The following is a 144,179-nucleotide window of genomic DNA, read 5'->3' on the forward strand; positions in this document are numbered from 1 at the left end:
ACTGGGGTGGGGGGAGGGGACGGCCAGATACTGGGGTGTAGGGGACGGCCAGATACTGGGGTGGGGGAGGGGACGGCCAGATACTGGGGTGTAGGGGACGGCCAGATACTGAGGTGGGGGAGGGGGCGGCCAGATACTGGGGTGGGGGGAGGGGACGGCCAGATACTGGGGTGGGGGAGGGGACGGCCAGATACTGGGGTGGGTGTAGGGGACGGCCAGAAACTGGGGTGGGGGCAGGGGACGGCCAGATACTGATGTGGGGGAGACGACGGCCAGATACTGTGGTGGGGGGAGACGACGGCCTGATACTGGGGCGTAGGGGACGGCCAGAAACTGGGGTGTAGGGGACAGCCAGATACTGGGGTGGGGGAGGGGACGGCCAGATACTGGTGTGTAGGGGACGGCCAGATACCGGGGTGGGGGAGGGGATGGCCAGATACTGGGGTGGGGGGGTGGGACGGTCAGATACTGGGGTTGGGTGTAGGGGACAGCCAGATATTGGGGTGGGGGAGGGGACGGCCAGATACTGGGGTGGGGGAGGGGACGGCCAGATACTGGGGTGGGGGAGGGGACGGCCAGATACTGGGGTGGGGGGACGGGACAGCCAGATACTGGGGTGGGGGAGGGGACGGCCAGATACTGGGGTGGGTGTAGGGGACGGCCAGAAACTGGGGTGGGGGAGGGGACGGGGACGGCCAGATACTGGGGTGTAGGGGACGGCCAGATACTGAGGTGGGGGAGCGGACGGCCAGATACTGGGGTGGGGGAGGGGACGGCCAGATTCTGGGGTGGGGGACGGGATGGCCAGATACTGGGGTGGGGAGGGGATGGCCAGATACTGGGGTGTAGGGGACGGCCAGATACTGGGGTGGGGGAGGGGACGGCCAGATTCTGGGGTGGGTGAGGGGATATGACTCAGCTCTATGGGCGGATGGATTGGAGGTGGGGGAGGGGACAGCTGGGTTGTGGGGGAGGTGTGGGGGGAGTGGACGGGATGGCTGGGACCCATAGAAGGAAGTGGGAGGAGGGTCGGGGGAGGGACGGATGGGATGCGATGCGGGATGGAATCGATGGCTGGATCCAGGGGGAGGGGAGGGGACCGCGGGTCCCGGAGGGGTCGGGGTTGAGACGGCTGATTCCCGGTTGGTGGTGAGGGGAGGGGTGGTCGAGAGAGCAGACGGGATACAGGAATAAACGCGTCAGCTGGGACCTGGGGAGGAGTAGCATGGTTTGGTTGATTCCCGGAAGTGGAGGGGGCAGGGAACGGTTACAAAGGGGTGGTGGCTGTGTCCTGCCCCGAGGGGGGGGGGGAAGAAGAGGGGGACAGCTAGGACCTGAATGCTGAGTGAATGGGGAATGAGTCAAGTCAAGTCAAGTCAATTTATTTGTATAGCACATTTAAAAACAACCCACGTTGACCAAAGTGCTGCACATCTGACTAGGAAAAAAAGAAACATACAGTGGCAGGCAGCCAAACACAACGGCGCGGCCATCTTGAACAAAATGTTAATTCAATCACCCACAGTCCAACAATAAAAGCACTAAACAGGCACCCAAATTACCCAACCCCAAAAACCCCCCAAAACACAGTCCAACAATAGAAGCATTAAATAGGCATTCAAATCACACACCCCAAAAACACAGTCCAACAATAAAAGCATCAAACAGGCACTCAAACCACCCAACCCCAAAAACACACAAAAAAGAAACATCCATCAAAGAAACATCCATCACAGTGAGTCTCCTCCAGTCCTCTCTCTCCTCACTGTGATGGAAGGCCACAATGTCTTTCCCTTCTCCCGCTGTCCTTGCCCGCAGTCAGGTTGTTGTGGTTGCAGGCCGCACCGGATGGTCCACAGCGGGCCAAGCCCAAGGCGCGTCGCGTCGCGTCGCAGCCGCTCCCGCAGCCTCCGAAGACGGCCGGCTCCGCTGATGATAAGTCCGATCCGGGGCGGGCGAACACGCTGTCGCTGCCGCTGTTGCTGCACGTCGGGGCGGTCGTGGCTCCCGACATTGAAACCCCCGCCCAGCAGAGAAATATCCCGCGGCCATCTTAGGCCGCGCCGGACGGTGAAATGTCCGCGCCCCAAGCCCCGCGATCCGGGGTGGGCGAACACGCTGCCGCTGCCGGAGCTCCCGATGTCGGAATCCACGTGGCCCGAACCTAAGGCAAGTCGCAGCCGCTCCCGCAGCCTCCGAAGACGGCCGGCTCCGGTGATGGTAAGTCCGATCCACGGACTTGGATGGTAAGTCCGATGGAGGCTGACAGCTCCAGGAGTTGGGCCGATGGTAGGCCGCAGCAGGAACGGAGACACGGCCCAGAAAACAAAGGTCGGGTCTCCGTTCGGAAGGGACACATATTTACAGTGTTAGTTTCCCCCTCCCCCCCACATACACACATAGTACACAAACACAAAAACACCACATCACAACTACAATTAAGACAAAAAAAAACCAACAAAAACACAAAGACAAATGGACCGCAGGTGAGCGGCAGCTGCTAGGGCAGTGCCGCCATTTTCCCCATGAGGGAACTGTCTTGTCCATAAAGGATGGAGGCAATGAGTGAGTCGGTGAGCTGGGTCAGGGGACATCTTGCACGTGAGGTGGGTCAGTGACAGGGTGGGGGCAATGGGTGAGTGACAGGGTGGGGGCAATGGGTGGGTGGGTCAGTGACAGGGTGGGGACAATGGGTGGGTGGGTGAGTGACAGGGTGGGGCATTGGGTGGGTGGGTGAGTGACAGGGTGGGGCAATGGGTGGGTGGGTGAGCTGGGACAGGGGCCATCCTGCATGTGTGTTGCGGTCAGTGACGGGTTGGGGGTCAGGCCCCCGTTGTTTGACTCAGACAGTCGGTGAGGGACTGTGAACCGAGGTGATCACCAGTGTTTGGAAAATTGCTGACTCAGCACTTGCCGGATTTTCCCAACAACCTCTCAGATGCATTACTGGGAACTGCGACGTACCTGTACAATACACCTTGTCACAGTAGAGTGTGGGTTCCAGCCGATACACAAAGATGCACGGTAGCGCAGCGGTAGAGTTGTTGCTTTACAGCGAATGCAGCGCCGGAGACTCAGGTTCGATCCTGACTACGGGTGCTGCACTGTAAGGAGTTTGTACGTTCTCCCCGTGACCTGCGTGGGTTTTCTCCGAGATCTTCGGTTTCCTCCCACACTCCAAAGACGTACAGGTATGTAGGTTAATTGGCTGGGTAAATGTAAAAATTGTCCCTAGTGGGTGTAGGATGGTGTTAATGTACGGGGATCGCTGGGCGGCACGGACTTGGTGGGCCGAAAAGGCCTGTTTCCGGCTGTATATATATGATATGATATGATATGAAACCGCTGCAGTGTTTCACCTTGATCTCATGCTATGTCTCACAGTGCTTTCCATCCCAGGTGAAACAGACTGTCCTGGTCACTTCCCCATCTCCCACACTGGGATGGGGACCTGGAATGAGGTTTATGAACATTGTAAAATGTACCCAGTCCCACAGTGCTGCATGGGATGTGAATCTGGAGCCGGTGTAACAGAGTGATCACAACCCACCGTCCAGTCTGACCTGCCTCAGTCAGTGGTGAGCTGCTGCCCTCACCCTCCCCACCCACACTCCCCACAGCAGCACTGAGAACAGCTCCAGGTGGTGACACCCTGGGGTGCCGGGTCTGGGGTTATGGGGACAAGGCAGGAGAATGGGGTTGGGAAGGAGATATAGATCAGCCACGATTAAAAGGCAGAGTAGACTTGATGGGCCAAATGGACTGAGGCTGCTCCTATCACTGATGAACTTATGATGGGAAGCACAATGATGGGTGCCGATGTGTCAGGGGCGGGGCTTCACCTGTCAGTGCCCATCGGGGGCGGGGCTTCATATGTCAGTGTCCATCATGGGCGGGGTTTCATCTGTCAGCGCTCATCGTGGGCGGGGCTTCACCTATCAGCACCCTTCAGGGGCGGGGCTTCACCTGTCAGTGCTCATCCTGGGCGGGGTTTCATCTGTCAGTGCTCGTCATGGGCGGGGCTTCACCTGTCAGTTCCCATCAGGGGCACTCTCCCCTCTTCTGTCCCTCCCCGGCCATCCCCGAGCCCCAGAGTTGCACACTCTGACCCTACCGTTTAACCAGCCCGGGCTGGTCCCAGAGCAGTAATGGGTGGGAACAACAGTCTCGGGAATCTTACATCCGCTGGAATTGAAACAACAATCAGAGTTAGCCCCTGAACTGAGGGAGTTTGTTCACCCAGAGAGAGACTGGCATTGGACCCACTCTCAATATTCACTCACCACAGGGATTCATTCATTTATTTCCCCCTCAGAGTCATGCAGCTTGTACAGTGCAGTAATGGCCCTTCAGTCCACAACATCCAGGCTCACTCTTTTGTCAAATCCATTTGCATGTATTTGGACCAAAATTCTTCAGTGCTTTCCCTATTTGACCATTGAAATGATCCTTACACATAATATTTGCACTGATTGCATCTCATCCTTTGGGTGTGTGTTCTGGATAATAAACCACTCCCTGTCCAATTACTGTCACTGATGATCCCAGTCTCCCTGTATCCACACTGTCCCATTACTGTCACTGATGATCCCAGTCTCCCTGTATCCACACTGTCCATTACTGTCACTGATGATCCCAGTCTCCCTGTATCCACACTGTCCATTACTGTCACTGATGATCCCAGTGGACCCACATCCTCTCCCTGTCATATTACTGTCATTGATCACCCCGGTCTCTATCTATTTTCCCTCATTGGCCTGTGTTTCCAATACATTTTCTATGTCATTAACTAACATGATGATCTCTTTGTTTTACCTCTTAAATCTGCACCACCCCACTCTGTGGTTGTCATCATTCTTCCAGTCCCCACTGGTGCACTCAGTGTTGGTACAACCCGTGCTCCTCCAGGGCTGATCCAGGACGGTGTGGTTTACACACGGATCACCGAGTGCGGAGTCTGCGGCTGGGGGCACAATGATGGTCAGAGTTAATGTCCAGTTCAATCAAAGTCACACAGACTCTTGTACCCCCACCCACATCCATTAACATCCGCTGTACTCTATGAAATATAACATCATCACCCAAATAAAGATCTCTGAGGCAGTGTATTCCATGTGGGCATTACTCTCTGGAGATGGCATCTGCCTTCCAAATCTCTTCCCCCCCCCCACCGTAAATATATACCCTCCAGTTTTGTCTGCCTCTGAGGGGAAAGTTTCCTGCACTCTATATTCCTCATTAGTTTATAATATCCCATCTAAATCACCTCAGCCACAGGGAAAATAGGCTTAGCCCTTCCTTGGAGGATTTGGAGAGAGTACAGAAGAGTTTTGCCAGAATGTTGCCTGAATTGGACAGTATTAGATTATTTTAAGCTTGGATTATTTTTCCTTGAGCATCGGACCACAGCTGGCAGGTGGCCTGAGAGAAGTATATAGTGTTTGGGGGGGGGGGGGGGGCACAGACAGGGGAGGATGGAAACTTGCAATACCAGAGGGCAGAGCTTTAAGGTGAGAGGAGAAAGTTTAAAGGAGATTTAGGAGGCAAAATCTGTTTTACATAGAGAGTGGTGGATGCCCAGACTGCACAGCTGAGGTGGTGAATGAAGCAGTTATGGCAGCAAAGTTCATTGGCATTTAGCCAAAAACATGAAGAGGCAGAGAATGGAAGGATATATTTCAAATTGGCATCATGGTCAGTGCAGATGTGTTCTGAAGGGTCAGTACTGGTGCAGATAAAGACCTCATTCAAGTTAAAAAGTCCAAGCTTTGAGCATTTGCCCACCGTCACAAACAAAAAGGCTGATAAATATGCACAGAGCTTACTTCAGACAGGGTGCGGGTGAACCAAGCAAAGTAATCAATGACTGCAGGCGAGTCCATTGTATGTATTAGTGACTCAGGACACACAGGATTTCCACACTACCCTCACATCTCTTGTCCATAGGGAAGAGTCACGTACCTGTACAATATACAGTCTGGCCACGGGGTGTTGGATTCAACTGATACACAAAGTAACTGCTGCAGTCCAGGTTGATGTCCAGGTTGATGCTGCACCCATCTCCAGCCCCGGCCTCTCCACTCCTGGCATTTCCAGCCTTTTTGAAACATATTCTCCAGGTCACCTCCCCCTCTCTTACACTTAGATGGGGACCTGGAATAATGTTTATAAATAGTGTAAAATATACCCTGTCCCACAGTGCTGCATGGGATGTGAATCTGGAGCCAGCAAAACACAGCGATCACAACCCAGTCGTCTGCTCTGCCTTTGTCAGCAGTGAGCTGCTGCCCTCCCCATCCCCACATACACTCCTCACTGCACCCCTGCTCCCTGACACCGGCTCCTGTTACTGGAGGCCTGTGGGCCCGGGTTTGGCAGGAAACCCCAGCCCACATCCTGAATGTGCAGTGATAGCTGGTGAACCTACAGCTCCAGGCCAAACAATCATTAAAATACACACTGTGGGTGACATAGTGGTGCAGCTGGTAGAGCCGCTGCCTCACATCGCCAGAGACCCGGGTTAGATCCTGATCTTGGGAGCTGTCGGAGTAGAGTTTGCAACCTCTTCCTGTGAACATTTGGTTTTAGTTCCGGGTGTCCTCACACATCCAGACTAGTGGATTTGTAAGTTAATTGGCCTCTGTAAATTGCCAGGTGTGCAGGAATGGGATGCAAAAGTGGGATAACAGAGTTAGTGTGAATGGATGATCGATGGTTAGCATAGATAGTGAGCTGAAGGGCCTCTTCCCATGCTGTACCTTTCAATCAATATTCAGTTTTGGATAACTTCAATGCTCATCACATTTGAATTATTATATATTAAACTAAATATGATCAACATCTCCCTAAACCTGAATCATTTTGGTGAGGATTGTGGATCCCCTGGATTGAACAAGACTAGTTTGCTTTGGTTTAGGTTTAAGTTTATTATTGTCATGTGTAGCAAGGCACAGTTAAAATCTTTGTTTTGCCTACCATCCAATCAGATCCGATAAAACTATCAACTATCAACTATCAATAAATACATTCAACTCAAACAATGGGGACGACACAGAGTGCAGACATTATTGCACATTAGTTCCAGAGCCAAGGTTCAATGTCCACAATGGGGTGGAGATGCATCAGACAGTACCCTAGCTTGTGAAAGAACGGTACAGAAGCCTGGTAACAGAGGCAAGGTAGTTGTTCTTCAGTCTGGTGGTGGGCGTTTTCACCCTCTGTGTCCTCTGCCCAATGGGAGCATGGAGGAGGAGGAATGATCGCGGCGGGACGCCTTTAATGGCGTTGGCTGTTTTTTTGTGGCAGCGTGAAGTGTAGATGAAATCAAAAGTGGGGATTCCGGTTTGTGTGATAGACAGGGCTCCATCGACAATTCAGTGAAGCTGCACCCCAGGCTGACGAGCTGGTAAAAACATCAAAAGCCTTTATTTTTCAGCAAAATTCAGACATTTCACCAACTTGAAAAAATAGTGAATATTTTCTGTGGTGAAGGACTGCAGAGAAGATTCTACAAGAACGATACTGAGCATCTGGGCCCCGTGCAACATGCACTCACATGTTTTACTGATGCAGTGGGCAAACATTAGTGGCATTGGAATGTCATATACGATCCGATAGAACTTTATTTATCCCAGGAGGAAAATTGATTTGCCAACAGTCATAAAACACACAATACGGGAAGGTATTGAATTACTGACAGCAATGTATGTAGGTAATGATGTCCCAATTAGAGTCCTACAGCACAGAAGCAGGCCCTTCGGCCCAACTCATCCATGATGACCAAGATGCCTCATCTAAGCTCGTCCCATTTACCGCATTAGACCCATATTACTCTGAAGCTTTCCTATCCATGTAGCCATCCAAATGTCTGCTGTTCCTTCCTACACAAATGTCTTTTAAATTGGATAAAGGGCATATATTACAAATACAATATACATTAGGGAATTAATGAAGAACTTTTAAAATTAATTAGAATAAATATGGTCAAACAATTCAGAACTAAATTTAAAATTAAAGTTTATGTAAATTTAAAAGCAATTATTGTGTGTGGTAATTAATTAATTTGTAGGTTTTGAATTAGGACCCTCATTGGTTTAAGTTGGGAAGGGCGCAGAGAAGATTTGCGAGGATGTTGCCAGGACTCAAGGGTCTGAGTTATAGGGAGAGGTTGGTTAAGTTGGGACTTTATTCCTGAGAGCGCAGGAGACAGGCGTGATCTTGTAGAGGGATATAAAATCCTGGGGCAAATATGTCGGGTGAATGGGGCTTTATTGTGCCCAGAAAGCAGGGGAATCAAGAACCGGAGAACTCAGGTTTAAGGTGAGAGGGGAATGATTTAATAGCAACCAGAGGGACAACATTTAGCACACAGAAGGTGGTGGGCACATGGAACGAGCTGCCAGAAGATGTAGTTGAGGCAGGTACAATAACAATATTTAACAATATTTAAAATACATTTAAGCATGTGCATGGATAGGAAAGGTTTTGAGGGATATGGGCCAAATGGGACTAACTTTCTTCGGCATCTAGTTCACTATGGAGGAGTTGGGCCAAAGGATCTGTTTCTGCGCTGTATGATTCGTTCAATGTGGCCTGATTAATTGATGAACTGTGAGTGTCAGTCGTGTGTCAAGCTCCCTAGATGCAGCTCCTTCACTGGGATGAGTGGAGCTGCTGAAACTACTCCGGGTCTAGTTTGGAACGGCAGCCTGATACCGGGAAAGTCAGGGAGCTGGAGCTCTGCCGCCTCACTCCATGACGATCCAGGGCGGGATCTGAGGAACTGTGGGCAGAAACTCTCAGGGAGGTTGGTTTCAGTGTCCATGCAAAGGGCCGTCTGAAGTGATCGTAGTCATCAGTCTGACCCTCCCTGACAAAAGCTAAGTCCCAAAGTAGCAAACTCTGACCCTACCGTTTAACCAGCGTGGCCTCTTCCCGGAGCAGTGATGCTCTGGAACAGCAGTCTCGGGAATCTTCCATCCGCCAGAACTGAAACAACAATCAGAGAGTCAGCCCCTGAACTGGGGTCTTTTATTCCGTGTGAGAGACCAAGAATTGAGGCCAATCTGTCCGTATCCTTTCCTATTTCAATATTCCCCACTGCCAGATAATCTCCCGTAGAATCCCGGCCCCTATCCTCCCCGTCTCTCACAGTACAGAATTTCAGAGCTCCACACCCCAGTCTTTAATCACTACTCCTCTGTGATGACTGATGACCTGATCTTCCATCATGTCCTCACTGCTCCTCCTCCCTCACTGACTGGGTTTGATTGAATTATTTCCTCACGTTACCTGTTGAATCTGTACCATCCTTCAGCAAGGTTTTCATTAGACTTCCATTGGCCATTTATGCACTGAGTGTTGGAACAATCCGTGCTCCTCCAGGGCTGATCCAGGACGGTGTGGATTACACACGGGTCACTGCATGCGGAGTCTGTGGGTGGGGCACAAGATGATGGGTAGTGTTAGTGTAATGTCCACTTGCCGTCACCCAGCCTCTGATATACCCAGCTGCACCTCCACCGATCTTGGAGCAGAAAATCCTCAGTTTTATTTTCCAAGCAGCAGATCGACCACCCTAAATAAAAGCCTCAGACACGCTCCATTTCAAACATTACCCCATTGCTGTCCCCATCTGTTAACTTGCTGTGGCAGATATATTGGTCTGATACAGTAAATCTTGCATTTATATAGCACCAGTGAAACTCTCTGGCTGCACTGGAGCATGTTAGTGAACTGCATGAGGAGTTTGGCTGCTGTTGTAATGTGGGAAGTCCAGCAACCAATTACTGAAGAACTATGTTTCCACGAACAGTTGATCAATAATGTGTTGTCCGAAATACAAGGAACTGCAAATGTTGGATCACAAACAAAGCACAAAGTGCTGGAGTAACTCAGCGGGTTAGGTAGCATCTCTGGTGATCATGGATGTGTGACACTTCAGACTGGGATCCTTTTGAAGAAAGGTCCTGACCCGAAACGTCACAAATCCGTGTTCTCCAGAAACGCTGCTTGACCTGCTGAGTTACTCCAGCACATTGTGTCTAATATGTGCTGTCATCATGTTCAGGCCCGAACATTGCCATCCATTTCTCCCCTGCACCCCTCTGTCTCCCCTCCACTCTCACCTTTTACTAACACTCCTCCCTTTCCCTCCATGTCTAACCCCTCCCTTTTCTCCCTTCCCCTCAGGGGGGTGAATGAACCACTTTTGAAGCCTGACTTCCTTCAATAAAGGAAGTCTGCTGCCCCACAGTCAGGTCTGTGCCTCCTCCCAGCAGCACAGTGGCCCAGCCAGTGAGACTGCTGCCCCACAGTGCCTCCCTTTTCTCCCTTCCCCTCAGGGGGGTGAATGAACCACTTTTGAAGCCTGACGTCCTTCAATAAAGGAAGTCTGCTGCCCCACAGTCAGGTCTGTGCCTCCTCCCAGCAGCACAGTGGCCCAGCCAGTGAGACTGCTGCCCCACAGTGGCCCAGCCGGTGAGACAGCTGCCCCACAGTGACCCAGCCGGTGAGACTGTTGCCCCCACACAGTGACCCAGCCGGTGAGGCTGCTGCCCCCACACAGTGACCCAGCCGGTGAGGCTGCTGCCTCAGCTCCACATCTCCGATCTTATCGCAGCTTCTGGTGTGGTCTACGTGGAGGCTGCACGATCTGGTGACCACTTGCTTTTCCCAGCTGCTGGGTTTGCCCCTCTTGTGCCAAACATGTTGTGTGGCCACCATGCAATGCCCCAAGTGTCTGGATTAGTGCTGGAGTTTAGGGGTAGATGATGGGAATGTGGGGAGATTAATATGGGATCAGAGTAGGAATGGTGTAAATAGGTTGGCTCACTCTGTGGGCCAATGTTACAGGTATCAATGTGCTCCGAGTCCAAGTTTCCCACCCCAGCCATTCCTGCTTCTCCCCGCTCCGTCTGGGAGAGGGTGGTTGAGGGGGGAGTGGAGTGTGTGTGATTGCAGGAGGGGGAGTGGGGTGGCCGTGGGTCAGCTGGGAGGGGTCGGAATATCTCGGGTGTTGAGGGGGGTTGGGGTGTGGCAGAGGCCGCGCGATATGGTGGGCTGCGGGGTGTGGGGCTGGTTGGGGTGTTCAGCACAGGATGGGATGTGGTGGGGAGTGGGACAGATGGCAGGAGTGGGAAAGACAGGGGGTTAGGGGGTGTGATGGTCGGGAGAGGGGTGTGGGTCCACACTGTCCTGGGGGAATTTTTACTCCTCATGGAATAATAAAAGGAGCCGTCAGCCCAAGGGGCTGTGGCAAATCAGGGTGCAGGGGTAGGGGGCTCAGATTGGTGCTCCGTTGTAAGGCGGTGGGGGCAGGTTGTCAGGAGCCAGGTTCTTTGCCAGAGACATCCTGCCCAGCATCAGTGGTCACCCTCAGCCACAGTGTGTGAGTGGGCTGTGCCGTTCAATGTGGGGCCAGGGGAGGGGTGACCATGGCAGGGATGGGTGACCATGGCAGACAGGGGCAGTTCACCAGGTGGGGAGGGTGAGCAACATTACTGGGAGTGGCAGTGGACAGTGTATTGGTCCAGGTATTCTAGTTGGTAGTATGTGACCCCGACTGTGGACAGGTCACACGTCAGTCATAGGGACAGGGAGTGGGGGCGGGGGGGCATAGGTCATTCACATCGTGGAGGTCACAGGTCACTCTAGGAAGGCGAGTTCCAGACACATCAGCTTGATCAGACTGTGGGAGAGGGAGATCTGCATGTGGGGAGCACTGATCATGGACTGCAACATTCAGCCCTGTGTGTGGGCTGATGACTCGGGACGTCCCAGACTTTACCCCCTCCGCTCCTCAAACACCCTACAAGCTCCACCCCCACCCACACTTTATCAACATGGAGAGCAACATACCTGCACAATACACACTGTAATCTCCGGCTGTCGGCTTCAGAAGATACACAAAATAACCATCACAGTTTTTGATTGTGATTTCCTGATGCTTGAGGCAGGTGTCTCCATTGCTGTTGTCTTTAATCCAGGTGAAACAGACTGTCCTGGTCACCTCCCCATCTCCCACACTGGAATGGAGACCTGCAATGAGGTTTATAAACATTGTAAAATGTACCCGGTCGCTCAGTGCAGCAGGGAATGTGAATCTGGAGCCAGTGTAACACAGCGATCACAACCCAGTCAGTCTCAGTCTCAGTCAGTGGTGAGCTGCTGCCCTCACCCTCCTCTCCCACACTCCCCACAGCAGCACCTGCTCCATGAGACCCTGTGGGTCACTGGGCTCTCGGATGGACACACAGACCCACCCCTGACCTGCCTCAGCCTCAGGCTGATTGGCCATTAAACATCGCAAAGTCTTCAACTTTCACACATATTTACACACAAACATTGCAATTATACAAAACCTATTCAAATAAAATCAGAATATTAAAACAAACAAAGTCAGGTTTTGCAAAAAGTGAATTTGATTAACTTCAAGCAGAGAAGTCTTGTTGCAACTGTGCAGTGTGTTGATGAGGCCACACCCTGGCCACGCTCTCATCTCACGACTATCATCGGGAAGAAAGTGCAGGAGCCTGAAAACTGCGACCTCCAGGTTCAAGAACAGCTTCTTCCCAGCAACTATCAGGCTCTTGAACACTTCACAACACTAACCTCAGCAACCATGATCTTCTATTGATTGTGTCTTTGGTTGCACAACAGACTTTGGTGTTTGCTCTATTACAGTTACCTGGAGTTGCAGTTATTAACAAATACATTGTATTTTTTATTATTCTATTTTATCTGTAGAGCTGTAGAAATCTGGATCACTCTTACCTTTGCCAAAGTACACTCTCGGGAATCTTCACGTTGTCATAACTGAAACAACAAGCAGAGAGTCAGCCCCCGACTGAGGGAAAGATTAGCGACTGGGGTCTAACCATCCAATATAGGTCCAGTGCCAGGAAACCCTTTTTTGCGTTTACAAAATCTCTCTTCCCTTCCTGCTGAATGTGGGAGTTTCTTTTCCCTGTATTCCATTCCCTGTCCCACAATGGGGGCTGATACCATCAATCTAACATGCCTTATTCTCTTCCAGTTACTTAATATATAACAGTAAGTTGCCAATCGGCCCATCGCGATCATACTGGCCCTCACAAACGTTGTCCTTTCAGCCCTCTGCCCCCTCTCCTAAATTCCCCGTAACTCTGCAACTTATTCCCTCTCACCTGCCCATGAATTCCCCATTGATTATTTTGCCACTTGCCTCCATGAGTGGGAGTTCACAGGACCAATTCATCTACCAGCACATATTTGGGATGCTGGAGCACGGGGGGGAAACCCACCCTGGGAAGACCATGCAAATTCCACCAAGAAAGCGCCGGATGCAAGGATCGAACTGAGATCCTTGGAGATGCAAGCACCAGCAATAACTGCATCACATTCTCCCTCACTGACTAGCCTGCGATCAGTTTACCTGCTAAATCTGTACCACCCTTCCTTCAGATTTCCATCATCCATCCATCGGCCACTGCACCGAGTTCTATGACAATTCGAGCTCCTCCAGGGCTGATCCAGGACGGTGTGGTTTACACACGGATCACCGGGCATGGAGTCTGCAGCTGAGGGACAGGATGATGATCAGCGTTAAAGTAAGACTGAGCTAAGTTCACACAAACTCTGGTTCCCCAACCCACCCAACAACCCACCCAACAACCCAGGAGCACCAACAACCTCTGATTTAGAGCCAGTGATAAAAGCAGCACAGAAACGAGTCCAACAATGACCATATCAAGGATTTAGTTTATGTTTGGTATTATAGACAATAGACAATAGACAATAGGTGCAGGAGTAGGCCATTCAGCCCTTCGAGCCAGCACCGCCATTCAATGCGATCATGGCTGATCACTCTCAATCAGTATCCCGTTCCTGCCTTCTCCCCATACCCCCTCACTCCGCTATCCTTAAGAGCTCTATCCAGCTCTCTCTTGAAAGCATCCAACGAACTGGCCTCCACTGCCTTCTGAGGCAGAGAATTCCACACCTTCACCACTCTCTGACTGAAAAAGTTCTTCCTCATCTCCGTTCTAAATGGCCTACCCGTTATTCTTAAACTGTGGCCCCTTGTTCTGGACTCCCCCAGTATTGTCACGCAATATTTCATTCTAGTCTTTTGGCCATCTGGACCAATCGCAAATGCCTCCAATAGGTCCACATCCTTCTGTGTCTTGCCTGTTCACATATCTGTGTAAATGAATCATAATTCCCATGATTGGTTCTGATTCTACCACCTTCTCTGGCTGCACATCCACTCTGCGTGGAAGAACTAAGCATTACAAGTCATACCCTCTAGCCAGTATAAAGGTCAACCAAATGAACACACAAATGATTCCTCCATCTTGTTTTCACTGCCTCACACATTATATTGAAAAAGGGAGCGGGGGAGACCAATGGGCCCATCTGGATGATGCCAGCTCCTGGTGCAGGAACCCCATCATTTCCATTCCGCCCTCATTATTCCCCTTCAGCCCTGCAACTTATTCTCTTTCACACAAGCTATTCAATTCACTTTTCAGAGTCATATATCATGGAAAAGGCACTTCAGCCCAACCTGCCCACACTGGCCAGCATGTCCCAGCTACACTGGTCCCACCTGCTCACGTTTGGCCCGTTATCATTGTATTTTTAATATAAATTACTTAATATAAATCTTGTACAGGTGCAAGCTGTATTGAAGGGAGCTGATTGGGCAAAGAGAAGCTGGCCATGCTGATTGAGGAATCTAGGACCAGAGTCAATCCTTTCAGGGGTGGGTCTGAAGAGATCTAAATGGAGACGGAGGTATAATATTTGTAACTTTCTCCTGCAAATCAAATTAAAATTGGAGGAATAGTGGAAGTGAAGGTGGTTATCTAATAACAAGATCATTATCAACTGGGTCAATGAGCCAAGCAACAGCAGATAGATATTAATGCAGATAAATGCGAGCTGTTGCATTTTGGTAAGACAAGCCAGGCAGGACTTACACAGAGAGACTGAGGGGTACAGGTATATAATTCCAATGAAGTGGCGATACAGGTAGACCAGGAAATAAAGAAGGTGGAGACACAAGACACTGCAGATGCTGGAATATAGAGCAAAAAACAAAGTACTGGACAAACTCAGTGGGCCAGGCAGCACCGTTGAATAAATGGACAGAAGACGATTTGGATGAGGCCCCTACAGACTGATTGGAAAGCAGTAAAAGAGGTGAGGGTGGGGGCGGGACAAAGCCTGGCAAGTGAAAGATGGATGCAGGTGAAGGGTGGGAGATTGGCAGATGGAAGAAACACTCAGCAGATTGAGCAAAGAGAAATAGATTAAACGTTTCAAGTTAAGACACTTCATTCAAAAAGTGCAAGTTAAAACCTTTGCATATTGATAAACTTTTTAGAATGTGGAAAGACAGCAGTCAATTTCTAGAGTGCATCGCCCACAAACTGCAACAGGATGTCGAACAATAATGTGTTTAATGACAATAACAGGACAATACCACAAAGACAGAACTCTTGCAGTTTACTTGGAGCATGGCTGGGGAGTTCAGTAGAGCTCCTCTCCTTGAGCAAAGCTGCCTCGGCACTGATGTGGAAATCAGCCTATTGTCGATCTGGAGTCTCTGACGCACCAACCAGACACAGGGGATGGGAGTACCGAAGATGCTGGCAGCAATTCCAGAAGGGACAGGGGCAATAATGGTTGTGTGAACAAACTGAAGGGAGAGACATGGGTCTGCTGGGTGGACGAAGCAGGGACTGGGGCAGAAACAAAATGTTCCATTGGCAAATATTAATTGATATTAGTTTAATGCAGTAGGGATTCACCAGGATATTTTTAAGGCAGAGATAGATAGACGGATTCTTGATTAGTACGAGCATCTGGAGTTATGGGGAGAAGGCAGAAAAATGTAGTTCAGAGGGAAAGATAGTTCAACCATGATTGAATGGCAGAGTAATTTTGATGGTCCGGATGGCTTAATTCTGCTCTATCACTTATGAACTTGAATCACGGACAAGTCGCACCCTGGCCACTCCCTCTTTTAAATCAAGGACGAGTTGCACCCTCTTCCTCTTCTCCCCTCTCCTATCAGACAAAAGGTATAGAAATGTGAAAACGCACACCTCCAGATTCAGGGACAGTTTCTTCCCAGCTGTTATTAGGCAATTGAACCACTCTACCACAACAAGAGAGCAGTCCTGAACTACTATCTAACTCACTGGAAGCCCTAGGGCCTTACTGGCTTTATTTTGCATTAAATGTTATTCACGTTATTCCCTCTATCATGTATCTGTACACTGTGGATGGCTCAATTGTAATCATGCATTGCCTTTCCGCTGATTATTTAACACATAAAAGCTTTTCACTGTACTTCGGTACACATGACAATAAACTAAACTCAACACAACTCAGAATGTTACTTGGGCTTGAGGACTGAGTTATCGGGAGTGGTTGGATAGGCTGGGACTTTTTTCTTTGAAGCATTGGTGGCTGAGGAGTGACCTTATTGAGGTGCACAAGAACATGAGTATTTCTCCTCTGTTTTTACAGAGGCAAAAGACAGGAGGACGGCAGTCAATGGAAGAAAATTGAGAGCAATTTACCGTCAAATAGATACTTATGGTCCTAACGGTATCAAGGTAGACAAATGTCCCGGGCCGGATCAGATATACCCGAGAACACTGTGGGAAGCCAGAGAGCAAATTGTGGAAGCCCTGGCTGAAATTTATGAGTCATCATTAAATACAGGAGGTGCTGGAAGACTGGACAGTGGCAAACATTGTGCCTCCAATCACGAAAGGCTGCAGGGAAAAGGCTGGAAACTATAGGCCAGTGGTCTTAACACTTCTGTTAAGTTACTAGTGAGTATTTCTGAGTGATAGGATATGTATGCATTCAGATAGACAAGGGCTGATTCGCGAGAGTCAGCATGGTTTTGTATGTGGGAGGTCGTGTCTCACAAATCTGAATGATTTTTTTGAGGATGTGACCAAAAAGGATGATGAGGGCAAAGTTGTGGATGTTGTATCTATGAACTTCAGCAGAGCATTTGACAAGGAGCAGAGCATGTAGCAGCAGGCAGCAGCAGCAGCAGCAGCAGCAGCAGCAGCAGGCAGCAGCACCAAGCTGTGTTGCTTGGGAAGTATTGTGTGGGGATTGTGTGGGGATAGTAAGGAGTAAAACCTGTGTGATCTCCCGGACAAGTTTCGATCGCCTAGCTTGGGGTCAGAGAGGAATTTCCCGGATTTTTTTTTTCCAAATTGGCCTGGGTTTTTAATCCGGTTTTTTGCCTCTCCCAGGAGATCACTCAGTTCTTTGGGGTGGACGGTTGGAGCGGTTGGAGCAGCGGCCGGGCGGTAGGTTTAGTAACCGAGCACGGGACTTTGTTTGGGGAGTATGAGTGCCTGGGCAGTTTATTGTTCTGGGTGTCGGATGTGCGGAATCTGGGAGTCTGATAGTCTTCCAGACATCCACATCTGCGCCAGGTGTGACGAGATGGGGCTCCTAAGGGACCGTATTAGGAACCTGGAGCGGCAGATTGATGACCTCCGTCTGGTCAGGGAGAGTGAGGAGGTTATAGATAGGAGTTACAGAGAGGTGGTCACTCCAAGACCACGGGAGGTAGACAAGTGGGTCATGGTTAGGGGGGGCAAGGAGCAGAGGCAGGGACTAGGGAGTACCCCGGTGGCTGTACCCCTTGGAAATAAGTACTCCTGTTTAAGTACTGTTGGGGGGGACAGCCTACCTGGGGGCAGCGACGGTGCCTGGGCCTCTGGCAAGGAGCCCGGCCCTGTTGCTCAGAAGGGTAGGGAAAGGAAGAGGAGAGCGATAGTAATAGGGGACTCTATAGTGAGGGGGTCAGATAGGCGTTTCTGTGGACGCAGTCGGGAGACCCGGATGGTGGTTTGCCTCCCTGGTGCCGGTGTCCGGGATGTGTCTGAGCGTGTCCAGGATATCCTGAAAGGGGAGGGAGAGGAGCCAGAGGTCGTGGTACATATAGGTACCAACAATATAGGTAGGATAAGGGAAGAGGTCCTGAAAGGAGAATTTAGGGGGCTAGGAAGAGAGTTTAAAAAAAAGGACTTCCAAAGCAATAATCTCAGGCTTACTGCCTGTGCCACGCGATAGTGAGAATAGGAATGGAGTGAGGTGGAGGATAAATACGTGGCTGAAGAACTGGTGCAGGGAGCAGGGTTTCAAGTTTCTGGATCATTGGGACCTCTTCTGGGGGAAGTATGACCTGTACAAAAAGGACGGGTTGCATCTGAACCTGAGGGGAACCAATATCCTGGCGGGGAGATTTGCTAAGGTAATTGCGGAGACTTTAAACTAGTACGGTTGGGGGGAGGGACTCAAACACAGATAGCTAATAGGCAGTGTGTGAGGCAGGAGGCAGAAAAGGGAAACACTCAGACCCAATATGTAGGAGAGAAAGAAGGGAAAAGAAATAAACTGAGAATAAGAAATGATGGGTCCCTTAAATGTGTATATTTTAATGCTAGGAGCATTGTAAGAAAGGTGGATGAGCTTAGAGCCTGGATTGACATCTGGAAATATGATGTTGTGGCGATCAGTGAAACATGGTTGCAGGAGGGTTGCGATTGGCAATTAAATATTCCAGGATTTCATTGTTTCAGATGTGATAGAATCGGAGGGGCAAGAGGTGGGGGTGTTGCATTGCTTGTCAGGGAGGATATCACAGCAGTGCTTTGGCAGGACAGTCTAGAAGGCTCGATTAGGGAGGCTGTTTGGGTGGAACTCAGAAATGAGAAAGGTTTAGCAACACTTATAGGGGTGTATTATAGACCGCCAAATAGGGAACGAGAATTGGAAGAGCAAATATGTAAGGAGATAGCAGATATTAGTAGTAAGCACAGAGTAGTGATTGTGGGTGATTTCAATTTTCCGTATATAGACTGGGAATCACATTCTGTTAAAGGGCTGGATGGTTTGGAGTTTGTAAAATGTGTGCAGGATAGTTTTTTGCAGCAATACGTAGAGGTGCCTACCAGAGAAGGGGCAGTGTTGGACCTCCTGTTAGGAAATGAGACGGGTCAGGTGACGGAGGTATGTGTTGAGGAGCACTTTGGGTCTAGTGATCACAATGCCATTAGTTTCAATATCATTATGGAGAAGGTCAAATCTGGACCAAGGGTTGAGATTTTGGATTGGAGAAAGGCTAATTTTGAGGAGATGAGAAAGGATTTAAAAGGAGTGAAATGGAAATTTTTGTTTTATGAAAAGGATATAATAGAGAAATGGAGGATATTTAAAGGTGAAATTTTGAGAGTACAGCGTCTTTATGTCCCTGTTCGGTGGAAAGGAAAGAATAAAAAAGGTTCTAAAAGTAAACCTAGCAATTATAGACCTGTTAGTTTGACGTCTGTGGTGGGAAAATTAATGGAAAAGATACTTAGGGACAATATATATAATTATTTGGATAAACAAGGCCTGATTAGAAACAGTCAACATGGATTTGTGCCTGGAAGGTCATGTTTGACTAATCTTCTTGAATTTTTTGAAGAGGTTACCAGGGAAATTGATAAGGGCAAGGCTGTGGATGTTGTCTATATGGACTTCAGTAAGGCATTTGACAAGGTTCCACATGGAAGGTTGATTAAGAAGGTTAAATCGTTGGGTATTAATAGTGAGGTTGCAAGATGGATTCAACAATGGCTGAATGGGAGATACCAGAGGGTAATGGTTGACAATTGTATGTCAGGTTGGAGGCCAGTGTCCAGTGGAGTACCCCAAGGATCTGTGTTGGGTCCACTGTTGTTTGTCATTTACATTAATGATCTGGATGATGGTGTGGCAAATTGGATTAGTAAATATGCAGATGATACTAAGATAGGTGGTGTAGTTAATAATGAAGTAGAGTTTCAAAGTCTACAGAGAGACTTGGGCCTTTTGGAAGGGTGGGCTGAAAGATGGCAGATGGAGTTTAATGCTGATAAGTGTGAGGTGCTGCATTTTGGTAGGACAAATCAAAATAGGACGTACAGGGTAAATGGTAGGGAATTGAGGAATGCAGTGGAACAGAGGGATCTGGGAATAACTGTGCATTGTTCCCTGAAGGTGGAATCTCATGTGGATAGGGTGGTGAAGAAGGCGTTTGGTATGCTTGCCTTTATAAATCAGAGCATCGAGTATAGAAGTTGGGATGTAATGTTAAAATTGTACAGGGCATTGGTGAGGCCGAATCTGGAGTATGGTGTGCAGTTCTGGTCGCCAAATTATAGGAAGGATGTCGACAAAATGGAGAGGGTACAGAGGAGATTTACTAGAATGTTGCCTGGGTTTCAGCACTTAGGCTACAGAGAGAGGTTGAACAGGTTGGGTCTTTATTCTTTGGAGCGTAGAAGGTTGAGGGGGGACTTGATAGAGGTTTTTAAAATTTTGAGAGGGACGGACAGAGTTGACGTGGGTAGGCTTTTCCCTTTGAGAGTGGGGAAGATTCCAACAAGGGGACATAGCTTCAGAATTGAGGGACAAAAGTTTAGGAGTAACATGAGGGGTAACTTCTTTACTCAGAGGGTGGTGGCTGTATGGAATGGGCTTCCGGTGGAAGTGGTGGAGGCAGGCTCGATTTTATTATTTAAGAGTAAATTGGATAGGTATATGGATAGGAGGGGATTAGAGGGTTATGGTCTGAGTGCAGGTAGATGAATCTAGGTCAGGGAGAATGGTCGGCGTGGACTGGTAGGGCCGGACAGGCCTGTTTCCATGCTGTAGTTGTTATATGGTTATATGGTTATAAGGTCCCACGTGGTAGGCTGGTCTGGAAGATTAGATCACATGGGATCCAAGGATAGAAAGCTGAATGGGTGGAAAATTGGCTTCATAGAAGGAAGCAAAGAGTTGCTGGTGGAAGGTTCTTTCTCAGACTGGAGGCCTGTGACTAGTGGTGTGCTTAAAGAATCGGTGCTGGGCCCATTACTGTTTGTCATTTGAATCAATTATTTGGAAGATAACTTTCATGGCAAGATTGCAGATGATACAAAAGTGGGCGGTATTTCAGATTGTGAAGATAGATGTCAAAAATTGCAGCTAGACCTTGATCGGTTTGCCAGGTGCGTGAAGGAAATAATACAGAGCAATGTGAGGTGTGGCATTTTGAGAAATCTAACATGGAGCTGGACCTACAGAGTGAATGGTAGGGCTCTAGGGCGTGCTGTGGAGCAAAGGGATCTAGGAGTGCAGGTGTATGGTTCCATGAAGGTGCAGGCACAGGTGGATAGGGCGGTCAAAAAGGCTTTTGGCACATTGGCTTTCATCAGAGTATTTAGAGTTTGGGATGTTTTGTTGCAGTTATAGATGACATAGGTGAGGCCACATTTAGAGTATTGTGTTCCGTTCTGGGCACCTTGATTCCGTTAGCCTTTAAGAGCTAAATCTAACTCTCTCTTGAAAACATCCAGTGAATTGGCCACCACTGCCTTCTGTGGCAGATAATTCCGCACATTCACAACTCTCTGGGTTAAAAAGATTTTCCTTATCTGAGTCCTAAGCCCTTATTCTTAAACTATGACCCCTGGTTCGGGAAACCCCAAAATTGGGAACATTTTTCCTGCATCTAGTTTGTCCAATCCTTTAAGAATTTTATATGTTTCTACAAGATCCCCTCTCAGCCTTCTAAATTCCAGTGAATATAAGCCCAGTCGATCCATTCTTTCAGTATATGTCAGTCCCGCCATCACGGGAATTAACCTGATGAACTTAAGCTGCACTCCCTCTGTAGTAAGAATGTCCTTCCTCAAATTAGGAGACCAAAACTGCACACAATATTCCAGGTGTGGTCTCACCAGAGCCCAGTGCAACTGCAGTAGGACCTCCTTGCTCCTAATCTCAAATCCTCTTGCTATGAAGGCCAACATGACAGTTGCTTTCTTCACTGCCTGCTTTACCTGCATGCTTACTTTCAGTGACTGGTGTACAAGGACATCCAGGTCTAGTTGCCCCTCCCCTTTTCCTAATCTGACAACATTCAGATAATAATGTGCCTTATTGTTCTTGCCACCAAAGTGGATAACCTCTCATTTATCCACATTATCCTGCATCTGCCCACTCACCCAACCTATATAATTCAACCCGCAGCCTCATAGCATTCTCCTCACAGCTCACACTGCCACCCAGCTTTGTGTCATCCACAAACCTGGAGATGTTACATTTAATTCCTTTGTTTAAATCGTTAATATATACTAGACCAAGTGGACCGGCTGGGCCCAAACCTCTCCTGCATTGGTGCAGCACCCTCGCATCCCCCCTCTCCTCCCGAGGTGGAGGAGAGGAGGGGAGGGGTGGAGGGGGAGGAGAGGAGGGGGGAAGAGAGGAGGAGGAAGAGAGGAGGGGGGAAGAGAGGAGGGGGGAAGAGAGGAGGGGGGAGGAGAGGAGGGGGGAAGAGAGGAGGGGGGAAGAGAGGAGTGGGGAAGAGAGGAGTGGGGAAGAGAGGAGGGGGGAAGAGAGGAGGGGGAGGGGGGGAGGGAGCGAAGCAGGGAGGGGAGAAGGAGGGGGGAAGGGGGGTGAGTGGGTGGAGGGGGGGAGAGAGGGGGAGGGGGGGAGAGAAGGGGAGAGGGGAGGAAAGAGGGGGAGGGGGAAGAGGGGGGGAAGGGAGGGGGAAGAGGGGGGGAAGGGAAGGGGGGGAGAAGGGGGGGAAGGGGGGGTGGGGGGAGGGGGGTGCTGCACCAATACAGGAGAGGTTTGGGCCCAACGGGTCCACTTGATCTAGTAATCAATACATTTCCTGAAACATGGGTGTCGTCACTGCTCTATTCCATTTCTCTAATTTTAGGCTTTGGCTGCGGTTCCCTAACACCACATTCGCACAATCCACATCCCTATTCACTAGTTATTAGCCGGGGTGGGAGCTGCTTTATAACCTCACCGTCCACCCTGGGTAGTTCTACAGAACTGGCAAAATTTGCAGCAAAGCGTCAACTACGGTTCTCTGAAGCACCAATTGCCACTTTTGATTGTTGTAGTTGACATACGAAAGAAGAAGTTATTAGCCCTCACTATTTCTTCCCCTACAATGCCGTTGTCTTCAGCTGAGACAGGAGAGATTTAAGAGGGACTCAGACACAACCTTTTCAGTCAGAGGGTAGTCAGTATCTGGAATGAGCTGCCAGAGGAAGCTATGGAAGGGGATACAAAAAAAGCCCCTTAAAAGACATGTTGACAGATATACGAGTAGGAAGAGCTTAGAGGGCTTTGGGCCAAATGCAGGCAAATGGGACTAGGCCACTATACCTACTTGATCGGCGTGGACAAGGTGGTGAAGGGCCTGTTCCTGTACCGTACACCTCTGGAAATAAAGACAATGAACTGGGGCCACAGTTAGATGTGGGCTTATGGCAGTGGTCATGTCTTAGTGTTGGGAGGAGAAGCTGCTGAACTTTGCTAGATACAGGTTTCATAGGAGACCTAAAATACAAAGATGCCCAGGCACTGGTGATTGGGAATTTCAACAGCATTTTCACCAACTGGGAACCACTGCAAGGAAGGGGAGAGATGTAGAAGTATTCTCAGAGTACACTGAGGAGGAAATATAGAACATAAAACAGTACAGCACGGAAACAGGCCCTTCAGCCCACAATGTCTGTGTCAAACATAATCCCAAGTTAGGCTAATCTTCTCTGTCTGCACATGACCTATATGCCTCCATTACTTGCCTATCTATGTGCATCTAAACGCTTCTTAAACACCACTATCATATCTGCCTCCACCCACTGCAGTGCGTTCCACACACCCACCAGCCTCTGTGTAAATAAATACTTGCCCTGCATATCCTCTTTAAATTTTGCCCGTGTCAACTTAAAACTATGCTCTCCGGACCTTAACATTTCAATTCTGGTCAAAAGGTTATCACCACTCAATTTACAACAGCAGCTTGTAGGCAATACAAAGCAGGGGGAGTCAATCATGGAGAACAGAGTGAAGACTTGGAACAAATATGTTCCCATTAAAGAATTGGAGACTCTAATCCAAGAGGCACACAGATCTCGAGGAAAGCATGGGGTTGGCCAAAGCAAAAATAGGGAGATTTAGGATAGATGCCAAGAGACGAAAAATTAGATACGGAGAGGAGGTGCAGAGGATTTGGGTTTACAAGGTCAACCAGAAGACACTGGGTGAAGAACACTGACATATAAGCAACAAAGGCACTTGAGATGTTGTGTAAAGTATGGAGAATGAAAAAATGGAAAGAAAATAGAGAGCTGTGTCGTTGTCCAGACAACAGCCTGTATTTGAAAGCAGTGTGCAGTTCTAAACAAACCTCTTTTTTAGTTTAGTTTAGAGATACCGCGCTGAAACACGCCCTTTGGCTCACCAAGTCCATACCCGACCAGCGATCCCTGCACACGAACACTATCCTACACATTAGGGACAATTTACAATTATACGAAGCCAATTAGCCGACAAACCTCGACATGTTTGGCGTGTGGGAGGAAACCAAAACACCCGTAGAAAACCCACGCAGGTCACGAGGAGAACGTACAAACTCCATGCAGACAGCAGCCAGAGTCAGGTTCGAACCCGGGTATCTAACGCTGTGAGGCAGCAATTCTACCGCTGCACTACCATGCCACCCTTTGCACTGGTCTTTCACAAAAGGGGGTAGTGGTATCAGCTGTGACGTTGAGGCGGTGAAAGTGAAATAATGTGCAAGAATGGAGCTGATAGCGATATCAGTTTTGTAGAATCTTTAATTTAAACAGCCCATCACACTTATACAGAATAGAGAGATTGGCGGAGAAGTTGCATCAGCTGAATAAGTGGAAAGCAAAGCTGCCTGCTCCTTCATATCAATATTGCTGCCTTTTCAAACTTGCTGTCTCTACTCTTTTTAATCCGTTCTAATATTCTGTGTCAAATTTTCATTAGTCATGGCCCATTTGCACTGAATAGATACATTGCTATTGCTCCTCTACAGACAATATATAAATCCCAATTCTTCTTGCCGTACACAACACACAGTTTACCCGTTGGAAATTACTCACTCAGAGAACCCAGGATCAGTAGCAGAACCCTCATTTCACCAGGTGACATTCTGCAAATGAAAGCACAGAATTAAAATCAGAGAGACATGAGGTACAAGGGTCTTGTGCAAGCTGTAAAGTGGGACAGCAATTAATAGTGGGTGAAACACATGACTCCCTGACTGGGAGATCTACAGACAAACGTGAGATCTCCATCTCAGCGTTGTACAGGAAAATCAATTAAAATCAATTAACATGAGTTAAGATTCTGAGATTGATCAAGTGGTGATGTCTTCTTACCTGATTCTGCAGAGGTGCTGCTGCCTGGGATGGAGGGAGATGAGACCACCTGCAACCTCCTCAGTCCTGGGGACTCTACCGTGAGTGTTGACAGACTCAGGGACAGCTCACCGACTACCTTCCACATCCGCTTCCCGAGTGAATAACTGCAGGGCTGGATAACAGTGCAGCCGATGTGGGTTTGGGGAAAACATGCAAAGCAGACAAACCAACACCTATTCTGTGTCAGTGGAATGAAGAGTCCATTGTTTCCAGTCAACTTTCTCTAAGAACCGCAGATCAGTGAAGGGTCAGCACTGAGCAGGGGGCTGCAATTGTAACAGACAAATGTATTAGAGAGGAAATGCACTGTAGGTCCTGTATAAATCCTGCCCAATGACCAGCTGACCATTATTACACAGAGGGCCATACTGGAACAGAAATGGAGATGTGTTAACAGAGGGAGTAGTTGTAGTATAAACACTGCTAGTGGACTGAGTATTGGAAATGTAATGGACAGTGCGAGCTAGAGAGGGTGCAGCCACAGAATAAATCCCAGCCACGTTAGTACTGGGTCAGTATGTGACACTGAGCTGTGTATATGGGAACTGGAACAGAGAGGAAATTGGAGAGAATTTTATCAGATTTATTCTCCACTCCAGCATCATCCCACATGGCAGCATTGAGCTGTGTGGTGGATCTACAGTGAACAGAGAGGGCTGCAAAAGGAAACTGGCAGGATCATTCCTGTTGTACTAAAACATGTTGCATCGGATATTGGTGTCTTGCTCCGGTCCCAGAACAGACAGTAAACAGGACATTGGCAGCTGAAGCACAACTATGGCCTGCAAACAGACTCTTTGGCCACACTTCCGTTTGCCTCTGCCTGACCATAATTATCCCTCTCATCCTTTCCGATCCATGAACCTGTCCAAAAGGCTTTTAAATGTCATAATTGTTCCTGCCTTTACCACTCCTGGCAATTCGTTCCATACATCCATCACCCTCTGTGTGAATAAAACTGTCTCTCACGTCCTATTGAAATCTTTCCCTGCTCACATTAGGACATAGAATAGTACATCACAGAAACATCACCATGGCCCACAATGTCCATGCCGAATGCAGCACGATAAAATTAATCATATCTCCTTGCAAAAGATGTTATAGAGGTATATAAAATCATGAGGGCAATAAATAGGGTAAATGTGCATGGTCTTTTCCCAAGTGTTGGGGAATCAAGAACCAGTGGACATAGGTTTAAGGTAAGAGGGGAAAAAATTAACAGGAACCTGGGAGCAATTTTTCCACTCAGAGGATGGTGGGTAAATGGAACATGGTGCCGGTGGATGTAGTTGAAGCAGGACTATAACGGTATTAAAAAGATATTTGGACAGGTACATGGAAAGGTTTAGAAGGAAATGGGCCAAGCCCGGGCAAATGGGACTACCTGAACTAGGGGATCTTAGCCGACATTAATGAATTGGGCCGAAGGGTTTTTTCCCTGCTGCATGACTACATATGATTAATATCCCTCCATTCTCTGCAGGTCCATGAGCCTATCTGTAAACCTCTCCGATGCCACTATTATATCTGCTTCCTCACCACCCAAGGCAGGATGTTCCAGGCACCCATCACCCTGTGTAAAAAAAACTAGACCTACACATTTACTTTAAACTTTGTCTCTCTCACTTTAAATCTATTCCCTCTAGTGTTTGACAATTTCGCATTGGGAAAGTAAGTCTAACTGACTAGTCTCTCTATACCTCTCGTAACTTTATATACTTCTATCAGCTATCCTCTCCTTGTAGGTAATAGCCCATAATCCAGCCAGACATTAAACCCATTGCATCCAGCTTTAGTCAGCCTATAGAGGCCTCCAACCTCTGCCTTGGTAAAATGAATGCAACCATCAATCTTACCTATGCCCCTCGTGATTTAATAAACCTCGGCAAGGTCACCCCTCAGCCTCCTTCACTCCAAAAAAGAAACAGCCCCCACGCATCCAGGCTCTCCTCACCTCTTGAGCACTCCTGTCCCGGCAACATCCTTCTGCAGCCTCTCTATCTCAATCACATTCTTCCAATAGCATGGTGACCAGAAATGCACATGATACTCATGTAGTCTCACTAATGTTCTATCCAGATGTAACGTGATGTCCTAACTCTTCACTCATGTCCTGTCCAATGAAGGCAACAACACCATATGTCTACTTCACCACTTTGTCTACACAAAGTATCATATTCAAGAAAGTATGTATTTGTCCCCCTGGGTTCCCTGAAAGTGGTGTAAAGCTGCAAAGAGTGCAGAGAAGATTTAAGAGAATGTTGCCAGGATTTGAGGGCCTGAGCTATTCGGAAAGGTTGGCTAGGCTAGGAGTTTATTCCATGGAGTTCATGAGGTGATCGTACAGGGACGTACAAAATCACGAGGGGGGTAGATGGGGTGGAATGCACAGAGTCTTTTATCCAGAGCAGGGGCGTGAAGAACCAGAGAACATGTTTAAAGCGAGAAGAGAAAGATATAATAGGAACCTGAAAGGCAACATTTTCACTCAGTGATATTTGGAACGTTTTGCCAGAGGAGATACTTGAGGTCGGTATGATAACACCATTTAAAAGACATTTGGAAAGGTATATGGACATGAAACGTTTACAGTATGTGAAACTGTAAGTGACAGGGCCCATGAGAGTAAATAACACTAAATGACAGGGTCCAGGAATGTAAGTAACACGGTAAATGACAGGCCCAGAGGAGAAACACAGTAAATGACAGGACACAGGAGTTTAACACTGTAAATGACAGGGCCCAGGAGTGTAACACTGTAAATGACAGGACCAAGGAGAGTAACACTGTAAATGACAGGACGGCAGAGGCTATCACAACATTTCAGAAGTATCTAGATGAGCACTTGAATCACCAAGGCCTAGAAGGTGACAGATCATATGTTGATATCTGGGAATGATATAAATTGATACATAATGATCAGTATGGACAAGGTGAACTGAATGGCCTGTATCCGTGCTGTATGACACTTTGACTCTATCAGTTGAAGCCTGGGGTAGGTCAGATACGAATGCATTGACACAGGGCAGGCAATCTACTTTTGTTCCTGTTTTGCTGTGTTCCTGTGAGAAGACACAGAGTGATCTTGGCAGTCATTGATGGAGGATTCTAATTCAATGATAAACATTGCAGTGGTGGAACAGCAGAAAAGGACACAGGAAATTCACTCCTTGGTCGAGCAGGCCAGAACTTTATAACTCGGCGTTTAGGAAGATGAGGGGTGATATTATAGAGGCGTATCATTTCATGAGAGGAATACACAGTATAAATGCACAGTCTTTTTCCCCAGAGTAGGGGGAATCAAAACCAGAGGCCATGGATTGAAGGTGAGGGGGGAAAGATTGAATAGAAAGGAACCTGAGGGGCAACTTTTTTTTTTAAATGCAAAGGGTGGTAGGTATATGGAACGAGCTGTCAGTGGAGGTAATTGAGACAGCTACTTTCGCAACAAGTACATGGATAGGATAGGTCGGTGTGGACATGTTGGGCCAAAAGGCTTGTTTCCACACTGTATGACTCTATGACTCTCCCAGTCCGAGCTCCCTCTCTCACCTCAGCCTTGCTTCCATCCGTTGCTGAATGTTCCTGTGACTTTTCCCCGGCCGTTTTCTCTGCCTCAGACATGGAGAGTCCATTGTTCTCAGTCAGTGAGCTTCCTAAAACAAACACAATACTAAGAAGCATCATTGGACAGAGGGCTCTGACTATTGGATCTTTAATGGATAGAGGATGTTGAAGAATATCTAATGGACACATCCATACAACACCACGGGCAATGCAATGGATCTTCTATAATTATAATGAACAAATATAATCGAACTGCCCACCAAAGAAGTGTCCAATCCAACCAACACCAATTCCATGCTTAAAAATGGCACCAGCTCCTCCCACGCTTCTTCATGTAATCCCAGCACACTGAGCTTCTGTTGCAGTCCCCATTTAGTTACCCAACCTGCCTTTGAATACTTGAAAACACAAGAACCGCGCCAGTGGATATGCAATGTACAAAGAGCATTGGATAGAAAACTTCCACAGGACAATCGCTGTGCCAGACATTGGTCACTGGGTTCGGGATCAGTAACGGGCTAATGACACACAGGGCCTGGGCAGCTAAAGACAAAGCCATTAATTGTGAAGCTACTAAATTTGTGGATTACAGGTCAGAATTAGAATGGCCGAGAGAGCCAACCACTGAAGGTAATGGTAGGGGATATGTGATAGGAAGAGACAAGGCCATGGAAGGCATTTAAAACCAGGTTATGAATTTTATGACCAGGATCAGAAGTAACGGGTGAATGAGATTGGTGCAAATTGGGAAATAGGGAAAATTCTGCATTTGCTTTCAAACTGTAATAAATAAACTTTCCATTTCTCTCCGCTTTCACTGCCCCCTAACAACGTCTGCAACTCAAACACCTCCTTCTTATGCCCATCCATTCATTAGTTTGTCTCTCTCACTCTCTGTCTCTCCAACTGTTGTCTCTTTCATGCCTTCTCCCCTCACTGCCCATTGGACAATCTCTCGTTCCACATTTCCAACCTTTGCTCAATTTGCCACTGTGACATTTGGCCAGTTACCTGGGATCCTGAAGTGCAAGATGCCTTGTTCTCATTGAACTGCCATTATAAAAATGATAACAGAACAGGGTAGAATTGAACAGTGGAGCATTTCCATTGGAACTGCAATGTCCAGATATGCGAGAGTGAATTATTAAGATACTGCACGGAAACAGGCCACTCAGTCCAATAATTCAAAGATGGACACAAAAAGCCTGAGTAACTCAGGGGACAGGCAGCATCTCTGCAGAGAAGGAATGGGTGACGTTTCTGGTCTCGACCCAATCCTTTTCCCCAGAGATGCTGCCTGTCCCAATGATTTACTCCAGCTTTTTGTGTATATCCTCCGTTTAAACCAGCATCTACAGTTCCTTCCTGCACAGTCCAATATTTAAAAATGCATTGAAAACTCTCTTTGCCTCCCTCTCCCCCCACTCCACTAACTCTCCCTTTGTCATTTGTGGCTTAATTTGCATCTGAGGCCTTTCACAAAATGTTACCTGTGCCTGATATGAAAAGTACTTTGTTTTCCATCCAGGTGTTTCTTTTTACAAACAGGATTGTGGGAATGGATGCAAATTAATCTGCAGAGTTTCCATTGGAAATGTTATGATGACAGATTTGAATTTGGTATACAGAAGCCCTCCAATCAAACTCCTATGAAAAATGTCTCTATCTGTCCGTTCCTCCTTCTATTCCCACCACTCTGCCACTCTCCTTTTCCATAAATTCTCCTGTTTACTTATTGCTCAATTTGCATCTGAGCCCTTTCATCAATGGTTACCTGATTCCTTGGTGTGAAAAGTCCCTTGTTCTCAGTCTATGTATTTCCTGTTAAAAACAGGGATGATAGAGCAGGGCAGAGTTAACTCATTAGTAATGTAGTGGTTGCCAAAACAAGGGTGTTTTGTGTGGAAGTTACTGCAGAGGAACAGGCCATTCGGCCCAACGACATTGACTTGTTTCATGCTGCACACCAACATCCTGCAATGTGGAAGCACTGTGCACTCAGCTGTGTCGTGGGACTGCAGTGAACAGAAGGGACTGGACAATCATTCACACAATCATTCCTCGCTCACTAAAAATTACATCAGTTTATCTAAAGAACTGAATTGGAGGCAGCCATATATCTTGGACCATTAAAAATTATGGAGAGTACTGCAAAGAGAGGGACAGATAGGACCACTAAACGGTTTGAAAATCAGCATGAGAACATCATGACTGAGCTCAAAACAGAGGAAATAGCGGAATAAGATGGCACAAACTGGAAAACAAGGATCATCAGTTATTCACTCAAGCTTCCAAGGATACTCTGTTTCTCAGACTGTGCAACCACCCGTCTCTCTCTCCTGTTCCCTCATATTCCAGTCCCCATTTCACCAACTGCCCCCTTGATTCTTTGTGTCAAATTTTGGTCAGTTTGCAGCCTTCCGTTCACCAATGTTACCTGCGCTCCTGATATTGAAAGTTGCTTGTTAGCACTTTATTCAGTCTGATGAAGGGTCCCGACCCAAACCACTTTCCATTCCTTCTGCAAACACTGCCTGAGTCATTGTATTACTCCAGCATTTTGTTCAAGATTCCAGTAATTGTAGTACCCGAATCTTGCTCTCATTTTGCCAGGTATAGTCGAAGAGGGCAGAATTGACCAGGACATGGGTTTTCATTTGACCTGCAATGGCCACAGAAGGGATAATGAATTATTTATGTCTCTGCACAGAAACAGGCCATTCTGCCCAGCAGCTCCATGACATGTTTTACATTCCACATCAACCTCCTGTAACGTGGCAGCTCTGGACACTCAGCTGTGCGGTGGGACTACAGTAACAGAGAGGCCTGGAAAAGGAACATCCACATTGGTGTCAGCTGCAAAACTGCCAAGACTAGAAAATGTTGTTGGGGTTTGAAATGAATTTAAAGGGAGAAAATGGATAAGCTGTCTATTTTCCCTGGAGCAAAGGTAAAACCTTTTATGGAGGTTTATAAATTCATGTGGAATGTAAGTAAGCTTTCTTTCTTTCTTTCTATCTTTCTTTCTATCGTTTTATTTCGTACATGTTAAAAGACATCAATTTTAAAAAAAAATAAACAAAAAAACAGAAGAAATACAAAAAATTTCATCCATTACTTAACGTCTTTACATGTGCGAAAAGGAGTAGGTAGAAGTGTGAACTTATTTAATCCTACCCCCATTCCCTAATCAATATTTATCAAGTATTATCTATAATAACTAATACCTAAAATACATATATAACTACATATATACTCACTCACCCCTACAATCATATGAATATACCTATTTACACAATAATGTCTATATTAACTACATCTGATATATATATACATACATTAGGCCAATCATATATATACATATACCCGACCATTTACATACAAAATATAAATACAAATATAGTCACCCACCCGTATAATAAGTCAGATATTAATACAAAAATACTCATACACCCTTATATGTTCATATAGATATACTTACTTAAATAATGATGACTGTTAATCCCCCTCCTCACTGTACCTAGAAAAAATCATATGTTTATATTTGTTTTTAAACTGGATGATGTTTGAACATTGTTATAATTCCGCATTCATTCTGTTCCATAGCTTTACTCCACTGATTGATATAGAAAATCTTTTCATTGTTGTTCGAGTATTGCGAATCTTGAAATTTAATGTTCCCCTTAAATTATACCCCCCTCTCTTTCATAAAACATTTCCTGTAAGTTACTTGGTAGCAAATTGTTTCTCACTTTGTACATGAATTGAGCTGTTTGATATTCCACAATGTCATAAAATTTGATTATTTTAGACTTTATAAATAATGAGTTGGTGTGTTCACAAAAACCGACATTATGAATTATTCTAATGGCTCTTTTTTGCAGTATGAATAGTGGTTGTAGTGAACTTATATATGTACTTCCCCACACCTCTATACAGTAACTTAAATAAGGTGAAACAAGTGAACAGAACAGAATGCGAAGTGATTTGTTATCTAGGAAATGTTTTGCTTTGGCCAGAACTGAAATGCTTCTAGATAATTTACTGTGGATATTGTTTAATGTGAGATTTCCAACAATTTTTTTCATCTATTATCACCCCAAGGAATTTAGTTTCATTTACTCTTTCTATGTTAACACCCTCTATCTGTACCTGTGCTTGATTGTTTATTTTACTGTTCCCAAATATCATAATTTTTGTTTTGCTCAAGTTTAGTGATAATTTGTTAATGTCAAACCATTTTTTAATTTTGCAAAATTCTGAGGTGATACTGTCCAAACTTTACTGTAAATTTTCACCAGAACCAAGAATGTTAGTGTCATCAGCAAATAGGATGAATTTCAATATTTTTGATAATTTACATATATCATTGATGTAGATGATGAAGAGTTTAGGACCCAACACTGACCCCTGGGGGACTCCACACACAATGTCCAAACATCCAGACCGATATTCTCCCATCTTCACGAATTGTTTCCTGTTCTTTAAATAACTTCTAACCCACTCTAAAGCCAACCCCCTAATCCCATATAGTTCCAATTTATTGATTAATATTTCATCATTTATTGTATCGAATGCTTTTTTTAGATCAATGAATACCCCAACAGCATATTTCTTTTTATCTATAGAATTTGTGATTTGTTCAATGAGTTCAGTTAAAGCTAGTGATGTTGACCGGTTACTTCTAAATCCATATTGACTATTAGAGAGTAAATTGTGCTTATCTATGAAATTGTCTAATCTGTTGACGAAAAGTTTTTCCAGAATTTTAGGGAACTGTGGGAGAAGAGAAACAGGTCTGTAATTTGTGAAGTGGTGTTTATCTCCAGTTTTATATCTCCAATCTATTTTCATATTATTGGGAAATTGACCGGTTTGTAATGATAAATTAAAAATGTGTGTTTTCATATCTGTCTCATTATAATCAGTGGATGTTTTATTTTTGCATTTATTAACAATATCTACAATCTCCATTTCTTCTACCGGTTTAAGAAACATTGTACTTGGATTCGTTTCTATAAGATTATCATTAGATGTCACCGGATCTGGGATTTTTTCTGCTAAATTAGGTCTAACACTTACAAAAAAATTATTAAATTTATTAACCACGTCATCCATGTTATTTAGAGTCTTATCATTTTCTATAAAATACTGCGCGTAATTAATCTGTCTAGAGTTATTTCTAATTATGCTGTTTAATATATTCCATATACCCTTAATGTTGTGTTTATTGTTTTCTAATAGTTTATTATAATATTCTTTCTTACAATTTCTCATGATATTAGTTAACTTGTTTTTATATTTCTTATATTTATTTTCTGCTTCTATGTTTAATGAATTCTCTGTATAGTGTATTTTTCTTTTTGCAGGCATTTAGCAATCCTTTTGACATCCAATGATTATCTTTATACTTTATTTCTCTACAATATTGTTTCATTGGACAATGTTTATCATATAGTACTTTAAATATTCTTAAAAATTCATCATAAGCTTTATCAATATCATTTTCTTTATATATTAATTCCCAGTTTTGTGCAAGTAAATCATTTTTAAGTGCTGTATGCAGACACAAAATGCTGGAATAACTCAGCGGGTCAGGCAGCATCTTAAGAGAAGGAATGGGTGACTTTTCGGGTCGCTACCTGACCTGCTGAGTTACTCCAGTATTTTGTGTCTACCTTCCATTGAAACCAGCATCTGCAGTTTTTTTTCCTAAGTAAGCTGTATAGTCACAATCTCTTTCTCATGATAAAAGTCATAGGTTTAAGGAGGTACACATTTTTCAGAGCATGGTGAGTATATGGAATGAGCAGCCAGAGCAAGTGGTTGAGGCACGTACAATTATTATGTTTCAAAGAAATTTGAAGAGGCACTTGGACAATAAAGATGTAGAGAGAGATACAACAAACTGCATATTCTGCAATTTTGAACAAATCTCCAAGTGCTGGAAGAGCTCAGCAGGTCAAGCAGCATCTGTGGAGGGAATGGACAGGCAACGTTTCAGGTCAGTCTCCCTCGTCAGACTCCGAACACCATCTGTCCATACCCTCCACAGATGCTATCTGTCCAGTTGTGTTGCTCCAACACTTGGAGGAACACTTGCTCAGGGACATGGGCAAACCACGGACGTGTTGGGCCAAAGTGCATGTTTCCATGCTGTTCAAGTCTATGCCAGCTGTGAAGACATTAAATGTTACCACGCAGGAATGTCCAATTCAGGCTAAAATCACAGCCATGCCATGTGCCCATCCCTGCTTGCTGCAATCATGCAATTTTGTTCCTGTCTAAACTAACATAGGCGGCACGGTAGCGCAGCGGTAGAGTTGCTGCTTTACAGCGAATGCAGCGCCGGAGACTCAGGTTCGATCCTGACTACGGGTGCTGCACTGTAAGGAGTTTGTACGTTCTCCCCGTGACCTGCGTGGGTTTTCTCCGAGATCTTCGGTTTCCTCCCACACTCCAAAGACGTACAGGTATGTAGGTTAATTGGCTGGGTAAATGCAAAAATTGTCCCTAGTGGGTGTAGGATAGTGTTAATGTACGGGGATCACTGGGCGGCACGGACTTGGAGGGCCGAAAAGGCCTGTTTCCGGCTGTATATATATGATATGATATGATATGATAACATCATTCCTAACATTGTGTACTTTACAACACACTCAAAGCTCAGTGTTCAACATTAATAGTGAGCCATCCTGGGGAGGGATGTATCTATTCTCTGGATGTTTATTGTCCAATCCATTCTGTGTATAAAATTCCAGTATACAACAGAGGGCCATCATTAGCTCACTGCTGGTGTGGGAGGAAATTATCCTGCAGATGATGCCTCTCTCACACGTCTGTCCTCTGATTCACCATCTCTGCTCACTGTGCACCAGCCCCCCTCCTCCCTTACTCAGCTGTGCTCCCCTCAAGTCAAGGCATCACAGACAGACACAGATCAAGAGAATGGGTTTGAACCTGGTGAATGGAACTTAATAAAGAGCAATGTGAGGTCAAGCACTTGTGTGAAGTATGAAAAGGCAGAGGAAATTGAAAATGGTGGAGTGCAGACAGATCGAGGTTTTCTTGTGCATGAGACACCTGACATTCGACATGAAGGTGTGACAAACATCAGGAAGGTAAGCAGCACATTGGGATTTATTGCAAGCGGGGTTGGAGATGAAAATGCAGAGTTTGAATTCAACCTGAAATATTATGTGTGGTATTGGTCTCGTTATTTAAGAGTATATTTGCATTGAAGATAGCCCAGAAGAGATTAACTCACCTAATTTCAGGGATAAACCTTTTATATTATCACAAATGTCTAAAAATGTTGGTTTGTGTTGTTTGGAGTTGACAAGGATGAGGGATAAATGAGGGATGAGCCACACACGAGCCCAAGGCAGCAGATATCTATGTATGTATATAACAGGCTAGATGGTGGGACAGAGTCAGAAACAAACAGCATGGAAACAGGACCTTTGACTCCACACCAACCATCCATTAAAAAAAAAAAAAACCTCAACTAAATTATTCTCCCCCATTTTATCTTTGGGCTTGCTTTGTTTCTCACCAACATTGTTTTTATTACTAAAACATTATTTGTGTTTATGTTGTCTTTTATAGAGGTATTAGGCTGCTGCAAATAAGAATTTCATTGCACCGTTTCAGTAAATATGTTTCAATCTCTCCCTTCTCCCTCCTCCCATTCCCCCATCCGCACCCCCCTCCCCCTTTCCCACTTCCTCTTCCCATTCTGCCCACCCAGATTGCTCCATTCACCGCAACACAGAACAATGTAAAAGATAGAATTAAAATAAAGTACCATCATTGATGTTTTGGGAGCTGAGATGAAACCCACAAGGTGAAAGGGAGAATGTGTAAATTCCACACAGTCAGCACCCGAGGTCACATTCGAAGCCAGATGATGGGAGAACCGAGGCAGCAGCTCTACGAGCTGCACCACTGTGAGAAGTTTTGAACAAAGCTATTTAAGAAGGGAATTATTGAAAAGGGCAGGAAGAATAAATCAGGGAGCTACAGAACACTGAGCCTGACATCAGTGGCGCAAAGGTTATTTGAGGGAAGTTGGAGGGACTGGATCTACCAGCATTTCGATAGGCATGGACATTCTCAAGGGGAGGTTGAGTGCTGTGCATGTTGGCACAAATGACATTAGGAAAAAGAAAGAAGTCCCACAAAATGAATATACATAGTTAGGCAAAAGGTTCAAAAGCAGGACCCCCAGTACCACGTGCTAATGAGGGTAGGTACAAGAAATTTGGACAGACAAATGTGTGGCTGAGGAGTTGTTGCAGGGGGTAGGGATTTGGATTTTTGAACCATTAGAATCTCTTCTGGGGCAGAGGTGATCCATACAAGGAGGATGGGTTACACTTGATCTGGAGACCAACCAATATCCTGGCAGGAAAGTTTACTGCTGGTAGTCGGGTGGGTTTAAATTAACTTTGCTGGTTGGGGGGGGGGGGGGGGTTCACTGCAGAACTGAGAGAACTGAGGCAGGTGAGAGGCTGTAACTAAATATGGAAGATGATAAAGAAAGCTCACTAGACGGGATAGTACAGCAGGACGTGACGTAGGACTGTTGTGAATTTGTGGAATCACCCAGTTTTGAATTTGTGGAATCACCCAGAGAGCTGAGAATTTATGGAATTCTCTGCCACGGAAGGCAGTGGAGGCCAATTCACTGGATGGATTTAAAAGAGAGTTAGATAGAGCTCTTGGGGTTAGCAAAATCAAAGGGTATGGGAGAAGGCAGGCACAGGTGACTGATTATGGATGATCAGCCTTGATCACAATGAATAGCGGTGCTGGCTCGAAGGGACGAATGGCCTCCTCCTCCTGCACCTATTTTCTGTTTCTATGTTTCTATTGAATAGCGTCTATTTAATGCAAGAGGCCTGATGGGTAAGACTTGGATAGGTACATGCGACTAGGACATTTTAAACATTACAAAAACGTGGCTAAGAGAGGTACAGAACTGGCAGTTTAATGATCCAGGGTACAGGTGCTAGAGGTACAAGAGATGGGGGTAAAAGAGGAGAGGATGTTGCTCGATTAAGGAGAATGTCACAGCAGTAATCAGATGACATTTCTGATGGGTCTTGTTGTGAGGTTATATGGGTGGAGCTCAGAAATTAAAAAACGGATGATCAGCTTGTTGGGAGTGTACTACAGGCCCTTAAATAGCCAATGGGAATTATAAGAACAAATGTGCGAGGACATTTCAGACAGCTGACTAATAGGGTTACCATCATCGGGGATTTTAACTTTCCCAATATAGACTGGGACAGCCAGTGTCAAGGGCTGAGATGGCATGGAATTTGTCAAATGAGTTCAGGAAAGTTTCCTCAGGCAATAATTAGAGGCCACTATGGGAGAGAGCAAAGCTCGATCTTCTCTTTAGAAATTGGGGCAGGCAAGTGCCTGAAATGTCAGAGGATGAGCGTTTTAGGAGGTGTTGGAAAATAACTGCAGATGCTGGTACAAATCGAAGGTATCACAAAATGCTGGAATAATTCAGCAGGTCAGGCAGCATATCATATCATATATATACAGCCAGAAACAGGCCTTTTCGGCCCTCCAAGTCCGTGCCGCCCAGCGATCCCCGTACATTAACACTATCCTACACCCACTAGGGACAATTTTTACATTTACCCAGCCAATTAACCTACATACCTGTACGTCTTTGTAGCATCTCAGGAGAGAAAGAATGGGTGACGTTTCCGGTCGAGACCATTCTTCAGACTGATGTCAGGGGGCAGGACAAAAAAAGGATATAGGTGGAGACAGGAAGACAGAGGGAGAACTGGGAAGGGGGAGGGGAAGAGAGAGACAGAGGAACTATCTAAAGTTGGAGAAGTCAATGTTCATACCGCTGCGCTGCAAGCTGACCAAGCGAAATATGAGGTGCAATTCCTCGAATTTCCGGTGGGCCTCACCATAGCACTGGAGGAGGCCCATGACAGAAAGGTCAGATTGGAAATGGGAGGGGGAGTTGAAGTGCTTAGCCACCGAGAGATCAGGTTGGTTAAGGCGGACTGAACAAAGGTGTTGAGCGAAACGATCACCGAGCCTGCGTTTGGTCTCGCCGATGTAGAGAAGTTGACATCTAGAACAGCGGATACAATAGATGATGTTGGAGGAGGTGCAGGTGAACCTCTGTCTCACCTGGAAAGACAATTTGGGTCCTTGGATGGAGTTGATGGGGGAGGTAAAGGGACATGTGTTGCATCTCCTGCGGTTGCAGGGGAAAGTGCCCGGGGAGGGGGTGGTTTGGGTAGGAAGGGACGAGTGGACCATAGAGTTACGGAGGGAACGGTCTCTGCAGAACGCAGAAAGGGGAGGAGATAGGAAGATATGGCCAGTAGTGGGGTCCCGTTGGAGGTGACGGAAATGTTGGATACGCTGGCTGATGGGGTGGAAGGTGAGGACGAAACATCACCCATTCCTTTTCTCCTGATATGCTGCCTGACCCGCTGAGTTACTCCAGCATTTTGTGATACCAGCGTTTTAGGAGGAGTGACCACAGTTCTATTAGCTTTAAAATAGTTATGGATAAAGAGAGGGTGGGCCCACAAGTTAAAATTCTAAATTGGGACTCGTGTAACTTTGATGGTATGAGACAGGAACTTGCTCAAGTTGATGGAGTAGGTTGTTTGCAGGCAAAGGAACATCCGGAAAGCGGGATGCCTTTAAAAGTGTGATGGCATGTGCTCAGAACATGCATGTTCCGATTCGAGCAAAGGGCAAGGCAGGTGGGAGTAAGGAAGCCTGCATGATCAGAGAAATTGAGCCTCTGGTCTGGAAAAAGGAGGCATAGAACTTGTGTAGGCAGCTGGGATCAAGTGTAACCCTGGAGAAGTTTTGGGAAAATCAGGAGGGCAAAAAATAGGGAAATAATATTAAGGAAAATCCAGAGAGATTTTATGTACATTAAGATAAAGACGGTAAATAGAGAGAGAATAAGGTTCTCCAGAAACCTAAATGGCTATCTCTAAATGCTGCAGGAGACGGGCAAGGTCCTCAGTTAGGAAAGTCTGTAATATGGTCGAAGAGGTACTGGATGTCATAAGGTAATTGGAAGTACATAAATCTCCTGGGCCTGATCAGACATATCCAAGAATACTGTAGATAGCTTGAGAAGAATTGCAGGATCCCTGGCTAAGATATATGAATCATCATTAGGCACGGGTGAGGTGCCGCAAGAGTGGAGGGTGGCTAATGTTGCGCCTCTATTTGAGAAAGGCTGCCAGGAAAAACCTGGGAACTATAGACCAGTAAGCCAAACATCTGTGGTAGGCAAATTACTGGAGAGGATTCTGAGATGAGATATACATGCATTTGGTTAGACATGGGCTGATTAGAGTCAGAGAGTTACACAGCGTGGAAACAGACTTTTTGGTCTAACTTGCCTAAGCCAACCAACATGCCCCATCTACACTGCCCTGGTGTGCTTAAAATGTTTAAGTCCTCTTCATGCATGATAATAATTCTGTGTTTTAAAGAAGGTTGAAACTGAGCATCTGCAGCTGACACTCACTGCAGTTTACTTTAGTCAGATTCTGTTCTCATCAGAATCTTATAGACGAGCATGGGAGGACGAATTGAATCAAGTTATAATGCAAGATATATGGGATGAAAGTTTACAACATATACATCAATGTTCATTGAATACTAGACATTCCTTAATACAATTTAAAATAATACATAGATTACATTATTCGAAGACGAAATTAAATAGGATTTTTCCTAGTATCTCTCCTATGTGTGATAAATGTCAATTTCAAGAAGCTAATTTAACTCATATTTTCGTAACTTGTATGAAAATGCAAAACTTCTGGTTGGAGATTTTTAAAATAGTTTCTAAAGTTATTAATAAAAAATTAGATATGGACCCAAAATTAATTATATTAGGATTATCAGAACATACTACAAATTTTACAGTAAGTCAGGTACATTTTCTTGATTACAGTCTAATAACTGCGAAAAAACTAATACTTAAATTTTGGAAAAAACCAATAACCACCACAATTAAAATGTGGACTATGGAAATGACAGAGACCCTGCATTTGGAAAAAATAAGGTTTGCCTTAATCGACAAACCTGAGTTATTCTTAAAAATATGGTCTCCATTTATTGAATTTTTAGAAAAGTAAATGGGTTTGGCACAGGACTAAAATAAAAAATAAAATAAAAATTTAAATAAAAAGTTGAAACTTGAGTTGGGGGTTGGATGTACAGCTGTGGTTTTTGTCTCCCGGATCTACTCCCGTTAATTTTTATTGTTAGATCTTTTTTTTTTTTTTAACCCTCTTACTCTCTCTCCCCAAGTTTATAGTTTTATATTTTTATTTTTACTTTCTCTCTTCAAAAATTTAAAAATTGAAGCTATGTAAGAACTTTGTAACAAATGTGTTTTTTTTTAAATTTCGATTTGTACATATGCTTTTCAAAAATAAAAAAAATAAAAAAAATAAAAAAGATTCTGTTCTCAAAGGACAAATGGCAATCATAAAACAATAAGTTGGTGCAGTGTGTTTCCTGCAGGATGTGGGAAGGTAGAGACACTGCTGGAGCTTCTGGGAGCTTCACCTGCAAGAACTGTTTCCAGGTGCAGCTCCTGACTGGACGTGTGGCTGAGTTGGAGAAGCAGCTGGTTGACCTCAGGGCCATCCGGGAATGCGAGAGTTTCCTGGACAGGACCTACTGTGAGGCTGTCACACCAAGGGTCCAGGTCGAGCGAAGGTGGGAGACCGTTTCAGGGGGGAGCGAACGTGGACTACAGAAGACCCCGGTGGCTGTGCCTATTGCAAACAGGTACACCCTGTTGGGGCAGAAGACACTTCCAGTCCGAGCGGCAGTAGCATTGGCGGTTCTAACCCAGGCAAGGAAACTCGACCGGGGAGACCGAAGTCAGGAAGAGCCATAGTAGTGGGTGACTCCATTGTCCGAGGTACGGACAGTAGATTCTGTGGCGACAGGCGGGAGTCGAGGATGGTTTGTTGCCTCCCTGGTGCCAGGGTTCAAGACATCACGGAGCGGCTTCAGAACATCCTAGCGAGGGAAGGTGATCAACCGGAAGTAGTTGTGCACGTGGGAACGAACGACGTCAGGAGGACGAGGAAGGAGATACTGCAGCGTGCGTTTAGAGAGTTAGGAAGAAGACTGAGAAGTAGGACGTCGAAGGTGGTTATCTCTGGACTGCTGCCTGTACCTCGTGCTGGTGAGGGCAGGAACAGAGAGAGCGGGGATATGAATGTATGGCTGAGGGGCTGGTGCAGGGAGCAGGGATTTAGATTTCTGGACCACTGGGATCTCTTCTGGGGTAGGGGTGACCTGTACAAAAGGGACGGGTTACACCTTAACAGCAGGGGGACCAACATTCTGGCAGGCAGTTTTGCTAGTGCTACAAGTGTGGCTTTAAACTAAGTAGTGGGGGGGGAGGGGTTGACAAACTGGGAATATGGAGATGGAGTTAAAGGGGAAGCAAATACAGGAGAAACTGTAAAGGACTCTCGTATGAATGGGAAGGGAAGTTCTAGAAGGGATATGAGAGTAAGGTCAGGGCCAATTGTGACCGGTGTGAGAAGGGAGGTAAATACAGAAGTTAAAGTGTTGTATTTAAATGCGCGAAGTATAAGAAATAAAATGGATGAGCTTGAGGCTCAGTTAGACATTGGCAAGTATGATGTTGTGGGAATCACTGAGACATGGCTACAAGAGGACTAGGGCTGGGAGCTGAATATTCAGTGGTACACAACGTACAGAAAAAAACAGGCAGGTGGGGAGAGGGGCCGGGGTAGCTCTGTTGGTAAGGAATGATATTCACTCCCTTGCAAGGAGTGACATAGAATCAGGAGATGTAGGATCAGTATGGATAGAGATGAGGAATTGTAAGGGTAAAAAGACCCTAATGGGAGTCAGCTGCGGCTCACCGGCAGTCTCTCTGTCTTTTTTTTGTTTTTTGTCTATTGTCATCGTTTAATGTACGTTTTGTTCTATTTTTAACTCTGTGTATGTGGGGGGGTGGTGGGGGGGTTGGGGGAAACCTTTTTTTCTAATCTCTTCCTCAACGGAGATGCGACCTTTACCGTGTCGTATCTCCGTTCGCGCTACGGCCTAACATCGTGGAGTCGGCGGCCTCCAGCTGGGATCGACCTTGAAGACTCCGGTCGCAGGGCCTGGACTTACCATCTCGGAGGCTTCGGCCGTGGGCCCTGCAGACCGCAACATCGGGAGTTCGCAGGTCCCTGGCTGGCGACCGGTTTTTGGGAGCTCCAGCCGTAGCAGCTTCGACCGCCCCGAAGCGCGAGGTACGATCGACCCGCTCGCAGGCCCTTCATCACCCTGCGTGGCTCGGCCGCAGCACTTTCCATCGCCCGGTGGGGGCTCAGGACTTTCATCGGCCTGCTCGGCTCGGCCCTGGGACTTTCCATCGCCCGGTGGGGGCTCAGGACTTTCATCGGCCTGCTCGGCTCGGCCCTGGGACTTTCCATCGCCCGGTGGGGGCTTCAGAAAGTTGGGAGCCTCGATCACCTCGTGGCACCACGGGAGAAGAATGAGGAGGAGATAAGACTTTGCCTTCCATCACAGTGAGGGTATGCCTAGAGCAATCACTGTGATGGCTGTTTGTGTAAAAATTGTATCTGTGTGTCCTGTGCTTTTTGTTGTCTACTGCCGGACCCTGACGTGAGAGGACGCTGGCGTTGTTTATTCGCCGCTTTTCCGTCAGGATAGTTTGTCTGTTTGTTTTTATGTTAATTGTCTTTGTAAAGCGCTTTGAGCACCCAATAAGGCGCTATATAAAATAAATGAATTATTATTATTATTATTATTATCTACAGGCCCCCAAACAGTAGCCTCGACATAGGGTGCAAGTTGAATCAGGAGGTAAGATTGGCATGTCACAAATGTAATGCTACGGTGGTCATGGGAGATTTCAACATGCAGGTAGACTGGGAAAATCAGGTTGGTAATGGATCCCAGGAAAGAGAGTTTGTGGAGTGCCTCCGAGATGGATTCTTAGAACAGCTTGTTCTGGAGCCTACCAGGGAGAAGGCAATTCTGGATTTAGTGTTATGTAATGAACCTGACCTGATAAGGGGACTCGAGGTAAATGAGCCATTAGGAGGCAGTGACCACAATATGATAAGTTTTACTGTACAAATTGAGAGGGAGAAGGGAAAATCGGAGGTGTCAGTATTACAGTATAGCAAAGGGGATTACAGAGGCATGAGGCAGGAGTTGGCCAAATTTGACTGGAAGAAGGCCCTAGCAGGGAAGAGTGGGAAGCCAGAGGATTGGGACTCTTTTAAAGAGCAACAGAAGATAACTAAAAAGGCAATACGGGGAGAAAAGATGAGTTACGAGGGTAAACTAGCCAATAATATAAAGGAGGATAGTAAAAGCTTTTTTAGGTATGTGAAGAGGAAAAAAATAGTCAAGGCAAATGTAGGTCCCTTGAAGACAGAAGCAGGGGAATTTATTATGGGGAACAAGGAAATGGCAGACGAGTTGAACCGGTACTTTGGATCTGTCTTCACTGAGGAGGATACAAACAATCTCCCAGATGTTCTAGTGGCCAGAGATCCTAGGGTGACAGAGGAACTGGAGGAAATCCACATTAGGCAGGAAAAAGTTTTGGGTAGACTAATGGGACTCAAGGCTGATAAATCCCCAGGGCCTGATGGTCTGCATCCCAGGGTGCTTAAGAAGGTTGCTCTAGAAATTGTGGACGCATTAGTGATTATTTTCCAATGTTCTATAGATTCCGGGTCAGTTCCTGTGGATTGGAGGGTAGCTAATGTTATCCCACTTTTCAAGAAAGGAGGAAGAGAGAAAACGGGAAATTATAGACCAGTTAGTCTGACATCAGTGGTGGGGAAGATGCTGGAGTCAATTATAAAAGACGAAATTGCGGAGCATTTGGATCGCAGTAACAGGATCGTTCCGAGTCAGCATGGATTTACGAAGGGGAAATCGTGCTTGACTAATCTACTGGATTTTTTGAGGATGGAACTAGGAAAATTGACAGGGGAGAGCCGGTGGATGTGGTGTACCTCGACTTTCAGAAAGCCTTCGACAAGGTCCCACATAGGAGATTGGTGGGCAAAATTAGAGCATATGGTATTGGAGATAGGGTACTGACATGGATAGAAAGTTGGTTGACAGACAGAAAGCAAAGAGTGGGGATAAATGGGTCCCTTTCAGAATGGCAGGCAGTGACTAGTGGGGTACCGCAAGGCTTGGTGTTGGGACCACAGCTATTTACAATATACATCAATGACTTGGATGAAGGGATTAAAAGTACCATTAGCAAATTTGCCGATGATACAAAGCTAGGTGGCACTGTGAACTGTGAGGAAGATGCTATGAGGTTGCAGGGTGACTTGGACAGGTTGTGTGAGTGGGCGGATGCATGGCAGATGCAGTTTAATGTAGATAAGTGTGAGGTTATCCACTTTGGTGGTAAGAATAGGAAGGCTGATTATTATTTGAATGATGTCAAGTTAGGAAAAGGGGACGTACAACGTGATCTGGGTGTCTTAGTGCATCAGTCACTGAAAGGAAGCATGCAGGTACAGCAGGCAGTGAAGAAAGCCAATGGAATGTTGGCCTTCATAACAAGAGGAGTTGAGTATAGGAGCAAAGAGGTCCTTCTGCAGTTGTACAGGGCCCTAGTGAGACCGCACCTGGAGTACTGTGTGCAGTTTTGGTCTCCAAATTTGAGGAAGGATATTCTTGCCATTGAGGGCGTGCAGCGTAGGTTTACTAGGTTAATTCCCGGAATGGCGGAACTGTCATATGTTGAAAGACTGGAGAGACTATTAGTTTGTATACACTGGAATTTAGAAGGATGAGAGGGGATGTTATCGAAACGTATAAGATTATTAAGGGGTTGGACATGTTAGAGCCAGGAAACATGTTCCCAATGTTGGGGGAGTCCAGAACCAGGGGCCACAGTTTAAGAATAAGGGGTAGGCCATTTAGAACAGAGATGAGGAAACACTTTTTTAGTCAGAGAGTTGTGAATCTGTGGAATTCTCTGCCTCAGAGGGCAGTGGAGACCAATTCTCTGAATACATTCAAGAGAGAGCTAGATAGAGCTCTTAAGGATAGCGGAGTCAGGGGATATGGAGAGAAAGCAGGAACGGGGTACTGATTGAGAATGATCAGCCATGACCACATTGAATGGCGGTGCTGGCTCGAAGGGCCGAATGGCCTACTCCTGCACCTATTGTCTATTGTCTATTGTCTAATAAAATACAGTTGAAAGGGTAACAGGACATTTGCTTATCTGTAATGGCTGTGTTTACTCTGCTGCGCTTTGAGAGGTGCACAATGTATATTTGTATAAGATCATTTGGAGGAAGGAAAACCTCTAAAGTGTTTGCTATGGCAAACCAAACATCAAAAGGAAAGTCTGTACTTAAGGAACAGATGAATCTTTGTTCGTTGAGCAATCTCCTACGATTGCTCCCAGTGATCACTGTGTTTGGCGCTTTGGAATAAAGTCTTGCTTTTCTTGCCAGATCTTTGTGTTGTGTTCTAAAGTTTTCTTTAACAAGGGGGAGTTGGGCAAGCTAGGGCTTTATTCCTTTGAGCTCAGGAGGCTAAGCGGTGATCATAAGGTGTATATATTATTGTCTATGTCGTCTGAGCGTTTGACAGCACCGGGCCTCGACTCGCCAAAGTTTAGAAAGTTGAGGGGGGAACCTCATTGGAAATTACAAAACAATGAAACGCTGTAGAGTGGATGTGGAAAGCATGTTTCCACTGGTGGGAGAGTTTCGGACCAGAAGTTATAGCCACAGAATGAAAGGGCGCTCTTTCAGAAACGAGGTAAGGAGGAACTTCTTTAGTCATAGGATAGTTAATCTGTGGAATAAGAAGACAGAGGGCAGCCAGTGGATATTTTTAAGGCAGAGATGGACAAATTCTTGATTAGAATAGGTGTCAAGTGTTATGGGGAGAAGGCAGGAAAATGGGATTAGGATACAGAGATCAGCCATGATTGAATGGGGAATTGGTTTTCGATGGACCAAATTGCCTAATTCTACTCGTGTAACTCGTGAACTTTTATCCTGAGTAGGGAAATCAAGAACCAGAGGGACTTAAATTTAATGTGAGAGGCAAAAGATTCAATAGAAATCTGAGGGCAGCATTTTCAAACAGAGGGTGGGTAAATAGAAGTAGCTGCCAGAGGAGGTAGTTAAGGGGGGTGCTGTATAAACATTTTAAAACATTTGGACAGGTACTTGGATAGGAAAGGTTTAGAGGGTTATGGGCCACATTGTGGCAGGTGGGACGCGTAGACAGAAGGAAGAAGAGCCTGCTCATTGAACAGAAGAGCCTGCTTCTGTGCAGTATGACTCCAGGTCGGTTTAGAGATAGTCAGCATTGCTTTGGCAATGGGAAATCCTATCTCACAAACCTAACAAGTATATTTCGAAGATGAGGCCAGGACAGTGAACAGGGCAGTTTATATGGACTTCAGAACACCATTGACAAGTTGCCATATGGTAGGCTAGTGTGGAAGGTTAGATCACATGGAATCCAAGGCAAGCTAGACAATTCGATTCAAGATTGGCTTGGATGAAAGAGTCAATGGTTAGTTTTAGAGCACTGTTTTTCTCATTGGAGGCCTGTGACCAGTGGAGTGATGCAGAGTTTAGTGCTGTGTCCACTGTTGTTTGTTATCCACATTAACAATCTGGATGACAGTGTAGTTAAATTTGTACGTGAATTTGTAAATTATGGTAATTATTACACCATAATTGTTCAGTCACATTCAGGGAGAGCATGGTGACGCTGGAATTCTCCACCCTGGAGGTTAGATTGTTGATGATGGAGGTCACAGATCAGTTTTTCAAAGATCATGGAATGCAAAGCTATGTGCAGTTGGCACAGGAGAGGAGTTGAGGTGTGGAGCAAATTGGCTCTGGTCACATTAAATTATGGGGCATGTTTGAGGAGACAAGTGGCCCACTCTCACTTCTGTCCCTTTCGTGTAGTGGTGTAAAAGGGTAGAGTGCTTTGGGAGGTGATTCTTGGGCAGAGGGTCTAATCTGAGTTACTCCAGCATTTTGTGAATAAATCGTCTAATCAGACATGTCTGGATAATTCAGTTGAGATCGACCCCGTGGAGTGCTCATCCTGCAACATGTGGAAGATCAGGGATATTGTCGGTGTCCCTGATGACTACGTGTGCAGGAAGTGTGTCCAGCTGCAGCTCCTGGCAGACCGCATTGAACGGTTGGAGCTGCGGTTGGTACTCATTCTGGAGCATCCACGATGCTGAGAAGGTCGTGAATAGCACGTACAGTGAGCTGGCCACACCGCAGGTAAAAGATAAGCGGACAGAAAGGGTACAGGTGGCCACTAGCTAGCGTAGCAGTAGGCAGGTAGTGCAGGAGTCCCCTGCGGTCATCTCCCTCCTAAACAGATATACCATTTTGGATACTGTTGGGGGAGATGGCTCATCAGGGGAAGGCAGCAGCAGCCACGTTCATGGCACCGTGGGTGGCTCTGTGGCAAAGGAGGGGAGGAAAAAGAGTGGAAGGGCTATAGTAATATGGGATTCAATTGTAAGGGGAATAAGATAGGCGTTTCTGCGGCCGCAAACGAGACTCCAGGATGGTATATTGCCTCCCTGGTGCAAGGGTCAGGGATGTCTCTGAGCAGCTGCAGAACATTCTGGAAAGGGAGGGTGAACAGCCAGTTGTCGTGGTGTACATTGGCACCAACGATGTAGGTAAAAAACGGGATGAGGTCCTACAAGGTGAATTTAGGGAACTGGGAGATAAACTTAAAAGTAGGACCTCAAAGGTAATAATCTCTGGATTACTACCAGTGCCACGTGCTAGTCAGAGTAGAAATAGGAGGATATTTCAGATGAATACGTGGCTTGAAAAATGGTGCAAGGGGGAGGGATTCAAACTTCTAGGACATTGGAACCAGTTCTGGGGGAGGTGGGACCAGTACAAACAGGACGGTCTGCACCTGAGCTGGAATGGAACCAATGTCCTTGGGGGAGTATTTGCTAGTGCTGTCGGGGAGGATTTAAACGAATGTGGCAGGGGGATGGGAGCATGAGCAGAGAGACAGAGGGGGTGTAAAATGAGGGTAGAAGCAATAGGTAGCAAGGTGAAAAGTAAAAGTGGCAGACAGACAAATCGAGGGCAAAAATCAAAAAGGGCCACTTTTCAACATAATTGTATAAGGGGTAAGAGTGTTGTAAAAACAAGCCTGAAGGCTTTGTGTCTCAATGCAAGGAGCATTCGTAATAAGGTGGATAAGTGGAATGTGCAGATAGTTATTAATGAATATGATATAGTGGGATTACGGAGACATGGCTCCAGGGTGACCAAGGCTGGGAGCTGAACATCCAGGGATATTCAATATTCAGGAGGGATAGACAGAAAGGAAAAGGAGGTGGGGTAGCGTTGCTGGTTAGAGAGGAGATTAACGCAATAGAAAGGAAGGACGTTAGCTTGGAGGATGTGGAATCGATATGGGGAGAGCTGCGAAACACTAAGGGGCAGAAAACGCTAGTGGGAGTTGTGTACAGGCCACCTAACAGTCGTTGTAGAGTTGGGGATGGCATCAAACAGGAAATTAGAAATGCGTGCAACAAAGGTAAAACAGTTACAATGGGTGACTTCAATCTACATATAGATTGGGTGAATCAAATTGGCAGAGGTGCTGAGGAAGAGGGTTTCTTGGAATGTATGCGGGATAGTTTTCTAAACCAACATGTAGAGGAACCAACGAGAGAGCAGGCTATTCTAGACTGGGTATTGAGTAATGAGGAAGGGTTAGTTAGCAGTCTTGATGTGCGTGGCCCCTTGGGCAAGAGTGACCATAATATGGTTGAGTTCTTCATTAGGATGGAGAGTGACATAGTTAATTCAGAAACAACGGTTCTGAACTTAAAGAAAGGTAACTTTGAGGGCATGAGACGTGAATTGGCCAAGATAGACTGGCAATTGATTCTTAAAGGGTTGACGGTGGATATGCAATGGAAGGCATTTAAAGACCGCATGGATGAACTACAACAATTGTTCATCCCAGTTTGGCAAAAGAATAAATCAGGGAAGGTAGTGCAGCCGTGGCTAACAAAGGAGATTAGGGATAGTATCAAAACAAAAGATGAAGCGGACAAATTAGCAAGAAAAAGCAGCCTACCAGAGGACTGGGAGAAATTCAGCCCAGCAGAGGAGGACAAAGGGCTTAATTAGGAAAGGGAAAATAGATTATGAAAGAAAACTGGCAGGGAACATAAAAACTGACTGCAAAAGCTTTTATAGATATGTGAAGAGAAAAAGAATAGTTAAAACAAATGTAGGTCCCTTGCTGTCAGAAACAGGTGAATTGGTCATGGGGAACAAGGACATGTCAGACTAATTGAATAACTACTTTGGTTCTGTCTTCACTAAGGAAGACATAAATAATCTGCCGGAAATAGCAGGGGACCGGGGGTCAAATGAGATGGAGGAACTGAGTGAAATCCAGGTTAGTCGGGAAGTTGTGTTAGGTAAATTGAATGGATTAAAGGCCGATAAATCCCCAGGGCCAGATAGGCTGCATCCCAGAGTGCTTAAGGAGGTAGCCCCAGAAATAGTGGATGCATTAATGATAATTTTTCAAAACTCTTTAGATTCTGGAGTAGTTCCTGAGGATTGGAGTGTAGCTAATGTAACCCCACTTTTCAAAAAGGGAGGGAAGAGAGAAAACGGGGAATTACAGACCAGTTAGTCTAACATCGGTATTGGAGAATATTGGAGAATATGCTAGAGTCAGTTATTAAAGATGGGATAGCAGCACATTTGGAAAGTGGTGAAATCATTGGACAAAGTCAGCATGGATTTATGAAAGGTAAATCATGTCTGACGAATCTTATAGAATTTTTTAAGGATGTAACTAGTCGAATGGATAAGGGAGAACCAGTGGATGTGTTATATCTGGACTTCCAGAAGGCTTTCATCAAGGTCCCACATAAAAGATTAGTATGCAAACTTAAAGCACACGGTATTGTGGGTTCAGTATTGATGTGGATAGAGAACTGGCTGGCAGACAGGAAGCAAAGAGTAGGAATAAATGGGTCCTTTTCAGAATGGCAGGCAGTGACTAGTGGGGTACCGCAAGGCTCAGTGCTGGGACCCCAGTTATTTACAATATATATTAATGATTTGGACGAGGGAATTGAATGCAACATCTCCAAGTTTGCGGATGACACGAAGCTGGGGGGCAGTGTTAGCTGTGAGGAGGATGCTCGGAGGCTGCAACGTGACTTGGATAGGTTAGGTGAGTAGGCAAATGCATGGCAGATGCAGTATAATGTGGATAAATGTGAGGTTATCCACTTTGGTGGCAAGAACAGGAAAGCTGACTATTATCTGAATGGTGGCCGATTAGGAGAAGGGGAGATGCAACGAGACCAGGGTGTCGTGGTACACCAGTCATTGAAAGTAGGCATGCAGGTGCAGCAGGTAGTGAAGAAAGCGAATGGTATGTTGGCATTCAGAGCGAGGGGATTTGAATATAGGAGCAGGGTGGTTCTGCTGCAGTTGTACAGGGCATTGGTGAGACCACACCTGGAGTATTGCGTACAGTTTTGGTCTCCTAATCTGAGGAAAGACATTCTTGCCATAGAGGGAGTACAGAGAAGGTTCACCAGATTGATTCCTGGGAAGGCAGGACTTTCATATGAAGAAAGACTGGATGGACTCGGCTTGTACTCGCTGGAATTTAGAAGATTGAGGGGGGATCTTATAGAAACTTACAAAATTCTTAAGGGGTTGGACAGGCTAGATGCAGGAAGATTGTTCCCGATGTTGGGGAAGTCCAGAACAAGGGGTCACAGTTTAAGGATAAGGGGGAAGTCTTTTAGGACCGAGATGAGAAAGTTTTTTTTCACACAGATTGGTGAATCTGTGGAATTCTCTGCCACAGAAGGTAGTTGAGGCCAGTTCATTGCCTATATTTAAGAGGGAGTTAGATGTGGCCTGTGTGGCTAAAGGGATCAGGGGATATGGAGAGAAGGCAGGTATGGGATACTGAGTTGGATGATCAGCCATGATCATATTGAATGGCAGTGCAGGCTCGAAGGGCCGAATGGCCTACTCCTGCACCTATTTTCTATGTTTCTAAAGAGATAAATGAGGAGGTGCGATCATAATGAGGAGTAAGGCAAGACAAAACACACACCCATCTTCCAGTCCCAGCTCCCTCTCACCTCAGCCTTTCTTGTGTCTGTTGGTCAACTGTTCCCTGCGGCCTTTCACCAGACCTTGCCTCTGTTTCTGACATGTAGAGCCCGTTGTTCTCGCTCTATCCGCTTCCTGAAACAAATGCGACATCAGTCAGGGGCGCGACAGGGAAATAAAATCTGACTGCTAGAACTTTAATGAATGTTGGAAATCAAAGAGTCATGCAGCACCACATCCCCTTTAAATTTTCCCCTCTCACACTGAACCTATAAACCCTAGTTTTAGACCTTCACCCGATCTGTGCTCACGTGATTTTATAAACCTGTATGTCATCTCCTTATGTTTCTTTGCTCCATGGAAATCAATCCCAGCCTATCCAGCTCCTCCTTCTCACTCAAACCCTCCAATCCAGGTAATGAATCGATCTATGTTGCATCTTTTCCAGTTTACTAACACCCTTCCTGTAGCAGGGTGACTGGAACTGTACATATCATAGCGGGTGTGGTCTCCCTAATGTCTTGCACATTGAGACAGGATGCTGCAGAACAGATCTAGAGACAGATTACCTCTGGGGCTGTCGGCATTCCCTTTACCTCCCTGGCCCGGCTCCATCTCCCAGCTCCAACCCCCTCCATATGTATAAGAAAATAACTGCAGATGCTGGTACAAATCGATTTATTCACAAAATGCTGGAGTAACTCAGCAGGTCAGGCAGCATCTCGGGAGAGAAGGAATGGGTGACGTTTCGGGTCGAGACCCTTCTTCAGACTGATGTCGGGGGTGGGACAAAGGAAGGATATAGGTGGAGACAGGAAGATAGAGGGAGATCTGGGAAGGAGGAGGGGAAGGGAGGGACAGAGGAGCTATCTGAAGTTGGAGAAGTCGACGTTCATACCACCGGGCCGCAAACTGCCCAGGCGAAATATGAGGTGCTGCTCCTCCAACTTCCGGCGGGCCTCACCATGGCACTGGAGGAGGCCCATGACAGAGAGGTCAGACTGGGAATGGGAGGGGGAGTTAAAGTGCTGGGCCACCGGGAGATCAGTTGCGTTAATGCGGACCGAGCGCAGGTGTTCAGCGAAGCGATCGCCGAGCCTGCGCTTGGTTTCGCCGATATAGATAAGTTGACATCTAGAGCAGCGGATGCAATAGATGAGGTTGGAGGAGGTGCAGGTGAACCTCTGTCTCACCTGGAAAGAATGTTTGGGTCCTTTGATGGAGTTGAGGGGGGAGGTAAAGGGACAGGTGTTGCATCTCGTGCGGTTGCAAGGGAAAGTGCCCGGGGTTAGGGTGGTTTGGGTAGGAAGGGACGAGTGGACCAGGGAGTTGCGGAGGGAACGGTCTCTGCGGAACGCAGAGAGGGGAGGGGATGGGAAGATATGGCCAGTGGTGGGGTCCTGTTGTAGGTGACGGAAATGTTGGTGGATAATATGTTGGATCCGCTGGCTGGTGGGGTGGAAGGTGAGAACGAGGGGGATCCTGTCCTTGTTGCGAGTGTGGGGATGGGGAGCAAGAGCGGAGCTGCGGGATGTAGAAGAGACCCTAGTGAGAGCCTCATCTATAATGGAGATGGGGAAGCCCCGTTTTCTGAAAAACGAGGACATCTCGGAAGCCCTAGTGTGAAACACCTCATCCCGGGCGCAGATGCGGCGTAGACGGAGGAATTGGGAGTAGGGGATAGACTTTTTGCAGGGGACCGGGTGGGAAGAAGTGTAGTCCAGATAGCTGTGCGAGTCGGTGGGCTTGTAATAAATGTCCGTCACTAGTTTTTCTCCTGTGATGGAGATGGTGAGGTCCAGAAACGGGAGGGAGATGTCAGAGATAGTCCAGGTATATTTAAGAGCAGGAATGAAATTGGAGGTGAAGTGTATAAAGTCAGTGAGTTCTGCATGGGTGTAAGAGGTAGCACCAATGCAGTCGTCGATGTAGCGGAGGTAGAGTTCGGGGATGGGGCCAGTGTACGTCTGGAACACGGATTGTTCGACGTACCCAACAAAGAGGCAGGCGTAGCTAGGGCCCATGCGAGTGCCCATAGCCACGCCTCTGGTTTGGAGGAAGTGGGCTATGGGCACTCGCATGGGCCCTAGCTACGCCTGCCTCTTTGTTGGGTACGTCGAACAATCCGTGTTCCAGACGTACACTGGCCCCATCCCCGAACTCTACCTCCGCTACATCGACGACTGCATTGGTGCTACCTCTTACACCCATGCAGAACTCACTGACTTTATACACTTCACCTCCAATTTCCATCCTGCTCTTAAATATACCTGGACTATCTCTGACATCTCCCTCCCGTTTCTGGACCTCACCATCTCCATCACAGGAGAAAAACTAGTGACGGACATTTATTACAAGCCCACCGACTCGCACAGCTATCTGGACTACACTTCTTCCCACCCGGTCCCCTGCAAAAAGTCTATCCCCTACTCCCAATTCCTCCGTCTACGCCGCATCTGCGCCCGGGATGAGGTGTTTCACACTAGGGCTTCCGAGATGTCCTCGTTTTTCAGAAAACGGGGCTTCCCCATCTCCATTATAGATGAGGCTCTCACTAGGGTCTCTTCTACATCCCGCAGCTCCGCTCTTGCTCCCCATCCCCACACTCGCAACAAGGACAGGATCCCCCTCGTTCTCACCTTCCACCCCACCAGCCAGCGGATCCAACATATTATCCACCAACATTTCCGTCACCTACAACAGGACCCCACCACTGGCCATATCTTCCCATCCCCTCCCCTCTCTGCGTTCCGCAGAGACCGTTCCCTCCGCAACTCCCTGGTCCACTCGTCCCTTCCTACCCAAACCACCCTAACCCCGGGCACTTTCCCTTGCAACCGCACGAGATGCAACACCTGTCCCTTTACCTCCCCCCTCAACTCCATCAAAGGACCCAAACATTCTTTCCAGGTGAGACAGAGGTTCACCTGCACCTCCTCCAACCTCATCTATTGCATCCGCTGCTCTAGATGTCAACTTATCTATATCGGCGAAACCAAGCGCAGGCTCGGCGATCGCTTCGCTGAACACCTGCGCTCGGTCCGCATTAACGCAACTGATCTCCCGGTGGCCCAGCACTTTAACTCCCCCTCCCATTCCCAGTCTGACCTCTCTGTCATGGGCCTCCTCCAGTGCCATGGTGAGGCCCGCCGGAAGTTGGAGGAACAGCACCTCATATTTCGCCTGGGCAGTTTGCGGCCCGGTGGTATGAACGTCGACTTCTCCAACTTCAGATAGCTCCTCTGTCCCTCCCTTCCCCTCCTCCTTCCCAGATCTCCCTCTATCTTCCTGTCTCCACCTATATCCTTCCTTTGTCCCACCCCCGACATCAGTCTGAAGAAGGGTCTCGACCCGAAACGTCACCCATTCCTTCTCTCCCGAGATGCTGCCTGACCTGCTGAGTTACTCCAGCATTTTGTGAATAAATCCAACCCCCTCCATGTCTCCCTCCTACTAATGTCCCCCTCCCCAGTTCAAATATCAATCCCCCTGTGTCTGCCTCACATGTCCTAAACCCTCACCATCCCCTCTGCCCCTCCTCACCCTTTCCTCTCCCTCGACTCCCATAACCCTTGCTATCTCCTCTCCATCCTCCTTGCTGTCCCTGCCCAACCATCGTCCCCTTCAGCCCCAAGTCCTCCCTCCCACCCTGCCTACGCCCCTCACTGCCCACCCTCCCCCCACACCCCTCCCCACACCCCTCACCCTCTCCCCTACACCCTCCCCCTCCCCTACACCCTCCCCCTCTCCCCCCACCCTCCCCTACACGCCTCTCTCCCCCAACACCGCTTACCCTCCCCCTACACCCCTCCCCCTCCCCCCTCCCCCAACACCCCTCACCCTCCCCCTACACCCTCACCTTCTCTCCCCACACCCTCCCCATCCCCCTCCCCCAACACCCCTCACCCTCCCCCTACACCCTCACCTTCTCTCCCCTCCCCATCCCCCTCCCCCAACACCCCTCCCCCTCCCCCCTCACCCTCACCCTCTCCCCTCACCTTCTCTCCCCACACCCTCCCCATCCCCATCCCGCTTCTCACTCCCTTCCCCCTCACTTTTCCTTCCCACCCCCTTCCCCGCCCCCATCCTCCCCTTCTCTAACCCACCCTGAGCCACCCGGCCCCACCTGTCGTCTCTCCCCGCTCCATCCTCCGTCCCCTCGGGCGCTCCCTCGCTCTCCGACCGTTAAACCGCCATCCTCGCGGGGCTCGCGATCGACCTTACGGCGTGACGTAGGGCGGGACTGAAGGTCCGCTTGACGTGTTGACGTAGGGCGGGGCTGGAGGTCCACCTGACGGCATGACGTAGGGCGGGGCTTGAGTTCCACCTGACGTAGTGACATACGGCGCGGCTCAGGACCACGTGACGGCGTGACATGAAGCAAACCTACGGGCACTGACGGCGTGACGTAATGGGGAGGTCGGGACCAACTGACGGCGTTACGTCATGGGAATCCCCTGGCCGACCTGTCGTGTGATGTAGTTGGAATTCCGCGGGTAGCGCGGGGCAGCGGGTGAAGGTGGATCCTGGTCCGAATCAAAGATACCAGAGGAACAAAATGGTTTCCTGGCTTAAACGGGCGCATATTTCCTTCTGCAGGAGGATTGAGAGTGATCAGCCATGATCGCATTGAATGGCGGTGCTGGCTCGAAGGGCTGAATGGCCTACTCCTGTACCTATTGTCTATTGTCTATTGACCTGTGCCTGCTTAACTTTCTCAGATTTTACCAACCGTTTAATAGACAATAGGTGCAGGTGTAGGCCATTCGGCCCTTCGAGCCTGCACCGCCATTCAATGTGATCATGGCTGATCATTCACAATCAGCACCCCGTTCCTGCCTTCTCCCCGTACCCCCTGACTTCGCTATCTTTAAGAGCTCTATCTAGCTCTCTCTTGAAAACATCCAGAGAATTGGCCTCCACTGCCTTCTGAGGCAGAGAATTCCACAGATTTCAAGCTCTCTGACTGAAAAAGTTTTCCCTCATCTCCGTTCTATATTGCCTACCCCTTCTTCTTAAACTGTGGGCCCTGGTTCTGGACTCCCCCAACATTGGGAACATGTTTCCTGCCTCTAATGTGTCCAATCCCTTAATAATCTTATATGTTTCAATAAGATCCCCTCTCATCCTTCTAAATTCCAGCATGTACAAGCCTCCGTCGCTCCAGTCTTTCAACATACGGCAGTCACACCATTCCGGGAATTAACCTAGTGAACCTAGCTGCACGCTCTCAACAGCAAGAATATCCTTCCTCAAATTTAGAGACCACACATGGGTTGAACATATCTTAAGGATTTTTCATCATTGCATAACAGGGCTACCTTCTCTGGAGTCATCGGAGGTCCAGCGCTGATTCGTTCCAATCATTTGTCATAATGTATATTAATAGGACAGGTCGGTGCTATGATTGAAATTACCGAGAGCAAAGAGAGGGTTTCCACAGGGTAAACATAGACAGAGAGCGTAGGTTGAGTAGACGGATGTTAGTGCACGTAAATGAATCATCCGGATATGTTTGCGTATGTTGAAGTTCGCTATGAAAATCTGCCCCCGTTCGCTCAATTTATTGGGAGAAGATGATAACGAGAATACCATCCCTGATCTCTGGGAAACCTCCCAGTAAACAATAATGATTGAAATGGCGGATAAATCACACTTACACTCAATAAGACATCATAAAAAATGATTAAAAACGCTCGTGCAAGTTGAGTCCAGAGGAAAAAGTGAAAGAATCAAAGAGAGGTAGAGTGACCGGGTACAGAGAGAGGAATCGAGAGACGGGGCACTAACGGAGAGCGGGAGCAAAACGCAGGGGAGATCGTTGAGGAAGATTAATATACAGGAACACTCATGCAGAGAGATTTGGACTAAACACAGAGTACACAGTCGAGGACTAGAAAGGGAAAAAGTAGATAAACAGAGGCCATCTTGTAGAGAGAGGGGGAGAGGGCGAGAAACCCGTTGCGCTGAGAACGGTGATGACTTTGATACATTGTTCTGGTTTCATCTTCAATGATGCCGAGAGAGTTGAACTTTGCTTAGCTTTTTAAGAATGAAAAATACCCGTTTGGTTCCTTTGGGATAATTTATTGCTTTGAGAAGAACTGTCGATGTGACAGAAATGTTCTGTGACAATCTGAAGAAAACATCCTGGTTGTGTTGTTGCGCTGCAGATTTGCCGCATGCTTCGCCATTCTTTAGATGATTTGCAATTGAACCAGAATTTCTAAGTTAGTTCAGTGGTTCGTAATTCCGATGTACTCTGTGTTGAGGCGCTGGTGGGGCAATGGGGGCGGGTCTGATGGTGGTGGGAGGATGGTTGTAGATCCAGCAACTGCCGGAGATTCGTTGGGGCAAATGAAGAAATGTTGGTCACGGTATCCGGGGACATACCAGGACTGTAACTGTCCACTTTGGGTTAGCACACTGAGTTTTCACAGTGTGCCAGGGAGTGGGATGCGGTGCGGGGGTGGGTGGGTCGGATGGAGAGGGCACGGATTCCTAGACTTCGCGGCGCTGAATGCATTTTTTAAAGGGCGATTTCACCACTTCTTTAAACTGCTGCCTGAACTTAGTCTGGGTGACGGCGTAAAGAGCAGTGTTTGTGCAGCAGCTCAGGATCTGCAGCATGTAGCCCACTTCCCCGATGGCGAATTCTGGATATTTCCAGCTAGGAATTATTCCAGCCAGTCTGAACCACACAACAAATATCGCATGGACTGCCCACAACACGATGAAATTCCCCGAGATGACCAGCAGTAAAATGAGGGATTTCCTACGGCGCTCCACCTCCGGATCTCTGCCACTCTCCCCACTGCTGGGACCCCGGAGTCTCCTGCGGGCTCTGCTCGCCACTAACACGTATCTGATGGTCGAAGTGTTGAACAGGAGAATGAGGACAAATGGGATCACGGGGGTGATGAGATACTGGAGAAACTCCCCGATTCCCCAGGCTAGTGAGAATCGAACACCAGGTGTTGCCCAACAAAACCAGGGAGAATTAGAAAGCAAGTACATACCCCTCAACATAAAATACCAGAATATGTTTTTTAAACAGCTCAGCACAGTAACTGTCCCCAGAACCCAAGCCGCTGTTCTCTCGGTGCAATACTTTGTTTTCAGCTTCTGGCAACAAATGACAACAAATCGATCAAAGATGAAGGTGACGGTGAACCAGACAGAACAGTCGGTGACGGCGTAAAGCAAGACGGCGTGGATATTGCACACTCTGACATACTTCAGGAATATAAACGCTTCCCAGTAAGCAATCGGAATCTGCCTCAGTATCAGGTCGACAATCGTCACCAGTAGATCAGCCGTTGCCATGGCGATCAGGTAGCGAGTGACACCTGTGGAGAGACCGCACTTCCCCCGGGACAGGACCACAATCGTCAGCGAGTTCACTGTGAGGAGGGAAGTAAACAGACATGACAGCGGACAAAGCAAATGCGGCAGATTTATCGAGGGGCAAATCAAATGCACAATCCTGCTCTGGGATTCAGAGTTGTAGAATAATGTCCAACGAGGCTGCCTACCAGTAATAATTCAACGAAATAAATTACTAATGGTAAAATAACTGCATCTGCTCGACTACTTAACAGATGAGAAGCAGCAGTTACGACGGTTCGGATAAAGAACCAAACCGGTTTCTGATCATTGCTCACTTCACCATGGGAGTTTAGCTCATTGGTTCACTGTGAATTGGGTTCAGTGTGGGCTGGAGAACACACACTCGTCCTGCTCTTTATGCGGGGACGTTGCGTTAGGGTTGGTCAATCAGCCCAGGGTTATCCCTCTGTTCATTGCCCAATGCGCCAGTGTCAGTCTGTTGGGACAGTACTGGTTCCGATACGGAGCAATACTCAGACACTGTGATATTGGGCAAAACTGGCCCAGGTCCCAGCAGGAACCATTCGCTTCAGTCGCACCTGGGAGGAGGAGGGAGGCAAAGGAATGCGTGTCAGTATCTCAAGAGTACATTACACCTGTAAAAACTATAAAACCTGTAAAAATCCAATAAAATCAGTTTACTGTTTGCCGTGGTCAGTTTCGGCAGCTGCATATAGGTCGCCAGGCGCACGCCAGCAGTGAATTACAGCAGGAAAATGACTTACAGGAACTGGAATGCCGTTAATGATTGTTTCCCGTTTTAGTAACATTAGCTGTGATAAACCGCGGGAAACATCTGATCTCCACAGTCAGCACATTACCCATTACGCAGTCGAAGATTGCTAAAATGGAACACGTCATGGATTCATATCATATCATATATATACAGCCGGAAACAGGCCTTTTCGGCCCACCAAGTCCGCGCCGCCCAGCGATCCCCGTACATTAACACTATCCTACACCCACTAGGGACAATTTTTTTTTACATTTACCCAGCCAATTAACCTACATACCTGTACGTCTTTGGAATGTGGGAGGAAACCGAAGATCTCGGAGAAAACCCACGCAGGTCACGGGGAGAACGTACAAACTCCTTACAGTGCAGCACCCGTAGTCAGGATCGAACCTGAGTCTCCGGCGCTGCATTCGCTGTAAAGCAGCAACTCTACCGCTGCGCTACCGTGCCGCCTTGTCAGAGCTACAGTCAGTTATATCGGATCCCGTAACTGCCGCTTCTCACCTGATGTTGCACGAGAATTTAGACGGAGACTTACTTGGAAGAGCAACAAGGGCTAGGATGGGATAAACGACAGGCTGCATATTCATGAGTAACATATAGATCCGATCACTTAAGCTGTACGCAGACCCATAAGTATCGTCAGCCGGATAGAAGATACCCTTCTCCATCGCGGTAACATCCCAGTCTACCTTTGTCAGAGGCCGTAACATTTCTGCAACACCGCACCCACTGTTCCTCGATTGCAATCACTTCACTCTCTAGTCTTCTCCGATTCCTAACCACCATCTAACATCTCCCTTATTGTTCACAGATTCCGAATGGTTTTCTTCCTCTGTGGAGCTGTGAGTGTGATGGATGGCCTGGTCTCACTGACACTCTCACATCCCATCGACAGGAGCCTTTTTATTGGACCTGGTTAAACCCCTGGTGACACGAACGGGGCTCCGTGCTGACTGACGTTAATTGCACTCACTGAACAACTGTTAACTCCTTTGTGTCCGGGCACAAGTAGCCGCACGGAAAGGGTAGCAGTCATCATGGGTGATGATGCCCATTATTTATGTTCTGTCGAGTGGACTGTTAGTGCCAGGGAGCAATCTGCAGGGCTGATAGAGTCCACACCTTCTCTCCGCAATCCCAATAATCGTGAGCACTCGCCTGAAATCGGAATGTTCGGATAAATCGTTTCCATGGACGAGTGAATGGAAGTGGAAATTCGGGAACCTTGAATCATTTAATCTGACACCTTGATGTGGAGGACAGTTATTAGAAAATTAAACGAACGGACAGGCACCATTAGTTATATTTATGTAATGGTTTGGGGGCCCGGGCAACCGGACAGTAATAAAGGCATCCATCAGATCGCGTTTACACTACTTTCCTCTCACCCTAACTAAACCTATGTCCTTCTGAAGTTGATACCCAGACCAGGGAAAACAAAACGTCGACCTCTGCTCTCTGTCCCTCGTAACCGAACACATTTCATTCCGTTGACCTCTCCTCGTCCCTGGCTGCAGGGGAAAACGTCACTTTCCTCCAATCTCAAGTTTCAAAAGTGTTTAATTGTCGTATGTAGTGAAAACTCAATAATTATTTGTACTTGCAGCAGCATAACACATCTGTAAACACAGCACACGTTGAAAACATAATGAACAAATGATGGTTCAAATCTATTAGGGCAAATCCAAAGCTCGAAGTCTCAAGTGTAACCAAGGCATTTCGTAGCCCGTCATTTAGTCCATGTTTGTCGTGGTCAATAGCCTTATTGTTATTGAGAAACTGTACGTTAATCTGGGGTGATCACAGTTTGCAGACTGCGATACCCTTACTCCGAGTTGGCCGCCCCAAGGTATTGTGTATCTTGGGTCCTTTACTGTTTATTGTGGGGTGTATTCTTATTGGCATTAGCGCTGTGCATATTAACCCCCCTTATTCGGACAATCGGTAACAACAGAAAACATCATCCCACGTGTGGTCCGCTAGAGCGAGAGTTTACTGTGACACCAACAACATGTCCGGAACAATCACATTGAAATGCCGGCCGCGAAAACACAGCAATGCCTCGTCTTCCTCAGAAGAGAAAGGAAGTTCGAAATGTCCCCAGTATCTCTCACCAACTTCTGCACACTAGCAGATTGCATCACATCTTAGTTTTGCACCAACTCTGCCCAAGACAGCAATAAATTGCTGAGAGTTGTGAATGTCGCCCAATGCATTACAGAGAGCGGCTTCCCAATCCCCACCCACCCTCAGCTCCATTTACACTTCACGCTGCCTCTGGAATGCAGACAATATAATCAAGGACCATTCATCCCCTCTCCCTTTACTCTCGTACCCTCCCCCATTGGGAAAAAGATACAAAACATAGAAAAGACGAATCGCCAGATTCAGGAACAGCTTTATCCCTCCTGTTATCAGACTGCTGAACGATCCTTCCAAAGGCCAGGAATACAGCCGATGTTCCAACCTACATCAAGAGGACTGTGGACATTTGCTCTGTGAGGCGCGAACTATGTTCTTCACTGCAGATTTTATCACTTTGCACAGCCTGGTGCACGCACATAGTGTACGATTCGCCCGGGCAGCATGCAAACACTATATCCTGGTGCACATGGTAAATATAAATCTGTACCAATAGATGTGCAACAAATGTCGCCATGGACGTGGTGGGCCGAAGGGCCTGTTGCTATGCAACTTGGGTCCAGGGCTCAAAGAGCACAGCAGTATTTCACCCCACACAGTATTGCTGTGATCGGACTCTGTCCAAAGTCACAACACAAATAGACAGGCGGTTTATGCAAAAGTATTCTGGTTCCGACACCATTCCTGGTCTCTGTATCCCCCATGGCACTTAAAGCCCTGTCTGTCTCTTTAACCACACCCAGACCCTACAAACCTATCCGTCTCCAACCTTCACCGGCTACTTCATCTCTCCCTATCTTAGTTTGTTTCTGCTTTTTTTTACTGTCAAGTGTACAGGGAAAACGTTGTGTTGCGTGCTATCGAGGCGAATAATTCCATGCCTGTGTGCAACATGTTTTACAATAGAGAAAGGAAACAGGGCAGAATATAACGTTGCAGCTGCCTCTAAACCCCTACGTATGTAACTCACTGTGACCCCATACACTCCTCTCTGTCTATGAACCCCTCCAACCCCTATACCCCTTCCTGTTTTTGTAACCCCCCTCCAACTCCTACACCCCTTCCTGTTTCTGCAATACCTTCCTAAGCCCCTTCTTACATCTGTAACCCCCCCCCCCCCTCCCCACCCGGCTATCAACCCCCCCCCCCCTGTCTCTGTAACCCTCTCTGACCCCTACACCCTTCCCTGGTAGTATTCTGATGACTTTCTCTTAAAGTCCCTCCAAATCCTCCACATCCTTCCTGTAATAGGCTTCTCAGGATGGACGGCAAGCTGGCGCGACGGTAAAATTGCTGCCTTACTGCGCCAGAGACCCGGGTTCGGTCCTGATCTCGGCTGCTGTACGGACATTGTACGTCCTCTCCGTAACCGCGTGGGTATCCCCGGGACCTCCCGCACTCCAAACACTTACAGATTTTGAAGGTAAATTGGCTTTGGTAAATATTGCAAATTGTCAAAGGTGTGTCGGATAGTGCAACTGTAAGGGGGAATAATTCATTGGAGCGGACACGGTGGGCCGAAGGACCGGTTTCCACGGTGTATCTTTAAACTACGCCAAACTAAACTAAACAAAACTGCACGCAAACTGAAAATGTGACTGAACCCAAATTTTGTGAAATCACAGTTGATGAGGAAACTACCGATGCCAGTTTTCACAGGGCTTTGAAACAACGACACAAATTAGGGTCCTCGTCGCATTGAAGGCCGTGGAATGAAACACCGGGGTTTACTGTAGATGAGGTGAATGCACAGCATGTTTTTACCCAGGGTAGGGGAATCAAGAACCAGAGGACAAAGGTATACGTTGAGGTGATAAAGATTAAATAGGAGCTTGAGGAGCAACTTTATCACTCACTGAGTGCTGGGGATATGGAAGTACTACTAAGCATTGAAAATACATTCGGACAGGTATATGGCAAGGAAGGGTGGAGAGGGATAAGGGTCAAACGCAGGCAAATGGGACTAGCTGTAGACGGGCTAGTTTGGTTAGAATGGGAGGCCAGAGTCCAAAATCCGGCTCCGTTCGTACGCTCCACATTCCCGTCTCAAGTTCTTGAATAAATCGGGATTTCCATGACTGGTGGATGCTGGATTATCGAAGTTACGTTATATTGGTTGCCACCATCACAACATGCGCCCTCAGCCACAGCCCCCGCCACACTGCCTTCCATCAATAATACAGATAAGTTGCTCACATTTATACATGAATGGCAATATATATTCTTAATCTTTTAAATTTACCCCACCACAAAGCAGCCCCTTTGTTGAGAACAAAGCTGCCCTGATACCCACGGTTGGCTGTGCAGATCCATGGGAGCTCTCTCCTGGTTGTTCAAGGGGTTTCCAACTCAACTCAACTCAATCCCACCAGACAATTCCACGATAAATTATTTGATGCAGACGCTAATGGAAGCTTCTCCATTGCAAGTCAATCAGGAATGTCTCAGCAACGTTTCCATCCCGTGGTTCATAATGGTGATTGTGTGCTGCAGACCAACGCAGCAAAATGTGGTTTTGTCAATGCAGCTAATTCGCTGTGGCATCGGCAGCTTTAATGCATTGGTCCTACCACTGGACTTCGTGCCGTCTGTGGTCAAATCTCAGTGCTTCTAATACCGTCCAGCAGCTTGATTGCAGCTCTCTCCCATCAACGCAGCTGAATGTAGTCTATTCAGTGCATCTTAGTCCGCTTTGGTCCAGTGCCAGATGTTGTTTCTCCAGCCTGACTGCATTGGTGCGGTGTCATTTTAATGCAACTTGCAACAAATATGTGTTTCCAATGCATCTCAACAGAGTGCCGCTCAGCTTCCAGAGCAGAACATTCAACGGATTGTCCGGGATTCACGGTGACTTAGTCGGATGGATTCAGAACCGGCTTATTCATCGAAGACAGCGAGTTGTGGTGGGCAGGGATATATTCTGGCTGGAGGTCCGAGACATGCTGAGTTCTGCGGTGATCTGCGCTGGATTGGCAGTTAGTGGGTGCGCACCGCAGTGGTAATGCGAATAAGAAGAGCTTAATTAGTTGACAAGTACAGGTGTCAGGGGTTACGGAGAGAAAACAGGAGAATGGGATTGAGAGGGAAAGATAGATCAGCCATGATTGTATGGTGGAGTAGAATTGATGGGCCCAATGGCCTAATTATGCTGACATGAATTTATGTAATGGGGGGATGTTTGGAAAAATAATAAAGGAGAAAGGAATGGGATGGCAAACAGAACTTGCATAATCTGAATGGGCTGAATGGCCTGCTGGGATATTAGTGCATATGAAGGTGTATTTGTAACGTGTGGACGTTTCCAGTGCACGGCCTGGTGGCGCCGCACGTGGGCGCAGTATGTATATAGAAAATACAGGAAAATGAGCAAAACAGACACCAAGGCAATGGCAGCCAAGATGTACCAAACCAAGCGCGCCCTGCTTTCCGCCCGCCGCGGCCATTCTTCCGTTATGTTCGAGCACCCTCAGGTGGAAGGCACCGGCCAGTTCCTCCGATTCGTACACCCTCTCATCTGCTTTCTGGACGCCTCTTATAGTGTCACATCGTCCAAAGTTTGAGTGCTCCCTCGTCATCGGGAGAGATATGCCCGCGAAACCTCGTTGGAATTTCTCCGCCAGGTCACCGGAGTGCAGACTGAGGCGTCGGGACACTTAAAGCTACCGTTCCGTTGACGTTGAACAAGTGAGTATCGATCAGGAGGAACGCCGGACAGTTTCAAAAGGGATTCGGTCACGTGGGGAACGATGCACGGTTCCAATCCCATCTCGGGAGGCCGTCCTGGAAGTTACTGCCGCTTCGCCAAAGACCAGATGCCATGGGTTTCTGGTCGCCCAGGACTGGACTGGCGTAACAGAATCCCAAACGTCTTTCTCTCCGCGCCGGTCGCAGTCCTCCCAAGTGTTCCAGACCGTGAATAGTTTCAAGTGCTGATCTCCGACTTCTAAGAAGCAACTGGGAAGAGAGGAGACGCCGATGGATTTGTCCGAGATATGGATCTTGTCCGCATCTTGCATGTCGCCTCGTGGTAAGCGAAAGTCCTGTTTCCCGACCTGCAGAGATAGACGCCTGAGGCCCGAACGGTGGCGGACCTGATGACTAGATGCGGCCAGGATAACATGTAACCGGCCGGGAGATAGAACAGCGCGTTCTCCTTCAGAGATTCCTCTCCCGTTCCAACGAGAACTACCGCCTTGGTGTTAGTCTCCGTGGTGTTACAGAAGACCCAAGCCACGCCACGGGGACGGGTCGGTCTGTTGGGATGGATAAAGGAGGCTGGCTTTTTGGTGTGAAAGGGGATCTGACCAGTTAGGGTAACAAGTTACTAAGGTCCCACCCCACGCCAGCCGGGCGCAGGTCAATTGGGAGAGTAGAGGACCTCCCCAACGCGCTCCAACCCAACCCGGCGTCCATCCCGCGGCGTCTGAGCGAGAGAGCCGTTTCCCGCCACCAACACTCCATCTCCTGGAAAGTGCAAAGAAGTGGACAATGTCTCAATAATGGGCAGATTTCACAATTCTACCCGGTCCCGGCCAGAGCTTTGCCCCATCTGGTTCTAAAACAATAGACTGTAAATGGGAGGGGATCCTCCCTAAATCCCGGCTGTGATCACCCGAAATGAGTTTGGTTTCAGTTTAGTTTTATGGTCACGTGTACCGAGGTACACTGCCAAGCTTTTTTGTTGCGTGCTATCCAGTCAGCGGAAGGACAATATTGACAATCTAGCCGCCCACAGTGTACAGGTACACGATAAAGAGAATAACGCGAATAACGATTAGTGCAAGATAAAGCCAGTAAAGTCCGATCAAAGATAGTCGGAGTGTATCTAGTAATAGGGGCGGCATGGTGGCGCAGCGGTGCAGCTGCCTTCTAAGGCCAGCGATCTGTTTCGACCCTGACAATATGTTCAGTTCAGTTTATTGTATTGTCACTTGTGGTGAGGTACAGTGAAAAGCTTGTGTTTAAAATCGAGCCATCCAAAGTGTAAGATACACGACGAAGGGGAATACGTGAATAACGTTCATTGCAAGATAAAGCCAATAAAATCCGATCAAAGATAATCGGAGGGACTCTGATGAGGTAGATGGCAGTTCAGGACTACTCCCCAGTTGTTGGTAAGATAACAGTGGGGTGGAAACTGAGCCTGAATCTGCAGATGTGCGTTTTCATACTTCTATACCATTTGCCCTATGGCAGAGGGCAGAAAAGGGAGTGACCGGAGGTGCGACTGACCCTTGATGATGCTGGTGGCCTTGCCGCGGCAGCGTTTGGTGTAAATGGAGTCAATTGAATTATCTGGGATTAACTGGAATAAACGGGGATTATCCCATTTACACAATATCCGGGTAGGCTGGGTCGAATCAAACGGGTTGAGAGGGGTTATATTTAGAGTAGTGCCACCCCAAATTCGACATGTTTATATACAGTGCAGCACAGTGACTCAGCCGTAGACTTATTGCCTTCCAGTGCTAGAGATCTGCGTTTGTATGTTATTCACCGAGATGCTGCCTGACCTGCTGAGTTACTCCAGCATTTTGTGAATAAATCGATTTGTACCAGCATCTGCAGTTATTTTCTTATACATGCGTTTGTAAATTAATTGGATTGGAATAATTGTAAATTGGCCCCAGTGTGTGTAGGATGGTGCTAGTGTGCAGGGACCACTGGAACACATGGGCAAGTACTTTGAGTTAAATACATTGGGGCAGTGGGTAGACTTATGACTCCAGCATGCCGGGTTCGATCCTGACCCGCAGTGCAATGTGTGCGTGTGTGTGCGTTTGTAAGTGTCTGTGCCCGTGTGCGTGTCTGTGCCCAGGCTCTTGATCAGCTGGACAAGTGGCCTGAGGAATGGTTAATGGAGTTGAATGTAGAAAAGTGCGATGCATTGCATTTTGCCAGCAACCCATGGCACGGCTTTCACAGTGAATGGTCGGGCCCTGTGGAGGTTTATAGAGCAGAGCGATTGAGTACAGGTGCACAGTTCTCTGAAAATTGTGTCACAGGCAAAGAAGATGGTAAAGAATGTCTTTGGTACATTGACCTTCACTAGTCAGTGTATTGAGTACCGAAGATGGGACACCTTTACAGTTGCTGAGACCACTTTTAGAGTACAGTTTTCAATTTTAATTACCTTACCCTAGGAAGGATGTCATTAATCTGGAAAGATGCGAAGAATATGTCTAAGGATGTTACCAGGGCTGGAAAGGTTGGGTAGTCGAGGACTATATTGGCCGGGAATGCGAGAGTTTTGGACAGGACCTACTGCGAGGCTGTCACGCCAAAGGTCCAGGTCGAGCGAAGGTGGGAGACCCTTTCAGGGGGAACGAACGTGGATTACAGGAGACCCCGGTGGCTGTGCCTATTGCAAACAGGTACACCCTCTTGGGAACTATCGGGGCAGAAGACGCTTCCAGTCCGAGCGGCGGACGTGTTGGCAGATGTAACCCAGGCAAGGAAACTCGACCGGGGAGACCGAAGTCAGGAAGAGCCATAGTAGTGGGTGACTCCATTGTCCGAGGTACGGACAGTAGATTCTGTGGCGGCAGGCGGGACTCGAGGATGCTCTGTTGCCTCCCTGGTGCCAGGGTTCAAGACATCACTGCGAGGCTTCAGAACATCCTAGCGAGGGAAGGCGATCAACCGGAAGTAGTTGTGCATGTGGGCATGAACGACGTCGGGAGGACGAGGAAGGAGATACTGCGACGTGAGTATAGAGAGTTAGGAAGAAGACTGAGAAGTAGGACATTGAAGGTGGTTATCTCTGGACTGCTACCTGTACCTCGTGCTGGTGAGGGCAGGAACAGAGAGATTGGGGATATGAATGTATGGCTGAGGGGCTGGTGCAGGGAGCAGGGATTTAGATTTCTAGATCACTGGGATCTCTTCTGGCGTAGGGGTGACCTGTACAAAAGGGACGGGTTACACCTTAACAGCAGGGGGACCAACATTCTGGCAGGCAGGTTTGCTAGTGCTGTAAGTGTGGCTTTAAACTAAGCAGTGGGGTGGGGGGGGGGGGGGGGGGGGGGGGTTGACAAACTGGGAATATGAAGATGGAGTTAAAGGGGAAGCGAATACAGGAGAAATTGCAAAGGACTCTCGAATGCATGGGGAGGGATGTTCTAGAAGGGATAAGAGTAAGGTCAGGGCCAATTGTGACCGGTGCGAGAGGGGAGGTGAATATTGAAATTAAAGTATTGTATTTAAATGCGCAAAGTATAAGAAATAAAGTGGATGAGCTTGAGGCTCAGTTAGACATTGGCAAGTATGATGTTGTGGGAATCACTGAGACATGGCTACAAGAGGACCAGGGCTGGCAACTGAATATTCAGGGGTACACAACGTATGGAAAAGACAGGCAGGTGGGCAGAGGGGATGGGGTCACTCTGTTGGTGAGGAATGATATTCACTCCCTTGCAAGGGGTGACATAGAATCAGGAGATGTAGAATCAGTATGGATAAAAATGAGGAATTGTAAGGGTAAAAAGACCCTAATGGGAGTTATCTACAGGCCCCCAAATAGTAGCCTCGACATAGGGTGCAAGTTGAATCAGGAGCTAAAATTGGCATGTCGCAAATGTAATGCTACGGTGGTTATGGGAGATTTCAACATGCAGGTAGACTGGGAAAATCAGGTTGGCAATGGACTCCAGGAAAGAGAGTTTGTGGAGTGTCTCCGAGAAGGATTCTTAGAACAGCTTGTACCGGAGCCTACTAGGGAGAAGGCAATTCTGGATTTAGTGTTGTGTAATGAACCTGATCTGATAAGGGGACTCGAGGTAAAAGAGCCATTAGGAGGCAGTGATCACAATATGATAAGTTTTACTCTACGAATTGAGAGTGAGAAGGGAAAATCGGAAGTGTCAGTATTACAGTATAGCAAAGGAGATTACAGAGGCATGAGGCAGGAGCTGGCCAGAATTGATTGGAAGGGGGCCCTAGCAGGGAAGACGGTGGAACAGCAATGGCAGGTATTCCTGGGAATAATGCAGAAGTTGCAAGATCAATTTATCCCAAAGAGGAGGAAAGATTCCAAGGGGAGTAAGAGGCACCTGTGGCTGACAAGGGAAGGCAAGGACAGCATAAAAATAAAAGAGAAGAAGTACAACAAAGCAAAGAAGAGTGGGAAGCCAGAGTCAAGAGCAACAGAAGATGACTAAGAAGGCAATACGGGGAGAAAAGATGAGGTACAAGGGTAAACTAGCCAATAGTATAAAGGAGGATAGTAAAAGCTTCTTTACGTATGTAAAGAGGAAAAAGTAGTCAAGGCAAATGTGGGTCCCTTGAAGACAGAAGCGGGGGAATTTATTATGGGGAACAAGGAAATGGCAGACGAGTTGAACCGGTACTTTGGATCTGTCTTCACTAAGGAAGATACAAGCAATCTCCCAGATGTTCTAGTGGCCAGAGATCCTAGGGTGACAGAGGAACTGAAGGAAATTGACATTAGGCAGGAAATGGTGTTGTGTAGACTGATGGGACAGAAGGCTGATAAATCCCCAGGGCCTGATGGTCTGCATCCCAGAGTACTTAAGGAGGTGGCGCTAGAAATTGTGGGTGCATTGGTGATCATTTTCCTATAGATTCAGGATCAGTTCCTGTGGATTGGAGGGTAGCTAATGTTGTCCCTCTTTTTAAGAAAGGAGGGAGAGAAAAAACGGGAAATTATTGCCCAGTTAGTCTGACATCAGTGGTGGGGAAGATGCTGGAGTCAATTATAAAAGACGAAATTGCGGAGCATTTGGATATTAGTAACAGGATTGTTCCGAGTCAGCATGGATTTACGAAGGGGAAATCATGCTTGACTAATCTTCTGGAATTCTTTGAGGATTTTAACTAGGAAAATTGACAGGGGAGAGTCAGTGGATGTGGTGTACCTCGACTTTCAGAAAGCCTTCGACAAGGTCCCACATAAGAAGAGGAGTTGAGTATAGGAGCAAAGAGGTCCTTCTGCAGTTGTACAGGGCCCTAGTGAGACCGCACCTGGAGTACTGTGTGCAGTTTTGGTCTCCAAATTTGAGGAAGGATATTCTTGCTATTGAGGGCGTGCAGCGTAGGTTTACTAGGGTAATTCCCGGAATGGCAGGACTGTCATATGTTGAAAGACTTGAGCGACTAACTTGTATGCACTGGAATTTAGAAGGATGAGAGGAGAACTTATCGAACCGTATAAAATTATTAAGGGGTTGGACACGTTAGAGGCAGGAAACATTTTCCCAATGTTGGGGGAGTCCAGAACAAGGGGCCACAGTTTAAGAATAGGGGGTAGACCATTTAGAACTGAGATGAGGAAAAACTTTTTCAGTCAGAGAGTTGTGAGTCTGTGGAATTCTCTGCCTCAGAAGGCAGTGGAGGCCAATTCTCTGAATGCATTCAAGAGAGAACTGGATAGAGCTCGTAAGGATAGCTGAGTCAGGGGTTATGGGGAGAAGGCAGGAACGGGGTACTGATTGAGAATGATTTGCCATGATTACATTGAATGGCGGTGCTGGCTCGAAGGGCCGAATGGCCTCCTCCTGCACCTATTGTCTATTGTCTATTCCTTGATGCGGAGAAGGGAGGATCTCGTAGAGCTGTATACTATCATGATAGAGTGAAAGCCCAGTCTTTTATCCAGAGTAAGGGAATTTAAAAAAACAGACCCATAGGTTAAAGTGAGAGAAGCAAGATTTGATCGGAATCTGACGGACAGGTTTTTCATTCAGAGGGTGGATATATAAAACAAGCTGCTGAAAGAGGTAGTTGTGTATGGTACTATAACAACATTTAAAAACACTTGGTCAGGTACACGGATCGGAAAGGTTTGGAGGGATATGTGCCAAATATGTGCAAAAAGAATGAAGGTAGATGGGGCATCTTGACAGGCATGGGCGATTTGAGCCCGAGAGCCTGTTTCCGTGCTGCATGTCTCTGAATCTAAAACAATTTGCCTTGAATACGACCCACCAGAGTGCTAGTCCTGTCGCCACCAGTCCAGAACAGCTGTGTCATACCTTGCTCTCTTCCTCCAATGCAGCTTCTGTAGTTCATTCAATGCATCTAAATCAGTTTGTGTGCCAATGCATTTCAGCGCAATTGACATTTGATCCATATAACCATATAACAACTACAGCACGGAAACAGGCCCGTTCGGCCCTTCCAGTCCACGCCGACCACTCTCCCTGACCTAGTCTCATCTACCTGCACTCAGACCATAACCCTCTAATCCCCTCTTATCCATATACCTATCCAATTTACTCTTAAATAATAAAATCGAGCCAGCCTCCACCACTTCCACCGGAAGCCCATTCCATACAGCCACCACCCTCTGAGTAAAGAAGTTACCCCTCATGTTACCCCTAAACTTTTGTCCCTCAATTCTGAAGCTATGTCCCCTTGTTGGAATCTTCCCCACTCTCAAAGGGAAAAGCCTACCCACATCAACTCTGTCCGTCCCTCTCAAAATTTTAAAAACCTCTATCGTCCCCCCTCAACCTTCTACGCTCCAAAGAATAAAGACCCAACCTGTTCAACCTCTCTCTGTAGCCTAAGTGCTGAAACCCAGGCAACATTCTAGTAAATCTCCTCTGTACCCTCTCCATTTTGTCGACATCCTTCCTATAATTTGGCGACCAGAACTGCACACCATACTCCAGATTCGGCCTCACCAATGCCCTGTACAATTTTAACATTACATCCCAACTTCTATACTCGATGCTCTGATTTATAAAGGCAAGCATACCAAATGCCTTCTTCACCACCCTATCCACATGAGATTCCACCTTCAGGGAACAGTTATTCCCAGATCCCTCTGTTCCACTGCATTCCTCAATTCCCTACCATTTACCCTGTACGTCCTATTTTGATTTGTCCTACCAAAATGCAGCACCTCACACTTATCAGCATTAAACTCCATCTGCCATCTTTCAGCCCACCCTTCCAAAAGGCCCAAGTCTCTGTAGACTTTGAAACTCTACTTCATTACTAACTACACCACCTATCTTAGTATCATCTGCATATTTACTAATCCAATTGCCACACCATCATCCAGATCATTAATGTAAATGACAAACAACAGTGGACCCAACACAGATCCCTGGGGCACTCCACTAGACACTGGCCTCCAACCTGACATACAATTGTCAACCATTACCCTCTGGTATCTCCCATTCAGCCATTGTTGAATCCATCTTGCAACCTCACTATTAATACCCAATGATTTAACCTTCTTAATCAACCTTCCATGTGGAACCTTGTCAAATGCCTTACTGAAGTCCATATAGACAACATCCACAGCCTTGCCCTTATCAATTTACCTGGTAACCTCTTCAAAAAATTCAAGAAGATTAGTCAAACATGACCTTCCAGGCACAAATCCATGTTGACTGTTTCTAATCAGTCCTTGTTTGTCCAAATAATTATATATATTGTCCCTAAGTATATTTTCCATTAATTTTCCCACCACAGACGTCAAACTAATAGGTCTATAATTGCTAGGTTTATTTTTAGAACCTTTTTTAAACAAAGGCACAACATGGCACAACATGCGCAATGCGCCAATCTTCCGGCACCATCCCCGTTTCTAATGGCGTTTGAAATATTTCCGTCTTGGCCCCTGCTATTTCTGCACTAACTTCCCTCAATGTCCTAGGGAATATCCTATCAGGACCTGGAGACTTATCCACTTTTATATTTTTCAAAAGTGTCCGTACCTCCTCTTCTTTAATCCTCATAATTTCCATCACTACTCTACTTGTTTCGCTTACCTCACATAATTCAATATCCTTCTCCTCGGTGAATACCGAAGAAAAGAAATTGTTTAATATCTCCCCCATTTATTCCGGCTCATCACATAGCAGTCCACTCTGACTCTCTAATGGACCAATTTTATCCCTCACTATCCTTTTGCTATTGACATATCTGTAGAACCCCTTGGGGTTTACTTTTACATTACTTGCCAAAGCAGCCTCATATCTTTTTTTCGCTTTTCTAATTTCCTTCTTAAGATTCCTTTTACATTCTTTATATTCCTCAAGAACCTTATTTATTCCCTGCCGCTTATATTTATTGTATATCTCCCTCTTTTTCCGAACCAAGTGTCCAATTTCCCTGGAAAACCAAGGCTCTTTCAAATTATTATTCTTTCCTTTCCACCGAACAGGGACATAAAGACCCTGTACTCTCAAAATTTCACCTTTAAATATCCTCCATTTCTCTATTATATCCTTTTCATAAAACAAAAAGTTCCATTTCACTCCTTTTAAATCCTTTCTCATCTCCTCAAAATTAGCCTTTCTCCAATCCAAAATCTCAACCCTTGGTCCAGATTTGACCTTCTCCATAATGATATTGAAACTAATGGTTTCTCAGTCCATTAAATATCTCAGCTGAATTCAGCACTTCCCTTAAATTTCTGTCCTTACCCAGAATGATGGCAAGTTTTGGATTTCCCCCCTTCCCCCAGATGTTCCTCCCTTCCTACCAGCTCCTTTCCCATCCCCCCAAGCATCACTCAGACCATTCTCGCATCTAAATCCTCATCTCCTCCCCCTTAAGCTCTCCTCACTCAAAATCTGCACTCCTCTTGCCCCTCATAGCCTCCCTCCGTCCACTCAGATAGCTTCCCGCCTCAGCCCCTCTTCCTCCCAATTCAAATGCTCCTCGTTTCCCCAAAGAACATCTCAACTCAGTCTCTCCTCCCATCAATCCCTCACAACTTAGATGCTCCTCCCCTCGGTCCCTCACAGTTCCAACCTTTCTCACAGCTCAGTCCATCCTCACAGTTCAAACACACCTCACAGCTCAAACCCTCCTCACAACTCAGTCCATCCTCACAGCTCAGTTCATTCTCGCAGCCCAGACCCTCCTCACAGCTCGGACCCTCCTCACAATTCGGACCCTTCTCCTCTCGGTCCTCTCAGTCCCTCACAACTCAGAACCTTCTCTCACTCAGATCCTCATTTCCTTTCCCTTGGGCCATCGTCACTCAACATCTACCCTACAGGTCTTCTATCTACCCTCATAGCCCCCTTCCTTCCCCACAGACTCTTCCCTTCTCCACTCCTCTCCATTTACTCTATTCACTTCCCTTCAGAACCTCTCAACTCAGACCCTCCTCCCTCCCACACGGACCCTCTTCTCCTCAGTCCCTCTCAATTTAGACCCTCCTTGCCTCAACCCCTCACAACTTAGAACCTCTTCCTGCGGGCCGTCACAACTCAGACCCTCCTCACAACTCAGACCCTCCTCACAACTCAGACCCCCCCTCACAACTCAGACCCTCCTCACAACTCAGACCCCCTCACAACTCAGACCCCCTCACAACTCAGACCCCCTCACAACTCAGACCCCCTCACAACTCAGACCCCCCTCACAACTCAGACCCCCCTCACAACTCAGACCCCCTCACAACTCAGACCCTCCTCACAACTCAGACCCCCCCTCACAACTCAGACCCCCCCTCACAACTCAGACCCCCCCTCACAACTCAGACCCCCCCTCACAACTCAGACCCCCCTCACAACTCAGACCCTCCTCACAACTCAGACCCCCTCACAACTCAGACCCTCCTCACAACTCAGACCCCCCCTCACAACTCAGACCCCCCCTCACAACTCAGACCCCCTCACAACTCAGACCCCCTCACAACTCAGACCCCCTCACAACTCAGACCCCCTCACAACTCAGACCCCCCTCACAACTCAGACCCCCCTCACAACTCAGACCCCCCTCACAACTCAGACCCCCCTCACAACTCAGACCCCCTCACAACTCAGACCCCCTCACAACTCAGACCCTCCTCACAACTCAGACCCTCCTCACAACTCAGACCCCCCTCACAACTCAGACCCCCCTCACAACTCAGACCCCCCTCACAACTCAGACCCCCCTCACAACTCGGATCTTCCTCCCCTCGGTTTCTCACGACTGAGACCCACTTCTCCTCAGCCTCTCACAGGTCTGACCTGCCTCCTCTAAATCCCTCACAACAGTCCCTCCCTCTCTCTCCCCCTCAGGCTGAGACCCTCCCCTCTCCCCATCAAAGCCTCATTCCTTCCCCTCAGTCTACCCCGCCCCTCCTCCTTTCCTCTCCATTTACTCTCCTCACTTCCCCTCAGAACTCAACTCAGTCCCTCCTCCCCCGGTCCCTCACAACTCAGCCCCTCCTCCCCCCGGTCCCTCACAACTCAGTCCCTCCTCCCCCGGTCCCTCACAACTCAGTCCCTCCTCCCCCGGTCCCTCACAACTCAGCCCCTCCTCCCCCCGGTCCCTCACAACTCAGTCCCTCCTCCCCTCGGTCCCTCACAACTCAGTCCCTCCTCCCCCGGTCCCTCACAACTCAGTCCCTCCTCCCCCGGTCCCTCACAACTCAGTCCCTCCTCCCCTCGGTCCCTCACAACTCAGACCCTCTTCATCTAAATCCCTCACAACTCAAGACGCCGCCAATCGCCCGCGCACGCGCTCTCTCTCCCGCGCGCGGAGCCGGGACGTCGCCCTCGCGCGGTGACGGTTGGAAGCAGCGGGGACGCGTTGCGCAGGCGCCGTGTTTCCAACCGGCCGCGGGGCCGCTCTGCGCGTGCGCTACTTTTCCAACCTTCACCGCGCGAGGGCGACGCGCTCCCGGCTCCGCGCGCGGGAGAGAGAGAGCGCGTGCACGGGCGGTTGGCGGCGTCCAATCGCCGGGCGGAGGGTGGAGCAGAGAGGGAGGGAGGGAGGGAGGGACTGAGCTGTGAGGGACCGAGGGGAGGAGGGTCTGAGTTGGGAGGGATATCGGTCAGGAGGTTCCGAAGGGAAGTGAGGAGAGTCTGAATAGAGTGGAATGGAGGAGGGACTGAGGGGCAGGATGGGACTGGGCTGAGAGGGGAAGGAGGCTTTGAGTGGGAGAGTAAAGAGGACTGACGCGCAGTATCTGAGTGAAGAGGGGCTTAAGGAGAAGAGATGGGGAGGATCTGAGTGCAAGAAGTGTTTGAGGGGCGAGAGGAGGGACATGGAAGAAGCTGCCTGAGGGAAAGGGAGGAACATCTGAGAGAGTGGGAATCTAAGACTTTCCAACATCATTAAATGCACAAAGATAAAATAGTAGGGAAGGAGCAAAATCTTGCTGCGGTATTGACTGGGCTAAGATACAAGTGTGTAAACATGGGCAGGAAACTGATCAGAAACTGAGTCTACATCAGAGCAATGGTAGACCGTCAAGGAGGAAGTTCATTGGGTTGAGATTAAACATGTTCCAAAACAAAGCAGGAGGCATTCAGTGGGTAGCATGGTTTATAGTGGGTGAGAGGACCAGTGAGGGAAGTTTCTGTCAGACACTGAGATTCCAAAACTGCACAAAGCTTGATTGAATGTAGAACATTTTAGAGTGAAATTTGAGAGAAGTTAGGAAAGCACGGTATTAAAATATATTGGCTGTAACATTAATAGAAAAGTAAGGGTGTTTTACAAGTACATTAAGATGATAACAACTGACGAAAAGACTTAGGGCCGATGGAACCAAAAATTGACCATTCTGCAGTGGCAGAGGATTTGGGTAAGGTTCCAAATGAATACTTTGCCGCTACCGTTACAAAATAAGGGTGAAGGGTTGATGCAAATGAGTGAGAAATATTGTAACGCATTAATATAGTAAGACGAGAGGTATTAAAGGGTTTGGAACCTCGACACAGTTGAACTCCACACCCAGATGGTGTTGGCGTTTGCATCTCAAGGGCAGGATAGTCGGTATTATGCTTTTATTCTTCGGACGAATAAACACACATGCTCTCATACATCGGTGTTGCTTTAACCGGAAGAGAAGACTTTTATTTTGTTTTCATATGCATTTTATATCTGGTACACCGGTAGTGACGTCAGTATAAGAGCACATCTAAACAGTTTCGGTTTAACATCCAACACCCCCACTTGCTCTTATGCTGTGTATTACATTTAACAACATATACAACATAACTTAATCTGATTACATTCTCTGTATCACCACATTTTACACATTTACAGTGTTCAACCTTTCAAAAAAAAAAAATGTTGTTATGATTTTACACTCCAAACATATAATCCCTGAATTTCTCAGTTTTAAACTTTGTTGCAGGCTTAGTTAAGATATCTGCAACCATGTCTGCTGTTGGACAATACTCAAGGATTACTTTCTTATCACTGAGTGCAGACCGAATGAAATGATACCTAATGTCGATATGTTTGCATCTTTGTCGGTTCACTGGGTTCTTTGATAATGCAATCGCACCTTGATTGTCCTCAAAGATTTTCACTGGCTCGTACTGGCAATCTTTGTCCATTCCTTTCAATAGCTGCACAAGATAAAAGCTCTCTTGTGTAGTAGCCGCCATTGCCATATATTCGGCTTCACATGTGGATAAGGCTACTGTCTGCTGTTTCTTGGATTTCCATGAAATAACAGGCCCATTTTCAGACAAACTAAAACAATATCCTGTTGTGCTTCGCCTGTCATTTTGATCTGCCGCCCAGTCAGCGTCACTGTATGCAACAAGTTTTGAGTTTTTCCTCTCTTTTCTTGTAACACAGCTCCTGGTTTATAGTACCCTTTAAGTACCTCAACACATGTTTGGTAGTTATCCTATGTTGTTCTTTAGGCTCTGCTAGATATTGTGACAGTTTACTGACAATCCAGCTTAAATCAGGCCTTGTACATGTCATCACATATATCAAGCTGCCTACCACTTCCCTGTATTGTGTTGGATTAACAGGCTCATCATCATCATAAAAGTTTTGTTTCTGTTCACATGGAGTTGACCTTGTTTTACAGTCAGACATTCCAAACTTCTCCAGTATTTTTGTTATGTACCTCTTTTGGTTCATTTTTATTTCTCCCTCTGTCTGTGAAAAATCAATGCCTAGAAAATGTCTAAGTTTCCCACGATCTTTCATATTAAACTTTGCACTTAGCATTTCTTTCACACCATTGAGATATTCTTTATCACTGGCAGCAATAATTAGGTCGTCAACCCACATGATCAGAATTATTCTCTCATTTTCAGTCTCTTTACTGTACACGCAGTGATCTGCTGGATTTTGTGCGAAACTATTTTTACTGAGATGATCATGCAGCATCTTGTTCCAGTTCCGTCCTGACTGTTTCAGTCCATACAGTGATTTGTTAAATTTGCAGACCAGCTTTTTACCTGTGTCTGTTTTCACTTCAAATCCTTCAGGTTGTTCAATATACAGCTCACAATCAATTGGAGCATGTAGATAAGCTGTTTTCACATCCATCTGGTGTAATTCCAAATCGTACTGAGCTGCTAGCTGCATCAGACTGTGCACTGATGTCATGTTAGCTGTTGGGGAAAACGTCTCCTTGTAATCTATTCCTACTACTTGACTATACCCCTTTGCAACATACCTGGCTTTGTATGTCTCAGTCTTATCTGAAGATTCTTTTACTGCAAACACCCACTTCCCCCCCACTGCCTTTTTGCCCTGTGGTATTGTGGTTAGAGTGTATGTGTCATTTTCTTTGAGAGATTTGATTTCCTCCTTCATAGCTTTAGCCTAAATGTCAGATTTTGATGAACTCATAGCTTCTTTGAAGGTTTGTGGAACATTATACATCACTCTGTAGCAGTAGTCTACATTTACATTTATCTGGTCATCCTCTTTTACTTTACACTCATAGTCTCGTAAGTACTGTGGGCTTTTCCTTTCTCTCTTAGGATAGCGTGTGCTCTGACTATTTTCACCCTGTCCAGTTTGAGTGTTGCTATCACTCTCAATAGTATCCGTGTGTGACTTCAGTGTCACTTCTGGACTCTGATCAGTCACCTCTGCGTTTGGTCTGGGGGATGTTAATCTCTTCCCAGGATGGTCATCATCACTCATCTCCATATCTGTCTGAGTTTGGCATTCAGTTACACTTTTTGTTATGAACTTCACTAGTCTGTTTTTGAGAACTCGGTAGTAGACTAAGTATGCAGGGCTGTTTTTGTCATAACCTACAAAAATCCCTTTTTCACATCTTGAGTCTAACTTCTTTTTGACTTGTTTGTATGAGAAACAGACTGATCCAAACTTCTTCATTTTTGAAAGATTAGGCTTTCTGCCTGTCACCATGTAGTGTGGAGTCTGACCAACACGTTTGTTGTAGCATCTGTTGCGGATTACTGCAGCAGTCATTACAGCAAATGTCCACAATTCTTTCGGTAGGTTACTCTCGAGTAGCATGCACCTTGCCATTTCAAATAGCGTTCTCCAGTTTCTCTCAGCTGTCCCACTTTGATGGGGGGAGTAAGGTGCGGAGGTTTCATGCCTTATGGCATTTCTACTGAGCAATGATTGGAAATCTGCTGCTGTGAACTCTGTGCCATTATCAGATCTTATGCACTTAATTTTTCCATAGGGGGCCGCGTCCGCTATGAACTTTTCTGTAGCTTTTATAGTGTCACGTTTTGTTTTCAAGAAGTAAACAAACACTTCTCCTGAGTAGTCATCTGTGAAAGTTTGTATGTATTTGTATCCATCTTTTGCTTCTGGCTCTATAGAGCCAGCCAAATCAGTATGCACTAACTCAAGTGCTTCTTTAGCCCTTACATCTGGCTCTCTGTTCCTGCTCTGTGCAAATTTGCCTTTTATACAGACCTCACAGTTGAGTTTGGACTTATCAACTTTACCTTTGATTTTCATGCCCTCTGTTACCCTCTCTAACTGTGATACATCATCATAGTTACAGTGACCAAGTATCTCGTGCCAAGTTTGAATATCATAACACCCGTGACATCCGTCATTAGTTTTATGACTTACAGTGTTTAGATAGTATAGTCTGTCGTACTCCTTAATGTCGAACTTGGTACCGTTCTTGTGGATGAGCTCGTTGCTGCCTTGGCGAAAGATCACTGAAGCTCCGGTGGTCGTTGCTGCCTTGACAGAGAAGATGTCCTGTGGGAATGATGGGATGTACAACGCCTTTCTCAGCGTCGTCCTCACACGACGGCCCTCGCTGTCTCTCAGGTACACCTCTGCTTCGCCTTTCCTCTGTGCGACACCGCTCGTCCTTGTCCCGTCAGCCAACTCGATGAAGTGTTTGGCGGGCTGGAAAGTCTCATCAAAGTTCTTAAACTTTTCAATGTCTGTGATTATGTGTGACGTTGCGCCCGTGTCGACCATAAGCTCTTTACGAGTCTCTTCACTTGCCTGGCAGTCATTTATTTTGAATGCAAATGTGTGGTCGTTGGAGTTGGATGCTTGTTTCACGTTGTCTCGCTTTTACTTTCTGCAGTTTGCCTCCTTATGAGTGGGGCTCTTGCAAAAACTGCACCACTGTCTCTGTTCTTTACCGCTGCGCTCTCCGCTGCATTCCCACGCTTTGTGTCCCGTCTGACCGCAGTTGTAGCAGGTGAATGTCTTCTCTGAGCCTTTAGTCCTTTCTTTCACCCAACCTCTTGCTTTCATTACGTTGTCGTCACTCATATGGCCGCTAAATCTTGTGCTCTCGTAGCTTCTCAACTTGGTCTTAAACTCACCAAAAGTTGTCTTCTCATCACCCTGTGTTATGTGGATGGCAAATGGCTTAAATGTCTCTGGCAAGCCTTTCAGAACCATGGCAATCAGCAGCCCGTCACTAAGAGCCTCTCCAGCTTTTCTTAGTGCTGTAATCGCCGTTTCTGCACGAATAATGTATTTTGTTACACTTTCGTTTATGGCCTTTTTCAGCGACGTCAGCTCGGTGTAGAGGCCGGTCGATCACTCGCTGCTTCCCTGTTTCCGCGTAATGGCTCCTCAGTAGCTGCAACGCTTTTCTCCCGTCGTCCGCCGCTTCTCTCATAATGAGCGACGAACTTTTGTCGTCTAGCACTTGTATCAGCTCGGCGTAGGCTTTTTCGTTTTTCTCGGCTTCCCCGTCGTCTTCTTCGCCGGTAGCCAGCTCGTTCAGAATTGTTGACTTTAAGCCTTGTAGCCGCAGGTGGCCTAAAAATTTGTTTCCCATAATTCGTAATTCTTTTCATCTCCGTCGAAGCATAATCTGTTCCATCGGCTTCCACCATCCCTCCTGGGCCCATAACCTGTTGGCGTTTGCATCTCAAGGGCAGGATAGTCGGTATTATGCTTTTATTCTTCGGGGGAATATACACACATGCTCTCATACGTCGGTGTTGCTTTAACCGGAAGAGAAGACTTTTATTTTGTTTTCATATGCATTTTATATCTGGTTTTCGAGGATGTAACTAGTAGAGTGGATAAGGGAGAACCAGTCGATGTGTTATATCTGGACTTTCAGAAGGCCTTCGACAAGGTCTCACATAGGAGATTGGTGTACAAACTTAAAGCACACGGTATTGAGGGTTCAGTGTTGAGGTGGATAGAAAATTGGTTGGCGGACAGGAAGCAAAGAGTAGGAATTAACGGGTCCTTTTCGGAATAGCAGGCAGTGACTAGTGGGGTACCGCGAGGCTCAGTGCTGGGACCCCAGTTATTTACAGTGTATATTAATGATTTGGACGAGGGAATTGAATGCAACATCTCTAAGTTTGCGGATGACACGAAGCTGGGTGGCAGTGTTAGCTGCGAGGAGGATGCTAGGAGGCTGCAGAGTGACTTGGATAGATTAGGCGAGTGGGCAAATGCATGGCAGATGCAATATAATGTGGATAAATGTGAGGTTATCCACTTTGGCGGCAAGAACAGGAAAGCAGAGTATTACCTGAATGGTGACCGATTGAGAGAAGGGGAGATGCAACGTGACCTGGGTGTCATGGTGCACCAGTCATTGAAAGCAAGCATGCAGGTGCAGCAGGCAGTGAAGAAAGCGAATGGTATGTTGGCATTCATAGCAATGCGGAAGTGACGTGACGTGAGAAGTGCGGAAGTGACGTGAGAGGACGCTGGCGTTGTTTGTTCGCCGCTTCTCACCACTTCTCTGTTTGTATTAATTTTGCTGTTTTTGGAAAGATTTTCTCTGTTTGCATTAATCCTTCTGCTTGGACTAATCCTTCTGCTTGACCCTCCTGGCATCATCTGCCCAGCTCTACCACCGTTGCCTCCGCTGCCTCCGCACCCTTGGTCTTCTCACTCCTGTCTGTGCTCCTGTCTCTGCTGGCTTGGACTGCTCTCCTGTGGGTTACCTGGACAGCTAGCTAGCTCCCTGCTAGCCACCGCTGCAGTCATCGAGCTGCAGGTTACTCGCTAGTTGCTAACGCTAACAGCTGCCCGGCTACCTCCTCTGCCTGCACGTCCTCAGCTCCCTATTAACCCTCAGGCTGCTCAGCTTCCTCGATCCTCCTCATAGGCCTTGCTCTGGATCAGCCTGTTGTGCCTGTTGTGACGTTTTGATGTGCTAGCCCGCGGTAGCCGGCATGGCACTGAGGTACTTCGCTGCGAGGCTGCTCCAGCTCAACAACCACTCCACTCCGCCATGCATCTCTGCCATCATCAACCACGGACTTCTACGACGACCCAGATACATCCACAGAGGCTCCGGTCACAAGTTTGCTTACTCCCAGACCGGTCACTCCATCCCTACACTCTGGTCAGCTGAGCGGACTTCCACTCGTCGATTACATCATCACAACAACGCACACGAGCGCGCCCCCTGTCTGCAAACCCTGGCAAAATCACCCGTGTCCATCCACACCATACAAAGCAACATGAAGCTCACTCTGTTCAATATCCGGTCCCTCAACAATAAAAACCACATTCTGAATGACTTCATCCTGGAAAATAAACTGGACTTCCTCTGTCTGACTGAAACCTGGCAACAACCTCTGGATTACCTCCCACTCAACCTCATTACACCCAACGGATACTCCTACATCAATAAACCACGCTCGGAGGGCCGAGGTGGTGGGATTGCCGTAATTCACCGACAGGACTTCAAGATCAGCCTCATCTCCATCTCATCTGCTCCTTCATTTGAATACCTGGCTTTCAAACACTCTGGCCACACACAATTAGTCATGGCAGTTGTCTACCGTCCTCCCAAACCACACCCATCATTCCTTTCTGACTTCTCTGACTTTCTGACCCAGCTCTGTTCTCTCTCCCCCTCAATCCTCCTCCTCGGTGATTTCAACATCCATATGGACTCCACTGACTCCACAATAACCGCTGACTTCACTGAAATACTCAACTGCTTCAACCTCACTCAACACGTCAATTTTCCCACCCATAACCGTGGGCACATTTTGGACCTTGTCTGCTCCACTGGACTAAATCTACATCACCTCTCTGGCTCCGACTCCACCCTCTCTGATCACTTAGCCATCACCATGTCCGTCAACATTCCCACCCCAGCTCCAAGGCGAAAACGCAAAATCAACTTCCGTAAGCTGAACTCTGTTTCACCTACCTCGCTCTCATCCTCCCTCTCAGAAATAATGTCCGCCTCTCCCTTCGTTGACCTCCAAAGCCCCTCAGACCTCACTGACTACTACAACCGCACTCTCTCCTCCTGCCTCGACCAGCTTGCACCTATAAAAACCAAAACAGTTTCCTTCACCCACTCTGCTCCCTAGTTTACCCCCGAACTCCGCATGATGAAAACTCATGCCCACCAACTTGAAAGACTCCGCAACAAAACAGGTCTCACAATTCAGTCCCAAGCCTACAAAGACCACCTGCAGCACTACAAAGATGCCCTCTCCCCGCGCCCACTCCACCTACTACTCTCAAATAATTCACTCTGGCTCCGGAAACCCAAAAGCACTCTTCTCTACAATAAACAAACTCCTCAGCCCCCTGGACACCATCTCCCAATCATTCACAGTTGACAAATGCACCACTTTCCTTTCATTCTTCCAAAGCAAAATAGACAGCATCTACAGCACCTTAACCACCAACGCACCTGCTCCCCCTCAAACCACCTGCCCCCCCTTATCCTGTCAACCCCTGCCTCAGTTCTCCCCAGTCTCCACCACGGACCTCTCTGACCTCTTCACAGGAATAAAAACTGCCACCTGCTCTCTGGACCCCATCCCCTCCAGCTTTGTCAAGGCCTGCCTTCCTGCTCTCTCTCCACTTATCACTGCAACAATAAATTCCTCCCTGTCCATTGGCATCATCCCGCCATCCCTCAAAATCGCTGCTGTCACCCCCATTTTGAAAAAACCTGGTCTCAACCATGACACCCCAAACAGGTTCAGACCAATCTCCAACCTACCCTTTCTGTCCAAAGTTTTGGAACGTGCTGTAGCTTCCCAACTCAAATACCACCTCTCTACCAATAACCTGTATGAAACTTTCCAATCTGGATTCCGCTCCAACCACTGTACTGAAACTGCACTCCTCAAAATCACAAATGACCTTTTCCTCTCCTCCGACGCTGGCAACCTCAACATCCTCATCCTACTTGACCTCAGCGCCGCCTTTGACACCATAAATCACTCCATTCTCCTCACCCGACTTGAAACCTCCTTTAACATCACCGGCACAGCCCTATCCTGGTTCAAATCTTACCTCTCTGACAGGCACCGGTTCATCTCCATTAACAACTGTAAATCCCCCACCGCTCCCCTCCCCCAAGGTGTCCCCCAAGGCTCAGTCCATGGCCCCCTCCTCTTCATCCTCTACCTGTTCCCCCTTGGTCAATTAATCCGCCGTCATGGTCTCAACTTCCACTGCTTCGCCGATGATATCCAGCTCCTCATCTCCACCAAGTCAATCTCCACCACCACACACTCTACACTGACAAACTGCATCACTGAAATAAAATCTTGGCTTCAATCAAATTTCCTCAAACTCAACTGCAACAAATCTGAAATCATCATCATTGGTCCAAAAACGCTCACCAAATCCACCCAAAACTTCATCCTCAATATTGATGGTCTCCCAGTATCCACCTCCCCTCACATCCGGAATCTTGGAATCATCTTTGATCAAACCCTCTCCTTCGACAAACACATCAAACACATCACAAAGACAGTCTTCTTCCACCTCAAAAACATTGCCCGTCTCCGTCCATCCCTCTCCTTCACAGCTGCAGAAACCCTCATCCACGCCTTCATCACCTCCCGTCTGGACTACTGCAACAGCCTCCTCTATGGCTCACCCTCAAAAATCATCAGTAAACTTCAATACATTCAAAACTCCGCTGCCCGTCTACTCACCCACTCCCCGATCCGTGACCATATCACCCCCGTCCTTTACAAACTCCACTGGCTCCCCATCCCCCAGAGAATCCAGTACAAAATCCTCCTCATGACCTACAAAGCCCTCCATAACCTGGCCCCATCCTACCTGACTGACCTCCTCCACAGGCACACTCCCACCTGCACCCTCCGCTCTGCTGCTGCCAATCTCCTGTCCCCCCCCATCCGGACCAAACTCAGATCCTGGGGGGACAGGGCTTTCTCTATCGCTGTTCCCACCCTATGGAACTCACTTCCCCAAACCGTCAGAGACTCCTCCTCACTCACCACATTCAAAACATCACTGAAGTCTCACCTCTTCAGCACTGCCTTCAACCACTGAAGGTCACCTCACCTTCTGTCTCCTTTCTCTGTTCGTTTACTTATTTATCTATTTATTCACTTCTCTATGTTCTAGAAATCCCTGTAAAGCGTCTTTGAGTGTTTGAAAAGCGCTATATAAATGTAATGCATTATTATTATTATTATTATAGCAAGAGGATTTGAGTTTAGGAGTTTAGTGAACTTCCCGCATCTAGCCTCTCCAACCCCTTAAGAATTTTATATGTTTCTATAAGATCCCCCCTCAGTCTTCTAAATTCCAGCGAGTACAAGCCTAGTCTATCCAGTCTTTCTTCATATGAAAGTCCCGCCATCCCAGGGATCAATCTGGTGAACCTTCTCTGTATTCCCTCTAAGGCAAGAACGTCTTTCCTCAGATTAGGAGACCAAAACTGCACACAATACTCCAGGTCTCACCAATGCCCTGTACAACTGCAGTAGAACCTCCCTGCTCCTAAACTCAAATCCTCTTCCGTCCATTCACAGACCTCCCAACCCTTCCGAATTTGGCAGAAAGTTTCCGCTTTCTTATTTCATTCCCGCCATTCTGATTTTGGCTCACATTTTTCCGCAAAACACATGCCTCGCCGCTTGCCACGTCCCGCCGCTCGCCACAGCCCGCCCCACCGCTCACCTCGTATCTGGCCTGGCCTGGCCTACCCGCTGGCCCGTACTCGCTGCTGTACTCACCTCGCCTCTAGCCTGGCCTTGCCTCTAGCCTGTCCTGGCCTCGACGCTAGCCTGGTCTGGCCTCGCCACTGGTCTCGCCTCGCCACTGGCCCAGCCTCGGCGCTAGCCTCGCCTCAACTCATTGCTCACACGGCCTCGCCTCGCCGCTGGCCCGGCCTCACCTCCCCTCTTGCCTCTGGTCTCGCCTCGCCTCTTGCTCCTCGCCTCGCCTCTCGCCGCTGGCCTGGCCTCGCCGCTGGCCTAACCTCGCTGCGGAGCATGAGACCCGTTGATGTTGAGAGGGGATGGGGGGGGGGGGGGGTTGGGGTGCGGGGTGCGGGGGAGGGGGCCAGTGTAGTGGGAGAGGGAGTGGGGGCCGGGGGGTTGGGGGAGAGTGGGGTTTGGCGGGGAGTGCGGCAGTAGGGGTCGGGGAGTGGATTTGGGGGGAGAGGGGTGGGGGGGGGTGGGGAGAGGGGGGGTGGTGGGGAGAAGGGGGGAGTAGGGTTGGGGGGGACATGGACCGTTGTGATTTGCTGTTGAAGACCACTGGAGCAAGTATGTCTTTAATTAAAATAGGTATGTGGTGTTTTTTAAATGAAACTCTTTCTTCATAACTTAGTCATACATTTTATGACCATTGTTCTTTTATTCAATACCAAGAGAATTGGGATGTGTAAGGAAAAAGCAAAATAGAAAAAACGAAACAAAACAATTTTTTCTTTGTTGTAAAATGTATTTCCGTTCAATAACCTTTCTATAATAGTAGAATATACTCGTGATAGGCCTGAAATTGTACATGTAATCCAAGAACTACAGACTGTTGGAAAAAATAGTCGTTTTGCACACGTACGCGCATTTGGCGTGCATACTTTCTTTCGCTGAAAAGTTGCATTATGTGCCATATTATGAATTGTGATGTAAAATTCTGAATTTTGGACATCAAAATTATGAATTTGTACAATCAAATGTTGGGAGGTCTGCATTAATTCAACAGAAGCTGCCTGGCCCACTGAGTTTGTCCAGTACTTTGTATTTTTGCTCTATATTCCAGCATCTGCAGTGTCTTGTGTCACCACCTTCTTTGTTTCCCAGTCAACCTGTATCACCACATCATTGGAACTATGTACCTGTACCCCTCAGTCTCTTTGTGTAAGTCCTGCCTGGCTTGTCTTACCAAAATGCAACACCTCACATTTATCTGTATTAAAATCCATCTGCTGTTGCTTGGCTCATTGACCCAGTTGATAATGATCTTGTTATTAGATAACCACCTTCGCTTCCACTATTCCTCCAATTTTAATTTGATTTGCAGGAGAAAGTTACAAATATTATACCTCCATCTCCATTTAGATCTCTTCCCTACCCACCCCTGAAAGGATTGGCTCTGGTCCTAGATAACTCAATCAGCATGGCCAGCTTCTTTTTGCCCAATCAGCTCCCTTCAATACAGCTTAGACCTGTACAAGATTTATATGAAGTACTTTATATTAAATATAAATTGATATGGGCCAAACGTGAGCAGGTGGGACCAGTGTAGCTTGGACATGCTGGCCAGTGTGGGCAGATTGGGCTGAAGTCCCTGTTTCCATGCAGTATGATTCTATGAAAAGAGAATTGAATAGCCTGTGTGAAAGAGAATAAGTTGCAGGTCTGAAGGGAACTAATGAGGAAGGAATGGAAATGATGGGTTTCCTGCACCAGTAGCTGGCATCATCCAGTTGGGCCCATTGGTCTCCCCAGTCCCTTTTTCAATATAATGTGTGCGGCAGTGAAAGCAAGATGGAGGAATCATTGGTGTGTTCATTTGGTTGACCTTTATACTGGCTAGAGGGTATAACTTGGAATGCTTGGTAATCCAAGGAGAAAGTTCTTCCACACAGAGTGGTGAATGTGCAGCCAGAGAGGGTGGTAGAATCAGAACCAATCATGGGAATTATGATTCATTTACACAGATATGTGAACAGGCAAGACACAGAAGGATATGGACCTATTGTAGGCATTTGCGATCAGTCCAGATGGCCAAAAGGCTGGAATGAAATATTACGTGACAATACCAAACATAAATCAAATCCTTGATATGGTGGTTGTCGGACTCGTTTCTGTGCTGCTTTTTATCACTGGCTCTAAATTGGAGATTGTCGGTGCTCCTGTGTTGGTGGATGTGGCTGGGGTTTGAGTGAACTTAGCTCAGTCCTACTTTAACGCTGATCATCATCCTGTCCCTCAGATGCAGACTCCACGCTCGGTGATCCGTGTGTAACCCACACCGTCCTGGATCAGCCCTGGAGGAGCTCGGTTTGTCTTGAAACTCGGTGCAGTGGCCGATGGATGGATGATGGAAATCTGAAGGAAGGGTGGTACAGATTTAGCAGGTAAACTGATCGCACGTGAGAATATGTCCGAGTTAGTGCTGGTGCTTGCATCTGCAAGGATCCCAGTTCGATCCTGACATCTGGCACTTTCTGTGTGGATTTGCATGGTCTTCCCTGGATGGGTTTCCCCCTGGTGTTCCGCATCCCAAATATATGCTGGTAGATGAATTGGTCCTGTGAACTCCCACTCGTGGAGGCAAGTGGCAAAATAATCAAAGGAGTATTCACGGGCAGGTGAGAGGGAATAAGTTGCAGTGCTACAGGGAAATTAGGAGAGGGGGCAGAGGGCTGAGGAGTCACTTTCCTGAGGGCCAGTATGATTATGATGGGCTGAATAGCAACCTACTGTCATATATCAAGTAACTGAAAGGGAATAAGGCGTTAGATTGATAGTATCAACCCCCATTTTGGGAAGTGAGTGGAGTATAGGGAAAGGAAACTCTTACATTCTGGTGGAAGGAATGAGATTTCGGAGAGGGCAAAAAAGGATTTCCTGGCACTGGACCTATATTGGACAGTGCGATGGTTAGACCCCAGTCGCTCATCTTTCCCTCAGTCGGGGGCTGACTCTCTGCTTCTTGTTTCAGTTATGACAACGTGAAGATTCCCGAGAGTGCAGTTCCATTCCAGCGCTGCTCTGGGTGGCGTCCCGGCTGGTTAAATGGTAGGTGGACAAGAATGTACAACTGATGCACTCTGTTACTTTAGCAAAGGTCAGAGTGATGATCCAGATCTGTACAGCTCTACAGATAAAATAGAATAATAAAAAATACGATGTATTTGTTAATAACTGCAACTCCAGGTAACTGTAACAGAGCAAACACCAAAGTCTGTTGTGCAACCAAAGACACAATCGATAGAAGATCATGGTTGCTGAGGTTAGTGTTGTGAAGTGTTCAAGAGCCTGATAGTTGCTGGGAAGAAGCTGTTCTTGAACCTGGAGGTCGCAGTTTTCAGGCTCCTGCACTTTCTTCCCGATGATAGTCGTGAGATGAGAGCGTGGCCAGGGTGTGGCCTCATCAACACACTGCACAGTTGCAACAAGACTTCTCTGCTTGAAGTTAATCAAATTCACTTTTTGCAAAACCTGACTTTGTTTGTTTTAATATTCTGATTTTATTTTAATAGGTTTTGTATAATTTCAATGTTTGTGTCTGTAAATATGTGTGAAAGTTGAAGACTTTGCGATGTTTAATGGCCAATCAGCCTGAGGCTGAGGCAGGTCAGGGGTGGGTCTGTGTGTCCATCCGAGAGCCCAGTGACCCACAGGGTCTCATGGAGCAGGTGCTGCTGTGGGGAGTGTGGGAGAGGAGGGTGAGGGCAGCAGCTCACCACTGACTGAGACTGAGACTGACTGGGTTGTGATCGCTGTGTTACACTGGCTCCAGATTCACATTCCCTGCTGCACTGAGGGACTGGGTACATTTTACAATGTTTATAAACCTCATTGCAGGTCTCCATCCCAGTGTGGGAGATGGGGAGGTGACCAGGACAGTCTGTTTCACCTGGATTAAAGACAACAGCAATGGAGACACCTGCCTCAAGCATCAGGAAATCACAATCAAAAACTGTGATGGTTATTTTGTTTATCTTCTGAAGCCGACAGCCGGAGATTACAGTGTGTATTGTGCAGGTATGTTGCTCTCCATGTTGATAAAGTGTGGGTGGGAGTGGAGCTTGTAGGGTGTTTGAGGAGCGGAGGGGGAGGGGGTAATGTCTGGGACGTCCCGAGTCATCAGCCCACACACAGGGCTGAATGTTGCATCCGTGGTCAGTGCTCCCCACATGCAGATCTCCCTCTCCCACAGTCTGATCAAGCTGTTGTGTCTGGAACTCGCCTTCCTAGAGTGACCTGTGACCTCCACCCTGTGAATGACCTGTGCCCCCCCATGCCCCCCCCCTACTCCCTGTCCCTATGACTGACGTGTGACCTGTCCACAGTCGGGGTCACATACTACCAACTAGAATACCTGGACCAATACACTGTTCACTGCCACTCCCAGTAATGTTGCTCACCCTCCCCACCTGGTGAACTGCCCCTGTCTGCCATGGTCACCCATCCCTGCCATGGTCACCCCTCCCCTGGCCCCACATTGAACGGCACAGCCCACTCACACACTGTGGCTGAGGGTGACCACTGATGCTGGGCAGGATGTCTCAGGCAAAGAACCTGGCTCCTGACAACCTGCCCCCACCGCCTTACAACGGAGCACCAATCTGAGCCCCCTACCCCTGCACCCTGATTTGCCACAGCACCTTGGGCTGACGGCTCCTTTTATTAATCCATTAGGAGTAAAAATTCCCCCAGGACAGGGTGGACCCACACCCCTCTCCCGACCATCACACCCCCTAACCCCCTGTCTTTCCCACTCCTGCCATCTGTCCCACTCCCCACCACATCCCATCCTGTGTTGAACACCCCAACCAGCCCCACACCCCGCAGCCCACCATATCGCGCGGCCTCTGCCACACCCCAACCCCCCTCAACACCCGAGACATTCCGACCCCTCCCAGCTGACCCACGGCCACCCCACTCCCCCTCCTGCAATCACACACACTCCACTCCCCCCCCCAACCACCCTCTCCCAGACGGAGCGGGGAGAAGCAGGAATGGCTGGGGTGGGAAACTTGGACTCGGAGCACATTGATACCTGTAACATTGGCCCTCAGAGTGAGCCAACCTATTTACACCATTCCTACTCTGATCCCATATTAATCTCCCCACATTCCCATCATCTACCCCTAAACTCCAGCACTAATCCAGACACTTGGGCCATTACATGGTGGCCACACAACATGCTGGTGTTTGGCACAAGAGGGGCAAACCCAGCAGCTGGGAAAAGCAAGTGGTCACCAGATCGTGCAGCCTCCACGTAGACAGCACCAGAAGCTGCGATAAGATCGGAGATGTGGAGCTGAGGCAGCAGCCTCACCGGCTGGGTCACTGTGTGGGGGCAGCAGCCTCACCGGCTGGGTCACTGTGGGGGGAGCAGCCTCACCGGCTGGGTCACTGTGGGGCAGCTGTCTCACTGGCTGGGTCACTGTGGGGCAACAGCCTCACTGGCTGGGTCACTGTGTGGGGCAGCAGCCTCACCGGCTGGGTCACTGTGGGGCAACCGCCTCACCGGCTGGGTCACTGTGTGGGGGGAGCAGCCTCACTGGCTGGGTCACTGTGTGGGGGGAGCTGTGTCACTGGCTGGGTCACTGTGTGGGGGGAGGGAGCAGTGTCACTGGCTGGGTCACTGTGGGGCAACAGCCTCACCGGCTGGGTCACTGTGTGGGGGGAGCAGTGTCACTGGCTGGGTCACTGTGTGGGGGGAGGGAGCAGTGTCACTGGCTGGGTCACTGTGGGGCAGCAGTCTCACTGGCTGGGCCACAGTTTTGCTGGGAGGAGACACAGACCTGACTGTGGGGCAGCAGACTTCCTTTATTGAAGGACGTCAGGCTTCAAAAGTGGTTCATTCATCCCCCTGAGGGGAAGGGAGAAAAGGGAGGGGTTAGACATGGAGGGAAAGGGAGGAGTGTTAGTAAAAGGTGAGAGTGGAGGAGAGACAGAGGGGTGCAGGGGAGAGATGGGTGGCGATGTTCGGGCCTGAACATGATGACAGCACATATTAGACACAATGTGCTGGAGTAACTCAGCAGGTTAAGCAGCGTTTCTGGAGAACATGGATTTGTGACGTTTCGGGTCAGGACCTTTCTTCCAAAGGATCCCAGTTTGAAGTGTCACACATCCATGATCACCAGAGATGCGACCTAACCCACTGAGTTACTCCAGCACTTTGTGCTTTGTTTGTGATCCAACATTTGCAGTTCCTTGTATTTCGGACAACACATTATTGATCAACTGTTCGTGGAAACATAGTTCTTCAGTAATTGGTTGCTGGACTTCCCACATTACAACAGCAGCCAAACTCCTCATGCAGTTCACTAACATGCTCCAGTGCAGCCAGAGAGTTTCACTGGTGCTATATAAATGCAAGATTTTCTGTATCAGACCAATATATCTGCCACAGCAAGTTAACAGATGGGGACAACAATGGGGTAATGTTTGAAATGGAGCGTGTCTGAGGCTTTTATTCAGGGTGGTCGATCTGCTGCTTGGAGAATAAAACTGAGGATTTTCTGCTCCAAGATCGGTGGAGGTGCAGCTGGGTATATCAGAGGCTGGGTGAAGGCAAGTGGACATTACACTAACACTACCCATCATCTTGTGTCCCACCCACAGACTCCACACGCAGTGACCCGTGTGTAATCCACACCGTCCTGGATCAGCCCTGGAGGAGCACGGATTGTTCCAACACTCAGTGCATAAATGGCCAATGGAGGTCTGATGAAAACCTTGCTGAAGGATGGTACAGATTCAACAGGTAACGTGAGGAAATAATTCAATCAAACCCAGTCAGTGAGGGAGGAGGAGCGGTGAGGACATGATGGAAGATCAGGTCATCAGTCATCACAGAGGGGTAGTGATTAAAGACTGGGGTGTGGAGCTCTGAAATTCTGTACTGTGAGAGACGGGGAGGATAGGGGCCGGGATTCTACGGGAGATTATCTGGCAGTGGGGAATATTGAAATAGGACAGATTGGCCTCAATTCTTGGTCTCTCACACGGAATAAAAGACCCCAGTTCAGGGGCTGACTCTCTGATTGTTGTTTCAGTTCTGGCGGATGGAAGATTCCCGAGACTGCTGTTCCAGAGCATCACTGCTCCGGGAAGAGGCCACGCTGGTTAAACGGTAGGGTCAGAGTTTGCTACTTTGGGACTTAGCTTTTGTCAGGGAGGGTCAGACTGATGACTACGATCACTTCAGACGGCCCTTTGCATGGACACTGAAACCAACCTCCCTGAGAGTTTCTGCCCACAGTTCCTCAGATCCTGCCCTGGATCGTCATGGAGTGAGGCGGCAGAGCTCCAGCTCCCTGACTTTCCCGGTATCAGGCTGCCGTTCCAAACTAGACCCGGAGTAGTTTCAGCAGCTCCACTCATCCCAGTGAAGGAGCTGCATCTAGGGAGCTTGACACACGACTGACACTCACAGTTCATCAATTAATCAGGCCACATTGAACGAATCATACAACGCAGAAACAGATCCTTTGGCCCAACTCCTCCATAGTGAACTAGATGCCGAAGAAAGTTAGTCCCATTTGGCCCATATCCCTCAAAACCTTTCCTATCCATGCACCTGCTTAAATGTATTTTAAATATTGTTAAATATTGTTATTGTACCTGCCTCAACTACATCTTCTGGCAGCTCGTTCCATGTGCCCACCACCTTCTGTGTGGTAAATGTTGTCCCTCTGGTTGCTATTAAATCATTCCCCTCTGACCTTAAACCTGAGTTCTCCGGTTCTTGATTCCCCTGCTTTCTGGGCACAATAAAGCCCCATTCACCCGACATATTTGCCCCAGGATTTTATATCCCTCTACAAGATCACGCCTGTCTCCTGCGCTCTCAGGAATAAAGTCCCAACTTAACCAACCTCTCCCTATAACTCAGACCCTTGAGTCCTGGCAACATCCTCGCAAATCTTCTCTGCGCCCTTCCCAACTTAAACCAACGAGGTTCCTAATTCAAAACCTACAAATTAATGAATTACCACACACAATAATTGCTTTTAAATTTACATAAAGTTTAATTTTAAATTTAGTTCTGAATTGTTTGACCATATTTATTCTAATTAATTTTAAAAGTTCTTCATTAATTCCCTAATATATATATTGTATTTGATGGCGGCGCCTAACGGCAGCGGCTGACTAGCAGTCTGTCCGTCTTTTTTTTTCCTTTTTTTGTTGTGTGTCGGTGTTGGGATGGTTTTTATATATATTTTTTTGGTTGTGTATGTGTGGGAGGGGGTGGTGGTGTGGGTGTGGGGGGGGGGGGACTTTTCTCTTCCTCACGGCGCGGGGTGCGGCTCGGCTGCGGGGCCTAACATCCCCCGGTGCGGCTTGGCCGCTGGACTTTACATCGCCCGGTGCGGCTTGGCCGCTGGACTTAACAGTGCCCGGTGCAGCTCGGCTGCGGGGCTTAACATCGCCCGGTGCAGCTCGGCTGCGGGGCTTAACATCGCCCGGTGCAGCTCGGCTGCGGGGCTTAACACCGCCCGGTGCAGCTCGGCTGTGGGGCTTAACATCGCTGGTGCGGCTCGGCTGCGGGACTTAACATCGCCCGGTGCGGCTCGGCTGCGGGACTTTTCACCGCTGGTGCGGCTCGGCTGCGGGACTTGACATCGCCCGGTGCGGCTCGACCACGGGACTTAGCTGCGCAAGGCTCGGTCGCGGGCCTTTCATCGCCCGGTTCGGCCGCGAGACGTTTCAGCGCCCGGTGCGGGGACTGTGCGGGTCGGTCGGGGACGAGCTGTCTGTCCGTGGGCGTGGGGAAGAGAGTGGAAGTTTTGTTGCCTCCATCACAGTGAGGGGGTGTTTGGAGTCACTGTGATGGACGTTTGTGTTGGGGTTATGTGTCTTGTGTTCTTTTTTTTTCTTCTATGACTGCTATGTAGTTTCGTTCGGTACTTCGGTACCGAACGACAAATAAAGCTCTGTTATACCTGTTATACTGTTAATATATGCCCTTTATCCAATTTAAAAGACGTGGGTAGGAAGGAACAGCAGACATTTGGATGGCTACATGGATAGGAAAACTTCAGAGTAATATGGGTCTAATGCGGTAAATGGGACGAGCTTAGATGAGGCATCTTGGTCATCATGGATGAGTTGGGCCGAAGGGCCTGCTTCTGTGCTGTAGGACTCTAATTGGGACATCATTACCTACATACATTGCTGTCAGTAATTCAATACCTTCCTGTATTGTGTGTTTTATGACTGTTGGCAAATCAATTTTCCTCCTGGGATAAATAAAGTTCTATCGGATCGTATATGACATTCCAATGCCACTAATGTTTGCCCACTGCATCAGTAAAACATGTGAGTGCATGTTGCACGGGGCCCAGACGCTCAGTATCGTTCTTGTAGAATCTTCTCTGCAGTCCTTCACCACAGAAAATATTCACTATTTTTTCAAGTTGGTGAAATGTCTGAATTTTGCTGAAAAATAAAGGCTTTTGATGTTTTTACCAGCTCGTCAGCCTGGGGTGCAGCTTCACTGAATTGTCGATGGAGCCCTGTCTATCACACAAACCGGAATCCCCACTTTTGATTTCATCTACACTTCACGCTGCCACAAAAAAACAGCCAACGCCATTAAAGGCGTCCCGCCGCGATCATTCCTCCTCCTCCATGCTCCCATTGGGCAGAGGACACAGAGGGTGAAAACGCCCACCACCAGACTGAAGAACAACTACTTTGCCTCAGTTACCAGGCTTCTGTACCGTTCTTTCACAAGCTAGGGTACTGTCTGATGCATCTGTACCCCATTGTGGACATTGAACCTTGGCTCTGGAACTAATGTGCAATAATGTCTGCACTCTGTGTCGTCCCCATTGTTCTACCTGTTGTGTATGAGTTTGAGTTGAATGTATTTATTGATAGTTTTATCGGATCTGATTGGATGGTACGCAAAACAAAGATTTTAACTGTGCCTTGCTACACATGACAATAATAAACTTAAACCTAAACCAAAGCAAACTAGTCTTGTTCAATCCAGGGGATCCACAAACCTCACCAAAATGATTCAGGTTTAGGGAAATGTTGATCATATTTAGTTTAATATATAATAATTCAAATGTGATGAGCATTGAAGTTATCCAAAACGGAATATTGATTGAAAGGTACAGCATGGCAAGAGGCCCTTCAGCTCACTGTCTACACTAACCATCGATCATTCATTCACACTAACTCTGTTATCCCACTTTTGCATCCAATTCCTTCACACCTGGCAATTTACAGAGGCCAATTAACTTACAAATCCACTAGTCTGGATGTGTGAGGACACCCGGACGAAAAACCAAATGTTCACAGGAAGAGGTTGCAAACTCTACTCCGACAGCTCCCAAGATCAGGACCTAACCCCGGTCTCTGGCGTTGTGAGGCAGCGGCTCTACCAGCTGCACCACTATGTCACCACAATGTGTATTTTAATGATTGTTTGGCCTGGAGCTGTAGGTTCACCAGCTATCACTGCACATTCAAGGTGTGGGCTGGGGTTTCCTGCCAAACCCGGGCCCACAGGCCTCCAGTAACAGGAGCCGGTGTCAGGGAGCAGGGGTGCAGTGAGGAGTGTATGTGGGGAGGGTGAGGGCAGCAGCTCACTGCTGACAGAGGCAGAGCAGACTGGACTGTGGGATGTGATCACTGCGTTACGCTGGCTCCAGATTCACATCCCATGCAGCACTGTGGGACAGGATATATTTTACACTATTTATAAACATTATTCCAGGTCCCCATCCAAGTGTAAGAGAGGGGGAGGTGACCAGGAGAATATGTTTCAAAAAGGCTGGAAATGCCAGGAGTGGAGAGGCCGGGGCTGGAGATGGGTTCAGCATCAACCTGGACATCAAGGTTAAAAACTCCAGCAGTTACTTTGTGTATCAGTTGAATCCAACACCCCGTGGCCAGACTGTATATTGTACAGGTACGTGACTCTTCCCTATGGACAAGAGATGTGAGGGTAGTGTGGAAATCCTGGGTGCCCTGAGTCACTAATACATACAATGGACTCGCCTGCAGTCATTGATTACTTTGCTTGGTTCACCCGCACCCTGTCTGAAGTAAGCTCTGTGCATATTTATCAGCCTTTTTGTTTGTGACGGTGGGCAAATGCTCAAAGCTTGGACTTTTTAACTTGATTGAGGTCTTTATCTGTACCAGTACTGACCCTTCAGAACACATCTGCACTGACCATGATGCCAATTTGAAATATATCCTTCCATTCTCTGCCTCTTCATGTTTTTGGCTAAATGCCAATGAACTTTGCTGCCATAACTGCTTCATTCACCACCTCAGCTGTGCAGTCTGTGCATCCACCACTCTCTATGTAAAACAGATTTTGCCTCCTAAATCTCCTTTAAACTTTCTCCTCTCACCTTAATGCTCTGCCCTCTGGTATTGCAAGTTTCCATCCTCCCCTGTCTGTGCCCCCCCCCAAACACTATATACTTCTCTCAGGCCACCTGCCAGCTGTGGTCCGATGCTCAAGGAAAAATAATCCAAGCTTAAAATAATCTAATACTGTCCAATTCAGGCAACATTCTGGCAAAACTCTTCTGTACTCTCTCCAAATCCTCCAAGGAGGGGCTAAGCCTATTTTCCCTGTGGCTGAGGTGATTTAGATGGGATATTATAAACTAATGAGGAATATAGAGTGCAGGAAACTTTCCCCTCAGAGGCAGACAAAACTGGAGGGTATATATTTACGGTGGGGGGGGGGGGGAAGAGATTTAGAAGGCAGATGTCATCTCCAGAGAGTAGTGCCCACATGGAATACACTGCCTCAGAGATCTTTATTTGGGTGATGATGTTATATTTCATAGAGTACAGCGGATGTTAGTGGATGTGGGTGGGTGGGTGTACAAGAGTCTGTGTGACTTTGATTAAACTGGACATTAACTCTGACCATCATCGTGCCCCCAGCCGCAGACTCCGCACTCGGTGATCCGTGTGTAAACCGTACCGTCCTGGATCAGCCCTGGAGGAGCACGGGTTGTACCAACACTGAGTGCACCAGTGGGGACTGGAAGAATGGGGATGACAACCACAGAGTGGGGTGGTACAGATTTAAGAGGTAAAACAAGGAGATCATCATGTTAGTTAATGACGTAGAAAATGTATTGGAAACACAGGCCAATGAGGGAAAATGGATAGAGACCGGGGTGATCAATGACAGTAATGGGCCAATGAGAGGATATAGGAACTGGGATCACCAGTGACAGTAATGGACAGTGTGGATACAGGGAGACTGGGATCATCAGTGACAATAATGGACAGTGTGGATACAGGGAGACTGGGATCATCAGTGACAGTAATGGACAGTGTGGATACAGGGAGACTGGGATCATCAGTGACAGTAATGGACAGTGTGGATACAGGGAGACTGGGATCATCAGTGACAGTAATGGACAGTGTGGATACAGGGAGACTGGGATCATCAGTGACAGTAATGGACTCAGAGAGTGGTGAAGGTGTGGAATTCCCTGCCTCAGAAGGCAGTGGAGGCCAGTTCGTTGGATGCTTTCAAGAGAGATCTGGATAGAGCTCTTAAGGATAGCGGAGTGAGGGGGTATGGGGAGAAGGCAGGAACGGGGTACTGATTGAGAGTGATCAGCCATGATCGCATTGAATGGCGGTGCTGGCTCGAAGGGCTGAATGGCCTACTCCTGCACCTATTGTCTATTGTCTATTGACAGTGTGAATACAGGGAGACTGGGATCATCAGTGACAGTAATGGACAGTGTGGATACAGGGAGACTGGGATCATCAGTGACAGTAATGGACAGTGTGGATACAGGGAGACTGGGATCATCAGTGACAGTAATGGACAGTGGATACAGGGAGACTGGGATCATCAGTGACAGTAATGGGAGAGTGTGGATACAGGGAGACTGGGATCATCAGTGACAGTAATGGGACAGGGAGTGGTTTATTATCCAGAACACACACCCAAAGGATGAGATGCAATCAGTGCAAATATTATGTGTAAGGATCATTTCAATGGTCAAATAGGGAAAGCACTGAAGAATTTTGGTCCAAATACATGCAAATGGGATTTGACAAAAGAGTGAGCCTGGACGTTGTGGACTGAAGGGCCATTACTGCACTGTACAAGCTGCATGACTCTGAGGGGGCAATAAATGAATGAATCCCTGTGGTGAGTGAATATTGAGAGTGGGTCCAATGCCAGTCTCTCTCTGGGTGAACAAACTCCCTCAGTTCAGGGGCTGACTCTCTGATTGTTGTTTCAGTTCCAGCGGACGGAAGATTCCCGAGACTGTTGTTCCCACCCATCACTGCTCCGGGACCAGCCCGGGCTGGTTAAACGGTAGGGTCAGAGTGTGCAACTCTGGGGCTCGGGGATGGCCGGGGAGGGTCAGAAGAGGGGAGAGTGCCCCTGATGGGAACTGACAGGTGAAGCCCTGCCCCTGATGGGTGCTGACAGGTGAAGCCCTGCCCCTGATGGGTGCTGACAGGTGAAGCCCCGCCCCTGATGGGCACTGACAGGTGAAGCCCTGCCCCTGATGGGTGCTGACAGGTGAAGCCCTGCGCACGATGAGCGCTGACAGATGAAGCCCTGCCCCTGATGGGCACTGACAGGTGAAGCCCTGCCCCTGATGGGTGCTGACAGGTGAAGCCCCGCCCATGATGAGCACTGACAGATGAAGCCCCGCCCACGATGAGAGCTGACAGGTGAAGCCCCGCCCCTGATGGGTGCTGACAGGGGAAGCCCCGCCCCTGACACATCGGCACCCATCATTGTGCTTCCCATCATAAGTTCATCAGTGATAGGAGCAGCCTCAGTCCATTTGGCCCATCAAGTCTACTCCGCCTTTTAATCGTGGCTGATCTATATCTCCTTCCCAACCCCATTCTCCTGCCTTGTCCCCATAACCTCAGACCCGGCACCCCAGGGTGTCACCACCTGGAGCTGTTCTCAGTGCTGCTGTGGGGAGTGTGGGTGGGGAGGGTGAGGGCAGCAGCTCACCACTGACTGAGGCAGGTCAGACTGGACGGTGGGTTGTGATCACTCTGTTACACCGGCTCCACATTCACATCCCATGCAGCACTGTGGGACTGGGTACATTTTACAATGTTTATAAACCTCATTCCAGGTCCCCATCCCAGTGTGGGAGACGGGGAGGTAACCAGGACAGTCTGTTTCACCTGGGATGGAAAGCACTGTGAGACACAGCATGAGATCAAGGTGAAACACTGCAGCGGTTTCTTTGTGTATCGGCTGGAACCCACACTCTGCTGTAACAAGGTGTATTGTACAGGTACGACGCAGTTCCCAGTAATGCATCTGAGAGGTTGGTGGGAAAATCCGGCAAGTGCTGAGTCAGCAATTATCCAAACACTGGTGATCACCTCGGTTCACAGTCCCACACCGACTGTCTGAGCCAAACCACGGGGGCCTGACCCCCACCCCGTCACTGACCCCAACACACATGCAGGATGGCCCCTGTCCCAGCTCACCCACCCACCCACCCATTGCCCCACCCTGTCACTCACCCACCCACCCACCCATTGCCCCACCCTGTCACTCACCCACCCACCCACCCATTGCCCCACCATGTCACTGACCCACCCACCCATTGCCCCCACCCTGTCACTCACCCACCCACCCACCCATTGCCCCACCCTGTCACTGACCCACCCACCCATTGTCCCCACCCTGTCACTGACCCACCCACCCATTGTCCCCACCCTGTCACTCACCCATTGTCCCCACCCTGTCACTGACCCACCCACCCATTGTCCTCACCCTGTCACTGACCCACCCACCCATTGTCCCCACCCTGTCACTCACCCATTGTCCCCACCCTGTCACTGACCCACCCACCCATTGTCCCCACCCTGTCACTCACCCATTGCCCCCACCCTGTCACTGACCCACCTCACGTGCAAGATGTCCCCTGACCCAGCTCACCGACTCGCTCATTGCCTCCATCCTTTATGGACAAGACAGTTCCCTCGTTTCCCACTCACTCAGCATTCAGGTCCTAGCTGTCCCCCCCCCCCCCCCCCCCCCCCCCCCCCCCCCCGGGCAGGACACAGCCACCACCCCTTTGTAACCGTTCCCTGCCCCCTCCACTTCCAGGAATCAACCAAACCATGCTACTCCTCCCCAAGTCCCAGCGACGCGTTTATTGCTGTATCCCGTCTGCTCTCTCGACCATCCCCTCCCCTCACCACCAACCGGGAATCAGCCGTCTCAACCCCGACCCCTCCGGGACCCGCGGTCCCCTCCCCTCCCCCTGGATCCAGCCATCGATTCCCTCCCGCATCGCATCCCATCCGACCCTCCCCCCGACCCTCCTCCTACTCCCTTCTATGGTACCCAGCCATCCCGTCCACTCCCCCCACACCTCCCCCACAACCCAGCTGTCCCCTCCCCCACCTCCAATCCATCCGCCCATTGAGCTGAGTCATATCCCCTCCCCCACCCCAGTATCTGGCCTTCCCCACCCCCATGCCAGTATCTGACCGTCCCCTCCCCCACCCCAGTATCTGGCCGCCCCCTACACCCCAGTATCTGACCGTCCCGCCCCCCCCCCACCCCAGTATCTGGCTGTCCCCTACACCCCAGTATCTGGCCGTCCCCTCCCCCCACCCCAGTATCTGGCCGTCCCCTCCCCCCACCCCAGTATCTGTCCGTCCCCTCCCCCACCCCAGTATCTGGCCGTCCCCTCCCCCCACCCCAGTATCTGTCCGTCCCCTCCCCCACCCCAGTATCTGGCCGTCCCCTCCCCCCACCCCAGTATCTGGCCGTCCCCTCCCCCACCCCAGTATCTGGCCGCCCCCTACACCCCAGTATCTGACCGTCCCGCCCCCCCCACCCCAGTATCTGCCCGTCCCCTCCCCCACCCCAGTATCTGGCCGTCCCCTCCCCCACCCCAGTATGTGGCCGTCCCCTACACCCCAGTATCTGGCCGTCCCCTCCCCCACCCCAGTATCTGCCCGTCCCCTCCCCCACCCCAGTATCTGACCGTCCCCTACCGCAGCACACAGCCGTCTCCCCTCTTCGCCACCCAGTACCGGCCGTCCCTTCCCCCTATGTCCAAGCCCTTCCCTCCTCCTCTTCCCTTCCTCGGGACGAGGGAGAGATGGGAGGGCGATGGGGAGAGAGTGGAAAAGGGGGAGGGGGTAGTCAGCCTGGGGAGGAGCAGGAGGGGGAAAGTCAGGGTCTGGGATGGGGATGGAGGGAGCGGGGGAATGTGCAATGAAACGAGCGCATAGAGACAGAAGGTGTGCACTGAGTAACGGCTGGAATGATGGAATGGAGGGAGAGGGGAGCCGAGCAGACTGATGCAGGAGAGGGCTGGACAATGTGGATCACCAGACACTGGTGTTGCTGTGCACTTCAGTCACCTTCCATCCACAGAGCTGCTGGATTATTTCCCCACTCCACCCACTGTCTGTCCACACTTTATTACAGATCCAGCCTCCGTACCAACTGAGGAACCCCAGGAAACAACACCCGAACCCCGGGAGGATTTGTCCACCGTCCCAGAACCAGATACAAGCTCAGGTATCGATGGAGGGATCATTGGAGCAGTGGGGGACAAGTTGGGGAGGGTAACATGAGAAGAGAGGGTCTGGAGTGGAGGAGCAGAGAGTGTGGGGTGGGGGAGGAGGGGGACTGGAGTGGGGGGAGGAGAATACCCAGGGAGAGTGGAGTTGGAGCATTGCGGAGAGGGTAGAGATTCAGAGTGAGGGGCGGAGGTTTGTGGAGAGAGGAGGAGAAAGGGCAAGTAGAAATGTGTGAAACGAGTAAGTGTAGAAGAATTAAACGGGCGGTAAGGAGGGAATGGGTGATTGGAGACCAGGCCTGTACTCGCTGGAGTTTAGAAAGTTGAGGGGGAGATCACATCAAAACTTACCCTATAATGAGAGGCCTAGATAGAGTGGATATGGAGAGGATGTTTCCAGTATTGAAAGAGTATAGGGCCAATGGGCACAGCCTCAGAATAAAGAGACATACCTTTAGATACGAGCTGAGGAAGATTTATCTCACCAGATGGTGGTGAATCTGTTGAATTCATTGCCACAGAAGGCTGTGGACATTGGTATCTCCAAGACGATGGTATTTTTAAAGTGGAGATTAACAGTTTTTGATTACGAAGATGGACAATGGTTTCGAGGAGAAAGAGAATAGGGTTGACAGGGAACGATATACAGTATCAGCCATGACTAAATGGCGGAGTGGCCGATGGGCCGAATCAGGGAGAGAGAGAGTCAGGGAGAGAGAGAGAGAGTCAGGGAAAGAGAGAGAGAGAGTCAGGGAGAGAGAGAGAGAGTCAGGATGAGAGAGAGAGAGAGTCAGGGAGAGAGAGAGAGAGAGAGAGTCAGGGAGAGAGAGAGAGTCAGGGAGAGAGAGAGAGTGAGGGAGAGAGAGAGTGAGGGAGAGAGAGAGAGACGGAGAGGGTGATGGAGGGAGAGAGAGTGAGGGAGAGAGTGTAAGAGAGTGTGAGAGAGAGAGTGTGAGAGAGAGTGTGTGAGAGAGAGTGAGAGAGAGAGAGAGAGAGAGAGAGAGAGAGAGAGAGAGAGAGAGAGAGAGAGAGAGAGAGAGAGAGAGAGAGAGAGAGAGAGGGAGAGAGAGAGAGAGGGAGAGAGAGAGAGAGAGAGAGAGAGAGAGAGAGAGAGAGAGAGAGAGAGAGAGAGAGTTAGGGAGAGAGAGAGTGAGGGAGAGAGAGAGTGAGGGAGAGAGAGAGTGAGAGAGTGGGGGAGAGAGAGAGGGTAATTCGGGGAGAGAGAGAGTCGGAGAGAGAGAGAGAGTCGGAGCGAGAGTGTGAGAGCACTCTGCAAAAGCCTGGCTTCACAAGGGAGCGAGGCGTAGATCGTGTTCGAGGAGGATGCAATGTTGAAGACGAGACGTGTGACCTGTGAGAGTTGGTATTTTTTGGTGTTTGCACGGACTCTTTGTCTGCAGCCGCCTTCCCACCTGATGAGCTGATCATTCTGTTTTAATCTCTCACCCTCCCTCTCCCGCCTCCATTCTCTTCTTCCAGATCCACCGTCGGGCACAACTCAGGAACCCCAGGGAGCAACGAGTGGAGACTCAAGTCAAGGATTGACCAGTGACCCAGCAGGGTCTGCAAGCTCAAGTATTAGTGGTGGGGAACATGAAACACAGGAACAGGCCCATTGTCCCACAATATCCGTGTCGTTAAACATATCTCCCCTGCCTGCACGTAATCCATATCCCTCCATTCATTGCATGTCCACTTGCCTAAACAAAAGATTCCTTGATAGCCACTACCTCTGATACTCAATGCCCTGACCGATGAAGGCAAGCATACCATATGTCATTTGATCATTGCCACTTTCAGGTTGTTATGGACTTGGACCCCAAACCCCCTCTGCACATCAATGGTCTCAAGGGTCTCGCTATTAACTCCATATTTTATCCTGAAATATGTCCTTCCAAAGTGCAACACCTCACACTTACTTGGATTAAATTCCATCTACAGTTTCTCTGCCCATTTCTACATCTACATCCCACAAATCTACATCCCGCTGAATACTTTGACAACATTCATCACCATCCGCACCTTCACCAATTTTATCATCTCCACACAGTTACAAAAGACACAAAGTGGTGGACTAACTCAGCAGGTCAAGCAGCATCTCCGGAGATCATTGACATTTCCCAGTGAAACTCCCACGTCAGATTTGGACTTGCATAACAACAGTCCATTTCAGTCTCCCAAGTTCCTGCCTAATAATGCTGTAATGGACCCTGTACCAATTTAATAATTCCCCCAAGATCCAGACAGACCTATTCATAAGTCTCTTAAAACTATGGAGCTGTAATCTTTGTTGCCAAAATGCTCTCTCACTGAAACACCAGGAGAGGCTCATTTCCTGGCTCATAAAAGGGAAGGTTCTTCCCCTTGGACGTTACATGGTTGCATGTTGGGAAGTGAAACTGGACAGAGTGAATGATAGAGTTCCCTGAAAGTGGAGTCACGAGTAGATAGGGTGGCAAAGAAGGCTTTAGGTTATGATGGGAATTGATAGGGTGAATGCACAGCACCTTTTATCCAGAGTTGGGGAAGCAAGAACCACCAGACATAAATTTAAGATAAGAGGGGAAAGATTTGATAGGAGCATGAGGGGCAACCATTTCATGTCGTGTGGTGGATGTATGGAACAAACTGCTGGAGAAGATAGTTGAGGCAGATACAATAACAAGATGTAAAAGTCACTTGGACATGTGCATGGATAATAACGTTTTACCGGAATATGGGCAACATGTGGACAAATGGGACTAACAGATAAATCGGCATGAACGAGGTGGGCCGATGGACCTGTTTCTGTGCTCTATGGTCAATCCCTGAAATTCACCCTGACTCTAAAGGGGAGAGGGAGGGGGCACGTGGAGTGAAGAGCGTTTTTGATGGAGAGTGGGTGACGGGATATCAGATGATGCTGATATCTCCACATTGGCACTCCTTGAATTGCTGTCCACATCTCGGAGTTTGATGCCATGTTGCGGTGTTGCCAGACTACCGTCTCTCTGTTCCTTCATTCCAGATCCCAAGATCTCCACAGGGGAACAGACCCAGGGATCATCAACTGGAGAATCTACCCAGGAACCGTCTTCCGTTCCAGTGGGAGACACGTCCTCAGGTACTAAGCCCCTTCATACGTTGTCGCCTGTCCTTGCAGCCAGCTTTTGGAGAGGACAGTAGTTTGTTCTGCAGTCGACACAATTCCCCTTGGATTGAGGTTGGTTGAGGGAACCACTCCAGAAATACTGCCTCACCCGCTAAGTTACTCCAACACTATATGTCTTTTTTTGTGAACCAGCATCTGCAGTTCATTATGTCTCCACATGGGGTTTAATTTAGTTTTACAGTGTGGAAACAAGCCCTTTGGCTCTCCGAGCCCACGATGACCAGTAAACACTAGCACTATCCAACACACTAGGGACAACTTACAATATTTGCTGAAGCCAAATTAACCAACAAACCTATGTATTTAGAAAGTGGGAGGTAACCGGAGCGGCTGGGGAAAGCACACTGGCTCACAGGGAGAACTTACCAACTCCATGCAGACAGCACCTGCAGTCAGGATGGAAGCCAGGGCTCTGGCGCTGTAAGGCAGCAATAACCGGGGTGGGAAAGGTCCTTGATTATGTTGGCTGTTTTCCTGAGACAGTGTGAAGTGCAGATGGAGCCAATGGTGGGGAATCAGGTCTGCGTAACAGACTTGGCAACATCCACAACTCTGCAATTTCTTGCTGTCTTGGGCAGAGCTGCTCCCAAACCAAGCTGTGATGCAACAATGTTGTGAGATGGTGTGTAGTTGGATTACTGATGATATTTGTAAGGTGCTGTGATGACTCGGGGACAAGAGGGGTCAGTGTTTAGGCCTCAGCGAGTCATTATGAGTAAAATAACTTGGCTGAGACGAATAATTGTTAGTGTTCCCTGAGGACAGAGATAAATCCAGATATTCCCCCACTGACCCACAGTGTCCCTCACTGTCCACAGTCAGTGTTCCCTGGGGACTGAGATACACCCGGATATCTCCCACTAACACCAGTGTCCCTCACTGTCCACAGTCAGTGTTCCCTGGGTGGGGGAGTGAAAGGAGAATTGGAATGTCCCAGAGAGGGGGAAGGAGTGGACTGAAGAGAGGGTGTGTAGATAGAGGAGGACTGGGAGAGTGGGGGATTTTGGACGTGCACAGTTCTACTGCCGGACACGCCAGCCCACCTTTCAATGACAGGAATCATTGAAGGAAATGGTGTTCCCCTTGGTCAGTTCCCAAAATTCATCGTGACTCGGACTGAGGAGAGTGAGGTGGTTGATGGAGGTTTGAAAGGGAAAGGCAGTGAAATGGGACAGATGATGGTTTCAATAGACAATAGACAATAGGTGCAGGAGTAGGCCATTCAGCCCTTCGAGCCAGCACCGTCATTCAATGCGATCATGGCTGATCACTCTCAATCAGTACCCCGTTCCTGCCTTCTCCCCATACCCCCTCACTCCGCTATCCTTAAGAGCTCTATCCAGCTCTCTCTTGAAAGCATCCAACGAACTGGCCTCCACTGCCTTCTGAGGCAGAGAATTCCACACCTTCACCACTCTCTGACTGAAAAAGTTCTTCCTCATCTCCGTTCTAAATGGCCTACCCCTTATTCTTAAACTGTGGCCCCTTGTTCTGGACTCCCCCAACATTGGGAACATGTTTCCTGCCTCTAATGTGTCCAATCCCCTAATTATCTTATATGTTTCAATAAGATCCCCCCTCATCCTTAACTTAAATTATTGCATCGTATGGGAGGCGCATTCCCAATCTCGTTGTACCCCTGGGTACAATGACAATAAAGATATATTGTATTGTATTGTATTGTATTGTATTGTATCCTTCTAAATTCCAGTGTATACAAGCCTAATTGCTCCAGCCTTTCAACATACGACAGTCCCGCCATTCCGGGAATTAACCTAGTGAATCTACGCTGCACGCCCTCAATAGCAAGAATATCCTTCCTCAAATTTGGAGACCAAAACTGCACACAGTACTCCAGGTGCGGTCTCACCAGGGCCCGGTACAACTGTAGAAGGACCTCTTTGCTCCTATACTCCACACACCGCTCCTCAAAGACAACATCAAAGTAAATGTGAAGGCATACAACATGGCAAAGATTGCCGGGAAGCTAGAGGTTTGGAAAGCTTTTAGGAACCACCGTTTAAGAAGGGATCGAGGCAATAGAAAGGAAATTTTAGTCTGACTTCAGTGATCTCTAAGATTTTAGAGTCCATTATTATTAGTCAAGTTTATTTGTCACATACACATACATGATGTGCAGTGAAATGAAAGTGGCAATACCTGTGGATTGTGCAAAAAAAGAATTACAGTTACAGCATATAAATTAAAGTTAATACAGATAAGACAAAATTTAGTCCCTGGAGTTATAATAGTTAACAGTCCTGATAGCCTGTGGGAAGAAACTCCGTCTCATCCTCTCCGTTTTCGCAGCGTGACAGCGGAGGCGCTTGCCTGACCGTAGCAGCTGGAACAGTCCGTTGCTGGGGTGGCAGGGGTTCCTCATAATCTTGCTTGCTCTCGATCTACACCTCCTGATGTATAGGTCCTGCAGGGGACGAGTGTAGTTCCCATGGTGCGTTCTGCCGAATGCACTATTCTCTGCAGGGCCTTCCTGTCAAGATTCAAGATTCAAGATAGCTTTATTTGTCATCCAATATTGGACGAAATTCAGTCACCCTGGGCAGAGCTGTTCCCAAACCAGACTGTGATGTTGCCGGACAGGATGCTCTCTACAGCCTCAGAGTAGAAGCAATGAAGGATCCTCAGAGACACTCTGAATTTCCTCAGCTGTCTAAGGTGGTAAAGGCGCTGCTTTGCCTAACCCACCAGTGCGGCAATGTGTGTTGTCCATGTCAGATCCTCTGTGATGTGGACTCCCAGGTATTTAAAGCTGCTTACCCTATCCACAGTAGACCCATTTATATCCAGTGGCGTGTACGTCCTTGGATGTTGAGCCCTTCTAAAGTCCACAATCAGCTCTTTAGTTTTTTTGACATTCAAGGGGAGGCTATTGTCCTGACACCAGAGTGCCAGATCAGCCACCTCCTCCCGGTAGGCCATCTCATCGTTGTCGGAGATCCGGCCCACCACCACATTGTCATCAGCAAACTTGATGATCAGCAGTCATGTATGTACAGGGAGTTCAGTAGGGGGCTAAGGACGCAACCCTGGGGGGATCCTATGTTCAGGGTGAGGGGGCTAGATGTGTGTTCCCCATCCTGACCACTCGGGGCCTGATGGTGAGAAAGTCCAGGACCCAGGCACACAGAGGGGTGCTAAGCCCCAGTTCCAGCAGCTTCTCAGCCAGTCTGGTGGGGACTATGGTATTGAAAGCTGAACTAAAGTCAATGAACAGCATCCTCACATAGCGCCCCCTTCTGGCTGTCCAGATGAGAGAGAGCGGTGTGCAGAACCTGGGAGACCGCATCATCCGTGGACCTGTTCGGACGGTATGCGAACTGTAGTGGGTCCATGTTGCGAGGAAGGAGGGCACAGATGTGCTTCTTGATTAGTCTCTCGAAGCATTTCATGACAACCGAGGTGAGGGCCAACCGGTCGGTAGTCATTTAAACAAGCTGGAGAGGCATTCTTTGGCACCGGTACAATAATGGATAAGCTTTCAGGGTACTCGGCCGCATGTCATCAAATAGACCAAAATCAACATCGTTTTGTTCAGGGGTGATCTTGCCCGACAAATCTGTTGGAATTCTTTGAGGAAGCAACAAGCAGGACAGATAAAGGCGAGTCTGTAGGGACATAGGGATTGGCTGAGAGTTCGAGCCTTGGATTGGCTAACGATGTCACGAGGTGGGCCAGCGCGGGAGAGTCTAGTGTTGAACTCCGTCCGGTAAGGACGTATTCGTTGGTTGTCTATAGTTGTGAGTATTGCGTTTGTTACGGGGTTTTTGCCCATGCAAATAAACTCCGTCTTCAACACTCACCCGCTTCTGGACTCGCCACAAGTCAGAGGTTGTTGTTAACTTAGATTTTCAGAAGGCCTCTGATAAGGTGCTGCAAGTGAGGCTGCTCAACTAGATAAGAGCCTGTGGTATTAGAGGCAAGGTACTAACATGGAATAACGGTGGGCAGGCTGTCAGAAGGCAAAGAGTGTGAATAAAGGATGCGCTTTCTGGTTGGCTGCCGGTGACGTGTGGTGTTCCACAGCGGCCAGTGTTGAGTCCACTACTTTCCATGTTACATGTTAATGATTGGTGTGATGGAATTGATGCATTGTGGCCAAGTTTGGCGATAATATGAAGATAGATGTAGGGGCAGGTAGTATTGAGGAAGCAGGGACTTTGCAGAAGGACTTGGGTAAATTGGCAGATTGGGGAAAGAAGTGGCAGATGGAATACAGCAGAGCAAAGTGTACGGTCATGCACTTTGGTAGAAGAAATAAATGTTTAGACTATTTTCTAAATAGAGGATCAATAAATCTGAATTGGGTGTTGGGAATGCTGGTGCAGGATTCCCAAAAGATTAACTTGCAGGTTCATTCGCTGGTAAGGAACACAAATGCAAGGTTAGCATTATTTTTCAGACTAGAAGATAAAACAAATGATGTAATGCTGAGGCTTTATAAGGTGCTGGTTTCATATTAAAACTATTCTCCCTCGTCTTTGACATTTTCACCCTGTGGTAAAAGTTCTAATCCTATCAATGCCCCTCATAATTGTATTTACTTCTGTTCGGTCTCCACTCAGCCACGACGACCCAGAGAAAACAATCCAGGTTTGTCCAAACCTTCATGACAGCCAATACCATCTAATCCAACCCACATTCTGGTACATCTCCACTGGGTGGAAATGTCAAAGCTGAGGGAGCATGGTTTTAATATGAAAGGAGCAAAGTTTAAGGGAGATGTGGGGACAATTTGTTTTTTGACACAGTGAGTAGAGGATGTCTGGAGCGGCTCCCAGGGGTATTGGTGAAACCTCTCCATAACCACCACATCCTTCCTGTAATGGGGTGACCAGAATGACAAACAACACTTCAAATGCAGCCTATCCACAGTCCTATATAACAGTCGAGGGAAGAGTTATAGAGATAATTTATGTTCCCAAAATGGGAAAATAAAACAAGACTGGAAGATAAAACAAATGATGTAATGCTGAGGCTTTATAAGGTGCTGGTTAGATCAGCAGAATATTACGAGATCTTTTTGGCCTCGTATCTGTGGAAGGATCTGCTGACATTGGAGAGGGTCCATATATTTATATCAATGATCCGGTGGGTGAATGGGGATGAAGAGTGTTTGACGGGCAGGGCCTGTGGTCACTGGATATTAGAAGGTCAAGGGGGGGTGGATCTCATTGAATCCCACTGAATAATGAAAGGCCCAGACAGTGTGGATGCGGAGAAGATGTTTCCAGTGGAGGGAGAGTCAAGGAGCAGAGGGCACATCCTGAGAATACAAGAATGTATCTCTAAGGTGAAATGAGGAAGAATTTCTTTAGCCAGAGGATGGTGAATCTGTAGAATTCATTGCCACAGATGGTGGTGGAGGCTGTCATTGGGTATTTTTAAAGCAGAGATTGATAGGCTCTTGATTAATAAAGATATTAAAGGTTCCAGGGAGAATGCAGGGGAATGGCGATGAGAGGGGAGATGCCATGATGGTGGATCAAGCCCGATGGGCCAAATGGCTTCATTCTGCTCCAATGTCTTATGGTCTTCTGATTGTTTGGGGTTGGACTTTCCTCCTTTAGACATTGGTGATGTTTCTGGTCCTGGAGACACCTCCCATCTCTCCAGCCTTTTCCCATTTCCCCGCGCTCCACAATTATCTGCCTGACCCGGAGTTGGACACCACTCGGGCACCCAAGGGAGCCACGACTGGAGACCCTGGTCCCGGTTTGACCAACACCCCAGCAGGGTCTGTAGGTTCCGGAATCAGCGCTGGGATCACTGATGGGAACGCCGCTCCCTGTGGTCAGTCCGGCGGCTGGTCCACACACGGACTACGGGAGAGTTAGCAGTTAAGGAGGGAGAGTTAGCAGTTAAGGAGGGAGAGTCGCTGGAGGAGATGGTGTTGTTTGGGTCAGCGAGCGGTCGAGGTTTCTCACGAGCTTGAAGTCCGCCATTCCCCAATTTCCTGTCACATGCAGGCGATATAATTTGGTGATTCCACTCTCACTCTCCCGTCTCTTCACTTGTTCCAGGGCCCCAGAGTGCCGGAGGTGAGGAACACAAAGAGTCAACAACCAGAGACCCCAGCGGGACACCGTCCGCTGCCCCAGAGAGAGAGACGTGTTCAGGTATCAGGTCTTGTGTGTGGTGTGGTCGTCAGTCAGAGACAGTGCCCAGTGTCACCCCGTGTGGTGGTCAGTCAGAGACAGTGCCCAGTGTCACCCCGTGTGGTCGTCAGTCAGAGTCAGTGCCCAGTGTCTCCCCGTGTGGTCGTCAGTCAGTCAGTGCCCAGTGTCACCCCATGTGGTCGTCAGTCAGTGCTCAGTGTCTCCCCGTGTGGTCGTCAGTCAGAGTCAGTGCCCAGTGTCTCCCCGTGTGGTCGTCAGTCAGTCAGTGCCCAGTGTCACCCCATGTGGTCGTCAGTCAGTGCTCAGTGTCTCCCCGTGTGGTCGTCAGTCAGAGTCAGTGCCCAGTGTCTCCCCGTGTGGTCGTCAGTCAGTCAGTGCCCAGTGTCACCCCATGTGGTCGTCAGTCAGTGCTCAGTGTCTCCCCGTGTGGTCGTCAGTCAGAGTCAGTGCCCAGTGTCTCCCCGTGTGGTCGTCAGTCAGAGTCGGTGCCCAGTGTCTCCCCGTGTGGTCGTCAGTCAGAGTCGGTGCCCAGTCAGTACCGTGGGCCGTGTCTGCTCTGACTGAGAACTGCTGCCCTTGGGTTGGTCCGGGTTCCTGCCCTTGTCTCCACCACCACTACCATCGCTCTGCCACAGACTGGGTCCCGTGGGCCGTGTCTGCTCACACAGCCGAGTGATGGACGCTCACTCCCACTTCCAGCCCCCTGGCTGCTGACGGAGGAGGAGTGCTGTTCGTGGGGGACCAGGACCTGGGATCGTCCGAGGACAGGAGGGCAGGTGAGAGTTCACCCAGCAGGTGAGAGTTGACCCGTCGTTACCCCCAGGCCCGGCAACTGTGCTCACAGTGACCCTCATCCTCACGGAGCATGGACCGCCCGCCGGGGAACGATCACCCAGCCAGTCTGTCCGGTCCACAGTCACTCTGCCCGTCCACAGTCACTGTCCACGTTCCCAGTCAGTCTCCCCATCCACGGTCAGCCTCCCCGTCCCCAGTCAGTCTCTACCCCGTCCCCAGTCAGTCTCTGCCGTGTCCACAGTCAGTCTATCCCGTCCCCGGTCAGTCTCTGCCCCGTCCCCGGTCCGTCTCCCCTCCGGACCCCAGTCGAACTCCCCCCCCCGACCCCAGTCAAACTCCTCCCGACCCCAATCAGTGTCCCCATCCCTTTTACAGAAATTACCCAGTCGGAGGGGGAAGGGCCATCGCCGGTGTGAAGGGGGCGGGGGGGGGGAGGGGAAATTGCCCTGGGGTGAGGGGAGAATTCTTTGGTTTCAGGTTTGGGGTAGGTTTATCCACATGATGGAGGAGAGGTGTGAGGGGGAGAGGGTGTCTATCCGCACGATGGAGAGGAGGGAGAGAGTAGGTGCATCCACACTATGGAGGAGAGGTTTGAGGGGGTAGATGTATCCTGATGATGGAGGAGAGGAGTGAGGGGGAGGGGGTAGGTGTATCCACACAATGGAGGAGAGGAGTGAGGGGGAGGGGGTAGGTGTATCCACACAGTGGAGGAGAGGGGTGAGGGGGAGGGGGTAGGTGTATCTACACAATGGAGGAGAGGAGTGAGGGGGAGGGGGTAGGTGTATCCACACAATGGAGGAGAGGAGTGAGGGGGAGGGGGTAGGTGTATCCACACAATGGAGGAGAGGAGTGAGGGGGAGGGGGTAGGTGTATCCACACAATGGAGGAGAGGTGTGAGGGGGTGGGTGTATCTACACAATGGAGGAGAGGAGTGAGGGGGAGGGGGTAGGTGTATCCATACAATGGAGGAGAGGAGTGAGGGGGAGGGGTGGGTGTATCTACACAATGGAGGAGAGGAGTGAGGGGGAGGGGGTAGATGTATCCACACAATGGAGGAGAGGAGTGAGGGGGAGGGGGTGGGTGTATCTACACAATGGAGGAGAGGAGTGAGGGGGAGGGGGTAGGTGTATCCATACAATGGAGGAGAGGTGTGAGGGGATTCTCCAGGATGGTGGAGGGATGGGTTGAATTCCCTGCATTGATGTGGAAGGTGTTCCTTCGGTGGGTGGGGTGGGTGTGGGGGTGGGTGGGTGGCTTTGCACGCTTTGGTATGCGTGTGTGTCTATGTGTGTGGGGGTGGGGATTATGGAGATTCCCCTGGGTGGTGGGTTTCCCTGTTGTGTGGACAGGGGGATTTCCATCGTGTGTGAGGAAGGCGTTTCCAGTGGTTGGGGGAGGGGACGTTACTTCCATTCCTGTGGTTGGGGCAGGGGGAGGCAGGAACTTAACAACGTTTATGAGAGAGGTGATTTGGAAGGAATGTGTTCGCCTGGTGTTCGGGGATGGAGTTTGTGCTGAGAACAGGGATTTTCCTGGCGTTTGGTGACGTGTTCTGCTGGTTTTCGGGGATGGAGTTGGTGGTGTTAAGGGGAGGGAATCTCCTGGTGTTTAGTGACAGATTGTTCTGGTGTTTGGGGATGGAGTTGGTTAAGGGGAGGGAATCTCTGGTGTTTGTAAACGGGTTCTGCAGTGACGGGATCTGTGCTCTCCAGCTCTGGGCCATGATCCCACACAGTGCAGTCTCACCCTCCATCCACTGCTCTGGTCCACAGTTACATGAGGTGCTGAGGAAGCAGCTGCCCTGTGAACAAGTCAAGCCCAAGGGCCCACAGACTGGAAAACGCCAGAAGAGGGGAAGGAACTGAGCCGGAAGGTTCTGGATTGCGATCATCCAACACATCACAGGATGACGCGGGGAGGTGGTGGGTGTGTGGGATGGGGTAGGGTAGACGTGTGGGTGGGCAGTTGGGGAAGGGTGGGGTGGGGAGGCATGTGATTGAGAGTGTGGTGGAGCGGGCAGGTGGAGAGGGGTGGGATTCTTTTGTAGGGTGGGGTGGGTGTGTGTGTTGGGGTAGGGTGGGATGGGCGTGCGGGGTGGCGTGTGGTGAATGGGCTGGGCGTGTGGGCAATGTGTGTGGGTTGGGGTGGGATGGGCGTGCGGGGTGGGGTGGGTGTGTGTGTTGGGGTAGGGTGGGATGGGCATGCGGGGTGGCGTGTGGTGAATGGGCTGGGCGTGTGGGCAATGTGTGTGGATTGGGGTGGGATGGGTTATGGGGTGGGGGGTGGTGAATGGGCTGGGCGTGTGGACGATGTGTGTGGATTGGGGTGGTGGGTGTGTAGGGTGGGCTGATAGGCAGTGTTGGGTTGTGGTGGTTTGGCAGGAATCCAAGCTGATAGTGTCAGAGATATCTGTATTAACTGCCATCTGAATATTCCATCATAATTTCTGTGTTTTATTGATAAAGTTCCTATTTCATTCTGAAAATTACACAGTTGATTATTTCTCAGTGACATGACAGATTTAAACATGAATACATTCAATGACCTATTCCTGTAATGTCTCAATATTTCTGATGCATCTGACGCTACACACTGTTCAAGAATAATATATTTCAATGTTTCCGTTAGCTGTAATGCAACTTTAATTTACTAATATTATTAAAAGTAATACAATAAAGACACAAAGTAAATCCTGTGTAAATCTTTGCTGATCAAGGAGATCACTGGAAATAAACTGCAGATGACATAAAACCTGGTGGTGCTGCTGCCACTGAGGAGGGTTGTCTTGGGTACAAGGTGATGGTGATTAGTTGGTAAGATTGTCAGAGCGATGGCGATGGAACATAATCCTGTTAATTCTTGTGTGTGTCCTGCCTTTTGGTTCTAACTGACTGTGAGCTGATTCACTGAGGGAGGATTAATAACATTGGAACATCCTTTGGGCCTGAAATACCTGAGAATCACCCACACACCCACCACCATCCTATAGGAAGTTGAATGTAAGGGGAAAGGATGCAATCATGGTAAGTCCCTTAACAACATTGATGTGCAGAGGGATCATGGAATTCAAGTTCATAGCTCGATGAATGTGACAGAAAAAGTAGATGGGGTAGTAAAGATCGCGTATGATATGCTTGCCTTTATTGCCAGGGGCATTGAGTGGAAGGGTAAGATGCTGCTGTATAGGACTTTGGTTAAGCCTAATTTGGAGTATTGTATGCAGTGGAAGTCTCCCCGTTACGGGGAGGATGTGGGGACTTTGACAAGGGTGCAGAGGAAGTTTACTAGAATGCTGCCTGGATTAAAGTGTTTCACTACTAGGAGAGGTTGGATAAACTTAGATTGTTTGTTTCTGGAATGCCTGAGGTTGCGGGAAGATTTGATAGAAGTATATATAGTTATGAGAGGCATCGGTAGGTTAGACATTGAGAACCTTTTCCCAAGATGGAAGTGTCTAAGACTAGAGAGCGTAGGTATAAGGTGAGAGGGGGAAAGTACAAAGGAGATGTTTGAGGCAAGTTTTTTTACACAGAGAGTGATGGGGCCTGGAACGTATTGACAGGGGAGGTGGTGCAAGTAGATACGATAGTGGAGTTCAAGAAGCTTTTAGATCGGCACATATGGAAATTGTACCTCATGTGTGTAGGATAGAGTTAGTGTGCGGGGTCGCTGGTCGGCGCGGACCCGGTGGGCCAAAGTATCTCTAAACTAAACTACAATACTCCCTAGTTCCTACCATTCATTCGGAAAATCCTATCCTGGTTTGACTTGACCCAAATTGCATCACCTTGTATTTGCCTGGATTCGATTTGTCATTCCTCGGCTAAACTTACCCAGTTGATCAAAATCCCGCTACAATTCATGGCAAACTTTTGGCTGTCCACAATGTAACCTATTTTATTGCAATCTGCAAACTTACTGACTATGTCTAATACATTGCCAGCCAACGTGGACCCAATATGGACCCCTGAAATATAATAGTCATGGGCCACCAGTCCGAAAACCATTCTTCCACCATCACCCTCTGCTACCTTATATTAAGTCCATTAAATATCTCAATAGTATCCATTCCCTCCAACCCATACCATCAAACCTTGCAGAATAATCTTCCACACAGCATCTTATTGAATGCCTTGCTGAAGCCCATATAGATAATGTACATTACCCAACCATTATTATCCTATTTACAGCTTCATAAACTAAATCAAGTTTGTGGAACATGATCTCCTGCACACTATAGCTGTGCTTGCTGTTACTATTCAACCCCTGTCTTTTCAAATGCTTGTATTTTCTTAACCCTAAGAATCTCCTCAGTAACTTGCCTACCACAGATTAGTTAGCTTTCTCGTTCATAGTTCCCAGGTTTTTCTTTATACCCCTACTTAAATAAAGGAGCATCAGCCATCCACCATCTTACGGCACCTCACTCTGGCTAACAACGATGCCTATCTCTCAGCCGGCTTTCTTCTCCGGCTTCCCTCTGTGCTTTGAATATACCAGATCAGACACTGGAGATCTATTTACCTACATACATGACAATCAGCATCTCTAATGCAATGCGGACTAAACATCACTGTTAACCTTTGTGAATTCCCTGGTCTTCACATCTTTCTCCTTGGTAAAGCAGCCAAAATATTCAACGAGGCCCTCTCATAGGAGATCTACGGCTCTTCACATAAATGTCTGCGTAGCACTTTGATGTGCCCTATACTCTCTTTCCTTTTTCACCATTAAATAATCTGTACCTCTTGCCGTCCAGGGTTTCCCAGTACTGCCAGCCTTGCCATTCACTTTAAAAGGAACATGGAGGTCTTAAACTCTCACAGTTGCACTCAGAAAGATCGTCCACTTGCCAGACATTCCTTTGTCACAAACATTCAACAGAAGTACAGCAACGTAGTGCAGGAATGGGCCCTCCAGCACACAACACCCACGACGAACATAATACCAAACAAACTAATCTCGTCTGGCTCCACGTGATCCATATCACTTCATTCTCCCATCCATGTACCGATCTAAAAACCTCTTAAACATCAAGTCAAGTCAAGTTTATTTGTCACATACACATAAATGTGCAGTGAAATGAAAGATAACCCACAGTCCAACAATAAGAGCAATAAAAATAAGTAATAACACACACAATCAAACAAAAAGAAACATCCATCACAGTGAGTCTCCTCCAGTCACCTCCTCACTGTGATGCAAGGCCAGGATATATTTTTCTCTTCCCCTGCCGTCTTCTCCCGCGGTCAGGCTGTTGTAGTTGCCACGTACCAGGCCGCGCTGGACAGTGGAAGGTCCGCAGCGGGCCGACCCAAGCACTGCGATCCGGGGCGGGCAAAGACTCCGCTGCCGCCACTGCACGTCGGGGCGTCGGGGCTCCCGACATTGAAGCCCCCGCCGGGCAGAGAAAATCCTGCGGCCTATTTCAGGCCGCGCCAGACGGTGAAAGGTCCGCGGCGGGCCGACACAAGCCCCGCGATTCGGGACGGGCAAAGACGCTGCCGCTGTCGGAGCTCCCGATGTCGGCCCCCACCCAGGGCAGGGGCTGCGAGCTTCCGACATCCCCGCGGCCGGAGCTTCCACAGGCAAGTCCCAGGTGGAGGCCGTCAGCTCCAGGGGTTCTGGCCGATGGTAGGCCATAGCGTGAACGTAGACACGGCCCAGAAACAAAAGGTCGCGTCTCCGTTGGGAAGAGACAATTTTACATTTACAGTTCCAGCCACCCCCCTCCCCCCCCCCCCCCCCCCCGCATAGTACACAACCCCAAAAAACTACATCACATTTACACTACAATCAAGACAAAGAAACAACATAAAAACACAAAGACAGACGTACTGCAGGTAAGCCGCAGCTGCAAGGGCATCTGTCTCCAACACCAACCCTGGCAACACATGCCAGGCACCTACCACTATCTGTGTAACAACTCACTCCAATAAGAGTTTGCAGGCTACTGCCAAAACCATTGAAGTTCGCTTTGCCTCAATTCTAACTTTAACGTGAGGACCAGTTCTGCCCGTTTCCATAACCATGTAAAAACTAATATAACTATGGTCACTGGTCCTAAAGTGCTCCCGAAATGACATCTCAGTCACTTCCCCTGTCCCATTTTCCAAGAGTGAGTCAAACTTTGATCTATCCCAATGGGGGGTCCTTATATGTCAACTGGAGGACATTTGCTGAACACAGAGAAAGGGCTTCTATCTAAGCCCTTAGCACTTTGGCACTTTGGGATGCAGGGGAAATGCTGGGAACTATAGAACAGTGAGCTTAACATCTGCAGTTGGAAACTTATTTTTGAGTATTCTGAGGAATATGATAAACAGGCATTTAGATGGGCAAGGGCCGCCCCGGAGCGACGACGATACTTTGCGATGTGTCGGCAGGTCAGCCGCGCCCCATCGTCCCGGCCGCGTGGCGCAGGAGGGTTTTCGACGTGGTCCACGGGCTGGCTCACCCATCCATCCGGACAACGATCTCGTTGGTAGCTGCGCGGTTCATGTGGCATGGTCTGCGCAAGCAGGTTGGCCAATGGGCCCGCACCTGCATTCCGTGCCAGACGTCAAAAATTCAACGCCACGTCCGGGCGCCACTCCAAGGGATCGGTCTACCCTGCCGCCGTTTCGACCACCTGCACGTGGACATTGTGGGCCCGCTCCCGCCGTCCCGGGGCATCACCCACCTCTTCACGGTGGTGGACCGCTTCACGCGGTGGCCGGAGGCCATACCACTGGCTGATATGTCGACAGCCACATGCGCTCGTGCGTTGGCCGCGCACTGGATTGCTCGCTTTGGTGTGCCGGTGGTCATCTCATCGGACCGGGGGCCACAGTTCACCTCCGAGCTGTGGTCGGCCATGGCCCACCTGTTGGGCGTGCGGCTGCACCACACCACGGCCTATCACCCGCAGGCAAACGGCTTGGTGGAGAGGTTCCACCGGCAGCTGAAGGCAGCGCTGAAGGCGCGACTCGCCGGCCCCGACTGGATGGACGAGCTACCATGGGTTTTGCTGGGCATCCGGACTGCCCCCAAGGAAGACCTGGCTTCATCCTCAGCGGAGCTCGTCTACGGGTCTCCGCTCACGGTGCCCGGGGAGTTCGTGCCCTCGTTGCCGGGGCGAGAGGAACCACCCTCATCCACCCTACATCGCCTCCGAGAGCGAGTTGGAAAGCTCGCACCCGTGCCGACGTCCCGCCATGGGACATTCCGCCCTTACGTGCCATCGGCCCTCCAGGACTGCGCCTTTGTGTTCCTGCGCCGTGACGCCCACCAGGCGCCACTCCAGAGGCCGTATGAAGGCCCGTACCGGGTGCTGGAGCACGGGCAGACCACCTTTGTTTTGGACATGGGGGGCCGGCCGGAGGCCGTGTCAATTGACCGCCTGAAGCCGGCCCACTTAGACATCGACCAACCGGTGCGGGTGGCCCAGCCTCGCCCACGAGGTCGCCCCCCTTTGCGGGTCCCACCGCCTGTCTCTCCAACTGTGCCTCCGCCGGCCCCTCTGTCGACCGATTACCGTACGCGGTCCGGTCGGGTTGTGCGACCACCAGTGCGTTTCGTGCCTCCGGATCTGGGGGGGGGGTACTGTGGCGGCTCCCAAGGGTCGGGCCATACTACTACCGACCCCTCGGCACGGGAATGGACCAGTCCCGGGAGGCGGTCCTGGACTCAGGTATATAAGGGCAAGGTTTGGGCGCCAAGCAATTCCGGCAGACTAGACCCGTCTGAGACCCACGAACCAATAAATATACCTTCCCAAAATACCTGGCTCCTTGCCTTTATCAACACGCTACAACGGTTTTGTACATGTGAGACTGTGTCTCACAAATCTGATTTAGTTTTATGAGAAAGTGACCAAACAAGTCGATGAGGGCAGGGCTATAGATGTTATACATATGGACTTCAACAAAGCATTGGACAAGGTTCCGCATGGTTGGCAGCTCTGGAAGGTTAGACCACATGGTATCCAAGGAGAGATAGCTCAATGGATAGAAAATTAGCTTCATGGAAGGAAGCAGAGGGTGATGGTGGAAGGTTGCTTCGGGGTCTGGAAGCCTGTGTGCATTAAGGTTCGTTGCTGGAACCGTTAATGTTTCTCATCTACATCAATGATTTGGATGTGAGCATACACGGCAAGATTAGCAAGTTTGCAGATGATACATAAGTGGGTGATTTTGCAGATGAGGCGGTAAGGCTCAGAAACAGTGAACATAATTGCTACTCCTCTTGGCAGCGATGCCATAGATACAGATACAATAGGTGCAGGAGAAGGCCATTCGGCCCGTTGAGTCTCCACCGCCATTCAATGTGATCATGGCTGATCATCCACAATCAGTATCCTTTCCTGCCTTCTCCCCATATCCTTTAATTCCGCTAGCCCAAAGAGCTCGATCTAACCCTCACTGGAATGCATCCAGTGAATTGGCCTCCACTGCCTTCTGAGGCACAGAATTCCACAAATTCTCGACTCTCTGGGTGAAACAGTTTTTCCTCATCTCAATTCTAAATGGCCTACACCTTATTGTTAAACTGTGGCCCCTGGTTCTGGACTCCCCCAACATCGGGAACATGTTTCCTGCACCTAGCGTGTCCAATCCCTTTATAATTTTATAAGTTTCTTTCAGATCCCCTCATCCTTCTAAATTTCAGTGAATAAAAGCCCAGTCGCTCCATTCTTTCTTCATTTATCAGTCCTGCCATCCCAGGAATTAACCTTGTGAACTTACGCTGCACTCCCTCAATAGCAAGAATGTCATTCAACAAATTAGGAGAGGAAATTTGCGCACAATACTCCAGGTGCGGTCTCACCAGGGCCCTGTACAACTGCAGAAGGACCTCTTTGCTCCTATACTCAACTCCTCTCTCCATGAAGGCCAACATGCCATTAGCTTTCTTCACTGCCTGTTGTTGCATGCTTACTTTCAGTGACTGATGTACAAGGTCACCCAGGTCTCGTTGTAGTTCCCCTTTTCCTAACCTGACACCATTCAGATAGAGGTACACCCTCTTGGAAGCTGTCAGGGGATATGGGCCAAATGCGGGCAGGTGGGACCAATGCAGATGGGACAGCTTGATCGGCTTTGGCAAGTTGATACGAAGGGACTGTTCCCCTGCTGCATAAATTAAGGAGACTATTATGCGATTTTGTAAGTACATTAAGGAAACGGGCTATCTGGAGAGGCCAATAGAGTCCCTTACAAAACAAAGTGGTTTACCTGTGAAGCCACAGGAGGTTACATGGTCCTTAATGACCATATCTCGTCTCTTCTTACTGTGGTGAAGGACACAAGGCTCGGGAAGTTGGGCAGTTAATGCAGCTGACAGTTCGTATTACAGTCGAGGAGCTCCTGGATGTCCTAAACCTTCCAACATAAATATATCTCTTGGGCCTGATAGATACATCCGAAGATACTGCAGGGAGATAGAAAATATAATTTACAGGGAACTCAGCTGAGGTATCTGAATCGTCATTATACACGTATGTGTTGCCGCATGAAGAGTCACATATTGTGTTTCTGTTCAAGACGGGGTGAAAAGAAAAGCTTGGGGACTGTATATCAATGAGCATAAGATCTGTAGTAGGCAAAGTACTGGAGGGGATTTTGAAAGCTAAAATATACAGGCATTTAGATAGACAAGACATAATACGTGATAATCAGCATGCTTATTTAGGTAGGACATCCTATCTCACAAATATTTCTAAGTTGATTGAAAGCCGTTGGTAAAGCCGTATTTGGAGTACTGCGTTCAGTTGTTTCAGCCTGCTATAGGAAGGATATCCTTAAGATGGAAAGCGTACAGAGAAGATTTACGAAAATATTGGCAGGACTCGAGGGCCTAACGTCTCGTGAAAGCTGGGGCAGGCTTAGATGTTTATTCCCCAGCAACGCAGAATGCTGTGGCTTGTGCTTACAGAGATGTATAAAAAAACATGAGGGAGACATCGAGGGAGAATGCAGAGTCTATTAGCTAAGGTAGGGAAATCAATAACCACAGTACATACTTATAAGTTAAAAGGAGAAGAATTTAATCTGAACCTTAACAGTATTTTCAATCAAGGGGTGGTGGGTATGTGGAACGAGGTGGCAGAGAAGGATATTCAGGTGGTTACTATAACATAATTTAAAAAGACGGACGGGTAAATGGATAGGAAAGTTTGAGAGGGTTGTGGACGACGAGGACGTAAAGCAGCCCTCATCTCAGGTTGCATCGCAGCACCCCACTGAGTCATGTACCATTTCTTTCTGGGATTGAACCACCCCAAGCCCGTCGTTATAACATCTGTGGACGACTGCATCAGAAAGCTGCTCAGCCTAACCACCTTCTGCATGACATCCTTTATGAGAAGGAGGCCCCATGCCAGTTGCGCTCACGGAAGCCTCTGTGCCCATACACGGAGAGCCTGGATGCAGTGATCAATGCAGCACTAGCTGTCCCAGAAGGACTCCAGCCGTATTTTGAGACCTGGTCACAACACACTCCAGGCAACAACCTCCGCAGGAAGGCCTGGGTTCAACTGGACAGGCTACGAACTGGTGCTGGTCGTTTCGCAGCCAACATGAAAAGATGAGGCATTGCAGACACCGCCCTCTGTCCTTGTGGTCAAGTACAGACCAACAAACATGTCCGAAGGGAATGTGCTGTGACGGGACCTCTCTGCCCACTATCCCAACTTGATAATCCCAATTAGAGACTTACCTCACCAATTGCCACTATAAATTTTATAGACAATAGACAATAGGTGCAGGAGTAGGCCATTCAGCCCTTCGAGCCAGCACCGCCATTCAATGCGATCATGGCTGATCACTCTCAATCAGTACCCCGTTCCTGCCTTCTCCCCATACCCCCTCACTCCACTATCCCTAAGAGCTCCATCCAGCTCTCTCTTGAAAGCATCCAACGAACTGGCCTCCACTGCCTTCTGAGGCAGAGAATTCCACACCTTCACCACTCTCTGACTGAAAAAGTTCTTCCTCATCTCCGTTCTAAATGGCCTACCCCTTATTCTTAAACTGTGGCCCCTTGTTCTGGACTCCCCCAACATTGGGAACATGTTTCCTGCCTCTAATGTGTCCAATCCCCTAATTATCTTATATGTTTCAATAAGATCCCCCCTCATCCTTCTAAATTCCAGTGTATACAAGCCTAATTGCTCCAGCCTTTCTACATACGACAGTCCCGCCATTCCGGGAATTAACCTAGTGAACCTACGCTGCACGCCCTCAATAGCAAGAATATCCTTCCTCAAATTTGGAGACCAAAACTGCACACAGTACTCCAGGTGCGGTCTCACTAGGGCCCGGTACAACTGCAGAAGGACCTCTTTGCTCCTATACTCAACTCCTCTTGTTATGAATGCCAACATTCCATTGGCTTTCTTCACTGCCTGCTGTACCTGCATCTTCCGTCTGAACAATCCAGTAGATGACAATGAAAACACGCTTCAAATGCCGGAGACACCAGTTTTCGTGTGTTTGACCGATAGAATTGGTTTAAACTAATTGCTGCCCTTGTTTGTCTTGGATGGCGAACAATCGTTGCAGACGCAAAGAGCAAATAATCAGATCCGTGCAGTTGACCTATTTAATCCGTTTGACACTAATTTACTTTTATTCTCCTGCATTCCCACCAACTGACTTAGTTTCTAGAATATTAGCGCCAATGATAACCCACGTCACAGCAATGATTTTAAACCATTTATCCCATGGCTTTTCAACCGCGCGCTTCACTCAAATGTAAATCACAGTCACATAATGTGTTCACAGCCCCGACCCCTATATAAACATAGAAAATAGGTGCAGGAGGAGGCCATTCGGCCCTTTGAGCCAGCACCACCATTCATTGTGATTATAGCTGATCATCCACAATCAGTAACCTGTGCCCAACTTCTCCCCATATCCCTTGATTCCACTAGCCCCTCAGAGCTCTTATCTAACTCTTTCTTAAATTCATCCAGTCATTTGGCCTCCACTGCCCTCTCTATGGCAGAGAATTCCACAAAATCACAACTCTTTGGGTAAAAACATTCCTTCTCACCTCAGTTTTAAATGGCCTCCCCTTTATTCTAAGACTGTGGCACCTGGTTCTGGACTCCCCCAACACCGGAAACATTTTTCCTGCATCTAGCTTGTCCAGTCCTTTTATAATTTTATATGTCTCCATAAGATCCCCTCTCCTCCTTCTAAACTCCAGTGAATACAAGCCTAGTCTTTTCAATCTTTCCTCATATGACAGTCCCGCCATCCCAGGTCCCGACATTGATCAAGGATCTGCAGACAACATTCGTTTCAACGTGTCCTCATTCGCATTAGCTCCTCTAGGTGCTACCACTCATAGACACATCTTAAACAGTCAAATCAGCCGAAAAACACCCAAGTCTCAAATGTCGGAGGAACTCTGAGGACACTGGTGGAATCCATGAGGTCTCAGGGAGAGCGTTCAAACGCAATACTATCAGCACTACGTTTCCGGAATGAAACAGGGGCTCCACAGTGATTTGCCAGCAGCTGCACAAGTTCCAATGTGAAGTTTCTTTTCCAGTTACTTGGCGGTTTCAGTGAGTTTATTCTTTGCAGGTGAATAGTTGAGCTTTGTGTGATTGGCACGTATCCTGAAGTGTTCCATATAAACGAGAATTAAACAAGGTGATTGATCAAGTTCCCTGTAGTTTGCCGTTCGCTTTTGAAGATTTAAGCAAAAGGTTGTTGAGGACAGAGCTGGGAACGACGTATATATGGATTTGAGCAAGGTATTTGAGAAGGTACGTGTGGCAGCCTGCTCCGAAAGGCTACATGGCTTGGGAACACAGGACATCTAGCCGAATGGATAGAACATTGGTTTCATGGAAGGAAGCAGAAGGTGATGGTAGAACGTTGTTTTTCGGACTGGAGGCCGATGATTAGTGGAGTGCCCCAGGATTCGGTGCTGGGCCCATTGCTGTTTGTTATTCATCGCAGAATGATGGCAAGTCTTAGATCCCCCCCCCCCCACCTTCCCCTAGATGTTCCTTCCTTCCCCCAAGCTCCTTTCCCATCCCTCCAAGCATCCGACCATCCTCGCACCTAAATCCTCATCTCCTCCCCCATAAACTCACCTCACTCACAATCTGCACTCCTCTCGCCCCCTCATAGCCTCTTTCCTTCCACTCGGATACCTTCCCGCCTCTCAGCCCCTTCTCGTCACAATTCAAACAATTCCAACCTTTCTCACAACTCAGTCCATCCTCACAGCCCGGTCCACCCTCACAGCCCGGTCCATCCCCACAGCCCAAACCCTCCTCACAACTCAGTCCATCTTCATAGCTCGGACCCTTCTCACAACTCGTACCCTCCTCCTCTCGGTCCTCTCAGTCACAACTCAGAACCTTCTCTCACTCAGATCTTCATTTCCTTTCCCTTAGGCCATCCTCACTCAAACTCTGCCCAACAGGCCTTCTACCTACCCCTCATAGCCCCATTCTTCCCCTCAGACTTCCCTTCTCCATTACTCTCCCTTTACTCTATTCACTTCCCTTCAGAACTTCTCAACTCAGACCCTCCCCCTCCCACACAGACCCTCTTCTCCTCAGTCCCTCACAATTCAGACCCTCAATCCCTCACAACTTAGAACCTCTTCCTGCGGGCCCCCACAGCCCGGTCCGCCCCCACAGCCCGGTCCGCCCTCACAGCTCAGACCCTCCTCTGTCCCTCGCAAATCAGACCTTTCCCCCACTCAGAACGTCGCGCTCGCCCAAGTGCTTGAGGGGCGAGAGGAGGGACATCGAAGAAGCCGAGGGAAAGGGAGGAACATCTGAAGGTTGGGAATCTAAGACTATCGATCATTAAAAACACAAACATAAAATAGTAGGGAAGGAGCAGAATCTTGCTGCGGTATTGACTGGGCTGAGGTACGAGTGTGTAAACATGGGCAGGAAACTGATCAGAAACGGAGTCTACATCAGAGCAATGGTAGACCGTCAAGGAGGACGTTCATTGGGTTTAGATTAAACATGTTCCAAAACAAAGCAGGAGGCATTGAATGTGAAGCATGGTGTATAGTGGGTGAGGGAACACAGTGAGGGAAGTTTCTGTCAGACACTGAGATTCCAAAACTGCACAAAGCTTGATTGAATGTAGAACATTTTAGAGTGAAATTTGAGAGCAGTTAGGAAAGCACGGTGTTAAAATATATTGGCCGTAACATTAATAGAAAAGCAAAGATGTTTCACAAGTACATTAAGAAGATAACAACTGACGAAAAGATAGGTCCAATTGAACCGGAAATTGTCCATTCTGCAGTGGCAGAGGTTTTGGGTAAGGATAAAAATGAATACTTTGTCACTACCTTTACAAAATAAGGGTGAAAAGTTGATGCGAAATTGGAATTTGATATTGATATTGGAAAGGATGAACATAGTAAGACGGGGGTTATTAAAGGGTTTAGAATCTCTGGACCCAGTTGAATTCCACACCCAGATGAAATTCATCCCAACCTGTTAGAAGAATCAAGGGAAAACATTATAAGGACTTTGCAATCCCCCTGGCTGCAGGCTGTTCCCAAAGGTAAATAGGAAGCACTTAATGGAAGACATGGTGTATGGACGAAGAGAGAACGCAGAGGAAAATGTCTATATCAGTCATTGGCAACTCTACACTGCTGAAAGTCTGAAGGAACGTGGAGATTACCAGGATGAAATTGGAGGGAAGTTTGGAAAGCACAAAGAAATTATAGAGGCAGTAACATTAAAAAAGGAGCTAAGATGTTTTATAAGTATTTTATGTGAAAGGCTTGAATAGTGAAAGGCTTGGATGAAGTGGATGTGGTGAGGATGTTTCCATTAGTGGGAGAGTCTAAAACTAGAGGTTATAGCCTCAGAATTAAAGGACGTTCTTTAAGAACGGAGATGAGGAGAAATCTCTTTGGTCAGAGGGTGGTAAATCTGTGGAATTTTCTGCCATGGAGGTTATAGAGGCCAGGTCAGTGGAAATTGTTAAGGCAGAGATGGATGGATTCTTGATTAGTACAGGTGTCGGAGGTTCTGGGTAGAAGGCAGGAGAATAGGGTTAGGATGGAGAGACAGATCAGCCATGATTGAATGGCAGAGTAGACCCGATGGGCTAAATGGCCTAATTCTACTCCTATTCCTTATGACCTTATGAGGAAGAGGACAAATAACTAAAAAGTAAGATCCATTAGGGTGTTGCCAGAAATGAAAAACATTAGCTGTCAGGAAAATTGTGAAAAACTGTAAATATTCTCTTTGGAACTGGGCAGATTGAAGATTGAATATTTCCCCTCAGCAGAGGTATTAGAAACAAGAAGTAGATTTAAAATAATTGTTGGAAAAGATTGGGGGGAGATGCGGTTTTTCATCTAGAGGGTTGGAGGGAACCTACAATTTCCCAGTTGAAGGTGTTGAGGAGCCAGAAACTCCCAGCCAATTCACAAAACACATGAGCGCATTTGTCTGGATCCATGATCTGTTGGAGTATTATCACGGGCAAGAATGTGTTATTAGACTGAGTAGTGTTTTCCCCAGTGGCAAGGACATGGTTGGCAGAATGACCTTGCCCTTGCCATAAATGTTCAGTGATTCTCGACATGCGGGGTGAAGATTTTGTGCGTGACAGACTGCATGGCACTGTTGGTGTTTCCTTCTTTCGCTGGATCCAAAAAAGGAAATCCTTAGTTTGATTTATGAGGAATTGGACCAAGCATTTGTCAACATGGAAACCTCACGTTTACATTGTAACCTTTCTCTCTTCCAGCTCTGTCTCAACAACATCAAGCAGCCATTCACTGGCTCAGGGCACAGAGCAAACACACAATGAACCACTGACCTGCAGGTGAGCAATGGTTGAGTGGTGGGGCGGGGGGGGGGGAGGGGGTGCTCTGTGTTTTGATTTCCAACTCTTTGATCTGTTGATTCTCAGCCCCTTCCAAGCAGCATTTGGACTGAGTTGCAAATATCTGCAGGACCTAATGCACAGCTGCCACTAGTAGCTGTGGGTGGCAGTAACGTCCTCATTAGATAACAAGACAGGGTCAGTGATTTAGTGAAAAATAAAATTATGTTCAACATATCGAATGAAGCAGGTAACAGGTGAGCTGGAGAATGGGCTTTCTGAGCAAGTGGGTTCATGTATTTGCATTGAAAACCACTTCCTGAACAACCATCAGGCTCTTGAACACTGCACAACACCAACCACTACCTCACCAACTTACTACTGTGGACTTTTTGATTCACTATGGACTTTGGTTTTGCACAGGCTTTGGTGACATGATGTTACTGATTATTCATTTATGTATTCTTGATTATTGAATACTTATTTGTCATATTATTGTCTTAATCGGCCTGTAAAGCTGCAGCATGTAAGAATTCTAATTGTTCTATTGCCGATATATATGACAATGAAACACACATGAGTCTTGAATTATCAATTTGATTTATGAACGACTTATCGATGGCCCTAAGTTGTGATCTCTCCTGCAAACAGAATTGTATTCTCGACAACTACCTGTTTGATCATTTTGAAGATTTCCTGAGGTTGAGGAATGATAGGATGGAGAAAAGAACCCCAGCCTGTTCAAACATTCTTGATAGGCATACTTTTCCAGCAGGTGTGTGTTTCAGTAGACAGTTTTATCTTTTAACACTGTCGGATCTTTGATTTTTCCTTTGACCTATCCCTCCCCACCTCTCTGCAACTTGAAGCCAACTTGATATTTTTCCTTTTAAAGTTCTGTTTTTGACTTGAAAACTGAACAGTTTCTCTTTGCATAAATGTTGCCGGGCCTGCTGAGCCTATTCAGCTCCACAGACAGTATTGTGGTTTGAACCTGAGTCCCCGGAGCACATAAACTGCGGTGAAGGTGTGAGGGGATGGAGAGTGAGGGAGGGGCCTCTGAAACACAGATCAGAATTTTAAAATGGCCGCCAGAACTGGCACAAGTGGTTGTGAGTGTCAGATATCCTATCCACAGCAGGTGTCGGCTAGATGAATACTGTGTCTTCCACGGCCAAATTCTCTTAGAACCATGAGTACTCACAGCATGATCAATACTGGCAAAATATTTCCCTTCAGCCTTGCCGTTATTTAACCATATGCAGGCAATATTATAACACTTCCTTCTGATCAGTAAAACAACATTCGAGTCAACATGTCTAATGTTGGTATTGGATGGGAAGAGGTGAGATACATGGGAAGAGGTGGGCTGGAGAGACCCAGGGCAGCAATCGATACCCACCCTGTCTTCACTTCTCACAGAGGCATCAGCTCCCAAAATATCTTGCATTAGGAATTAGACTGAAGATAAATATTTGTGGCCATTTTCCTGTTACCGGTTTCCAGAGTCTCTTTTGACTTATTGGTATTAATGTTGGTTTTTAATTGTCACATTTACTCAGATACAGTGAAAAACATTGGTTACATATTATCGAGTGAAATCATGCTATATGTGAGTACACTCAAGCCATACACAAATAATACAGTTGGTGCAAAGAGAAAAACACCGCAGTGCAGTACATAATGGTATCGTGTTACAGTTACGGAGAAAAAGTCCAAGATCCACAATGAGTTATGTTGGAAGATCAGACCTACACCCCAGTTTATGGGAGGACCATTCAGAAGATTGTTGGGAGAGGTGAGAAAAGGGAATGGCAGTCGTTTGAGTGGTCCTTGATTATGTTGGCTGCATTCCCGAGGCAGCATCAAGTATCCCCATGGAGTTGATGTGGGATTGGCCGTTCTGTGTGAGGGAATGGATTACGTCTAAAACCCTCCACACTTTTTTGTGGTCTTGCACAGAACTGTTGTGAAACCACAATCTGATGCAACCTGACAGGATGCTCTCCATTTCATAAACAAATAATGATCTGATTCAGCCAGAGGCTTTCTGCCTCTGACTGCCATCATCTGCCAGATATCACCCCCAACGATTGAGCAGACTGATAAAACTCCCTAATGTCTGCCACAAGAAGGCGGCATCTATCATCAAGGATTCCCCACCATCCGGGCCGTGCCATCTTCTCAGTGCCATCATCGGGCAGGAGGTTTAGGTTTATTATTATTGTTACATGTACACTGAACAAATATGTTGTTTGCGTGCTATTGGATCAAATCAGATGAATACAATCAAGCCAAACACAGGTACAACAGATACTGGTGCTCCCCACCTTATGATGCTTCGACTTACTTTATTTCGACTTTGCGATGGTGCAAACGGCAGCATTCCAGCACCTTCAGTCACCTGTGTCCCCGGAGCACCACGGAATATCTGTTGAAGAAAGATGTTGCAGTTGAAGTCTCCTGCTGGCCCAAAGAGGGGACACAGGTAGTTTCCCTGTGAACACCCTTATAACACGGTTAATATTGCAGGTCGGTGCATGGAACATAAATCTGGCGACCTTATATTGTAACTTTACAAAAACAGGTCGACCGCACCTGGAGTGCCTTCCGAAATTCTTGTCAGTAGACTGGAGGAAAGATGAGCATGCATAGAAGTGAATTAAATTGAATTGAATTGGATAAATTCGTACAAATTGCTTTGCTCGCAAGGATATCAAGACATACAGTAGACAATTAAAAATAAAACATGAGAATTTAAACATGTGAAGAACAAAATAAAATACCAGAGCAAAAGGAGGGGACAGACATTTGGCTGTTGAGTGGAGCTGCTGCTCGTGGAAAAAAAACAGTTTTTATGTCTGGCTGTGGCGGCTTTGACAGTCCGGCGTCACCTCCCAGAGGGAAGTGCTTCAAAGAGCTTGTGGCCAGGGTGAGATATGGCAGACATGACCTTAGCTGCTCCCTTCCTGGCCCTTGCAGTGTACAGTTCGTAAGTGGGGGACAGGTTGCAGCCAACAACCTTCTCAGCTGATCGAACGATGCGCTGCTACCTCCGAATGCCATGCTTGGAGGCTGAGCCAATCCAGACCATGATGGAGAAGGTGAAGACAGACTCCATGATGGCAGCATAAAACTGGACCATCAGTGCCTGTGGCAGATTGTGTTTTCTCAGCAGCCGCAGGAAGTACATCCTCTGTTGGGCCTTTTTGACTGTGGAGTCGATGGTGGCCTCCCATTTAAGGGGCCTGGAGATGATGGTACCAAGGAACTTACCGTCTGTAGGCAGATTCCTCCCGATGCTAGATCAGTTCAATCAGGGGTTGTGTTCTCTGCACTCTCTCACGTCATCGCACCAACTGCGGGCGGGAGCGGGGCTGCCCGTGACCTCATCAATGGGACCCCGTGACCTCATCAATGGGAGGGACAGTGAGGAGGGGGCACAATGCCGTCACCTGTCACAGGAGAGGATGTGAGGAGGGAGCACAGTGGCACACTATGGGAGGGACGGTGTGGAGGGAGCACAGTGGCGCACTGTGGGAGGGACGGTGTGGAGGGAGCACAGTGCCACACTGTGGGAGGGACGGTGTGGAGGGAGCACAGTGGCGCACTATGGGAGGGACGGTGTGGAGGGAGCACAGTGCCGCACTGTGGGGGGGACTGAGGAGGGAGCACAGTGCCGCACTGTGGGGAGACAGCAAGGGAGGAATGCTGCACTGCCGGAGAGGTGATGAGGAGGGAGCACTGCCTTGACAAACAGATTCGGATGTGGATATTGTTGTGCTGTGGAAGGGGGAGCGAGGGAGAGCCTCGCTGCCTGACAGTGAGGAGGGAGTGCCGCACCATGGGAGGGGTAATGAGGAGGAAGTGCTACACCATGGGAAGGGCAGTGTGAAGTGAATGAGACGCTGTGGGGGGGGGGGGGGCGGTGAGAAAGACGTGTTGCGTTGCAGGATGCGCAGTGGGGAGGGACAATCACACATTGGATGTGGCACTTTTTTATGCTTTAATACTGTTAAATTATATTCTACACTCTGATATCTTTCTCTTTGATCTACAGGTGCTCCTCAGCTTACGATGGGGTTCCGTTCCGAGAAACCCATCGGAAACCGAAAACATCGTAAGTCGAAATGCATTGAATACGACCTGACCACGTGGCCGGAAGCGAGCCGCGGCTCGCAACGGGTTGCTGCCATTTGCACCATCGCAACGTCAAAATTTCGTAAGTCGAAGCATCATAAGGTGGGGAGCACCAGTATCTGTTGTACCTGTGTTTGGCTTGATTGTATTCATCTGATTTGATCCAATAGCACGCAAACAACATTTTTGTTCAGTGCACATGTAACAATAATAATAAACCTAAACCTCCTGCCCGATGATGGCACTGAGAAGATGGCACGGCCCGGATGGTGGGGAATCCTTGATGATAGATGCCGCCTTCTTGAGGCAGACATTAGGGAGTTGTATCAGTCTGCCCAATCGTTGGGGGTGATATCTGGCAAATGATGGCAGGTCAGAGGCAGAAGGCTTCTGGCTGAATCAGATCATTATTTGTTTATGAAAGGGAAAGCATCCTGTCAGGTTGCATTAGATTGTTGTTTCACAACAGTTCTGTGCAAGACCACAAAAAAGTGTGGAGGTTGTAGACGTAGTCCAGTCCCTCACACAGCCCGGCCAACCCCACATCAACTCCATGGGGATACTTGATGCTGCCTCGGGAAGGCAGCCAACATAATCAAGGACCACTCACATGACTGCCATTCCCTTTTCTCACCTCTCCCAACAGTCTTCTGAATGGTCCTCCCATAAACTGGGGTGTAGGTCTGATCTTCCAATATAACTCATCGTGGATCTTGGACTTTTTCTCTGTAACTCTATACCATTATGTACTGCACTGCAGTGTTTTTCTCTTTCCACCAACTGTATTATTTGTGTATGGCTTAAGTCTGCTCACATATAGTATGATTTGACTCGATAATATGTGACCAATGTTTTTCACTGTAGCTGAGTAAATGTGGCAATTAAAAACCAACATTACTACCAATAGTCAAAAGAGACTCTGGAAACCGGTAACAGGAAAATGGACACAAATATTTATTTTCAGTCTAATTCCGAATGCAAGATATTTTGGGAGCTGATGCCTCTGTGAGAAGTGAAGACAGGGTGGGTATCGATTGCTGCCCTGGGTCTCTCCAGCCCACCTCTTCCCATGTATCTCACCTCTTCCCATCCAATACCAACATTAGACATGTTGACTTGAATGTTGTTTTACTGATCAGAAAGAAGTGTTGTAATATTGCCTGCATATGGTTAAATAACTGCAAGTCTGAAAGGAAATATTTTGCCAGTATTGATCATGTTGTGAGTACTCATGGTTCTGAGAGAATTTGGCTGTGGAAGACACAGGATTCATCTAACCAACACCTGCGTGGATAGGATATCTGACACTCACAACCACTTGTGCCCATACAGGCGGCCATTTGAAAATTCTCATCTGTGTTTCAGTCCCCTCCCTCACTCTCCATCCCCTCACCCCTTAATCGCAGTTTATGTGCTCTGGGGACTCAGGTTCAACCCACAGTACTGTCTGTGGAGAGATTGCACGGTTTACCTGGGTGTTTTTTTTTTGTGAGTTGATCAGAAGGTAAAGGTAAAATGCTGAAACGGCTCAGCAGGCCCGGCAACATTTATGCAAAGAGAAACAGTTCAGGTTTCAAGCAAAAACAGAACTTTAAATGGAAAAAAAAAAAGTTAGCTTCAAGTTGTAGGCAAATCTCGGGGGTGTGTGAAAACAACAGGGTAGTAATAGTAGGGGATTTCAACTTCCCGAATATTGATTGGGATAGCCAAAGTGTCAAGGGCCCTGAGGGTGCAGAGTTCCTAAGGGTCATCCAGGAGGGCTTTTTGAGCCAATATGTTGAAAGTCCAACAAGGGAGGGGGCGGTATTGGACTTAATCTTGGGAAATGAAGCCGGACAGGTGGCTGAAGTGTCAGTGGCAGAGCATTTTGGTGACAGTGTACACAAGTCCTTGAAGGCAGCAGGACAGGTGGACAGGGTGGTTAAAAAGGCATATGGGTTACTGGCCTTCATTAGCCGGGGCATCGAATATAAAAGTAGGGGGATAATGATGGAATTGTACAGAACACTGGTGAGGCCACAGCTGGAGTATTGTGTACAGTTCTGGTCACCACATTATAGAAAGGATGTGATAGCTTTGGAGAGGGTGCAGAGGAGATTCACCAGGATGCTGCCAGGGATGAAGGGCCTCGGCTATGAGGAGAGACTGGGCAGACTGGGGTGGAGTGGCGGGAACACTCACAACGTTTAAGAGGCATTTGGATGGGCACTTGAAATGCTACAACATTCAGGGCTACGGTCCAAATGCGGGAAAATGGGATTAAAATTATACTGTGTTTGGTAACGGGCGGCACGGACACGATGGGCCGAAGGGCCTCTTTCTGTGCTGTAGGACTCTATGACTCTATGACTCTAAGTTGCAGAGATGTGGGGAAGGATAGGTTAAAGGAAAAATCAAAGATCCAACAAAGTGTTAAAAGATAAAAGTGTCTACTAAAACAAACACATACTTAAAAATTATGCCTATCAAGAATGGTTGAACAGGCTGGGGTTCTTTTCTCTTCATCCTGTCATTCCTCAACCTCAGGAAATCATCAAAATGATCAAACAGGTAGCTGTAGAGAAGACAACTCTATTTGCTGGAGAGACCACAACTTCAGGCCATTGATAAGTTGCTGATAAATCAAATTGGTAATTCATGACTCAAGAATGTTTCATTGTCATATATATCGGCAATAGAACAATTAAAATTCTTACTTGCTGCAGCTTTACAGGCTGCAGCAACTAAGATGACATATAAGCACACAGTATTCAAGAATATATACATGAATAATCAGTAACATCATGTCACCAAAGCCTGTGCAAAACCACAGTCCATAGTACAACCAAAAAGTCAACAGTGGTAAGTCCTCAGTTGGTGAGGTAGTGGTTGGTGTGCAGTGTTCAAGAGCCTGATGATTGTTCAGGAAGTGTTTTTCAATGCAACAACATGAACCCACTTGCTCAGAAAGAACAATTCTCTAGCTCGCCAGTTACCTGCTTAATTAGATGTGTTGAACATACTTTTATTTTTCACTAAATCACACTGACCCTGTCTTGTTCTATAATGAGGACATTACTGCCACCCACAGCTACTCGTGGCAGCTGCACATTAGGTCCTGCAGATATTTGCAACAGTCAAAATGCTGCCTGGAAGGGGCTGAGAATCAACAGATCAAAGTGTTGGATATCGAAACAGACCATGTTGACAAATGTTTTGTCCAATTCCTCATAAATCAAACTAAGGACTTCCTTTTTTGGATCCAACGAAAGAAGGAAACACCAACAGTGCCATGCAGTCTATCACACACGAAATCTTCACCCCGCATGTTGAAAATCACTGAACATTTATGGCTAGGGCAAGGTTATTCTGCCAACCATGTCTTTGCCAGTAGGGAAAACACGACCCAGTCTAATGCCACATTCTTGCCCTTGACAATACTCCAGCAGGTTATGGATCTAGACAAACGCGCTCATGGGTTTTATGAATTGGCTGGGAGTTTCTGTCTCTGCAACCCCTTCAACTGGGAAATTGTAGGTGTTACCCTCGAGATGAAAAAATGCACCTCCCCCCAATCTTTTCCAACAACAAATCTACTTCTGGTTTCTAACACCTCTGGTGAGGGAAAATAGATCTTTCACATTTAACCTCCCCATAATTCACCTCATCTCAATTCATTCAATCCTCAATCTGCCCAGTTCCAAAGAGAACATTTACAGTTTGTCATGTTTTTCCTTACAGCTAAGGTTTTCCTTTCTGGAAACATCCTAATGGATCTTACTTTTTACTTACTTGTCCTCTTCCTCATAAGGTCATAAGGAATAGGAGTAGGATTAGGCCATTCGGCCCATCGGGTCTACTCTGCCATTCAATCATGGCTGATCTGTCCATCCTAACCCCATTCTCCTGCCTTCGACCCAGAGCCTCTGACACCTGTACTAATCAAGAATCCATCCATCTCTTCCTTAACAATATCCACAGACCAGGTCTCTACAATCTTCCATGGCAGAAAATTCCACAGATTTACCACTCACTGACCAAAGAAATTGCTCCTCATCTACTTTCTTAAAGAACATCCTTTAATTCTGAGGCTATAACCTCTAGTTTTCGACTCTCCCACTAATGGCAACATCCTCGCCACATCCACTCCATCCAAGCCTTTCACTATTCAAGCTTTTCACATAAAATACTTATAAAATATCTTAGCTCCTTTTTCAATGTTACTGCCTCTATAATTTCATGGTTTCTTTGTGCTTTCCCAACTTCCCTCTAATTTCATCCTGGTACTCTCCACGTTCCTTCAGACTTTCAGCAATGTAGAGTTGCCATTGCCTGATATAGACATTTTCCTCTGCGTTATCTCTTCGTCCAACCACGCTGTCTTCCATTAAGAGCTTCCTATTTATGTTTGGGAACAGCCTGCAACCAGGGGGATTGCAAAGTCCTCATAATTCTTTCCCTTGATTCTTCTAACAGGCCGGGGTGAATTTTATTTGAATGTGAAGTTCAACTGGGTCCAGAGGTTCCAAACACATTAATACCCCCGTCTTACTATGTTCATTCTTTCCAATATTTTTCACTTATTCGCATCAACCCTTCACTCTTATTTTGTAAAGGTAGTGGCAAATTATTCATTTGGAACATTACCCACATTCTCTGCCACTGCGGAATGGACAATTTTTGGTTCCATCGGACCTAACTCTTTTCGATATTTGTCATCTTCTTAATGTACTTGTGAAACATCTTTGCTTTTCTATTAATGTTACGGCCAATATATTTCAACACCGTGCTTTCCTAACTTCTCCCAAATTTCACTCTAAAATGTTCTACATTCATTCAAGCTTTGTGCAATTTTGGAATATCAGTGTCTGACAGAAACTTCCCTCATTGTGTTCCCTCACCCACTATACACCATGCTTCACATTGAATGCCTCCTGCTTGGTTTTGGAACATGTTCAAACTAAACCCAATGAACTTTCTCCTTGACGGTCTACCATTGCTCTGATGTGGATTCACTTTCTGGTCAGTTTCCTGCCCATTTTTACACACTCATGTCTCAGCCCAGTCAATACCGCAGCAAGATTCTGCTCCTTTCCTCCTATTCTATCTTTGTGCTTTTAATGATGATGGAAAGTCTTAGATTCCCACCGCCTCAGATGTTCCTTCCTTTCCCTTGGCTTCTTCCATATCCCTCCACTCGCCCCTCGGACACTTCTTGCACTCAGATCCTCCACATCCCCCTCAAAGCCTCCTTCCCCCTCTCAGGTCCCATCCTGCCCCTCAGTTCCTCCACCATTCCTCTCCATTCAGACTCTCCTCATTTCCCTTCAGAACCTTCTGACCGATATCCTCCTCTCACAACTCAGACCCTCCTCCCCTCGGTCCCTCACAGCTCAGTCGCTCCCTCCCTCCCTCCTCTCTCCTCCACCTTCCGCCCGGCGACTGGACGCCGCCAACCGCCAATGCACGCGCTCTCTCTCCCGCGCGCGGAGCCGGGAGCGTCGCCCTCGCGCGGTGACAGTTGGAAAAGTAGCGCACGCGCAGAGCGGCCCCGCGGCCGGCTGGAGACAGTGCGCCTGCGCACCGCGCCCCACGGCTTCCAACCGTCACCGCGCGAGGGCGATGCTCCCGGCTCTGCGCGCGGGAGAGAGAGCGCGTGCATTGGCGGTTGGGGGCGTCCGGTCACCGGGCGGAGGGTGGAGGAGAGAGGAGGGTGGAGGAGAGAGGAGGGCAGAGGAGAGAGGAAGGCGGAGGAGGGAGGAGGGTGGAGGAGAGAGGAGGGAGGCAGCGACTGAGTTGTGAGGGACCGAGGGGAGGAGGGTCTGAGTTGTGAGGGATTTACAGGAAGAGGGTCTGAGTTGAGTTCTGAGGGGAAGTGAGGAGAGTAAATGGAGAGGAAAGGAGGAGGGGAGGGGAAGGAATGAGGCTTTGATGGGGAGAGAGGAGGGTCTCAGCCTGAGGGGGAGAGAGAGGGAGGTGTTGTGATATTGCAAGGACTACTTTGTTTGCCCATGTAGTAACGTGTATATAAGAGAATGAGGTGATTAGGTGGGCACTCTGGTTCCAGGTGGCCATGGAATAAACAGCCTAGATCTAAGCTCTAGCTTTATAACCTTTTAAACACGTGTACTTGAGGTCCGTCCAGAGTCATAACAAAGGTATAACAGATACCGGACCATGAAGTACAACATGGTGGCAGCGGTTTGGTGATTAGCCTAGAAAGGTGAACCCAAGCAAAAAAGGTTAACAAGTAAAAAAAACAACAATAGAGCCCTGCAGAAGAAAAAGAAGATGAATGCTTTCCAGCTCGGTAAGGGATGCTAGGATTGCTTCTCAACAGGGCCAATATATGTATGTATAATTACCTGATGAGAAGTCAGCGCTGAGTTGCCGACGGGACGCTGCTAGCTGCTGAGGGAGGTGTGTGAAGGCCCAGCACCTGTGCAGGCCCAAGTTTGGAAACCTGAGACTGCTTCTCAGTGAGCCCGACACCCGCGGAGGCGCGGCGACCGGAGAGACCGACCATCCACGGAGGAGTCCGGCAACCGGAGGGACCGACACCCACGGAGGAGTTCAGCGACCGGAGAGACCGACCACCCACGGCGGCGCGACGGCCGGTAAGGCCGAGAGACTGAGTACTCATCCAGGCGCGGAGACTGGAGAGTCGGGGCGGCCCTGGGCCCGAGGTAGCGGCAGCGCGTACCGACAGTGAGCGGTAGCGGCCGGGAGCACCAGTGGGCGGGGCCAGCACGCACCGCAGCCGAGGCCTGATCGCACCGCGGTTACAGCAGCTGGGAGCTGCACAGTGCGAGCCCAGCAGTGCGAGCGAGCCCAGCGTTGCGAGGCAAATCATCGTGGTGGAGTAACAACCTTCACTCATCTAGAGTCTATACTTCGCTGATCTACACAGCAAGTCTGCTTCTTGAAGGGAAGATATGGACTAAAAATTAATAATTTGTGTAATTATCTGTAATATTCTGTGTGTATTACTAAAAGCTTAATGTTTTGCATTGGAAGCTCTGAAATATATATGTATACATATGTGGATTGCATATAGTTTATACAGTAATACTGATAGCAAGTGGTGTATAATCCTGTGATACGGTTGTTTTGGTTCTATATTTAATATTTCTAGTTACTGTGTTTACGCCGTATAGAGCAAGTAACATGCCTCGGTTACCTGAAATGAACTGGCAAGTGCTGGACATTGCCAATGAGTTCTCCCTGTTCAAGCAGAGGATGCAACTGTGCCTGCAAGACTTAGAAATCGCATCGGACTCTAAGCAGGCAACAAAGATAAAACTCGCTTTAGGAGTAGAGGGACTTCGTCGTTTGAATGCGTCAGGTCTGAGTGAAGAGGATCGGAACAAGCCAAAGGACATATGGACATTTTTTGAGGGCCAGCTGAGGCCAAAGGTAAATTTCAGAGTCCACAGGTTGGAGTTGATGCGGTATCGCCAGAAACCGGAAGAATTGCTCGATCAATTTGTGACCCGGTGTCGAGAAAAGAGTCTCCAGTGTAACTTCACTGATCCTGAGCTCAATGAAAGTGTCATGGAGTTGATAATTGCTTCAACGCCCTATGAAGGTCTACAGCGAGAGCTTCTACAGAAGCCTGCAGGATACACCATTCCAGAGGTGCTTACGTTAGGTAGGCAGTATGAGGCCATTGCAGCAGGCAGACAGTGCATTGCAAATTTAGAGCCCAGGTCTAGCCATATTGATGCTGTCAAGACAAGAGGGTCAACGAGGCAAAAGCCGCAAGATGAGAGACAAAACCCTTGTGGCAAATGTGCTTTGTTTCATAAGCCCAGGCAATGCCCAGCGTAACGCGACACATGCAAGAAGTGCGGCAAGAAAGGGCATTGGGCAAGTTGTTGCAGGTCTAAGATGGATCATATACGCCCATCTAAATTGTCAAGTGGCAAATACAAAGGAGTTGACAAGGTACAGCAACAGTCCCATGGAGGTGTTGCATCGTACTGTTACAGTCAAGAGGAAGGATCGAATATGTATTTCAATACCATCGCCATTTCGAGTATGGACAGGATGCCTCCAATAGGCGATGAGGCATTTGCGGTGTTGAACATCATATGCCCGTCAATGAAGGGGCAACATTGACTGAAGGTGAAGATAGACACCGGAGCTGGAGGAAATACCATTCCCCTTCGGGTCATACAAGACGTGTATCCAAATGACAAATATAAACAGCACCTACGACCATGCAAAGTCCGACTGATGGCATATAACGGGACAGAAATCATGTGTGTTGGAACTATATCCATTTCATGCCGATACAAGGGATCGAAGTGGTGTCCTCAAGAATTTTTCATGGTAGACGTGGCAGGATCCGATGTCATAGGCCTCCCAGGTATTGAGCAACTTTAGGTTGTCACGATACATGCTATGGGAACAGAAGAGCACCCATCAGACGCTCGGAAGGAGCAAGAAAGTTTCAACTCGGTGGGAGACCTCATGAAGAGATGGGCTAATCAGTTTTATAGGATTGGCAACTTCAAGGAGCCAGCCACTTTTCATCTCAAGGAGAAGGCCACACCACACATTGATGCGCCAAGGAAATGTAGTATCCATCTCAAAGACAAATTGCGGGCTGAGTTGGACAAAATGGAGGATGATGGAGTCATCAGAAAAGTAACTCACCATACGGACTAGTGCAGTTCAATAACAACTTCCGCTAAGAAAGATGGATCAATCAGGGTATGCCTAGACCCAAAACGCTTGAATACAAGTCTCAAATGCTGCCCACACAAGATCCAAACACTTGAGGAAATCAATCCAGCTTTTGCCAATGGGAAATTGTTCTCCAAACTGGATGCAAAAGCGGGCTATTGGTCTGTCCGACTTGAGGAGGCAAGCCAGGAACTTACCACATTCCGCACACCTTTTGGCAGGTATTGCTACAGACGGTTACCTTTCTGTTTGTTGGTGAGTCAGGATATATTCCAGCAGCGTATGGACACAATCATAGAACAGGTTCCTGGATGCATCTGCATTGCAGATGATATTGTCATAGTGGGATCCACGGAACAAGAACATGACTGTAATCTGAAGAAACTGTTGGAGACAGCATCCTGGGAAGGACTCGCTTTCAACAGTGCTAAGTACGTAGTGAAGGCTAAGTCCATCAACTTATTCAAAACAATCTATTCAGACACAGGCAGACCAGATCTTGGTAAGGTGAAGGACATTCATATGATGCCAACACCACAAGATGAAGAAGATTTACAACGGTTCCTGGGGATGATGAATTTTTTATCACCCTACATCCCAAACTATGCTGACCTGGTCGTTATCTTGAGGGATTTACTGAAGAAAGATGTCCCATTCTTGTGGCAAGAAGACCACCAGATGGCGTTCTGTAACCTGAAGAGCAGCATACAGGAGGACAGTGGGAGACTGTTAAAGAGGAGGTTCAGGGTAAACAATGTTTCCGAGAAGAAACAGGAGGCGCTTTATTGGTAACAAGGTGTCGAGAGGATGAGAGAACCCAAAGAGAATACAGCATTTTGTGCCGGACACTGAGGACTCAGCGGTGCGGAAAGCCTAAAGGAATGTAAAACATATTTGAGTGAAATTAGAGGGAAGCTAGGAAAGCTTCCTTTTGTTCTCCGCGCTCCTCGGCCAACATGGTTCTTCCTCATCTTCGCCCTTCCCTCCCAGTGTAGCGATCCCTCCTCACTGCCCCTCCCACAGAACAGCATTCCTTCCTCACTGCCCTTCCCACAGAGCAGTAGACCCTCCTCACTGCCCCTCCCACACAGCATTAGACCCCCCTCACTGCTCTCCCACGGAGCAGCATTCCCGCCTCACTGCCCCTCCCACAGAGCAGCATTCCCTGCTCACTGCCCCCCACAGAAAAGCATTCCCTGCTCACTGGACCTCCCACAGAACAGCATTCCCTGCTCACTGCCCCTCCCACAGAAAAGCATTCCCTGCTCCCTGCCCCTCCCACAAAGAAGCATTGCCTGCTCATTGCTCCGCCCACAGAGCAGCATTCCATGCTCACTGCTCTTCCCACAGAACAGCATTCCCTGCCCCTTTGTCCCGCCACCCTGACATCAGTCTGAAGAAGGGTCTCGACCCGAAACGTCACCCATTCCTTCTCTCCCGAGATGCTGCCTGACCTGCTGAGTTACTCCAGCATTTTGTGAATAAAAAAATTCCCTGCTCACTGCTCCTCCCAGAGCAGCATTCCCG

At 48.1% G+C, this 144,179-nt stretch overlaps 3 protein-coding genes, 1 long non-coding RNA gene and 1 pseudogene across 4 annotated transcripts; 2 read left to right on the forward strand and 3 right to left on the reverse strand.

Annotated features, from left to right (window-relative positions):
• Positions 1–4,350: 4,350 nt before the first annotated feature.
• On the reverse strand, positions 4,351–28,916 carry LOC144590379 (uncharacterized). The gene is made up of 8 exons (XM_078395030.1): positions 28,845–28,916; positions 25,011–25,021; positions 12,775–12,816; positions 11,860–12,104; positions 9,292–9,433; positions 8,912–8,988; positions 5,962–6,153; positions 4,351–4,963 (listed from the first exon to the last, which is right to left on the reverse strand). Exons 1-8 carry the CDS (start codon positions 28,914–28,916, stop codon positions 4,812–4,814), a joined length of 933 nt encoding a protein of 310 aa, XP_078251156.1. The 3' UTR covers positions 4,351–4,811.
• A 2,463-nt stretch (positions 28,917–31,379) lies between these two features.
• On the reverse strand, positions 31,380–56,298 carry LOC144590377 (uncharacterized). The gene is made up of 4 exons (XR_013546342.1): positions 56,199–56,298; positions 52,102–52,207; positions 32,341–32,379; positions 31,380–31,521 (listed from the first exon to the last, which is right to left on the reverse strand). It is a non-coding gene; the product is annotated as an uncharacterized LOC144590377 (long non-coding RNA).
• Positions 56,299–58,573: 2,275 nt separating this feature from the next.
• LOC144590380 (putative G-protein coupled receptor 139) lies at positions 58,574–60,868 on the reverse strand. Its single transcript, XM_078395031.1, has 2 exons — positions 60,736–60,868; positions 58,574–59,475 (listed from the first exon to the last, which is right to left on the reverse strand). Exons 1-2 carry the CDS (start codon positions 60,866–60,868, stop codon positions 58,574–58,576), a joined length of 1,035 nt encoding a protein of 344 aa, XP_078251157.1.
• A 16,240-nt stretch (positions 60,869–77,108) lies between these two features.
• LOC144590378 (pancreatic secretory granule membrane major glycoprotein GP2-like) lies at positions 77,109–97,294 on the forward strand. Its single transcript, XM_078395029.1, has 7 exons — positions 77,109–77,850; positions 89,646–89,790; positions 90,378–90,454; positions 91,244–91,423; positions 94,019–94,160; positions 94,453–94,529; positions 96,872–97,294. The coding sequence occupies exons 1-7, from the start codon at positions 77,808–77,810 to the stop codon at positions 96,898–96,900; spliced, it is 693 nt and encodes a 230-aa protein (XP_078251155.1). The 5' UTR covers positions 77,109–77,807; the 3' UTR covers positions 96,901–97,294.
• Positions 97,295–143,330: 46,036 nt separating this feature from the next.
• The window catches only part of LOC144590381 (uncharacterized), a 6,162-nt pseudogene continuing 5,313 nt past the window's right edge, over positions 143,331–144,179 (forward strand).

This window comes from Rhinoraja longicauda, unplaced genomic scaffold, assembly GCF_053455715.1.
Source record: "Rhinoraja longicauda isolate Sanriku21f unplaced genomic scaffold, sRhiLon1.1 Scf000171, whole genome shotgun sequence".
NCBI lineage: Eukaryota > Metazoa > Chordata > Chondrichthyes > Rajiformes > Arhynchobatidae > Rhinoraja > Rhinoraja longicauda.

Coding starts and splice junctions, on each gene's coding strand:
- LOC144590379 (XM_078395030.1), bottom strand. CDS start 28,916: ATGTCTGAGGCAGAGAAAACGGCCGGGGAAAAGTCACAGGAACATTCA. Junction 8,989..9,291: donor GGATGGTACAGATTCAACAG/GTAACGTGAGGA, acceptor TTGTTGTTTCAG/TTCTGGCGGATGGAAGATTC. Junction 4,964..5,961: donor CCAGACTGTATATTGTACAG/GTACGTGACTCT, acceptor TTGTGCCCCCAG/CCGCAGACTCCGCACTCGGT.
- LOC144590380 (XM_078395031.1), bottom strand. CDS start 60,868: ATGGAGAAGGGTATCTTCTATCCGGCTGACGATACTTATGGGTCTGCG. Junction 59,476..60,735: donor AGCCCTTGTTGCTCTTCCAA/GTAAGTCTCCGT, acceptor CCCTCCTCACAG/TGAACTCGCTGACGATTGTG.
- LOC144590378 (XM_078395029.1), top strand. CDS start 77,808: ATGGAACCAAAAATTGACCATTCTGCAGTGGCAGAGGATTTGG. Junction 89,791..90,377: donor GGGTGGTACAGATTTAGCAG/GTAAACTGATCG, acceptor TTCTTGTTTCAG/TTATGACAACGTGAAGATTC. Junction 91,424..94,018: donor TTACAGTGTGTATTGTGCAG/GTATGTTGCTCT, acceptor TCCCACCCACAG/ACTCCACACGCAGTGACCCG.